Source organism: Malus domestica, chromosome 17 (genome assembly GCF_042453785.1).
Source record: "Malus domestica chromosome 17, GDT2T_hap1".
Lineage (NCBI taxonomy): Eukaryota > Viridiplantae > Streptophyta > Magnoliopsida > Rosales > Rosaceae > Malus > Malus domestica.
The window spans coordinates 5,179,374-5,319,224 of NC_091677.1; the positions used below are offsets into that span (position 1 = coordinate 5,179,374).

General features: G+C 38.5%; 14 protein-coding genes and 3 long non-coding RNA genes across 20 annotated transcripts; 10 read left to right on the forward strand and 7 right to left on the reverse strand.

Annotated features, from left to right (window-relative positions):
• The first annotated feature begins 2,749 nt into the window (after nt 1-2,749).
• LOC103404659 (AUGMIN subunit 5) lies at nt 2,750-10,160 on the forward strand. The gene is made up of 10 exons (XM_008343591.4): nt 2,750-3,682; nt 4,039-4,581; nt 5,169-5,304; nt 5,613-5,771; nt 5,962-6,171; nt 6,367-6,552; nt 6,918-7,077; nt 8,558-8,753; nt 9,143-9,275; nt 9,530-10,160. Exons 1-10 carry the CDS (start codon nt 3,156-3,158, stop codon nt 9,656-9,658), a joined length of 2,379 nt encoding a protein of 792 aa, XP_008341813.3. The 5' UTR covers nt 2,750-3,155; the 3' UTR covers nt 9,659-10,160.
• A 2,385-nt stretch (nt 10,161-12,545) lies between these two features.
• Nucleotides 12,546-14,922, forward strand: LOC139193591 (uncharacterized). The gene is made up of 2 exons (XM_070816906.1): nt 12,546-13,133; nt 13,765-14,922. Exons 1-2 carry the CDS (start codon nt 12,968-12,970, stop codon nt 14,679-14,681), a joined length of 1,083 nt encoding a protein of 360 aa, XP_070673007.1. The 5' UTR covers nt 12,546-12,967; the 3' UTR covers nt 14,682-14,922.
• Nucleotides 14,923-25,948: 11,026 nt separating this feature from the next.
• Nucleotides 25,949-28,325, forward strand: LOC103432090 (leucine-rich repeat extensin-like protein 5). Its single transcript, XM_070816907.1, has 2 exons — nt 25,949-26,518; nt 27,074-28,325. The coding sequence occupies exons 1-2, from the start codon at nt 26,353-26,355 to the stop codon at nt 28,078-28,080; spliced, it is 1,173 nt and encodes a 390-aa protein (XP_070673008.1). The 5' UTR covers nt 25,949-26,352; the 3' UTR covers nt 28,081-28,325.
• A 4,440-nt stretch (nt 28,326-32,765) lies between these two features.
• Nucleotides 32,766-35,459, reverse strand: LOC108169826 (transcription factor HHO6-like). Its single transcript, XM_017323997.3, has 5 exons — nt 35,285-35,459; nt 34,438-34,577; nt 34,042-34,315; nt 33,831-33,907; nt 32,766-32,969 (listed from the first exon to the last, which is right to left on the reverse strand). Exons 1-5 carry the CDS (start codon nt 35,457-35,459, stop codon nt 32,766-32,768), a joined length of 870 nt encoding a protein of 289 aa, XP_017179486.3.
• Nucleotides 35,460-41,125: 5,666 nt separating this feature from the next.
• LOC103404863 (auxin transport protein BIG-like) lies at nt 41,126-61,188 on the forward strand. The gene is made up of 14 exons (XM_008343830.4): nt 41,126-41,580; nt 41,832-41,938; nt 43,376-43,541; nt 43,635-49,696; nt 49,819-50,433; nt 50,559-50,739; nt 51,334-51,568; nt 51,658-56,202; nt 56,310-56,532; nt 56,859-57,260; nt 57,754-57,897; nt 57,992-59,011; nt 59,559-60,062; nt 60,167-61,188. The coding sequence occupies exons 1-14, from the start codon at nt 41,322-41,324 to the stop codon at nt 60,980-60,982; spliced, it is 15,279 nt and encodes a 5,092-aa protein (XP_008342052.4). The 5' UTR covers nt 41,126-41,321; the 3' UTR covers nt 60,983-61,188.
• Nucleotides 61,189-61,459: 271 nt separating this feature from the next.
• LOC103404660 (U3 small nucleolar ribonucleoprotein protein IMP3-like) lies at nt 61,460-63,187 on the reverse strand. Its single transcript, XM_008343592.4, has 4 exons — nt 62,956-63,187; nt 62,738-62,845; nt 62,039-62,113; nt 61,460-61,896 (listed from the first exon to the last, which is right to left on the reverse strand). The coding sequence occupies exons 1-4, from the start codon at nt 63,087-63,089 to the stop codon at nt 61,665-61,667; spliced, it is 549 nt and encodes a 182-aa protein (XP_008341814.1). The 5' UTR covers nt 63,090-63,187; the 3' UTR covers nt 61,460-61,664.
• Nucleotides 63,188-67,209: 4,022 nt separating this feature from the next.
• Nucleotides 67,210-70,784, forward strand: LOC103425901 (rhamnogalacturonan I rhamnosyltransferase 1-like). The gene is made up of 8 exons (XM_070817377.1): nt 67,210-68,260; nt 68,562-68,629; nt 68,744-68,829; nt 68,943-69,096; nt 69,190-69,479; nt 69,580-69,784; nt 69,867-70,024; nt 70,219-70,784. The coding sequence occupies exons 1-8, from the start codon at nt 67,957-67,959 to the stop codon at nt 70,463-70,465; spliced, it is 1,512 nt and encodes a 503-aa protein (XP_070673478.1). The 5' UTR covers nt 67,210-67,956; the 3' UTR covers nt 70,466-70,784.
• A 2,141-nt stretch (nt 70,785-72,925) lies between these two features.
• Nucleotides 72,926-76,330, reverse strand: LOC103425900 (transcription factor BIM2-like). 3 transcript variants are annotated; one of them, XM_029097635.2, is made up of 8 exons: nt 76,159-76,330; nt 76,001-76,070; nt 75,744-75,828; nt 75,096-75,165; nt 74,897-74,992; nt 73,971-74,389; nt 73,470-73,599; nt 72,926-73,357 (listed from the first exon to the last, which is right to left on the reverse strand). In XM_029097635.2, the coding sequence occupies exons 2-8, from the start codon at nt 76,062-76,064 to the stop codon at nt 73,247-73,249; spliced, it is 975 nt and encodes a 324-aa protein (XP_028953468.2). In that variant the 5' UTR covers nt 76,065-76,070; nt 76,159-76,330; the 3' UTR covers nt 72,926-73,246. The 3 variants fall into 3 exon arrangements, with proteins under 3 accessions (XP_028953468.2, XP_017185204.3, XP_070673086.1); XM_017329715.3 differs by having other exon boundaries at nt 75,744-75,840; XM_070816985.1 differs by lacking the exon at nt 76,159-76,330 and having other exon boundaries at nt 75,744-75,878; nt 76,001-76,069.
• Nucleotides 76,331-81,711: 5,381 nt separating this feature from the next.
• Nucleotides 81,712-86,377, reverse strand: LOC103411400 (O-fucosyltransferase 27-like). Its single transcript, XM_017325792.3, has 10 exons — nt 85,830-86,377; nt 85,314-85,398; nt 84,846-84,916; nt 84,669-84,757; nt 84,324-84,567; nt 84,093-84,205; nt 83,892-83,982; nt 83,657-83,785; nt 82,913-83,463; nt 81,712-82,517 (listed from the first exon to the last, which is right to left on the reverse strand). The coding sequence occupies exons 1-10, from the start codon at nt 86,028-86,030 to the stop codon at nt 82,025-82,027; spliced, it is 2,067 nt and encodes a 688-aa protein (XP_017181281.3). The 5' UTR covers nt 86,031-86,377; the 3' UTR covers nt 81,712-82,024.
• Nucleotides 86,378-89,182: 2,805 nt separating this feature from the next.
• On the forward strand, nt 89,183-92,614 carry LOC103417086 (phosphatidylinositol 4-kinase gamma 7-like). The gene is made up of 2 exons (XM_008355290.4): nt 89,183-89,616; nt 90,208-92,614. The coding sequence occupies exon 2, from the start codon at nt 90,458-90,460 to the stop codon at nt 92,375-92,377; it is 1,920 nt and encodes a 639-aa protein (XP_008353512.3). The 5' UTR covers nt 89,183-89,616; nt 90,208-90,457; the 3' UTR covers nt 92,378-92,614.
• Nucleotides 92,615-92,875: 261 nt separating this feature from the next.
• Nucleotides 92,876-98,840, reverse strand: LOC139193757 (uncharacterized). The gene is made up of 2 exons (XR_011578222.1): nt 98,661-98,840; nt 92,876-93,052 (listed from the first exon to the last, which is right to left on the reverse strand). It is a non-coding gene; the product is annotated as an uncharacterized lncRNA (long non-coding RNA).
• Nucleotides 98,805-102,808, forward strand: LOC108173040 (uncharacterized). Its single transcript, XR_001789646.3, has 4 exons — nt 98,805-99,444; nt 101,877-102,125; nt 102,209-102,459; nt 102,539-102,808. It is a non-coding gene; the product is annotated as an uncharacterized lncRNA (long non-coding RNA).
• Nucleotides 102,809-105,417: 2,609 nt separating this feature from the next.
• Nucleotides 105,418-107,477, reverse strand: LOC103432091 (uncharacterized). The gene is made up of 5 exons (XM_008370255.4): nt 107,240-107,477; nt 107,075-107,127; nt 106,753-106,906; nt 106,131-106,195; nt 105,418-105,929 (listed from the first exon to the last, which is right to left on the reverse strand). Exons 1-5 carry the CDS (start codon nt 107,325-107,327, stop codon nt 105,636-105,638), a joined length of 654 nt encoding a protein of 217 aa, XP_008368477.3. The 5' UTR covers nt 107,328-107,477; the 3' UTR covers nt 105,418-105,635.
• Nucleotides 107,478-111,133: 3,656 nt separating this feature from the next.
• On the reverse strand, nt 111,134-113,393 carry LOC103425907 (F-box/kelch-repeat protein At5g15710-like). The gene is made up of 2 exons (XM_029097593.2): nt 113,203-113,393; nt 111,134-112,953 (listed from the first exon to the last, which is right to left on the reverse strand). Exons 1-2 carry the CDS (start codon nt 113,307-113,309, stop codon nt 111,576-111,578), a joined length of 1,485 nt encoding a protein of 494 aa, XP_028953426.2. The 5' UTR covers nt 113,310-113,393; the 3' UTR covers nt 111,134-111,575.
• Nucleotides 113,394-125,059: 11,666 nt separating this feature from the next.
• LOC103425906 (uncharacterized) lies at nt 125,060-128,245 on the forward strand. 2 transcript variants are annotated; one of them, XM_008364006.4, is made up of 6 exons: nt 125,060-125,760; nt 125,909-125,945; nt 126,308-126,544; nt 126,643-126,690; nt 127,269-127,714; nt 127,845-128,245. In XM_008364006.4, exons 1-6 carry the CDS (start codon nt 125,459-125,461, stop codon nt 127,915-127,917), a joined length of 1,143 nt encoding a protein of 380 aa, XP_008362228.1. In that variant the 5' UTR covers nt 125,060-125,458; the 3' UTR covers nt 127,918-128,245. The 2 variants fall into 2 exon arrangements, with proteins under 2 accessions (XP_008362228.1, XP_008362229.1); XM_008364007.4 differs by lacking the exon at nt 127,845-128,245 and having other exon boundaries at nt 125,215-125,760; nt 127,282-127,494.
• A 998-nt stretch (nt 128,246-129,243) lies between these two features.
• LOC103425905 (DNA-directed RNA polymerase 2B, chloroplastic/mitochondrial-like) lies at nt 129,244-137,134 on the forward strand. The gene is made up of 19 exons (XM_029097425.2): nt 129,244-130,398; nt 130,790-130,999; nt 131,094-131,227; nt 131,311-131,380; nt 131,691-131,749; nt 132,143-132,260; nt 132,382-132,495; nt 132,846-132,977; nt 133,057-133,473; nt 134,144-134,194; nt 134,347-134,417; nt 134,580-134,664; nt 134,894-135,046; nt 135,185-135,259; nt 135,346-135,435; nt 135,550-135,597; nt 135,903-136,017; nt 136,117-136,220; nt 136,351-137,134. Exons 1-19 carry the CDS (start codon nt 129,481-129,483, stop codon nt 136,459-136,461), a joined length of 3,075 nt encoding a protein of 1,024 aa, XP_028953258.2. The 5' UTR covers nt 129,244-129,480; the 3' UTR covers nt 136,462-137,134.
• Nucleotides 137,135-137,583: 449 nt separating this feature from the next.
• On the forward strand, nt 137,584-139,823 carry LOC103425904 (uncharacterized). Its single transcript, XR_011578223.1, has 2 exons — nt 137,584-137,768; nt 138,960-139,823. It is a non-coding gene; the product is annotated as an uncharacterized lncRNA (long non-coding RNA).
• The last annotated feature ends 28 nt before the right edge of the window (nt 139,824-139,851 follow it).

Below are 139,851 nucleotides of genomic sequence, written 5' to 3' on the forward strand. Positions count from 1 at the left end.
GAGAAAAATAAATTACATCATTCAAAAATAAATAAAGCAGTCGTTGGGGGATTCCTTTCCTCTTTTGTTTGTACATCTTTCTCCCATGCATTTCGTTGGTCAACAACCAACCACAACTCACTATAATTCTTCACTAATCTTACAGGCTTGACGGAGTTAAGCTGTCTGGAGGGAATTTTTTTGTATCAATCTATATCTATATGTTTAGACTCAGGCCAAAAGACACATACACTTCCCTTCATGATGAAAGTTTCATCTTTTTCAGGATGGGCATCTTCTTATCTTTCATCAGGTTATCTTGTGGGATAGTGGAATAGTGGAGCATCTTTTTTTCGGCTTTTCCTTTTCTGCTTTCTGATTTTCTTTTTGTTTTATTGGCCCTGATGAATATGGTAGACAATGAATGATAATAGATTTAATAATAAGAAAATAATCTTATCTCCGCTTTTGCTTTCTTCTTTTCACTCTCTGCCCTTTCTCTTTTTCTACTGCCTGAACACCAGTTGGTGTATTCCAGCTCCACCATGAGATCTGAGTTGTGCCATCCCATCTCCAAATGTCCATTCCTCACTGCTGCCGCTGTTGCATAGCCTCAGAATAGGTTTTGATTCACATTTGCTCCATAACTCAAGAGCTTCCTAATGAGCGCCAAATTCCCAGAGTGAGCGGCGAGGAACAAGGTAGTGATCTGAGTCCTGAACTCCTCGTACTCAACGCGACCCTCGTGCGCCAACTCGCCCTGCGCCACAATCTCCCTCTTCTTTGACTTCAAGCAGACCGTTCTGACAAAGTTCATGTCCATGAAAGGATCGCCCAGACAAAATAAAGTGGGGAAGAAGGTTGGGGTTGATCTGAACCGTTCGATTTGTATCCTCACACCACAAAACACTTTTTATCAGATCTCTTTATAGAAATTCCAGAACTCCTTCTCAGACCCGCACTCCGTCAGCCTCCCTGCCAGGCTCTTCATCGCGTCATCGGCGTCGACCTCTGGCCTCATCTTGATTGTCGCTGTCTCGGTCAGCATATGGGGAAGAGCCATAGCTCGTGAAGATTTAGAGAGAGAGAGAGAGTCCCAGAGAGTTTTAGAGAGAGAACCCAAAGAGAGTACGTTGCAGTTCCCCAATCAATTCGTTTGTCTGTGAAGTTGATGTAGAACGAAATCAAGGACTAGCAAGAACCCGATGAGAGTGAAGTCGAGGAGCAGGCTGCAGCAGATGGCGCGCTCGAAAGGTGTCTGGATCATCATGATGTAGTACATGAAGAAAAGAAACTGGAGTCTGCCCTTCACGAAGTTCAGGCTGAACATGCTAGTGAGAGTTTAAAAGCTCCATGGATGATCTCCCCAGAAAGCGTCAGCTGAGAGAGAACCCTTATGATCGATAGGTTTCTCATTGTAAAGCTTTTTTCAGTGTTTGAGATTTGGATTTTTTTTTTTTTCTGGGTTTTTGTGATTTTGCAGATTCACGGTGGAGGTGAAAAAAATGAAAAAGAACCGACATAGTTTTTTGTGTCAATTCCCACAGACGGCGTCAAATATTGATGCACAAAACCGGAGGTCTTGGAACAACGTAAACCCGACCGTGAATCTGCAAGAAAGTAAATAACACAAGATGTATCGTGGTTTACCCCAAGGTTTGGGCTTCGTCTACACTGATTATTGTATTTATCTGAGAGGTGAGGGAGAGAACCTCTGAATATGAGAAGGGATGTGAAAGGGGTGAGAAGGCTTAAGCAATGGCCTCCCCTAATTGTGAGGGTGAGAAGGTGAGAAGTTCTTTTATAAAATAAGGGCTCCTCACTTATTACATATTTGCCTATTCCTTCATTACATAATTACATTTAAGTCTCCCGAATATTTGTACGAGATCTAAATACGGAGGTCCTAAATATGGTATAAACACACCTTGCACTCGAGTTATTGAGTTCGACCTTCTGTTTTCATTATCATATGAAAAATATAATAAAGAGATTAGCAATTTGCTCCTCATCAAAGTGTCGGCACTCTATGCCATTCTTCCTACAATTAGTATCTTAGTATTATATCATATTTATCTTGACAAACACCACTCACCAAATTCAAAATTTTTATTATTTTTTGGGGTTAGTAGTAAGGAGCTTTTGGTTGAGAATTCCTCACTTACTCATTTGAGAATTCCGTGCATACTCATATTTATCTCTTGTCACTTAATTGCAGTGATTTTCAAACTTTTGTTTGTTTTCCAGTTTAGTAGTAAGAAATTTTTTGTTGAGAATATTTACTTTTGCCGTTGAGTTTTTAAGTTTAAGTTCCCTCTTCTATAAAATAAAGAAATTGGTTATTTTGAGAGATAAAAATTTCAAATTCAATGATTAAAATGCATAATTTTTCCTTGATAAGATGTATTACATTGCGTTAAGTGGTATAGAAAATGAATAGCTAATATTAAAAACAAAATAAATAAATAATTGTGGAAATTAACTTTAACGCTAAAACACCAATAACGCAGTCCAAAACAAAAACAAAAAGTGTGTATTTAAAAGGATGATGCTATTCACATACATTTGTTTTTTCTAAACACTTCTCTCAATTTTCAACTATCGAATCAAATAACTTGAAAATATAAAAAAACGAATTAAATAAATTAAAAAATAGCAAAAGTTAACAGAAAATGTATGAAAAGTAAGAAATAGCGTTGAAAGTCAAAATCACACATCACCATATGTCGTGTGAAGCATTAAATTGAATAATTAAATTAAAAAGGTTAAAAAATTGGGAGGGCCACCAAACGCCTTGTCGTAAATTTTAATTTGAATCAAACAACATTTACACTACTCGTTTCGGTTGTTTAAATACATCAAATTGCCGTTGAACCGATAGCTCTTCGCCGGCGACGTCTCAGATCTACTTCTCCCTCTCCAACATTTTCCCCCAAATTCCAAACCCTAATTCTCAAAAACCATCGCGGAGACCTCCATTGCCCTCAAGCCGCTCCGTTTCGCACTCTCCCGACGCTCATAGCGGTGTCAGTGTGAGGCGTTTGAAGTGATTTAGCTCCAATTTCAGTTCACCACTGCACGAATTAGGGTTTTGAATGTTCGCTGCAGATGGTGATTTAGTTCTCGAAACGTTTGTTCTTTGTGGAGACGTGAGAGTCTAGGTTTTGTACGGAAGGATGCAGGGATCGGCGCAGAGCTCTGCGGCTCAGCCGGAGGCGATATTGCAATGGCTTCAGAAGGAAATGGGGTACCGGCCTTTGGGTCCGTACAATGCTGCTTCTAGCAAATCGCAGTTGCCCTCAATCGACTCGCTGAGGAAGATTTGCCGTGGGAATATGATACCCATTTGGAATTTCTTGATTACCCGCGTGAAGTCTGAGAATACGGTGAAGAATATTCGGAGGAATATAACGGTTCATGGTGGTGGCGGCGGTGGAGGGGACGGTGGCGCATTGGCAAAGGCGGGGAAGGAGGAGGGCAGGAGGAGTAAAGGGGGTAGGAGAAAGGAGAAACTTGGGGAGGCTGCGAGTGCGGCAGAGACCAGGGAGGCCGCGCTGCAAGAGAGGGACTTGGCGGTAAAGGAGGTGGAGAAATTGAGGAACATTGTGAAGAGACAGAGGAAGGATTTGAAGGCCAGAATGTTGGAGGTTTCGAGGGCTGAGGCTGAACGGAAGAGGATGCTTGATGAACGCTCTAAAAAAAGGTTTGAGCTTTTTTTAAAGATTTGCATACTCCAGTACATGATTTGGTTGGGTTGAAAACTTGTTTTGTAACGTTAAATTTATCATGGTATTTCATTATCATCATATTTAAGAATGAAATGAGCTATGTAGATTATTTAGAGAGGAAACACGATGCTATTCCTCTTTGCAAGGTTTATTTGAGAATAGTCTTATTATTTGAAAATTTGTGTTTAGTTCATTGATCCACACAACAAAAAATAACCCCTTTTTTGGAAGGCTGTGTAAATTCAAATGATATTCACAGCCACAGGATAGTATTTCAAGTTATTCAATGCAGATTGCGGGCTATGTTGATATATCCTTGATCTTGATGCAGGCATAAGCAAGTAATGTTGGAGGCTTACTATCAACAGTGTGATGAAGCGGAAAAGATATTTGCGGAGTATCATAAACGTCTTCGTTATTATGTTAATCAAGCAAGGGATGCTCAAAGGTCAGGTGTTGATTCATCTTTTGAATTGGTCAACAGCTTTGGTCCAAACAGTGAAAAGGAAGCTGTTTATTCAACTCTTAAGGGCAGTAAAGCAGCAGATGATGTGCTTCTTATCGAAACCACTCGGGAAAGAAACATCCGAAAGGCCTGTGAATCTCTTGCAGCACATATGATTGAAAAAATTCGCAGTTCTTTTCCCGCATATGAAGGAAGTGGTATTCATTTGAATCCTCAGTTAGAAGCAGCCAAGTTAGGTTTTGATTTTGATGGGGAATTACCTGATGAGGTTAGAGCTGCAATAGTGAATGGGTTGAAGAATCCTCCTCAATTGCTTCAGGCAATTACTTCATACACGTCACGGTTGAAATCTCTCATTTCCAGAGAGATAGAGAAAATTGATGTTAGAGCTGATGCAGAAACTTTAAGGTAAACACTTCCTTGTCAGTCCTGTTGGAAATGAGGAGTTTATTTACTTTTCTCTTTGCCTTAGCTTCTACAGACAAGGCTGTTCAACTACAATATACCTTCTTTGTATTTTTTTAATAGTCACTGAGCCAAAGATTGGTGATAATATGGTCTCCCCATCCTCCCCCCTCTTTTTGTTAATACTTGCAGTGATAGGTCCATTATTTGTCATATTTTTATGACATTTATCCTTAGTCTTTGCAAGGATATTCAATTAAAAGAAGTTTTCTTTAATCTATTCTTTCAAATCAATCAACTTTTGTTCTTAAATTAAGTGTGGTGTAATTAACTGGTAAATTGGTTTTAAAGTAGTCCTTGTGGATACAGTCGCATGCTTGCATATCTATACTATTATTGATTTGCGTGCTTGTGAGTAACTTAATTTGGGTCTTTTGAATCTCTATTTTTAGGTGTTTAAAAGTCTACAACATCCAGCTGCTTGATTTAAATAATAATTGTGTACCTTTTTCAAATTTGATCATTTCTGTGTCTGAATTCTCATTTCTTCTCCATATTCTTGGCTAATGTCTCATAAATTCCTTAATCAGGTACAAGTATGAGAACAACCGAGTTATCGATGTTTCTTCTCCTGATGTGAGTTCACCATTACACTATCAACTTTATGGTAATGGAAAGATAGGAGTTGATGCACCTTCTAGAGGAACTCAACTTCTTGAAAGACAGGTTATATTCTTTTACTAGATGGTAGCCTTTACATTAATATTTAATTATATTTTCTTCTTTTCACTTGTATCATCCATCTTAACATTCTTATTTCCACAACATGGATACATTGCTCCTACTCTTGCTTTAAATGCTTTCCCCCTACAAAGAATAGTTGGCCTAATCCCTAATTTCATAAACAACCATATTGTTTAAACGAAAGAATTGTTTGGTTCTATTTTACCCTTACATTTCTGCTTTTGTTTTGTTTTCTGAATTGTGCATTGTTTCAAGAGTTTAACTTGATATTTGGAATATATTGTTCACAGAAAGCACATGTTCAACAATTTTTGGCTACTGAAGATGCACTGAACAAAGCTGCAGAAGCTAGGGATCTGTGTCAAAAACTTATAAAACGCTTGCATGGTGATAGTGATGTAATTTCTTCAGGAACATCACAAAATGTGGGCAGTCTTAGGCAACTTGAGGTAAATCTTCCTTGCATATTAAATGTATTAATTACCGATAGTTTGTGTGGAAATAGCACCATGGGTGACAGGTTTGAATAGCTTCAGTCTTTTGATCCTTTTGATAGTTGTATACTCTATACCAGCTTACTTTTAGTCTGCACTTTGTTATCATCTGTTGTTTTTACAGTCTTCCCTTTTCTTTGTGTAGCTGGAGGTTTGGACCAAAGAAAGAGAAGTTGCTGGCTTGAGGGCTAGCTTGAATACGCTGATGTCTGAAATACAACGCTTAAATAAATTATGTGCGGAAAGGAAAGAAGCTGAAGATTCTTTGAAAAAGAAGTGGAAGAAGATTGAAGAATTTGACTCCCGCAGATCAGAACTTGAAATCATATATACTTCATTACTAAAAGTTAACATGGTAAGTATCTCAGCTTTGTTAGTGCCAATTTGCTAGCCACTTCATATATCACCAATTGCATAGTTTTCATATGTTATTCGTATCATATGGTAGAATATTTCAATCGAGGCAGCTAGGATAATACTTCTCTATCTCTTTTTGTTCTCAGTCAGGAATATATTCTAATGTTATTTTTGTCAACTTGGTACTTGGTAGGATGCCGCTGCGTTCTGGAATCAGCAGCCATTATCCGCGCGGGAGTATGCATCAAGCACTATTATTCCAGCATGCACAATAGTTATGGATCTTTCAAATAGTGCAAAAGATCTTATTGAAAGAGAAGTTTCTGCTTTTGACCAAAGTCCTGATAATAGCCTCTACATGCTTCCAGCAACTCCACAGGTTTGTTGTGTAAATTTGTGGTTTTATCATTATTAAAGAATTGTTATACTTCTAATTATAACTCTTTATTTTTAAATTGGCGAATGATTGTTTTATTGCTGAATCTGTCTGTTACTTATAGAAATGGTAAAAATCAATAAATCTGTTTCATATGACCATTATCAGAATTATTAGGGACTAATCATAATCGGTCTGTAATCTCTGTATGATTTCAAATTTTATGACTTCTATAGTTTGTGTAATATTATGATTATCTTGAAATTTTTCTATTGTTGTTTGGCTAGTAAATACAAATCTATCTTTTGTTGTCCACCTTCTATAATCTGTGTATGTAACGATGTAACCACTAATTACTTTTGTATCAGGCACTATTGGAGTCCATGGGTACAAATGGGTCTACTGGACCTGAAGCTGTTGCTGCTGCAGAAAAAAATGCTGCTATATTAACTGCAAAAGCAGGTGCTAGGGATCCATCAGCAATACCATCCATATGTCGCATATCTGCTGCCCTTCAATATCCTGGTGGTGAGTCTTCATTCGTCTGCTACGACAGTATAGGAATGCCTAAGATTAGAGGCCACTGCATTCGTTTTAGGCTTGGTTTTGGAAGAAATACTTCCTCTCCATTTATCCAAGGCTTGGCAGCAGAAGGTCTCTTTTGCCTTCTTTTTTGAGTTGAGTTGAGTGTGTTTTGGTTCGGTTCGGTTTTAGTGCTCTAGAAACCGAATTAAACCGAACCGAACCGAATTAATTAAATTAATTTTTTTATTTAATTATTTGTTTTGGGTATTATTTTCTAAACCCAATTTGTAAGTTAAAATGTGCTAAACCCAATGTGTTGCCAAACTTTAAGCTCAAAATATTTAAAAAATGCCTATAAAAACTCTAAACCCTAACCTATTATTTATCCCCCATATAAGGTTCCGGAACCAAACCTCCTCCAGAAGTACCTACATCCATCTCCATAGCACTGCCTACTTTTGCCCTAGCTTTCTTTTCCAAATCTACTCTCATATAACATGTAACAGAATCCATAAACATTTATTTCGGGTAGATTACTTGGGTAATTTGTGATGGAAAAGAATCTAACACACACTAAATAAATCCACCCACGCATTATTTTTACTAATCAAGTTGTCAACATGCAATTACAAGCAAACAACCTTGATCTTTGAACAACATCATACAATTTAACTTTTCGAAGTCATTTGTACGATTTTTGTGTTGTGAGGTTGTTAGTTTGGACTTTGGAAGACTTGATTGATGATTTTAGTTCAATTTTAAATGTTTATTTTCATTGTCTTTGATTCTAGTTAGAATGTTTATGTTATGATTGTGTTGGATATGTTAAAATTTAAAATTTCAATGTTTTTCATTTTTTGAAAAAAAAAAAAAAAAAAAAACCGAAACCGAACCGGAAAAAACCGAACCGAAAAAAAAATGAACCGAACCGAACCGAAATTTCGGTTTGGTTTCGGTTTTGGCAAAAAACCGAACCGATTTAAACCGAACTCACCCCTACTTTCAATAAATTGGTAAAACTCACTGGACGGTTAGATTTTGTGCTGGCGAGTATGGAGGTGCTGTTACATGACAGCCTGCAAGGATCTTGTTTTGAATAATCTTAAGCCCCAGTAGGCAGGACACTATGAATAAGAAATAATCTTCAGTTGCTATTCTTTCCTGAACCTAGGTACGAAGGAGTTTTGTTTGGAACATGAAAATAGAACTCTGATTAAATGGTGCTCTGTTGATTCCGTGCTCTCTCAATATCTACACATGTCACTTGTACCTATAGTAAAATAAATATAATCATTTTGGCTTGTGAATTTGCTCCTTAAGCTTAAGGATGCCTAGCCTGAGTTTCACAAATGCTACCATATGCATGTTCTCGTGTGGTATTTTGTTTTATCTTATTGTTTGTGTGTCTGCTTGATAGGTGCTTTCAGTTCTTTTTATTTTTTAATCTTGTATAAATACAAACTTACGTTTACCGGGTAAACAGGTTTGGAGGGTTCAGATGCTGCCTTAGCATCAATCCTAGAGTCCCTGGAATTCTGTTTGAAACTTCGTGGTTCCGAGGCTAGTGTGTTGGAGGACTTGGCAAAGGCAATCAATTTGGTTCATACAAGACAGGATCTTGTTGAAAGTGGTCATGTGTTGTTGAACCATGCCTATAGAGCTCAACAAGAATATGAAAGGTAAAACTTCATGTTGCCTTGTTTTTACAGGAATCTAGGTTATGTAATCTTCCAAATCCCAAAGTTTCAGTAAGCAGACCTCGGTCAAATAATATAGACTTGAATTCCATTTTGAGGATTGTGAAATGAGGAAAAATACCAGAAACTGCTTCTTTTGAGATTTACAGGATTCGCTGCACTAGATGTTATGACTTTTTTTCATCCAGATTCTAAATACATTATAGATTGCTATTTGTTCTAATCTTTTGCCAAAACTCAGGATGTATAATTCTGATGCTATGTTAAGTTCGTTCTACATATTAATATGTGATGTTTATTAATATGCATTGTAGATCTCTGACTCAATTTTCAGATTAACATGCACTTAATTCTTGTCAACTACTCTGCAGGACAACGAGTTATTGCTTAAATGTGGCTGCTGAGCAAGAGAAAACTGTCATGGAGAAATGGTTGCCCGAACTTAAATCTGCAATTTTGAGTGCTCAGAAGTGCTTGGAAGATTGCAACTATGTTAGGGGGTTGGTGAGTGACCACCGTAAACTGAATCATCTGCCATTACATTGCCTGTTTACCTGCATGCATGTGACTGTGCACACATGCTACTGGAATTAATTTATCTTCTTTTACACGAGTCCCAAATTTGGGGTAAATAACGGAAATGGAGCTTAAGTGGAGTTAGTCTGCATTTGTGTAGTTGTATAGAGAGTATCTTTCTACCATATGAGTATAAGTTTATTTTGCCCTCTTTAATTGTCAACCGCAATATGTTTTTGCAGCTTGACGAATGGTGGGAGCAACCAGCAGCAACTGTTGTTGACTGGGTCCTAGTCGATGGATTAAATGTTGCTGCTTGGCATAATCATGTGAAGCAGCTCCTTGCATTTTATGATCAGGAGCACTTGTGAATATAATTTGAGTACTCAGCAAGCAAGATTTTCTCAGGATCTTCCTGGTCTTCCCAGATCAAATTTGCCACTTCAATGACCGTACAAAATACTCACACAACCAACCTGCATCCCTGCCTGAGGCAATACGTGTACGGGGTACAGTTAGCAAGTGGAGTCTTATACTTCGGATGTCATATCACTTCTACATTTCGATTTGAGAGAAAAGCGGAGGAGGGTAGCCGGCGGGAGGAACAGGTCCTGATCTTAGTCGATTTGAAGTTTGTTATACCGGCAGACCAGAATTTTTTGTCTCTTTTTTTTTTCCTGATTAAGTTTTGTATAGAAAGACAAGGATGTGTTGTATCATAAACTTTATAGCTTGGTTTTTCTTTTCTTTTTTTTTGGGGAGAGGAGAGTGATTTAAATTGTAGAGGTTAAATTTGCAGTATGAAATTGAATGTATGACTTGGTCCTCTATTGAATGAAGGGGCAGGCTTCCGCTTGGCATAATATCACTTCAGTCAAATTGTCTTCCTGTTTCAGAAATTGACAACTCCATATGATGAAACATCACATGTAGATGTTACATTATTGTACGGATGAAAATTGCTGCCATACACTGTATGTTGGAATGCCAAATTCAATGCGGTCGTTTTTCAAGCACGAATACAATGATCGTGAAAGGGGTGAGCGAGCTAGAGAGATGGCTGCATCTCTTTGATGAATGTTGTATCGAGGTTTGGTTTAAAGAAACATATTCTATACTTTCATCTACTTGATTACTACTCCGATGCACTTAAAGCTACGGGTACTGTGTCTAATATTTTTCAGGTGATTTGTTATCAGCACTCTGAAATAGCTCGTCATGCACTTCTCGTCATTATTATGAATAATATTTTTCAGGTGATTTGTTATCAACACTGAAATAGCCCGTCATGCACTTCTCGTCGTTATTATAAATAGTCCATGATAATTATAATAAAAAGTGTTAATAACAGCTCTCGTTTTTTGTTCGTGGTAGGTCGAATCAAGCGGTATAGAATGAGAAAATGCCATGTCAAAGTGTGACATATTGGTGATGGTTCCAATAATAATAGACCACCCAGTGCACAGATAAGTAAAACATAATAATCAGTCTTATCTTATATGTTTCAAGTTTGACACCATTTGGAAATTGGAGACAATAATATATGAAAAAGTCCTTAAACCTCAGCCCACCTCATTCCCCCACAAGGCTTAAACTCGCCCGTGAGGAGACCACATGACATGTCTTTTGGAACCCGTGAATGACGGGGAATGCGACAGAACCATCGTTTTCTGTAACTTCAACATGCATTCTCTTTCGTTACAATTTCGAACACAACACATTCATAGATAAATATTTATATTCTATTATATAAAATGAAAACTTCTATTTTCATTCTATGAATATTAAGAATGATTGTGTTATTATATTATTGTTTTTTATATCGACTTGATCAATTTGTGAATTGACACGAACACGACTGAATTGCCACTGATTTTTCACTGTCTAAAAGAAAAACATTTTTATCACAAGATAGCAGTGGGGACGGAGAGGCTTGTGGTTGTCATAGATATACCTGGGACCTTCAATAACCGCCTTACATTGTCAAAAATTGTAGGACGGACAAAGAACGAAACGGTGAAAGTTTGGGGGTTTGTTAGCAGCTCAATGCAAAACTCTGCGAGACAATTTGTCAATTCCAATGCAGGGTCCATTTAACAGTACTATTGTGGAGTTTGTGCCTGAAATTCTTGCATGTCACAACGTATATCATTTACGTTTCGAGTGTGACACGTACAACTGTAGTTAGCACGTAATGAGTAATATATTTCAAAACGAGGATATATTTCCGGTGACACCGATGTTTTTCACCAAACTTCCAAGCAGTTATTGGAAAATGAGAATCGTGGAAGTAGCCCTAGGTTTCCTCACAAAGCAGGAAACTGAATTAAGGACAAAATAAACAGACTGTGGGAAGGAAAAGAATGGGTTGATGCAAGAGGAATCTGGGTGCAACACCAACACATGAGTGCACAGAGAAACCCTGATTTCGATGTTATACACATCATCATGTTAGTCGAAGTTTCTGCCTTTTTGCTATTGCTTTATCAATTGCTGGTGACAATTTAAATCAAATTCAAATAATGATGCTAATGATTCAGTTTTTCTTATCGTTAAAGATGAATCCCAAAAAACAAAATAGTAATACACAGATGTAGTACAAACCAAGAGAAGAAAGAAAAGATGACAAACATGAACTTCCAAAAAATTGTCATGATAAGATCTTATGCCCTGCTCAAATACCATATTCTGACACCATGGAAAGTTGCCGTTTTTTTTTTTGGTGAGCTACAGTTTTTTTTTACATGTATTAATGATGTTACGTGAGACAACTGTGAATATATCTCTTTGTATCTACAACTCTTATCAAGTCTAAGGGTTAGAGTTAAGATATTTCTAGTTACTTATAGATCTTTCGACCACATCATATATATCGGAATGTTTCTAGCCAATACAGTAGATGCTATTCATTTGTGTGTACGTGATAGATACAAAGAGAGACATCCTCTACTACACGGATTATATATAATCTCACAAGAATGTCATATATACCGACTTATCTACCTGTTTCTAACCAATATAGTAGGCGCCCATGCATCATTTGTTTCTGTGTGAAGATAAAACATGAATGAATACATGCAGCAACCTTCAGTTGTTGTTGTTGTTGATAGTGTACAGCTTTTGACTCATGAAATTTGTGGCCACTCCACTTATCTCGTGAACCAACGGGGACCCAACTATTCTGTTTGGCATTCGTACACCACAAAGAAACAACCTCAATAAATATAAAATAAACAAAACACCAGCAAAACAAAAATTAGGGGCATCTTTTCTATCTACTTCCCCACCATCACAATTATTACCTTTTTTTCTTGTATGGTTCGGGAGCAGGAAACGAAACCTAGCTACATTTACTTCTTCTAGTTTGCAGTTGACTGTTTTTCCATGAGTGAAATAATGAAGCTCGATGGAACCGGGGCTATAAAATTCGAAAATAGTCGTTTCTTTTTTATCTTCCAATCACAGTTAATTTGATGAGTTAATTTTGCGTACGTGTCGTGAATTGTAATAAAGAGCCGAGCATATCCATTTTTATGCCTAATAAAGTGTATAATCCTACAGAATATTTATATTAGTTATAAGCTCTCAGCGATTGATATAAAAGGCAGCCTATATCAACTTATTTTTAGAGTCGAGAATATCAGAACTTCACAGAGGGGGGATAGATAGGCTCTAAAACCATGTATTGGTTTCTTACAGTTATATTTCTGGTTGCTACTCTCACATTTCATACTCCTTCAGAGGCTAGCCATGAGAAGAACCATCCTTCTGCAGTTGTTGTAGGCACTGTCTACTGTGACACATGTTTCCAAGAGGATTTCTCACATACCAGCCATTTCATTTCAGGTAAACTTCATCTCAAATTTTCAAGTTTCAACAAGTTCATAATCAAATTTCTTTTTGTATTGTAGTCCGGCCCTTCTCTCCTCTTGCATACTCTCATTTCTATTTTTGATCTTTAAATTTGAATAAATCAAAGAAAAATCAAAAGAACAAAAATAAACAAAGGTGTACAAAAGGAGAAATGTAAAATCTGGTAAATTGACTAAGAAATAGAATTAAAAAAAGTTCGTACCCAGTGCACAAGGCTCCCGCTTTAAGCAGGGTCTGGGAGAGGTGACTAAGAAATAGAATTGGCCAGAATAATTTCATTACTTCTGATTGTAAAACCTTTATACAGATATTTCCTATGAGTCAACTATACAACTAGGAAAAGTAAATAACATAAATCAATTACAGCAAAATCTCTCCTTGGCGGTAGGATTCTGCATTCAATCACAATTTCTTTCCAACATTTATTATTTCTCTTAAAGAAAAATGGAGGATATTTCATTAATTTGTATATGTCGATATCATTGTCGTCCAGTAAATATGTCATCAATAACGTGGCTATTTCATTGTGAGTCCAACAAAACGTACAGACATGTTGTGGATGCATTTTCGAAAATATCAATAACCTTGTTGGGTTCTTGTGCAGGGGCTTCTGTTGGTGTGGAATGCAAAGATGGGAGTTCAACAGAACAAAGTTTCAAGGCACAAGTGAAAACAAATAGCCATGGACAATTCAAAGTCCTTCTGCCATTCTCGGTGAGCAAACATGTCAAGAAAATTGAAGGATGCTCAGTGAAACTAATCAGCAGCAGTGAACCCTACTGTGCTGTGGCCTCATCAGCCACCTCCTCTTCCTTACACCTCAAGGCAAGAAAGCAAGGGACTCACATATTCTCTGCTGGTTTCTTCACCTTCAAGCCTCTCAAACAACCCACCTTATGCAACCAGAAACCCAGCATTCAGAATTCCAAGAAATTAAATTCCCAGAAGTTCTCATTCCCTCGTACTGATGAGCTGGAATTCCCATCACCCTCTCAAGTGGACCCCACAATTCCTGATCTACCTCCCGTCCCTAAGATCCCTTATCTTCCACCACTGCCACAACTCCCTCCTCTCCCTCCCATCCCAATTGGTGTCCCAGGACTCCCAGGACTTCCTGGAATTCCAGGTTCGCCCCCTGTTGCTGTAAAAACTTCATCTGTGTCCTCCAACTCCAAAACTTCAAAGAATGAGCAACTAGGTGATAATAAAGAAGTAGCGCATCCAGATGATATATTTCCACCTTTATTTCCACCAATTATCCCTAATCCACTTCAGCCCCCACCAGCTCCATTAATCCCTAATTTGCCCCCTCTTCCTGGTTCTCCACCAGCAGGTCCAGCACCATTGATTCCCAACCTGCCAATTCCCAACCTGCCACCTATATCTGGTTTGACTCCATCGCCGTCACCACCACCACCAATCATCCCATTCCTCCCTCCACTCCCCGTCCCACTCCCACCTGTGCCTCGGATCCCCGGAATTCCCCCAGCAGCTTCTTCAAAACAAAGTACTTCACCTTGATTTAAACTATAATATATTTAACTATGAATCATGTATAATTATTTTTCCAAATAATGTGTTTTACATGTTGGTTTAAGGTTTTTATTATGTAAAAGATACTGTATGGTTGGTTGTGCAATTATCAGAAGGATATACGCTTTATATTAGTAGGGTTTGTATCATTGTATGTTTGTGCTTTTGTAAGGAGCATGTGGTGGACACAAAATTATTGTACTTGGAATAAGGCTATGGGTTCCCTTCATCTGACAGACTTTTATTTACTTTGAAAAGAATCCCTATTATAATGTGATTTTGCTATACTATTTTTATGATATTATTCGACTCCTTATTGTAAAAAGAATTTAATTGAAAATTATAGCCCCATACATACACAAAAATATCACAAATTTTGAGAGAAAAAAAATATCTTAAATTTTGAATTGTATGCATTTCAACCACTCTCCAAATGAAGAATAAAAATCGATCCATTTGAGGTTGCCTGAGCTTCTTCAAAACAAACTAAGGATAAGGAAAACAAATGAAAGAAAGCTTTCAGCAAGCAAGAGTAGGGTGCATAACTGCATATACATAGCAGTCGTTTCATTCATAAAACAGGGAAGCTTAAGGTATTGCCTGTGAAGTGATTAATTCGTATAGTTCATAGACAAATATGAGTACAACGATACAATACGATTTGATTATTCTAAACACCCATTTTTACCTCCCATACACTTTTTGTTGATTTTGTCTTTTGATTTTCTTCAATTCATTTGATCCAACTGTCAAAAATTAAGAGGGTATGTGAAAAGTACAGGGATTTGTAGATAGCATCACCCATTAGTTAATAGCATATGATTAATTTGTGAAAAATGTTATTTTTTCCAAATATTTATACAATTATTTTGTATCATCTCTCTAATAGAGACGAATCCACATTTATTGACATGTTCTACTTCTATTAAAGAGATAATAAGTGTAGCGCAAAAATTCAAAATTTCAAGAAAAAGGAGAATCATGGATTTAGAGATTAAAATATTATTATATCAATTATTATTGAATATTATATCGGTCCCCTAGAGAAAACTGAAGCGCGTCGGTCATGCTTTTCTATATGGGCCCCTTAGAGAGAATATGCAGATTCGCTGTCCCCTTTTACGTGTCTCCTTTGTGTCTAGTTTACTAATATTTTGACACATATCCTCTAACTTATATGAGAAATAACACCGTTAATTTTTTATTTGACATTTAAAAATTAAAAACAAAATCAAACACAGGAGGATCCTTCTGCAAATTTTTGAGTTCCTTCGTATCAAAATCCTTAGATCAACACCCACATATCAAAATCCCTAACCAAAACCCCCAGATCAAAATCCATAACCAAAACCCATGCGACACAACGAAGACGACGATAGGCCGAGTTACTGAGAGAGAAAACGAAGATACGCTTGGATGCCATCTGCGAAACTCATATTTTTCTTCTCAAACCCTAATAGGCCGAGTTAATGAGAGTGAAAACGAAGACGGCGACAAATCGAATTCGGTTGAAGCGGAAACGGAAAGAAAGAGGAAGGGAAATGCAATTGATTTTTGATGGGGGAGATGGGTTGATTGAGAGTGCAGAAGGTGTTTGATAATATGACTGAGAGAGACTTGGTCTTGTAATTCTATGATCTGGTGTTACTCTCAAAAGGGTCTTCACCGTGAGTCATTGAAGATGTATAATGGGTCTTGATGAGTTTACAATTGTTGGGTTGCTTTCGCCTTGTGCTCAATTGGGCGCATTGAATATTAAATAAAAATAAATAAATAACTTAACAGAGTTATTTCTTAGTTAAGTTAAAGAATATGTGTCGAAATATTAGTAAACAAGACACAAATAAGACATGTAAAACTGAACAGCAGATCTGCAGCTGTTAAAAGACCAATGAAATGAACCATTTCAACAAATTAAAAGAAGGCAAATATCTGTACGTAACGACAACGTCAGAATTAGGTCATCTTCTTTGGGCTCGTAGCGAGTTAACTCGCTACTTCTGCAAGTCACAGTCATAGACATAAAGGTTGATGTCGAGCATGACGAGCCGTATCACATACCTTTCTGTTTCATTCAAGTTCGATCGACTTCAACTCTTATTTCGACCAAGTAGGTGATAAAAGCTTAGGGTTTAGTGTTTTGGGTTTCGGAGAATGATTTTGTAACTAGGGTTTAGGTTTTTGGACTGCTTGCACAAAATCATTCTCCACTATGGGGAGAAAAATCACCATAATCTGAGCCACCTTCTATGATTTTAACTTAATCAGTACATTTTATTCTTATATTTTCGCAAATATATGTTTGGATGAAGAAATTTAAGATTACTAAGAAATTTTAAAATGACGCAAATTGAAATGACGGGATTTTATTTACTAGAATTTGTGAATTTTCTTGTTTCGTTAACCTAAAAGAACAATGGAATTGAGAATGAAATTTGTTAATTTTAAACTCTCAATTATAGAAATTGGGAAATGACACCTATTTACATGGAATTTAAACTTGGGAATTGGAGGCCCCAAATTCCAAGTTTTTTTTTTCACACAGAAATTCTAAATTTTTATGTTTATAAATCCAAATAAGGGAATTGGTGCATGTCAATTTATAAATTCTTACTTTTTTCATGCGAAAATTCTAAATTTCTATGTTTAACATTAAGTTTTAAGGGGTGTATTCAATTGGAATTTTGAGGGATTTTAATTATTTTAATGAATCTAAGGGTATTTAATCAGGATTTTAAGTGATTCTCTGAAATTCAATGTGTATTCAATCAGGGTTTTAGGATAGTTTATTAAAATCTTTAAAAATCCGGATGTATTCAATTAGAATTTTAAAGAAGTTTATAATATTCTAGGTATATTCAATTAGAAGTAGAATTTAGAGAATTTGGAAAAGTTGAGGAATTAGAGGGAATTGGAGAGATTTTGTAGTGTATTTTAAGCATCCATAAATCTCATCTCTTCCCATAAGATTTTGAGAGAAATGAATTAAAATTTTAAATAGAATCTCTACAAATCAGTTAAACTCCGTAAAAATCCATTAAAATCTCTCAAATTCCCAATTGAATACACCTCTATTAATTCTCGTATAAATTTTTTGTCGTTGGTTTGGTTTGTATGATGAAAATTAGCGTGCTCAGACATACTTGTTAGTCCAACTTCAAGCAAATTTGTAGTCTGCAAGTCCGTTCTCTCTATCTGGAACCTTCCTTGCAAAGGAAGGAAATCTTAACGGATTCTTGCAACCCTTCCCCAAAAGCTACGAATAAACTCCTTAACGACGACGGTTCAACATTGAGACGCCGTCACCTATGCCCCTCAAGTCCTTGCACAACATGACGCCAAAAGACTCCGCATTACCTTAGCGGCCCTAGGGTTTTGTTTCGTGCAGACAAAGCCATATACCTTCTGACGAAATCAAGTATATCAAACTATGTGGATTTCACATGCATTGAAGTAAACTCCATTTTTGATGATTGTAGACAATTAGGGTTTATGGGGTTTAGGGTTTTGTATTTTATTATACTGTATAGCTGCTACCAACTCTCTTTACCATGTAGACCCCTTAGTATATAAAATCCCTTGTAAAGTATACTTGAAAGTGAATGAGAATCTGAAACTTCACATGGTATAGAGCCTATGATCCCTCCTTTTTCTTTTCCATGGCTTCTGCTACTTCCTTTCCTCCCTCTTCCATTCCTAATATCTCTACTCTTGTTTCTGTCAAACTTTCTGAATCTAATTACTTACCATGGGAAAGCCAAGTTAAACCATTCTTGATTGGCCAAAACTTTTGGCATTTTGTAGATGGATCCCACCCTTGCTCTCCTCTCTTTATCACCACCACAACTCAAGCACCTTCCCCAAATACCTCTGCTGATTCCGCCTCCTCCACAGTGGTGCCTCCTATCACTACTAGCGTCCCTAACCCCGATTACCTGGTATGGTACCAGACTGATCAGACCCTTGTCAGCATGTTACGTGCTACCCTTACTGAGCCTGTTCTCTCGTTGACCGTCGGGCTATCTACTTCTCGTGAGATCTGGGAACATCTTCGTCAAAATTTTTCTCAACAATCTCTTGCCAACTCTACTCATACTCGGTTTCAGCTGCTGTCTCTTCAAAAAGGTACCAAGACGATCTCCGAATATCTGGGTCTTGCCAAACATTTGGCAGATCAATTGGCTTCTATTGGCCAACCAGTTCAGAATGATGATTTGGTGACTTATGTACTTAATGGCTTGGGGTCTGAATATGAGATTCTTGTCTTGGCACTGACCAACTTTCCTCCTCTACCGTCCTTTAACGACTCGCGTGCTCGTCTTCTGGTTTATGAATCCAAGCATGCCATGACTCAAGCTACTTTAGCTCCCTCCGCTCTCTACTCCGCCCGTAGCTCTGGTGGTTCTCCCTCTCAGGGGCGTGCTAGTCTGCCTTCTCGCCATAATGGCACTTCCAATGGCAATCGGCATCCCCGTAATCATGGAGGTGGCCGTTTTACCGTGCATGGCGGTGCTGGCCGATATGGTCCACGTACTGCTCAACACCGGCCTGGTATCCTTGGTCCAAGACCTACTCCTCGTGGTCCTCAGTGTTGGGCATGCAATCAGTTTGGTCACATAGCTGCCTTGTGCCCCCGCGCGACTCGCTCCGATGATGATATCTCTCGAGCTTTTGCTGGCATGCATGTTGCTTCTCCCTCCGATCCTACATGGTATCCGGATACTGGTGCCACTTACCATATGACCAGTGACCCTCAATTCCTCTCTTCGCTTACTCGGTATGCTTCTAATGACAAAGTTACTGTGGGTAATGGTGAGACCCTCCCTATTGCGCACACTGGTAATCTTTCTTTTAAGTCCGGGCCCTTCATTTTTCGGTTATCCTAAGTTTTGCATGTTCCAGCAATTCGGAAAAATTTATTGTCGGTTGCTAAGTTTACACGTGATAATCTTGTTAGTCTCTTGTTCTTTCCGTGGGGTTTTGTTGTCCGTGACTTAAAAACGGGTGTTGTTCTTTTTCAGGGCCCATGTGAGGATGTTCTTTATCCCCTCAAGCTTGGTCTTGCTCCTAGCACTGGTTCTACTACCAAAAATGCCTTTGTTTCCACTTTTGCTTCACCCTCCCTCTGGCATAGTCGTCTTGGGCATCCATCCCGTCAAGTTCTTAATGTATTAGCCTCTAGTAATGTATTAGGCTCGTCCTTTGCTGTCTCCCCCAAAGATTTTTGTAATCACTGTGCGTTGGCCAAATCCCATCGCCTCGCATTTACACCTTCAGAACATTATTCACTGTCTCCTTTTGAATTAATACATACTGATGTTTGGATGTCTCCTATTCTATCGGTGTCGGGCTTTCGTTATTATGTTTTGTTTACAGATGATTACACACGGTACACATGGATTTATCCCATGCGTAAGAAATCTGAGGTCTTTCTTCATTTTTCCAATTTTATAACTCTCATCTCTAATCAGTTTTCAACAATGGTTAAAATACTCCAAAGTGATGGGGGTAAAGAATATGATAATTTGTCCTTTCGTCAATTGTGTGCGCGAAAAGGGATTCACCATAGATTCTCCTGTCCTCATACCCCACAGCAAAATGGACTTGCAGAACGCAAGCATCGTTATATCTCAGAAATGGGACGCACCCTGTTACTTGCTGCCAATCTTCCACATAAATTTTGGGCTGAGGCACTCTGCACTGCTGTTTATATAATTAATCGGCTACCCACTCCTATTCTCAAGTGGACCTCTCCGTTTCACTCTTTGTTTGGCCGGGATCCTGATTACATGGCTTTGCGCACGTTTGGGTGTGCTTGCTTTCCATACCTTGGTGATTATGCAACTTACAAACTCCAACCCCGATCCTTGTCATGTGTTTTCCTTGGCTACAGTGACCAATATAAAGGCTATCGTTGTCTTCATCCCTCAACTGGACGTGTATATCTGTCTCGTCATGTTAAATTCAATGAGCATGATTTTCCTTTCCACTCCTCTATGGCATCACCTTCTGCGCCTGAATCAGACTTGGTATTTGTTCCCATTCACCCCGTACCTACCCCTCTTCTCCACCAACCACCCGTGCCTATGCCTCAAAATCAGGATCTCACCCATACCACCACTTCTGCCACTGTTCCTGTGTCAGTCTCCCCTACAATCCCGCAGCAACCCTGCCCTTCACGTGAACCTTCCTTGCCAGCTCATAACCTGGCACCCATGCTGCCTGCAACCCCCGTGACTATCCCTCAAAATCTGGAACTCCCACCTGTCAACCTGCTTGCACCTATTCCTGCGTCTATCCCTACTACATCTCAACCACCTCACTCCTATCCACATGTCTCTCAGTTGCCAGCTAGTGGCGTGGCTCCTCCTCCTTCCTCAGGACCTCACACACGGTCTAAGTCAGGGATTTTCAAACCCAAAACGAAGGCCTACTTTGCTAGTCGTCATCCTCTTCCATCTGCGATGACCACCCTCGTTGAACAAGATGCGGAGCCCACTTGTTTTACACAGGCATCCTGATCCCCTCAGTGGCGCCAGGCTATGTTGGATGAGTTCAATGCACTGCTTAAACAAGGCACATGGACCTTAACCCCTCATGTTCCTCATGCTAACGTTGTCGGCTGTAAATGGGTGTTCAAAATCAAGTGCCATTCTGATGGCTCGATCGAGCGTCACAAGGCACGTCTTGTCGCCAAAGGCTTCCATCAACAGCCTGGGGTTGATTTCACAGAGACCTTCAGTCCCGTTGTGAAGCCTACCACCATTCGAACCGTGCTCAGCCTTGCCGTGTCTCTCGATTGGTCGATACGTCAACTCAACGTCAAGAACGCCTTTCTCCATGGTTCACTTATGGAAGAGGTTTATATGACCCAACCACCTGGCTTTGTTGATCCCAATCGTCCCAACTATGTCTGTAAGCTTCGGAAAGCCATCTACAGTCTTAAACAAGCTCCTCGAGCTTGGTTTCAACGCCTCAACACCTTTCTCATTCAGACAGGTTTTATCCAAAGTCGGGCAGATAGCTCAATGTTTACATATCATCGTGGCTCCACTATCCTTGTTTTTCTTCTATATGTGGATGACATCGTTTTGACGGGTAACTCCCCTCCGTTGATTCAATCATTTATTCAAACTCTGAGCACTGAGTTTGAGCTCAAGGATCTCGGCAAACTGCACTATTTCCTTGGCATAGAGGTCTCTTATTTATCCAATGGTATTCACTTGTCTCAAAACAAATATACTTTGGAGTTATTACAACGTGGTGACTTATTAGGGTGTAAACCTTGTTCCACACCCATAGCAGCCAAGACTCATCTCTCTGCACACACTGGTACTGCCCTTACGGATCCTTCTATTTATAGGCAGCTTGTGGGTTCTTTGCAGTATCTTACCCTAACTTGGCCAGATATTTCCTTTGCCGTGCAGCATGTCTCTCAGTTTATGGGTCGTCCCACTACTGCTCACTTAGAGGTTGTTAAACGTATATTGCGTTACCTTAAAGGCAGCTTGGGTATGGGACTTCGGTTGACTTCCTTTTCACAACCGTTTCATCTCATCACCTATTCAGATGCAGACTGGGCAGGGTGCCCTGACACACGTCGTTCCACCACTGGCTTTTGTATTTTTCTTGGTGACAATCTGATTTCTTGGTGTGCAAAGAAACAATGGACGGTATCTCGATCTAGTGCCGAAGCGGAGTATCGGGCACTTGCCTTTGCATGCGCTGATTCTATTTGGATAATGGGTCTTTTGCGTGACCTCTGTGTTTCCGTCTCTGAGCCCACAGTGATGCATTGTGACAATTTGAGTGCCACATATATGGCTGCTAATCCGGTCTTTCATGCCCGCACAAAACACATCGCTTTAGATTATCATTTCGTCCGGAAACGTGTTGCTTCAGGGACTCACCGTGTTCACTTTCTTCCTTCTATTTCGCAACTGGCTGATCTCTTTACAAAAGGCCTGTCGAAGACGCGTTTCCAGTCCTTGTGTTCCAAACTTGTCTCCTCTCCGGCGCCAAGTTTGCGGGGGAGTGTAGACAGTTAGGGTTTAGGGGGTTTAGGGTTTTGTATTTTATTATACTGTATAGCTGCTACCAACTCTCTTTACCCTGTAGACCCCTTAGTATATAAAATCCCTTGTAAAGTATACTTGAAAGTGAATGAGAATCTGAAACTTCACAACGATGATGTCGGGGAGTTGTGGAATTTTCCAGACTCTTGACTAGCGGTATTTAAAGTCAGGTCGCTAACCCTTATGGAGAAGAATAAGTTGATGAGGTTCTTCAAGCTTGTTTGGCAACACTTGGAAACCTCTGATGATGGTGGTGGTGACCAGGGGAGTGAAGAAACTAGTCGAAGTTCAAAAATTTCAGATGAGGATTTGGAGAGTCCTTTTGTTGACTTCCAAAACATAATGCAATTGCCACACAAGATCAAATCGTAAGAATCGCATGACAATTATTTTATGTTTGGTTTTGCTGCTTTTTTCATCACAAGCTTTATATATGTTCCTAATTGCCTTGGTATGATTGCTCTTAATTTTCTGGAAACTTTTGTTTTACAACAAATTCGGAGAGGGATTCAAACTTGGGTGCATATGGTGTTAAACTATTAGCTTTTGATTGGTGATATTGATTGATTCATGGAATGAAAATGAAAGAACAAAATCTGAAAAACTGGGGATGTCCAACCAGTCGGTGAACTGGTCTGATAGAGGAAGAGCGAGCAAAGCAAAGTGCATGCTCTGCTTTTGGCTGGGTGAATTGCTCGGGATTTTTTTTTCTCTCTCCAAGTTGGCTGGTGCTTTATTTTACTGGGCTATCACACTCACCGATTCTCATTTCTTTAGAGGTTTATACACATATATTAATTTGTTACAATAATTAAGACACTAACTCTAACAGATGGTGAAGTACACTGCCTTAACCTACTTCGCTAAATCCAGGTTTGCAGACGTGAAATCTAGGAAACTTCACACACCAGTGGTTGAATCAGTATAGAATACCTCTTAACACTCCATCTGCTTGTGGGCAACAAAAAGCACTCTTTGCTGCTGGTCACTTCATTTTTGTCTTCCTTTCTTTAGATAGGACGTCATTATAATAGCTTTCACTTCTTTGTGCTTATGAAATGAAATTTACGGGTAGCCTACATTAGCATTCACTGAATGCTGTTGCCAAGATTAATTATACGATGTAGTTTTTCCTAGGTCTCAAAAACAATATATCTTCAGTATGCTGAGAACTTATGTCATCTTCTCGAGTATAATTATTTTATATGCCATTGCCATGGTAGACTATGATCAAGACAATTTGGAAGCATGTAAAAGTATACTTATGAAGAGGGATGGGATTGAGCGTTTAGCACTATAACACAAATCGAGGTTAGTTTTGTTTTGCTCCTTTCTACCGTTTAGCACTTTCAGCCAATTTTTGTTTTTCTTTTTCTGATGTAAACTGTTTCATACGTGTACTGATGATTCTAATATGAAACTTATCTCAATATAATAAGTTCTTTGTGTTTCTTGTTCTTAATTCATATGCTACCTATTTCATCTTTACCAGACGTGAGAGTAAGTCTGAAAGATAATAAACGAAACGTGGCTATGTATTCCCGCCATGGCTCAACCTTTAATTATCATTTTTTTTTAAATGCAATTTCTAACATGACAGCTATATGAATTTGTAAAAAAATAAAGATAAACAAATCAATAAACATGACATTCTCATCCTTAACTACAAATCACCGTCTCATGCATAACAAAAGTATATAAATGTTGAACTGTTTGCATTTTAAGTACTACATCACTTCCCAAATAAAGAGTACAACTGACCAAAATAGAAAGACCTTATAGGCCATGCCCATATTTGGGCACACCAACAAAATATAAATATGCCGGCAGATCATCTATAACCACATAATTACCGACTTGTCTTTGCTTTCTTGTTCGAAATGTCCCTGCTTCTACCGCCACCGTTTGAAGACCCAACTCCAACTCTTACTCCACCATTGCTTGCACCTTCGAGCTGCTGTTGTTGCTGCCAATAGTCCCTGTAGAAATGGGGTGCCCTTTGGCCACTCCCGGCAGAGGCCGGTTGGACTCCTCGGTTGTTAATTAAGTCTGTACTTCTGCAAAACCCACAAAGAGGATATATATTTTCCATCAGATTCGGCACCACATCAAGGAGATCAAAGTCAATACAAATAAATTAGGATAAATTTTTATGGGCAACGTAATGTTACTAATCCACCTGATATAATATAGGTAGACGACAAACTTCATATGATTTGGGGACCATAGGCGTAAATGGCCTAGTTTGGTTTTGTTTGCACTGGCATTGTTTCATCCGGCAAGTTAAAGTTTTATCTGGGTCTCCTTTGTAATAACTCAAAGGTATTGGGTGCTGCTGCAAATATATTTGACGTCCTTTCATATACGTGTAACGTACGTACAACCATAACCAATTTGGATTTTTTGTAGTTTTAACGAGTTTCTTGAGCTTATACACTTAGCAAAGGCTGCAAAGGTAACATAAATGATGGAGAATTAGTCCCATGTAACAAAATATACCATTTATTTATGAAAGATTTCATTCATAATATCACCGAAGCTTTTAATAATAAGTGGTTAAGTTGAGCAACATTGGTGATGTTAATAGTGAGTCATATTAAACCTAAAAGTTTATTAATAAATTACACCAATTAAGCTTCGCTTCAATTCGTTATTCCTATCACGTATATAGCACTTCGAACAAATTATCACATACCATTTTATCGCTTGTATTTCTATGCAATATATAGGAATAAGTTTATTAATAAATTGCACAAAAATTACTAAGAACATGAGTTAAGGAGAATGACAATTGGAATCCAACACTCTGGTGGTTAAGAACTACCGTTTATCTTACATTCGAAGTTTTGTGTTCGAAACTCCATGTCCTAAATACGGCTTGCATTAAAACAAAAACAAGAGTATATATATATTTTGTGTTCGAAACTCCATGTCCTAAATACGGCTTGCATTAAAACAAAAACAAGAGTATATATGTATTCAAGGTTTCAAACCAACCTGCAGATGACTCTTGACTTGGTAGTGTACAGCTTTAGACTCGTGAAATTTGTGGCCACTCCACTTGTCTCGTGAACCAACAGGGACCCAACTATTCTGTTTGGCATTCGTACACCACAAAGAAACAACCTCAATAAAATATAAAATAAACAAAACACCAGCAAAACAAAAATTAGGGGCATCTTTTCTATCTACTTCCCCACCATCACAATTATTACCTTTTTTTCTTGTATGGTTCGGTGGTAGGAAACGAAACCTAGTTACATTTACTTCTTCTAGTTTGCAGTTGACTGTTTTTCATGAGTGAAATAATGAAGCTCGATGGATCCCGGGCTATAAAATTCGAAAATAGTCGTTTCTTTTTTATCTTCCAATCACAGTTAATTTTACGTACGTGTCGTGAATTGTAATAAACAACCGAGCATATCCCTTTTTATGCCTAATAAAGTGTATAATTCTGCAGAATATTTATATTAGTTAAAAGCCCTCGGCGATTGATATCAAAGGCAGCCTATATCAACCTATTTTTAGAGTCGAGAATATCAGAACTTCTCAGAGGGGGGGGGGGATAGATAGACTCTAAAACCATGTCTCAGTTTCTTACAGTTATCTTTCTGGTTGCTACTCTCACATTTCATACTCCTTCAGAGGCTAGCCATGAGAAGAACCATCTTTCCGCAGTTGTTGTAGGCACTGTCTACTGTAACACATGTTTCCAAGAGGATTTCTCACATACCAGCCATTTCATTTCAGGTAAAATTCATCTCAAATTTTCAAGTTTCAACAAGTTCATAATCAAATTTCTTTTTGTATTGTAGTCCGGCCCTTCTCTGCTCGTGCATACTCTCATTTTTATTTTTGATCTTTAAATTTGAATAAATCAAAGAAAAATCAAATGAAAAAAATAAACAAAGGTGTACAAAAGGAGAAATGTAAAATCTGGTAAATTGACTGAGAAATAGAATTGGCCAGAATAATTTCATTACTTCTGATTGTAAAACCTTTATACAGATATTTCCTATTAGTCAACCATACAACTAGGAAAAGTAAATAACATAAATCAATTACAACAAAATCTCTCCTTGGCGGTAGGATTCTTCTTTCAATCACAATTTCTTTCCAACATTTATTATTTCTCTTAAAGAAAAATAGAGGATATTTCATTAATTTGTATATGTCGATATCATTGTCTTCTAGTAAATAAGTCATCAATAACGTGGCGATTTCATTGTGAGTCCAACAAAACGTACAAACATGTTGTGGATGCATTTTTGAAAATATCAATAACCTTGTTGGGTTCTTGTGCAGGGGCTTCTGTTGGTGTGGAATGCAAAGATGGGAGTTCAACAGAACAAAGTTTCAAGGCACAAGTGAAAACAAATAGCCATGGACAATTCAAAGTCCTTCTGCCATTCTCGGTGAGCAAACATGTCAAGAAAATTGAAGGATGCTCAGTGAAACTAATCAGCAGCAGTGAACCCTACTGTGCTGTGGCCTCATCAGCCACCTCCTCTTCCTTACACCTCAAGGCAAGAAAGCAAGGGACTCACATATTCTCTGCTGGTTTCTTCACCTTCAAGCCTCTCAAACAACCCACCTTATGCAACCACAAACCCAGCATTCAGAATTCCAAGAAATCAAATTCCCAGAAGTTCTCATTCCCTCGTACTGATGAGCTGGAATTCCCATCACCCTCTCAAGTGGACCCCACAATTCCTGATCTACCTCCCGTCCCTAGGATCCCTTATCTTCCACCACTGCCACAACTCCCTCCTCTCCCTCCCATCCCAATTGGTGTCCCAGGACTCCCAGGACTTCCTGGAATTCCAGGTTCGCCCCCTGTTGCTGTAAAAACTTCATCTGTGTCCTCCAACTCCAAAACTTCAAAGAATGAGCAACTAGGTGATAATAAAGAAGTAGCGCATCCAGATGCTATATTTCCACCTTTATTTCCACCAATTATCCCTAATCCATTTCAGCCCCCTCCACTTATCCCTAATCCATTTCAGCCCCCTCCACTTATCCCTAATCCACTTCAGCCCCCACCACTTATCCCTAATCCATTTCAGCCCCCACCAGCTCCATTAATCCCTAATTTGCCCCCTCTTCCTGGTTCTCCACCAGCAGGTCCAGCACCATTGATTCCCAACCTGCCAATTCCCAATCTGCCACCTATACCTGGTTTGACTCCATCGCCGTCACCACCACCACCAATCCTCCCATTCCTCCCTCCACTCCCCTTCCCACTCCCACCTGTGCCTCGGATCCCCGGAATTCCCCCAGCAGCTTCTTCAAAACAAAGTACTTCACCTTGATTTAAACTAATTAATATATTTAACTATGAATCATGTATAATTATTTTTCCAAATAATGTGTTTTACATGTTGGTTTAAGGTTTTTATTATGTAAAAAAATACTGTATGGTTGGTTGTGCAATTATCAGATGGATATATGCTTTATATTAGTAGGGTTTGTATCATTGTATGTTTGTGCTTTTCTAAGGAGCATGTGGTGGGCACAAAATTATTGTACTTGGAATAAGGCTATGGGTTCCCTTCAACTGACAGACTTTTATTTACTTTGAAAAGAATCCCTATTTGTAATGTGATTTTGCTCTACTATTTTTATGATATTATTCGACTCCTTATATGTAAAAAGAATTTAACTGAAAATCATAGCCCCAAACATACACAAAAATATCCCAAATTTTGAGAGAAAAAAAAATATCTTAAATTTTGAATTGTATGCATTTCAACTACTCTCCAAACGAAGAATAAAAATCGATCCATTTGAGGTTGCCTGAGCTTCTTCAAAACAAACTAAGGATAAGGAAAACAAATGAAAGAAAGCTTTCAGCAAGCAAAAGTAGGGTGCATAACTGCATATACATAGCAGTCGTTTCATTCATAAAACAAGGAAGCTTAAGGTATTGCTTGTGAAGTGATTAATTCGTATAGTTCATAGACAAATATGAGTACAACGATACAATACGATTTGATTATTCTAAACACCCATTTCTACCTCCCACACACTTCTTGTTGATTTTTGTCTTTTGATCTTCTTCAATTCATTTGATCCAACTGTCAAAAATTAAGAGGGTATGTGAAAAGTACAGGGATTTGTAGATAGCATCACCCATTAGTTAATAACATATGATTAATTTGTAAAAAATGTTATTTGTACCAAATATTTATACAATTATTTGTATCATCTCTCTAATAGAGATGAATCCACATGTATTGACAAGTTCTACTTCTATTAAAGAGATAATAAGTGTAGTGCAGAAATTCAAAAATTCAAGAAAGGGGAGAATCATGGATTTAGAGATTAAAATATTATTATATCAATTATTATTGAATATTATATGGGTCCCCCTAGAGAAAACTGAAGCGCGTCGGTCATACTTTTCTATATGGGCCTCGTATCTGAGAAATAACACCGTTAAGTTTTTATTTGACATTTAAAAATTAAAAACAAAATCAAACACAGGAGGATCCTTTTGCAAATTTTTTAGTTCCTTCAGATCAAAATCCATAGATCAACACCCACATATCAAAATCCCTAACCAAACCCCCTGATCAAAATCCATAACCAAAACCCATACGACACAACGAAGACGATGATAGGCCGAGTTACTGAGAGAGAGAAAACGAAGATACGCTTGGATGCCATCTGCGAAACTCATATTTTTCTTCTCAAACCCTGATAGGCCGAGTTAATGAGAGTGAAAACGAAGACGGCGACAAATCGAATTCGGTTGAAGCAGAAACGGAAAGAAAGAGGAAGAGAAATGCAATTGATTTTTGATGGGGGAGATGGGTTGATTGAGAGTGCAGAAGGTGTTTGATAATATGACCGAGAGAGACTTGGTCTTGTAATTCTATGATCTGGTGTTACTCTCAAAAGGGTTTTCACCGCGAGTCATTGAAGATATATAATGGGTCTTGGTGGGTTTACAATTGTTGGGTTGCTTTCGCCTTGTGCTCAATTGGGTGCATTGAATATTAAATAAAAAATAAATAAATAACTTAACAGAGTTATTTCTTAGTTAAGTTAAAGAATATGTGTCGAAATATTAGTAAATGAGACACAAATGAGCCATGTAAAAGGGGACATCAGATCTGCAGCTGTTCAAAGACCAGTGAAATGAACCATTTCAGCAAATTAAAAGAAGGCAAATATCTGTATGGAACGACGACGTCAGAATTAGGTTATCTTCTTCGGGCTCGTAGCGAGTTAACTCGTTGCTTCTGCAAGTCACAGTCATAGACATAGAGGTTGATGTCGAGCACGATGAGCAGTATCCCATACTTTTCTGTTTCATTCGAGTTCGATCGACTTCAACTCCTATTTCGACCAAGTAGGTGATAAAAGCTTAGGGTTTCGGAGAATGATTTTGTAACTAGGGTTTAGGGTTTTGGATTGCTTGCACAAAATCATTCTCCACTATGGTGAGAAAAATCAGCATAATCTAAGCCACCTTCTATGATTTTAACTTAATCAGTACATTTTATTCTTATACTTTCGCAAATATATGTTTGGATGAAGAAATTTAAGATTACTAAGGAATTTTAAAATGACGGGATTTTATTTTCCAGAATTTGTGAATTTTCTTGTTTGGTTAACCTAAAAGAACAATGGAATTGAGATTGTAATTTGTTAATTTTAAACTCTCAATCATAGAAATTAGGAAATGACACCTATTTACATGGAATTTAAACTTGGGAATTGGAGGCCCCAAATTCCAAGTTTTTTTTACACGCAGAAATTCTAAATTTTTATGTTTATAAATCCAAATAAGGGAATTTGTGCATGTCAATTTATAAATTCTGACTTTTTCATGCGAAAATTCTAAATTTCTATGTTTAACATTAGTTTTAATTCTTGTATGAATTTTTTGTCGCTGGTTTGGTTTGTATGATGAAAATTAGCGTGCTCAGACACACTTGTTAGTCCAACTTCAAGCAAATTTGTAGCCTGCAAGTCGGTTCTCTCTATCTGGAACCTTCCTTGCAAAGGAAGGAAATCTTAACGGATTCTTGCAACCCTTCCCCAAAAGCTACGAATAAACTCCTTAACGACGACGACCCAACATTGAGACCCCGTCACCTATGCCTCAAGTCCTTGCACAACATGACGCCAAAAGACTCCGCATTACCTTTGCGGCCCTAGGGTTTTGTTTCGTGCAGACAAAGCCATAGACCTTCTGACGAAATTAGGTATATCAAACTATTTGGATTTCACAAGCATTGAAGTAAACTCCATTTTTGACCATGAAGTCGGGGAGTTGTGAAATTTTTCAGACTCTCGACTAGTAATATTTAAAATCAGGAGGCTAACCCTTATGGAGAAGAATAAGTTGATGAGGTTCTTCAAGCTTGTTTGGCAACACTTAAAAGCCTCTGATGGTGGTGGTGGTGACCAAGGGAGTGAAGAAAATAGTCGAAGTTCAAAAATTTCAGATGAGGATTTGGAGAGTCCTTTTTTTTACTTCCAAAATAGAATGCAATTGCCACACAAGATCAAATCGTAAGAATCGCATGACAATTATTTTATTTTCGGTTTTGCTGCTTTTTTCATCACAAGCTTTATATATGTTCCTAATTGCCTTGGTACGATTGCTCTTAATTTTCTGGACACTTTTGTTTTTAAAACAAATTCGGAGAGGGGATTCAAACTTGGGTGCATATGGTGTTAAACTATTAGCTTTTGATTGGTTATATTGATTGATTCATGGAATGAAAATGAGAGAACAAAATCTGAAAAACTGGGGATGTCCAACCAGACGGTGAACTGGTCTGATAGAGGAAGATTGAGCAAAGCAAAATGCTCTGCTTTTAGCTGGGTGAATTGCTCGGGATTTTTTTTTCTCTCAAAGTCTGCTGGTGCTTTATTTTACTGGGCTATCACACTCACCGATTCTCATTTATTTAGAGGTTTATACACATATTAATTTGTTACAATAATTAAGACACTAACTCTAACAGATGGTGAAGTACACTGCCTTAACCTACTTCGCTAAATCCAGGTTTGCAGACACGAAATCTAGGAAACTTCACACACAAGTGGTTGAATCAGTATAGATTACCTCTTAACACTCCATCTGCTTGTGGGCAACAAAAAACACTCTTTGCTGCTGGTCACTTCATTTTTGTCTTCCTTTCTTTAGATAGGACGTCATTATAATAGCTTTCACTTCTTTGTACTTATGAAATGAAATTTATGGGTAGCCTACATTAGCATTCACTGAATGCCGTTGCCAAGATTAATTATACGATATAGTTTTTCCTAGGTCTCAAAAACAATATATCTTCAGTATGCTGAGAACTTGTCATCTTCTCGTGTAGAATTATTTTATATGCCATTGCCATGGTAGACTATATGATCAAGACAATTTGGAAGCATGTATACTTATGAAGAGAGATAGGATTGAGCGTTTAGCACTCTAACACAAATCGAGGTTAGTTTTGTTTGGCTTTTTTCTACCGTTTAGCACTTTCAGCCAATTTCTGTTTTTCTTTTTCTGATGTAAAATGTTTCATACGTGTACTGATGATTCCAATATGAAACTTATCTCAATATAATAAGTTCTTTGTGTTTCTTGTTCTTAATTCATATGCTACCTATTTCATCTTTACTAGACGTGAGAGTAAGTAAGTCTGAAAGATGATAAACGAAACGTGGCTATGTATTCCCGCCATAGCTCTACCTTTAATTACCATTTTTTTTAAATGCAATTTCTAACATGACAGCTATATGAATTTGTAAAAAATAAAGATAAACAAACAAATAAACATGACATTCTCATCCTTAACTACAAATCACCGTCTCATGCATAACAAAAGTATATAAATGTTGAACTGTTTGCATTTTAAGTACTACATCACTTCCCAAATAAAGAGTACAACTGACCAAAATAGAATGACCTTATAGGGCATGCCCATATTTGGGCACACCAACAAAATATAAATGTGCCGGCAGATCATCTATAACCACATAATTACCGACTTGTCTTTGCTTTCTTGTTCGAAATATCCCTGCTTCTACCGCCACCGTTTGAAGACCCAACTCCAACTCTTACTCCACCATTTCTTGCACCTTCGAGCTGCTGTTGTTGCTGCCAATAGTCCCTGTAGAAATGGGGTGCTCTTTGGCCACTCGCGGTAGAGGCCGGTTGGACTCCTCGGTTGTTAAGTCTGTACTTCTGCAAAACCCACAAAGAGGATATATATTTTCCATCAGATTCAGCACCACGTCAAGGAGATCAAAGTCGAGCAATACTCATAAAATTAGGAGAAATTTTTATGGGCGACGTAATGGTACTAATCCACCTGATATAAAATAGGTAGACGACAAACTTCATGTGATTTGGGGACCATAGGCGTAATGGCCTAGTTTGGTTTTGTTTGCACTGGCATTGTTTCATCCGGCAAGTTAAAGTTTTATCTGGGTCTCTTTTGTAATAACTCAAAGGTATTGGGTGCTGCTGCAAATATATTTGACGTCATATCATATACGTGTAACGTACGTACAACCAAAACCGATATGGATTTTTTTGTAGTTCTAACGAGTTTCTTGAGCTTATACACTTACATAAATGATGGAGAATTAGTCCCACGTAACAAAATATACCATTTATTTATGGAAGATTTCATTCATAATATCACCGAAACTTTTAATAATAAGTGGTTAAGTTGAAAGAAATATTAATGATGTTAATAGCGGATCATATGAAACCTAAAAGTTTATTAATAAATTACACCAATTAAGCTTCGCTTCAATTCGTTATTCCTATCACGTATATAGCACTTCGAACAAATTATCACATACCATTTTATGGCTTGTATTTCTATGCAATATATAGGAATAAGTTTATTAATAAATTGCACTAAAATTACTAAGAAAATGAGTTAAGGAGAATGACAATTGGAATCCAACACTCTGGTGGTTAAGAACTACCGCTTATCTTACATTCGAAGTCTTGTGTTCGAAGCTCCATCTCCTAAATACGGCTTGCATTAAAACAAAAACAAGAGTATGTATGTATTCAAGGTTTCAAACCAACCTGCAGATGACTCTTGACTTGGTCGTGGGTTAGCCCATCGACCTGCATGACAGCTTGTATCTGCTTTGGAGTAGCCTCTGCTCAACAATAAGCACATAACAAACTAAATATTAGCATCAAGCCAAAAACCTGCAGTCCTAGATATCATATCCCACCATAAAAATGACTCAACTAATTCTATGAATATATCGTCACAACTCATTTGCCTCACCTTGAGGACCTCCAAGTAAACTCATGGCCTTCAGAAACCTTGTGTGGAGCTCCGGCGACCAGCTCCTCCTTTTGTTCTTCAAGTTTGGCAGCGGTAGTGGCAGTGGAAGCTGTGGCTGTGGCTGGGACTCCGGTTGTGCCTGTGGTTTTGACTCTAGCTCAAAATCGTCGGCCGCCATGTTCAAATCGCATGGGAACGGCGTAGGGCTTGTCGGCTCTTTGTTCACCATCATTCCCATCCGACTAGATGATTGGGAACATTGGGAAGTCATCACCTTTTACAAAACAATTAAAATGAGTTAAATTGTTAGATACATTGTAATCTATCAAAAATCACACGACCAGATAAAAATGAAGTTATTGATGAACTTTTGCATGTCTATATCACATTGTTTACCTGCTTGTGATCAGTGGTATCGATGCCAAATGGCTTAGGGTTGAACGGAGGAGACGAGCTCTTGTATTTTCTGAACGCACTACGTCGTTCAGATTGATGATCGGAGAGTTCTGAAATCTCATTCTTGAGGACTTGTACAGCTATATGATCGCAACAACAACAAAAATCAATAAAAAAATCAAGTAAACCCGTTAGAGGTAACTTTACTTATGTCAAACCTTTCAACTAATTCCTTAAAGATAAATAGGGAAAAAATGAAATAAGGGCCCGGCTGCATGTGTAAAATTCAGTACAAATTATAAGTAACACTCTCACAGTATGATACACTGAGGCAAAAACAAATAAACAAATAAATCAAAATAAATCTATGAGAGGTAACTTTACATGTAAAAAACCGTTCAACTATTTAATTAAAACAGAAATAGGGAAAATAAAATAAAGTAAGGGTCAGTTGGATGTGTAAATTTAAGGAAAACCAGATAACGCGCTCGCTCACCGTCCGGTAACAGGAGCACACAAGGAAGCAAAAATAAATAAATAAATCAAAACAAAATAACCACAGGAGAGGTAACTTCACATATATCAAACCATTTAACTATTTTCTTAAAGAGAAAAAGGGTAAAAGATAAAAGAAGGGTCCGGTCAGGTGTGGAATAAACAGTTAACAAGCTCACAAACCGACATTAGAAGCAGCCGATGAGGCAAAGAAAATCTATCAAATAAACCCATAAGAGGTAATCAATTTAACAAATATCAAACCGTTCAACTATATTCTTAAAGATAAATAGGAAAATAAATAAATTAGGGCCGCCCGGATGTGTAAATTTGGAAACAATAACGCACTCACCATCCGACAAGAGGAGCACAGAGTGAGGCATCTCAGTTCTAAACGCTTCTAATTTACGAAGCTCTTCTTGATGTTTTTGAAGATGCTCATTTAGAACAGACAATTTTTGTGAAACATTTTCAATTTTTGCCAACTTAAGACTCAATGTAAGCTCAAGATGATTCGAAGAATCCATTTTTTTTACTCTATCTTTTAGAGGCCGATCTTGCTAGCTAGGTATGTCCCTCTCTCACACAAATATTGGTTGGTGGTGAAGACTAGAGGACAGAGAGAGTTGGTATATATAAAGAGAGTGAGAGTATAGGAAGGAGTGAAAAGTAAAAGAATAGATCCACAGAATTCAATTGATGCCATTTGCTTTAACAAAAAGTGCATTCGGAAATCCCAACGAGAGAATAGGTTTACTTAAATTACAGATTCTCCCATACACTCTTTTAGATTTTGAAAACTAAATTCTGTCTTGTAGAATTACAAAATAAACTATAAGTATAAACTAGAAAGGAAAAAAAGTAGTTTTATATATTCCAAACCAATTAATTGATAAATTCCAAACAATTAATCTGTTTGTTTGTGTATGGAATGAGGAAGTGACTTGGTAAAAATTCTAATTTAGAAACGGTTGCAACTTACACCATATATACATTTTTCTCCAAAAGAATATTCATGTCCATATATAAAAAAATATTTTCCTAATCACATGGTATTTCCCAAAATAGGAGCAAGTTGGTGTAAAAAATTTGAAAATATAGTGTCATTAGTATTGAAACATTGAAATAGTATTTGAACTATTTACCATTGCTATGACGTCCTGAGTTCAATTCTCGATCCCTAGTATAGGATGCACAAAACAATGGATGCACAATGAATGCATATGAAGGGAAGCACTTTTTTCTTTCCACAATAATATTCATCCACGTTGAGTATCTCTTATAATGCGTTGCTATGCGTGAGTTGTCATCCTTATCCGACTTGCACTTTCTTAAGAAGACTCTTTAATGAAAAGGAGGGAAACTTCACATGATGCCAAACAAGAGCAACTTTCATACTAGGTAAGATCAATGTGCGTTTGGGTGGAATTAAAATATAATGGGTTTTACTTTGTTTGTGAGAGTTGTTCTATGGAGGGTGTGGTTTGAGTGCCCTTACATAAGTTTTTCTCTTATATAGACTAGCTTATTTTATCCTTTGTACTTTTCTTCTTTTCTCTCCTTAGTTTTCCTTTCATTTATTCAATTCAAAAGTATTATTGTTTGACAAAATGATAGTATCTACACTAAGGAGTGGAAAGTGGGCTAAGCCTTACAATAGGTTTGTCATAATAATGTGGTTTGATTTCGTCTTTGACGAGAATCAAACCTAAGACCTCTCACTTACAAGTGAAGAGGAATCTCACTAAACCATAGTACTAAGTGGCAATTCAAAAGTTAGAAACAAAAAATTGTGAAGAGTGTATAGACAAAAAAAGGGAGTGCAAGATCACTACCCTTATCATAAGTGTATTTTGTTAGCCTGAAAAACTTAGTGAAAAGAGTAATGCTACACTTGTCATATTTTATATAGGACATTTGTGTAACAGACTGAGGTCCATGACACACCCCGATCTGGAATGTCCACTAGGACTTCGAATCGAGCTATGATGGCCGACACTTGGAAGGTGACGAAGCCATAAAGTGTGATGATGTATAAAATGTGAATACATTTAATCCTAAAAGTGCCTAAGTACACGAGTGCGCGATGAGCGGGTATGGACCCATTTCACATGTGATTACAAAGCATAAGTAAAGTACAATAAGGTAAGATAAGGATTATATCATCATAGGAAGCCACTTGTACTGGGATATGCCACGAATCCTCGTCGATACAGAAACTTTGTTGCTAGAACCTGGAGGGGCGCAAAACAGAAAATGTGAGTGGCAAAAAACAAAGCTTTTCAAAAACCATTTTTCTTTCCAAAAATAATAACCCCTTACCGTTAAACCCGTATAGTTTCCCAGAAAATAATAATACATACGTATATAGAGATCATGCTCGAGAGTAATGAAAATCAAGTGTATGCCATGTTAAGTATCTCAGAAATGCAATAGGTAAGCCAAGTAGAATAAATCAATGTAAAATGATGTGTCAGCCGAAGCCACCTAATGTGACCTCTACAGCTGATACTATATCTCACAAATCAATTCCTGCACACGAGTTGGAACCACCTAAAGTGGTCTGTACGATAGGATGGGTGTAAATAAATACACTCAAGTGCTACGATCACGTGAAGGTTGTGCGAAGTATCACAAGTCACCTACGAGTCGGAACCACCTAATGTGGTATGTACAACAAGTTGGCACCTGCCTTGGATCCAAAGTGAGCGTGTGGTGCATGAGGTGAACGATCATGTGAAGGCTAGGTCTTGGCCTCGGGTGGAGCACTAACACTGGGGGTGCAAGATAATGAGCACTAAATGCATGTAATCATAACCATTCTTAATGCAATCACTATCATCAATATGTACTCACCCGAAGCTTACATTTGCGTTCGTAGCATCATGCAATAACATGCATATATATATTAATGCATATACCAAAGCACAATGCAATTGACATGGCATTTAAAAATGTAAATACTTTTAAAGCAATTTTTGGAAAATGTAGAGCATATATACGTATATATAGAAAACCAAAGGCCCATGCACCTAGAGTCCGCCCTAAAATTCCCTAGCACGAACATCGAGGCGTCACGAACAATCGGCGCCTAGAACAATTATCAAAGCATATCTCAGAATTCTTATTAATAGAATGTGTAACTTGTGTAAAACACATCCCTAAGGACGTTCTTAAATGACTTGAGACCCATTGACCAAAAGTCAACCATCGATATTTGATCTACGGTAGGGTCTACAACCCTACGCAACTCGATTTAGAAAATCCGCAACTCAGATTTCCGATCAGTCACTTCCAAAGATACACATTATACTTCTAAAACATCATCCTAAAATTTCATTATGATCCAATGGTTGGATCTTCGCCAATTGCAAATTCAAGTGACGGTCAACATTTTATTTATGAACTTACAAATCCAATTCGGGAAGATCCGTATGTCGGATTCTCGATCGTAAGTTCCTATGATCCTCAAATATTACGTACTATAACGTATTAAAGTCTGGTGAGGATCCAACGTTCGGATCGTTGATTCATATTTTTACCGAGTAACGTATCTTAATCAAACTAGGTTCATAATAATAAAACCACATCATACGAATAACAAATCTAAGATCAAGATATCGATTTAACGTAAAATAGCATTGGCGGTCCACTAGCCACGCGCCAGCGGTCGGCCACTCCAACTTGCCGAAAAATTCAACTATTTCAAAAAATTCTCAAATTTCACCTAAATGAAGATCTCAATGAGTAGAACAAATTCCATACCTGTGACTAAGGCCAATTTGGCTGAGAAAAGCCCCAATTTAGCTTGAACCGTACGAAACCCTAAACTTGGGTGTGTTTGTTTTGACCTCCAAACTCACTCCAACGCTTTAAACATTGCTTAGGCTTTGTTCCTGGGGTTGAGGGGAGCCTAGTGGTGGTGGTAATTTGCTGAGTTAACTTCACGATTTACGGTTCGCCGCCATTCACTCACATGGACCACCGTCCGTTTTTCCCCCCAAAATACCACCAATTTCTTCCTAATTGTGGGTGATTGGGCTTGATAATTTGGACCAATTAGCTGGAAATCCGATGGAAAACCACCGGAAAATATAAAGAAACGGGTTGGATGGCGCGGGTCAAGGGGAACTCGATTTCCCCCTCCTTCTCACATTCCCTCATTCCCCTCCTTTCTCTCTCTTCCCATTGGTCACTCTCTCTTTCTCTTCTTTCTCCTTGGTCTAGTTCCCCCTCCTTTCTCTCATTTCTTCTGTTTCTGATTGGTCACCTCATTCCCTCATTGGCCCATCCGTTCCCCCATCTCTCATTTTCTCTCCTCAACGCACTATCCTGGCCACCCACATGGCAAGTTCCCACTGCTTCAAAATTGATGGAGCCTTCTAGATGAGAGCTAGTTTACAAAAAAACCCCTAACTTTAAACGTTAATATCTTATTCATTATAACTCCAAATCACGAATGGTTATGCGTCCGTGAGGTCAAACTCTATCCAAATATGTCAAGAAACATGACAAATATAAGAGAATAACATATGTCCTCGAAAAATCACGCTTTGCCCCTTAGGGCATTTCCGTAATTTCACGTATTAAAATTATAAAAACCATAACTTTTAGGGATGAGGTATTATAGTCCACCAATACAAACATGTGATAAAAATAATGTTTTTATAATAAAAAGTACTAATCAAAATCAACATGAATATATTCAATAATCTTTTTTTTTCTTTCTGTCAATATGATTTAGGGAAATTCGAAACTATAAGAAAAGAAATGGCATTGAATCAAGGCGCTAATTTACCAATACATATCCAGCAATTAATATGAGAACCATAATCCACAGTTCTGAATAACTGTTATAAATATGTACAAAACTCTATAAAGATTGAAACCAAAACAATAATGTATACTGTGTGAGCTTATAACTAAGCCAAATTTTAAAATAATGCATTATTAGATAAATTAAGCGTGACTCTGGGCCTACGGGGCGTCTGCCGTGGATAGACAATGAATCACAAATGGGAAAGAGATCCTCTCCGGATCTATGCATCCGGAGCTCAGGGATCAAATGATTTGGGCCTTTAAAATTTGATTATCCGGCAAAAAATTATTGTAGTTTTTAAATTTTTTTACTAATTTCTCTGCTTTTAGCCGTTAGATCAAATTTTAAAGTCTCGGATCATTTGATCCCTAGGCTCCAGATGTATAAATCCGGAGGGGACCCTTTCCTAACAAATAATATGTTGAATTCTAGGTAATTGGTTATTCTTCTGTCAAATTACAAATTCCCCCTTCATTATATTATGGTAGTGTTATACAATACTTGCATACATACAAACAAAAACTATTCAACAATTAAATAATACTTCTTAAAATATACATAACACAATTTCATAACAAACTTCAAAAACAAGATTAGCTTTGTATTATGGGCTACAACTTATTTCATATGCTTTGCTCTCTTCGTTCATTTATACTCTCTTTTTAACACGACAATCATTATATTGCACACGCAAAGTGCACCACTCACAAAGTTTAAAGAAAATTAAGAAGTATTAACAACTTTTAGCACAGTGCTACTTTCTTTATGTGTGAAATTCCAATTCCCTACTCAAAAGATAAAGAAAATAAATGCATCTGTGATGAATTTCAAACTCGTATTTTACACAATAAGTCATGAATTCAATTCTTAACTCTAGTGAATCGCACAATGGTAATAAAAGAAAGGCTCAAATGACTCTGTGAGTTTTCTTAACCTTAAAAAGTGTAAATTAGCATGACGAAGCCACCGGCTGGTGTTCTTTTGAAAAAGAGAAATAATAAAACATCCGTAGGATCACTTTTGCTTGGGAATAAAGCAAAGCTTTAGTTCTTTTGTCGTTGTTTGTTCTAAATAGTAAAAAGCAAGTTAATTTGTTATTCATATCATGTTTTTGTACTATATTTTATACCATCTTAGGTAGCATTTAATGTAGATAGTCATATCATTTGAATTAATCAAAATTTTAAATTTAATTTATTATTTAATAAACTAATAATTAAAAAATTAGTTAATTAAATGATGATTGTATTATACGAATATGAGGAATCTTTCTCCTTCGTTTTCTTGGATTTTGTAAAATTTTCAAATGATGTGATTGTCATGTCAGATGCTATTGGTATAAAAATGTAGTATAGAAATGTAGTATAAAAATACGGTATGAATAAAGTTTTTGATTCCTCTACACCGCCTTATAAACATTATTATCTTTCCCCTAAACCCATTTCATTTTGCTTACCTCTCTGTACTTCCGACCGACCCCAAGCACTCTTCCTCCTCCTCCTCCTTCCTCTCTCTCTCTCTCTCTCTCTCTCCGATGCACTGAACCTCGCACTCGATTGTCTCGCTCGCCATGGCCGAGACCTTCGCCAGACTCGCCGAGTCTATCTACTCCGACGGCAAGCCCATCTCGTCCACTGATCTCCTGCAGAGACTGCGCTCCTCCCCCGACTCGATCAGACCGGGACTCGAGAACCTTCTCCCGATTCTAAAACGTGGCGTTGAGGCCGCCGGAGACGGCAAGCTAGGGCTCCAATCATGGACCGATTCTCAAATTCAAGCCGTGTATTCGATTTCCTACGCCGTCGCTTCCTCCTCTCGATCTCTGTCCGGTACATGAGCTTCCTTTCATCTTCTTCTACGTGAAATTAGTTGCCTTTTGTTTGTTTTTTGAATATTGATGCTTTCTTGTTAATATAGAAGTAGACGATATCGAATTCAAGTACTTAATTCTAAGTTGCAGCTAATTTTATATGTATTTGTAGTTTTTATTGCTTCTAAATCTTAAAGATTGCAATTTTGAAGCGTTAATGGAGTGTTGAGGTAATAAATGTACTTAATTTGGTTGTGATTGCGTGTACAGTGGAGCAAGCGGATGCGGTAATTGTTGCTATTGTGCAACAGTCGTTGGAATTTGCTGTATGTTATTTGGAAAGATCAGAATTTAGCAGCGAAGATATGAGCATTCAGGTTAGTTAGTTCTACTTTCATATCAAGTTCGGATGACTCGTTTAGTTTTGAATGTTATTATTTTTGCGCACCTGCGTTAATCATTTGAAAGGCGACTGTTTTGTATATTTGTTTACGGTTATTGTTTTGAAGACCTATGAATTAGTTATGCACATTTTGCTATTATTCTCTAATAACAGTTTGTATGATTGTCGGTGATGGAAAACACTCTACTTGGTTTTCGTAGTTGTTAAATGAACTCTGACGGTGGGGATCAACCTTTTTAATAGCGCAGTATAGTTATTGAATTCATTGTGTCTTTTCTAATTGGTTGGTACATTTTATGAGTGTTGAGCTCCATGTTTTTTCTTTTAGGCACAGTACTAGTAATTGGATATTGCTTTTACCATCAACTGGAATTTGCAAGTAATTTCAGATGTGATGTATGCTGTTTTTTTATTTTATGCAAAGTTGCAAACAAATAAATGTATTACAGCGACGACACAATGAAAGACGTACAATATATATATATATATATATATATATATATATATATATATATATATATATATATATAACTGCTTCTTGCGTGGGCACTCTGCCTCATTTTAAAAAAATTTAAGATAAATTTTTTGGGTCCTTTCTCCAAAAATATTAAGTATTCAAGTCAGGCACCTCCTTTACCCCTTGACACAGTCTATTCTAATTATTAACCATTCCAGTGTCTAGGCACTCTGTGGCTCTAATATTGTTTGCTTTTGCTGTCATGTGCTTAGAGGCCTACAACTATCTTGTCTAATAGATGAAAATCAATAACATTAACACTGACTGTGTCTTGTATGAACGGAGGAGAGAGAGGGAGTGACTTTTTTATTTTTTTTCTGGGTCCTCTATCCTGATCCTTGTGAATTTATGTATGCGTTACATTTTTGTTGTGTTGGTTTCTGTGTGTTTCCACAAGTGTGGTCCTCAAGGTATTAGTGTTTATGCACTTTTGGGGAGGGAATGAATAATGGCTCAAATTTTTGTTTATAATTCAACCTGTAAGATCCCACATCGCCTAGGGGAGAGGAGGTGATGTGCCTTATATGTACATGCTCTCCTCCCTATAGTAAGACGCATTTTGGGTGGATGCCCAAGAACAAATCCGTGAGGGCGTGGCCCAAAGCGGACAATATCTTACTATGCCTACTGGGATGTGACAATTTGGTATTAGAGCCACTCCCCGGCCAGAAGTGTGCCGACGAGGACGTCGGGTCCCTAAGGGAGTGGATTGTAAGATCCCACATCGCCTGGGGGAGAGGAGGTGATGAGCCTTATATGTACATGCCCTCCTCCCTATAGTAAGACGCGTATTGGGTGGAAGCCCAAGAACAAATCCGTGAGGGCGTGGCCCAAAGCGGACAATATCTTACTATGTGGATTGGGATGTGACACAACCTTTGTTTGGTTTTGCAGAATAATATGGTGCAGCTTTTGGAGATGGCATTGATTAATAGAATGGATAAAACGCCTGATGAGCTGCGACCTTGTTCGGTAGATAGCCTGGTGGACTTGTTGCCAACTGTTACCCGTAGTTCTTGTGGTAATGATATTGACAACTACATTAAGTGTGGTCCTCAAGGTAATAGTTTTGCTCATAAGAATTGATATCTTCTACTGTTGTTCCCTCATGGTTTGCTTCGTACTTATAATAGCTTTTTATGTGTCTGAGAAGGTGTCAATTGCTCAAGGGCAGAGAAACCAGTGGATCGCCTGTTTATGTCTTTAGCTTCTGAGTGCATACAATCAGATAAGCAGACCACTGGGTTTGGTGGCCCTGCTTTCCACCAGGATTTCAACAAATTAGTTTTTCTATCCCAGCATTGGGCAGCTGTTCACGCAGGGTGCATTCAACGTTTGATTTTGCTCTGCAAGGAGCACATTATGCTCCCAGATACGTTTGATGAGAAGATTGCTGGGCCATACATCTGTAAGAGGCTGTCTTTCAGTTTGAGGATTATAAAGCTACTTAGAAGTCTCACAAAGGACATCCCTTATATTGAACATGATGTGTCATTGTTGCAAGCAGTTGCTTCTTTTGCTGATGCAGTGCCTGGGTTGTTTAGACCTTGCTTTGAGTTTGTAAATAGCCATGTTGCAGTCGAAGGTAGTTTTGAGAGCCTCAATCTGTTGATATTGGAAGACTTTCTTGAACTTGTCCGGGTTACTTTCTGCAACAGCAGTGTTTTCTTGAATGTCCAAGTCTGTGTGGTAGCTTCCATACTAGACAATTTAGATGCTTCTGTATGGAGATATAACAAGACTGCTGCTAACCTGAAGCCCCCACTAGCTTATTTTCCTCGTGTTGTTGTCCACATATTGATGCTCATTCATGACCTTAAGAGGCAGACCAGTCGGGCTATCAATTGGAAGAAGTTAGACACAGAGCTTACTGGAAGTAGCGTCAATTTTCTTGATTCTCCGTCATGCCTTGTTCATTCTGAGAAAATTCCTTTACTCCAAAGTTACACATTTGAACATCTGGTGCAAATAATATTCCCTTCCTCAAAGCAGTGGATGGACGATCTGATGCATCTTCTATTTTTCCTTCATTCTGAGGGAGTAAAACTGAGACCAAAAGTGGAGAGGTCATATTCTAGTTGTGCAAAAACTACTTGCAGCTCCGAATTAGAAAATGTGGTTTGCCATGAAGATGAAGCCCTTTTTGGAGACCTTTTCTCTGAGAGTGGTCGTGGATCTACAGACGGTTATGATCAGCCACCAGTGGTTCTTAATTCTAGCTCTAGCCAGAGTAATATGCCAATGGAAGCTGCTACGGAGCTGTTGAGGTTTCTTAAAGGGTTTGTCTTCTCTCCTGAATGGCATCCGTCTGTTTTTGAGGATGGCTGTGTGAAGCTTAGCAGAAGCCATATTGATATTTTTCTGTCCTTACTCCACGGCCAGGGATATCCTGAGGATAGGAGTCCTGAGTGCTATTCCCTTTCACATGAAGAGAAAAAGATTGGGCATACCCATGAACTTTGTTTTGATTTGTTGCAAGACCTGATCTCACACCATGCATTACCCGATTCACTGGAAGAGTACTTTGTTGAGAAGATTTTGAATGTTGAGAATGATATTTTTGTTTACAATAATCAGACCCTTACCCTGCTAGCTCACACCCTTTTCTGTAGGGTGGGTTTGTCTGGTAGCCGGTTGAGAACCCAAATTTTTAGGGGGTTTGTTGATATTATTGTTGAGAAGACCAAAACTGTTTCTTTAAAATCTCCTACCTTGAAGGAACTTCTTGACGCCCTTCCATGTGCTTTTCATATTGAGATTCTCCTTATGGCATTTCACTTATCGTCCGAGGAGGAAAAAAAATCACAGGCGAAATTAATATTTTCTGCTCTTAGAGCAGTTGGTGCTCCAACTTCGGGTTTTAACAGTATGCATATGTCTTGCTGGGCTCTACTGGTTTCAAGGTTGATTTTAGTGCTTCGCCATATGATATTTTACCCACAGACTTGTCCTTCGTCCTTGCTTGTACATCTGCGGTCCAAGTTGAGGGAGGCTCCGTGCTCCAGTTCACAGCTTGGGGTGAACGATCATTTGTCATCTTGGGTCTCAGTGGTATTTAAGAATGTAATGAGTGCATCATTTGAAGAAGAGTCTGACATCAGTCCCTTGATTCATCAACTGATTGATACATCTGCCTTCCCTGCTTCGCAGTCCCTAGATCGTGTGGATGTTGACTCCTTATGCTTGAACTGGTACGAGATCTGTTCAACCATTTCGTCAATTCTGGGGTTGTGGAAAGGCAAACAGGCTGCAGTGGTGGAGGATCTTATTGTTGAAAGATACATTTTCATACTTTGTTGGGATTTTCCAACTCTCAGTACTTCAAAGGAACATCAGCTTCCTTCGAGTAGCAATGCACAGACTTTTGACGTTTCTGACATGGAAAACTTCTTTTTCTTCAGCCATTCAATTCTAGGTCATCAGGCTGCTGTTGATGTGAAAACTAATTCTCAAGTTGTAGTTCAGCTGCTTCAGCACTTATCTGAGCACACTGAGGAAGTAGGCTGGGGTTTCTTGAGAAATGCAAGATGGCTGTCTTTGGCACTCACCTTGCTTGATGTTGGGATCTCGAGGTATGGCATGAAGAATAAAGTCCCAGGAGTGGGTTCAGACTGGATAGAGAACACGTCCAAGGACAATGAGTATATTGCTGTTGCTGAAGGTCTGATTGCCTCTTTAATGAACACTGATCAAGTTTCAATTTTGTTGAAGACATTTTCTTCTTTGCTGAACAGTTATTTACTGGCTTATCAGAAAGCTTTTGTGGCTACCTTTGGTAATAGCCAGGAGGATGCTGATGGGTTTTCACCATTGTTGCTTTTTAAGCATTCAGGATTTGACAAATGCCTTCAGGATGAGCTAGGAAAGACTGGAACTTATTCGTTCCATCTGGAGTCTGTTATTGACCCCTTGACTAAGTTTGATGCTATTATTGACAAAGGAGCTTCAGGAATTTTGTGTAGGGCCTCCTGGCAATGTATGCTGCATGGTTTCCCACTGAATCTTCGGACTTCCAGTGGTGTTCTCCTTTCTTGCATTCTTAACATTAGAGGGATCATTTCCATTCTGGTTGGTCTGCTTAAAATGAAAGATATGATAGGAAATGTCTGCTTGGAGAATGAAGTGCTCCATCAAATTCTTGATATGGCAGTGACAATCAAGTCTGATAGGATTTTTGAAAGCATTCATGGGAAATGTGAAACCATATATGATAGCTTGAGTGTAGGTTTGGGGGGATCAGACTGTGCCAATTTAATTCTATTAGAGCACCTAGAAGGATTTTTAAGGGATATCAATGCCAGAGGAGTAAGTGATAGCACTATCCATGAGTGCATAATTACCAAAGCTATTGATACAATGGATAGCCTAAGGAAAGACCCTGCTAAGGTTGATTATTTTAAATTCTATCTTGGTATAGAAGATGTCCCCGAGCAGGTGAAGGAGCTATTTGGTGTGCAGCGTAGCAATCTGCTGGTTCTAATTGACTCTCTACATAATTGTTACTCTGAAACAGTTAACATAAAGGTTCTTAACTTTTTTGTTGATCTGTTAACTGGAGAGCAGTTTCCTGATCTTAAACAGAAGATCCAAAACAAGTTTCTTGGCATGGACTTGCTTTTGCTTTCCAAATGGTTGGAGAAGAGGCTGTTAGGTTGTGTAACAGAAGCTTCAGGTGGAGTTAATAGTGCAAAAGGAAGTTCCGTCTTTCTCAGAGAGTCAACCATGAACTTTATTTTATGCATTGTATCGTCACCTCCTAATTTGAAATCAACAGAACTGCAGAGTCATATTTTTGAAGCTGTTCTGGTTTCCCTTAGACCTGCATTTTTGCAATTTGATATTCATGTTGCCAAATCATTTTTCCAATTTGTTGTTCAACTGTCTAAGGGGGATGCTTCAGTGAGATTGCTTTTAAAGAAGACCATAATGCTGATGGAAAAGTTATCTGGCAATGATTGCCTGCTACCAGGCCTGAAGTTTCTTTTTGGCTTTTTCGGGAGTGTCTTAAGTGATTGTGGGTCTGGCAAGAATACCTTAGAAAGGTCGTCTGGGAAGCCTCTGCCTGTAAATGCTCTTGGTTGTGTGGGACCTATGGCTTCAAGCCCAGTAGGATCAAGGAAAGACTCCGAGGCATTGGTCCTTTCTTCTAATCAAGAAGGTGGTTCCATTGCTCTTGAATGTGATGCAACTTCTGTAGACGAGGATGAGGATGATGGAACTTCTGATGGTGAGGTTGCCAGCCTGGACAAGGATGATGAAGAGGATACTAACAGTGAAAGGGCCCTTGCTTCTAAAGTTTGCACTTTTACTTCTAGCGGTAGCAATTTCATGGAACAACACTGGTACTTCTGTTATACATGTGATCTGACAGTGTCAAAAGGCTGTTGCTCTGTGTGTGCAAAAGTTTGTCATCGAGGTCATCGTGTTGTTTATTCTCGCTCTAGTCGTTTCTTTTGTGACTGTGGAGCTGGGGGTGTTAGAGGAAGCAACTGTCAGTGCTTAAAGCCACGCAAGTTCACTGGAAGTAGTAGCACTCCAGTCCGTAGTGCTAGTAATTTCCAGGCCCTTTTACCCTTCACGGAGGATGGAGAGCAGCTGCCTGAAACTGATTCAGATTTTGATGAGGATGCTAGTACTGATGTAGATAACTCTCTCAGACTATCCATCCCGAAAGAGCTTCAAGATGCAATCACACCATTGCTTGAAGAACTTGATGTTGAAGGTCAGGTGCTTGAACTTTGCTCTTCATTGTTCCCATATGTAACTAGTAAAAGAGACTCGAACTTGTCAAAAAATAATAAAATTGCTCTTGGTAAAGACAAAGTGCTGTCTTTTGGTGTTGATCTCTTGCAATTGAAGAAGGCATATAAAAGTGGATCCTTAGACCTGAAGGTAAAGGCCGACTATTCAAATGCCAAAGAACTTAAATCACATTTAGCTAGTGGGTCTCTTGTGAAATCCTTGCTCAGTGTCAGTATTCGAGGGCGACTTGCTGCTGGAGAAGGTGATAAAGTTGCTATATTTGATGTTGGGCAGTTGATTGGACAGGCCACCATTGCACCAGTGACAGCAGACAAGACCAATGTTAAGCCTCTCTCTAAGAATGTTGTTCGGTTTGAAATCGTGCATCTTACTTTCAATCCAGTGGTAGAGAATTATCTTGCAGTAGCAGGCTATGAAGATTGCCAGGTCCTCACTGTTAATCCTCGTGGTGAAGTGACTGACCGTCTTGCCATTGAACTGGCACTGCAAGGTGCATATATTAAACGGGTTGACTGGGTTCCAGGTTCTCAGGTTCAATTGATGGTCGTTACCAACAGATTTGTCAAAATATATGATCTATCTCAGGACAACATCAGTCCTATACACTACTTTACACTGCCAGATGATATGATTGTGGATGCAACACTTGTTGTGGCTTCTCAGGGGAGGATGTTTCTTATTGTTCTCTCAGAACATGGAAGGCTGTTTAGGCTAGAATTGTCAGTGGAAGGTAATGTTGGGGCTACACCTTTGAAGGAAGTAATCCAGATACAAGATAAAGTAATAGACGCGAAGGGCTCATCGTTGTACTTTTCTTCAGCGTACAAATTACTTTTCCTATCTTATCAAGATGGCACTACCTTGGTAGGCCGGCTAAGCCCCAATGCCTCATCTCTAAGTGAGATATCTACCATATATGAGGAGGAACAAGATGGTAAACAGCGGTCTGCTGGACTTCATCGTTGGAAGGAATTGCTGGCTGACAGTGGTTTATTTGTTTGCTTCTCAAGTATAAAATCAAACTCTGCCATTGCTGTATCTATGGGATCGCATGAGTTATTTGCACAGAACTTGCGACATGCAGTGGGTTCGACTTCACCTCTAGTTGGAGTAACTGCTTATAAGCCTTTATCCAAAGATAAGATTCACTGTCTTGTTTTACACGATGATGGTAGCCTTCAGATATACTCACATACACCAATGGGAGTCGATGCCAGTGCTAGTGCAACAGCAGAGAAAGTAAAAAAATTGGGTTCTGGAATTCTCAGCAACAAGGCTTATGCTGGCATTAACCCAGAATTCCCACTTGATTTTTTCGAGAAAACAGTGTGCATAACAGCAGATGTGAAATTGGGTGGTGATGCCATCAGAAATGGTGATTCTGAAGGGGCTAAGCAGAGCTTGGCATCTGAGGATGGCTTTCTAGAAAGTCCGAGCCCTGCAGGATGTAAGGTAATTGTTGTAAGGGTCTAGTGACCTGACACTCATGGCATGGTTTAGAGTCTAATTTTTTGGGTTTTTATCTCCTTTCTTCTATAGTTTATGGTTCTAACATTACTGTTTTTTTCCCTCAGATATCTGTCTCCAATTCGAACCCTGATATCATCATGGTTGGGTTTCGTGTGCATGTGGGTAATACATCAGCGAACCATATACCTTCTGATATAAGTATTTTCCATAGGGTGATCAAATTAGATGAGGGCATGCGGTCTTGGTATGATATACCATTTACAGTTGCTGAGTCACTCCTTGCTGACGAAGAATTTACAATCACTGTTGGACCCACATTTAATGGATCTGCTTTGCCTAGAATTGACTGTCTTGAAGTATACGGTAGAGCTAAAGATGAATTTGGCTGGAAAGAGAAAATGGATGCTGTACTTGATATGGAGGCTCGTGTGCTTGGTTGTAATTCATTGCTTTCAGAATCTGGGAAAAAACGCCGGTCAATGCAGTCTGCTCCTATGCAGGAGCAGGTCATAGCTGATGGTCTTAAGCTTCTATCCAGGATTTACTCATGTAGATCTCGTGGTAGCTCAAAAGTTGAGGAATTTAGTCCGGAGCTGAGCAAACTCAGGTGCAAGCAGTTATTGGAAAAAATATATGAGAGTGATCGAGAGCCCTTGTTGCAGGCTGCTGCTTGCCATGTCTTGCAGGCTGTGTTCCCCAAAAAAGACACTTACTATCAAGTATGTGAATTAGCAATTAATAAAGTACCCACTGTCAGTAGATACATTAGCAATTTTATCAGTGTCCTTGTTTATGCATAAGGAATGAAAAAATGTGTTGTTTAATTATCAACTGACATCTTCAGGTTAAGGACACGATGCGGCTTCTTGGAGTGGTGAAATCAACCTCTGTACTCTCTTCAAGGCTTGGGGTTGGTGGTACTGCAGGGCCATGGATAATTGAAGAGTTTACAGCCCAGATGCGTGCAGTATCTAAGATTGCATTGCACCGTTGCTCGAATCTGGCAACTTTCTTGGAGATACATGGTAGTTTCACATTAACCAGTGCACTGAATTGCTTACATGTTTAAGAATTCAATCTCGTATTGAATGTAGTATATGAACCTTAAGCAAGAACCAGATCTTCATACAAATACATATCGCAAATGTCCAATCAATATAGTTAATTGTTAAGTAAGTTGTGTCTGATTCATGGTAGATTACTTTCCATAAGATTTAATCAAGTGCTTGTTGCATTACTTCCCTTGTAGTCTCTGGTAAAGTTGATATGATTCTTGTACATTAATTATATAGATAGTTTACTTACTTCTATGTTATTTCTCCTGTAAATCTATATTGGTCTACACTCTGTAGATTTTTAATTTTCGGGCATTCTGATTGGCAGCACTTTTTAGTTCCATGTGACTAATATTTTCATTGTTTCCTACACAATTATGTTTTGCTAAACTGTTATGTTGGAATTTTCGTGGTGTTAGCTTTGTTAATTTTTGTACACCTAAACTTTAGGTGGTGTTACAAGTTTATGCATAAGTTTTGTTATCACAGTTACTGCATTCATCCTGCATCTTTGATATATTTCATTTGAAACTAACGGATCTGTGATTCCAATCCCTCATCCAGGTTCTGAAGTTATTGATGGGCTTTTTCAAGTTTTTTGGGGAATTTTGGACTTGGAGCAGCTTGACACACAAACAATGAACAACATTGTTGTATCTTCGGTAGATCTGATTTATTGTTATGCTGAATGCCTGGCTTTACATGGAAAGGGTACAGGGTTACACTCTGTTGGACCTGCTGCTGTATTATTCAAAAAGCTTCTCTTTTCGTCCAATGAGGCTGTTCAAACATCAACAAGGTAGTAAATTCTTATTATTATTTGTTTAATATCTTCAACTTGTTTTTAGTTTATTCTATTATTCACTTGGACTACCATTTCTGTTTCAGCTTGGCTATATCTTCAAGGTTGCTTCAGGTTCCATTTCCAAAGCAAACTATGTTGGCCACCGATGATGCTGTAGAAAATGTAGTATCTGCACCTGTGCATGCTGACACAACTGGTGGAAATGCCCAAGTCATGATTGAAGAAGATTCTATCACTTCATCCGTTCAATACTGTTGTGATGGTTGCTCCACTGTTCCTATACTCAGAAGGCGATGGCATTGTACTATTTGTCCTGATTTTGATCTTTGTGAGGCATGCTATGAAGTACAGGATGCAGATCGTCTCCCTCCACTGCACTCCAAAGATCATCCTATGACAGCAATACCTATTGAAGTGGAATCATTAGGCGGAGATGGCAGTGAGTTTCACTTCACACCGGATGATGCAAGTGATTCAAGCATATTGCCAGCATCTGCAGATGCCAGGACTCAGAATTCTGCCCCAACAATTCATGTCCTGGAACCCAACGAGTCTGGGGAGTTTTCTGGTTCAGTGAATGACTCTGTTTCAATTTCTGCTTCGACACGGGCTTTAAATTCTTTACTTCTCTCTGAACTTCTTGAACAATTAAAAGGGTGGATGCACTTGATGTCGGGGGTCCGGGCAATCCCTGTTATGCAGCTCTTCTACAGATTATCATCTGCTGTTGGTGGACCTTTCACAGACACCTCGAAGCCTGAAAGCTTAAATCTGGAGAAATTGATTAGATGGTTTTTGGATGAGCTTAGTCTTAACCAACCTTTTGTTGCCAAATCCCGCTCTTCATTTGGGGAAGTTGCAATACTTGTATTCATGTTCTTTACCTTAATGCTACGAAACTGGCACCAGCCTGGCAGTGATAGTTCCATGCCAAAACCTAGTGGGACAACAGATACACATGATAAAAGCATCATCCAGATTTCACCCTCCATCTCAGTTGCTGCTTCATCTTCTTTTGATGATCAAAAGAAAAATGACTTTGCATCGCAGCTGCTCCAAGCATGCAATTCTCTTAGGCAACAGTCTGTTGTCAGTTACCTGATGGATATACTGCAACAGTTGGTGCATGTTTTTAAGTCCCCTTCTGTTAATTATGAAAACGCAGGACCTGGTTCTGGATGCGGTGCTCTATTAACAGTTCGAAGGGATGTAGCAGCTGGCAATTTTTCTCCTTTCTTTTCAGACTCATATGCAAAAGCCCACCGTACAGATATATTTGTGGACTACCATAGGTTGCTGTTGGAGAATACCTTCCGGCTGGTATACACCTTGGTTAGACCTGAAAAGCAAGACAAGACGGCGGAGAAAGAGAAGGTTTCAAAGATCTCCTCTGGCAAGGATTTGAAGCTAGATGGATATCAAGATGTTCTCTGCAGTTACATTAACAATCCTCACACAACTTTCGTGAGAAGATATGCAAGGAGGCTTTTCCTCCATCTCTGTGGAAGCAAAACTCACTATTACACTGTGCGAGACTCCTGGCAATTCTCAAGTGAGATGAAAAAACTTTACAAACATGTAAACAAGTCGGGTGGGTTTCAAAATCATTTGTCATATGAGAGAAGTGTTAAGATAGTTAAGTGTCTCTCTACAATGGCTGAAGTAGCTGCAGCACGACCTCGTAACTGGCAGAAGTACTGTTTGAAACATACAGATTTCCTACCATTCTTGATTAATGGAGTGTTCTATCTTGCAGAAGAGTCAGTTATTCAGATTTTGAAGCTGTTGAATCTTTCCTTTTACACGGGAAAGGATGTTGGTCATTTATTACAGAAAACTGAAGCTGTGGATTCAGGTATTAATTCAAACAAATCAGGGACACAATCTCAGGATCCCAAAAAGAAGAAGAAAGGTGAAGAAGGAACAGAATCTGGTTCGGAAAAGTCTTATGTGGATATGGAGTCTCTGATATATATCTTCACTGACAAGGGTGGAGATGTCTTGAAGCAATTCATTGATTGCTTTTTGCTTGAATGGAATTCTAGGTCTGTGCGTGCAGAGGCCAAGTGCGTTCTTTATGGTGTGTGGCATCATGCTAAGCCATCAGTCAAGGAAACTATGGTGGTGACTCTCTTGGAGAAAGTAAAATGTCTACCAATGTATGGTCAAAATATTGTTGAGTATACTGAACTTATCACATGGTTGCTGGGTAAAGTTCCAGATGTCAGCTCAAAGCAACAGAGCAGTGAGCTTGTGGATCGATGCTTAACCCCTGATGTAGTCAAATGCATCTTTGAGACACTTCATTCACAAAATGAGCTTTTAGCTAATCATCCAAATTCCCGCATATACAACACTTTAAGTGGATTAGTCGAATTTGATGGGTACTATCTTGAGAGTGAGCCTTGTGTTGCCTGCAGCTCTCCAGAGGTGCCATACAGCAGGATGAAGCTTGAAAGTCTGAAATCTGAAACAAAGTTCACGGATAATCGCATCATAGTGAAATGCACTGGGAGTTACACCATCCAGACAGTGACCATGAATGTCCATGATGCGCGAAAGTCTAAATCAGTGAAAGTCTTGAACCTGTATTACAATAATCGACCAGTGGCTGACTTGTCAGAGTTGAAAAATAATTGGTCTCTGTGGAAACGTGCCAAGAGTTGCCATCTCACTTTCAATCAGACTGAACTGAAAGTGGACTTTCCCATTCCAATAACAGCTTGTAACTTCATGATTGAGCTGGATTCCTTCTACGAAAATCTCCAGGCTTTGTCTCTTGAACCATTGCAATGCCCACGTTGCAGTCGACCTGTCACTGATAAGCATGGTATTTGTAGCAATTGCCATGAGAATGCTTATCAGTGCAGGCAGTGCCGCAACATTAATTATGAAAATCTGGATTCCTTTCTATGCAACGAGTGTGGCTATAGTAAATATGGTAGATTTGAGTTCAATTTCATGGCAAAGCCAAGTTTTACTTTTGATGACATGGAGAATGATGAAGATATGAAGAGAGGGTTGGCTGCTATAGAAGCTGAATCAGAAAATGCTCATAGGAGATATCAGCAACTTCTAGGATTCAAGAAGCCCCTGCTTAAGATTGTGTCGAGTGTCGGTGAGATTGAAATAGACTCACAACAGAAGGATTCAGTGCAGCAAATGATGGTCTCCTTACCTGGGCCTGCATGCAAGATTAATCGTAAAATAGCTCTTCTTGGTGTCCTGTATGGTGAGAAGTGCAAAACAGCTTTTGATTCCGTCAGCAAGAGTGTCCAGACACTGCAAGGGTTACGCCGGGTTTTGATGAATTATTTGCACCAGAAACAGTCTGTTAACGGAGTGGCTGCTTCCAGATTTGTGGTTTCTAGGTCTCCAAATAATTGCTATGGCTGTGCTTCTACATTTGTGACGCAGTGTCTTGAAGTCTTACAGGTCCTATCAAAGCATCCAAACTCCAAGAGACAACTTGTTGCGGCTGGCATTTTAACGGAACTATTTGAAAATAACATTCATCAAGGTCCTAAAACAGCTCGTGTCCAAGCTAGGGCCGTTCTTTGTGCATTCTCTGAGGGTGATATAAATGCAGTGACTGAGTTGAACAGCTTAATTCAGAAAAAGGTTATGTATTGCCTTGAACATCATCGCTCCATGGACATTGCTCTGGCCACTCGTGAAGAGTTGTCATTGCTGTCAGAAGTATGTTCTCTCACTGATGAATTTTGGGAATCAAGATTGCGTGTTGTTTTTCAGCTGTTATTTTCTTCTATTAAATTGGGTGCTAAGCATCCTGCCATTTCTGAGCATGTCATTCTTCCTTGTCTGAGGATTATATCTCAGGCATGTACTCCTCCAAAACCTGATGTACCAGATAAAGAGCCTAATACAGGAAAAGCTACTACTGGTTTGCAGAGCAATGATGAAAGTAATTCAAATATGTCTGGATCTTTGGGTGGACATGGTGATGGTACCAAGTCAGCAGAACCACTAGATAAGAACTGGGACGCATCTCAAAAGACTCAGGACATTCAATTATTAAGCTATGCAGAATGGGAGAAGGGAGCATCATATCTTGATTTTGTTAGAAGGCAGTACAAAGTGTCGCAGTCTGTTAAAGGTGGTAGCCAGAAGACTCGACCTCAGAGACAAGAATTCCTGGCTCTTAAATATGCACTCAGGTGGAAGAGGTGTACTAGTAAGACAGCCAAGAATGACTTGTCAGCATTTGAGCTGGGGGCATGGGTTACAGAACTTGCTCTTAGTGCTTGTTCTCAATCTATAAGGTCGGAGATGTGCATGTTGATAAGTCTGCTCTGTGCTCAGAGTGCATCAAGACGATTTCGGTTATTGAACTTACTAGTGTCCTTGCTACCAGCAACTCTTTCTGCTGGTGAAAGTGCTGCGGAATATTTTGAGTCTCTGTTCAAGATGATAGATTCAGAAGATGCTCGCCTGTTTTTGACTGTGCGTGGATGTCTTGGTACAATTTGTAAACTAATTACTCAAGAAGTTGGCAATGTTGAATCTCTAGAAAGGAGCATGCGTATCGACATTTCTCAAGGATTCATACTTCACAAGCTTATAGAGCTGCTTGGTAAATTTTTGGAGGTTCCGAATATTCGATCCAGGTATGACTGGTTTCTTTACTAATTTCAAATTTTGTGCTTAACTGATTCCATTCTTTGAAAAAACTTTCATGCTTAAGCTTAACAAATTTTGTTCATCTTGATGTCAGATTCATGCGAGACAATTTGCTGTCGGAAGTTCTTGAGGCTCTTATTGTTATTCACGGCTTGGTAGTGCAGAAGACAAAGTTAATCAGTGATTGCAATCGGCTTCTGAAAGACCTTTTAGATAGCCTTCTGCTTGAAAGCAGCGAAAATAAACGGCAGTTCATTAGAGCCTGCATCTGTGGTTTGCAAAACCACGTGGAGGAGAGAAAAGGACGAACTTGTCTGGTATGGGTGATAAACTTACTTTCGTGCATTCTCTGCTTTGTAAATGATGCTTTTAGACTGGTTAATCAAAATAACTCATCAAAATGCTAATATACTGATACCTAATTATACGTTTGTAGTATGGTAAAACTTTTGCTGTGTCTAGATAAAAGTCACTGTTTCTTGGGTTCTTTATAGTTTGTACAAGGCTCATCTTCTCATATTTGCTTGTGTTCTTCACATACTCTTTTGTTTTTGTTTTTGTTTTTGCATGCGTATGCACGGGGTTCCTTTGTTTTGCTTTCACTGACTTAGGTCCCAGCACTAACATTCAACTATATGAACAGTTTATCCTGGAGCAGCTCTGCAATCTGATATGCCCATCAAAACCAGAGCCAGTGTATCTGCTGGTTCTAAACAAGGCACATACACAAGAAGAGTTCATTAGGGGATCTATGACGAAGAATCCCTATTCTAGTTCTGAGATTGGTCCTCTGATGCGTGATGTCAAGAACAAAATTTGCCATCAGTTGGATCTGCTAGGTCTTCTTGAAGATGACTATGGGATGGAATTGCTAGTTGCTGGGAACATTATCTCTCTTGATTTGAGCATAGCTCAAGTCTATGAGCAAGTCTGGAAGAAGTCAAGTCAGTCTTCCAATGCCATGGCCAATACAACATTGTTATCTCCCAATGCTGTTCCATCAGCTAGAGACTCTCCACCTATGATAGTGACCTATCGGCTTCAGGTTTGTTATAGCTGTTCTCATCTAACTTTCCCATGTACAGCTAGACTCTCCATTTCCGTACCAATATATGATGTTTGGTTACACTTCCATCATTGCATAAATGAAGTTCAAACAAAACTGATATTTAAATTGCATAGGAAAGCAAATTTATTTCTCTATCAAATCATGTATAGTTTCTAACAGATCATGTAAATCATAGATTTGAGATGTTATGCTTCACCCAGTCATTTTAAATTCATTTTGTAGCTTTGAATCCATCCATGAATTTTTCTAAAATCTAAAGATAGATACTCATTATAACCTTTCAGCCAACTTAATATTGATATTGAAATAATAATCTCATATTTCAAAAGCGTTCATCCAAATGTAACCTGACATCATTTATTCCTAATGGATGAATATTGACGTTTTCTATTATTTTTGGTCGTCTTACGACTCTTTACCTTGATATTCATTTGATCATATATATTCTCTTTTTGGATACAATTTTCAGGGCTTAGATGGTGAAGCAACTGAGCCTATGATTAAAGAATTGGAAGAAGATAGAGAGGAGTCACAAGATCCAGAGGTTGAGTTTGCCATTGCAGGTGCTGTTCGTGAGTATGGTGGGCTGGAAATTATATTGAGCATGATCCAGGTGTGTTTCATATTTCATTATTCCTTCTTTACTTTTGAAGTGAAACCTTTTGCTGCCTATTATTGAATTATCTGACTTATAATATGATTTACAGCATCTGCGAGATGATTTCAAGTCCAACCAAGAGCAGTTGGTAGCTGTTCTAAATCTCCTCATGCATTGTTGTAAAATAAGAGAGAACAGACGAGCTTTGCTGAGGTTAGGAGCTTTAGGTCTACTCCTTGAAACGGCAAGACATGCCTTTTCTGTTGATGCCATGGAGCCAGCTGAAGGCATACTTCTCATTGTTGAGAGTCTGACTATGGAAGCTAATGAAAGTGATAACATTAGCATCACACAAAGTGCTCTTACTGTCACTAGTGAAGAGACCGGTGAACAGGCCAAGAAAATAGTCCTCATGTTTCTGGAGAGATTATCTCATCCTTTGGGCCTTAAGAAATCAAACAAACAGCAGAGGAACAATGAGATGGTTGCAAGAATCTTGCCCTACTTGACATATGGTGAACCTGCTGCAATGGAAGTGCTTATCCAGCACTTCAGCCCACCCTTGCAGGACTGGAAGGAATATGATCGGCTGCAAAGAGAACATGAAGATGACCCAAAAGATGAAAGCATTGCCCAGCAAGCTGCCAAGCAAAGGTTTACGTTGGAAAATTTTGTAAGGGTATCTGAGTCTCTTAAAACAAGTTCCTGCGGAGATAGACTGAAAGACATTATTCTTGAGAGGGGCATTACTGGCGTTGCAGTTAGACATCTGAGGGATAGTTTTTCAGCTGCGGGACAGGCTGGCTTTAAATCTAGTGCAGAATGGGCAATGGGCTTGACACTGCCATCTGTCCCACTGATATTGTCTATGCTGAGAGGCTTGTCGACAGGACATTTGGCCACTCAAAAGTGTATTGATGAGGGAGGGATTTTACCTTTACTTCATGCTTTGGAAGGGGTCGCGGGGGAAAACGAGATAGGCGCGAGGGCTGAAAACTTATTGGACACCCTTTCAAATAAGGAGGGAAAAGGAGATGGCTTTTTGGAGGAGAAGGTGCGGAGGTTGAGACATGCCACCAGGGATGAAATGAGGCGTAGAGCTCTAAGGAAAAGAGAGGAACTGCTTCAGGTAATTCTTTGAGCATTTTTTTTTATATATAGTTATTGAGAATTCTTTTTATCAGAGGTCGCACTTGGTGCGATGGCAAGTGCCTTCGCCCATGAGCGGTAGGTCTCGGGTTCGAGACTTGGGAGCAGCCTCTCCATAAATGGGGGTAAGGTTAGCCGACATTCACCTCTCCCAGACCCTGCGTAAAGCGGGAGCCTTGTGCACTGGGTACGACCTTTTATTGAGAATTCTTTTTATAGTTTATATTTGAATTATATGAAAGCAGGTGCCCACTGAAGTAGATTGTTATCATGTTACAGAAATCGATATGGAAAATAAGGGTACCTAATAGTTATACAGGAGTTCAGGTTTCCTTAGGGTCAGCGAGTGAAAGCAATATAAATTTACTAGATTGTAAGAGAGGATTCTCATGGTTGAATTAGGATATAATTTAGTTCTTATTGCATTTATTTTCTTATTTGACGTTCCTGTAATTAGTATCGAGAAAATGAGTATAACTAATTACTAGTGGTGAAACTGATGGTTCCTTTCTTATCCCTAAACTCAGGGTCTTGGAATGCGACAAGAGCTAGCTTCAGATGGCGGTGAGCGTATTGTTGTTTCACGACCATTACTTGAAGGTTTAGAAGACGTGGAGGAAGAGGAGGATGGCTTAGCATGCATGGTTTGCCGAGAGGGTTACAGTCTGAGGCCTACTGACCTACTTGGTGTTTACTCTTATAGCAAGCGAGTGAATTTAGGTGCAGGGACTTCTGGAAGTGCACGTGGGGAGTGTGTTTATACAACTGTTAGTTATTTCAACATTATTCATTTCCAGTGCCATCAGGAAGCCAAGAGAGCAGACGCTGCTCTGAAAAATCCAAAGAAGGAGTGGGAAGGAGCTACTCTCAGAAATAATGAATCTCTTTGCAATTCTTTGTTCCCTGTGAGAGGTCCGTCTGTTCCTTTAGCGCAGTATGTTCGCTATGTTGACCAGTACTGGGACAACCTCAATGCTCTTGGACGTGCTGATGGAAGCCGCCTTCGGCTGTTGACTTATGACATTGTTCTGGTACCATATTTTCTTCACATTTTTCTTCTATCTTGTTATTTAGCCTTTCGGTTGTGCATTATCTTGAATTTGCACCTTATAATTATGGGTGTTCTGTTACGTAGATGCTAGCTCGATTTGCGACCGGGGCATCATTTAGTGCAGAATGCAGAGGTGGTGGAAGGGAAAGCAACTCCAGATTTCTACCTTTCATGATCCAAATGGCACGTCACCTTCTCGATCAGGGAAGCCCATCCCAGCGTCATACAATGGCCAAGTCTCTGACAGCATATTTGTCATCGTCTGCATCAGATTCTAGGACTTCTACTCCTGAGAAACAACCGTCTATGGGATCTGAAGAAACTGTCCAGTTTATGATGGTGACTTCACTTCTTTCAGAGTCTCATGAATCCTGGTTGCAACACCGCCGTGCCTTCTTGCAGCGTGGAATATACCATGCCTACATGCAGCACACTCATGGTCGGTCGGCAGGTCGCACATCATCCAGTTCATCTCCTATAGTCAATATAGAGTCTGGTAATACAAGCCAAAGTCCTAGTGCAGAGATTGGGGGTGCCGATGAGCTTCTGTCCGTTATTCGACCAATGCTTGTCTACACTGGCTTGATTGAGCAGTTGCAACGTTTCTTCAAGGTCAAAAAACCACCAAATGCGGCACCAGCCCCAACAGAAGGTACATCGAGAGTATCTGAAGGGGATGACTTGGAAGTTTGGGAGGTAGTGATGAAAGAGCGGCTTTCGAACGTAAAGGAGATGGTGGATTTCTCGAAGGAAATGCTATCATGGCTTGACGAGATGAGTTCCGCGAGCGATTTGCAGGAGGCATTTGACATAATCGGTGTTTTAGCGGATGTGCTGTCTGGTGCCATTACCAACTGTGAGGACTTTGTACGTGCAGCAATCGATGCGGGGCGAGGCTGAAGATTCGGTTAACTACCGGCGTCGAATGTGTTGCTGTTGTTGGCTGCGGGATTTTCTTTTAATTTAGGCAATTAGTATTACTTGTAAAATTACGTACCCCATGAAAATGGGGTTCGGAATCTTCAGACTCCGTACATATCTGTCTCTTCTGAGTTTGTTGTACACGTATGGCTTCTTGGTAGTAAAGTCAAATTTTCTCCTTAAAATCTGCAATTTACTGATTTTATTAAATTTATGTTTCTCCCTACAATTCTACAGTTCTGCAACAATTTTACCTCAAGTGCCAAGTTTCTCTTCAAATTTCGAGTTTCGTGTGTGAAGTTACTTTCTTGCAGATCGAAAAAATACATAATTGGATAGTGCTATCCAATATCGACACTTATTTTTACTTTTCACACCCCTTTGAATTTTCAACCGTTATAATTGATGAAGCTCGATAGCCAGAAATTACAAGTTACAACCCATTTCAATCAGAAATTCTTCTCGAAAAATATGTATATATTGAACACGAAGATAAAACGTTGCCAAAATTCAGACAAAAATGCCACATTGGGCGCACAAAAGAAGAACCCTCTCGCTGAGGTGTTTAATACACGATGAACCAGGCAAATTACGAATTGGTTTCCCTTTTTCCGGCCACCAACAAAAAGGGGACGAAAGAAGCTCTAAAAGTTCACACACCTTAGTTCATCGCATCATAATCGTCCAGCTTGTCATTGTACTGCAACACCTTTCTCCTAATCTTCGATGAATCAACCCACGTAATGAAATCTTCCATATTCCTTGTCACAAGGAATGCTGGGTCGGTAACAGTCTCCGGACCAACTCGAATGTGCCCTTGCTCGATGTACGTGACAGCTTCTTTCAGGTGCTCAGCAAACTTCAGACGAACCAACACAGTTGCAAGCCTACGTCTGCAAACACAGACATTGTCAGTAAAGTAACAAACAAGACGAGATGCATACACATATTTGGAAGTGTTCTGTTCCCTAACTGTCCTCGTGGACAGTAAGCCACCATCACTCATGATAAACTCCAATAAACTAGTGCAATTACCTGCAAAGGGATGACACCGATAAGCGCTCACATAATGCTAAGCTTTGCTTGGATGGTATAACACCGATATTATACCTGTCGTCAACATAAACCCTTTTTAAGTATTAATCACAACTAAAAACCACAGAAATATTGGATCCCTTCATCACAAGTAAAAACCACAGATATATTGGTTCCCTTGCACATAAGACGATGCTAGACCTAAAATCACCATATTCTTGTACAACACAATTGAAAACAAGCAAAAACCTATTGAGTTCGGATCATACAATACTCGGGTCATCTATAACCAGATCCTCATTAAATAGATCCCCAACACTTCTCTCTTTATGTAACACAATAATGAACACACTTCGGGGTTAAAATTTCTAAATTTCGGAATCACCAATACATCCCAAACATTTCTCTTTAAGTCTCACAGTAATGACCACACTTGAGGAGTTAAAATTTCTAAATATTGATATCATCACTACTTTTTTTTTCTCGATAACCCATAGAGCAACACAAAATGCCATTTAGGACCAAATTGACCGAAATTTGATAACTTCATATGGGTTTCTTATGCAGCTTTGAAATATTAATACTTTCAACTGACATATCAATTGAACTACATGAGCATCAAAAAAACAAAAAAAATTACTGCAAATTCCTACAACACAACAATTTGAGAAGCACATGAAGAAACAAAATATAACTCACAGTTTTTCCAAGAGCATATCGGTCATTTCGATCCGATACGGATCGTTCGGGTTCAACTGCTTCAATATGTTCACCAGCTTGTGCACCATCCGGCACAAACCCGAGTACCTATTTTCCAATTTTTCAAAATTTTAATTGGAAAGGAACAAATCCCAGTTAATCGACAGATAAAACCTGAAAAGTAACATGAAATTAAGGGAAAAAAAATGTAATTTTACTTTTTGTAGTCGTCGCGACCGGTGACATGGTAACGCTGCAGAACCTGAGTTTCTCTGTGACCTTCTTCTCTCTTCCATTCCAAGAAGTTCACTTTCTTCAGCAGCTTCTTCTCATGAAACTTGAGCTCTCTCATGGTTGCTTTTCCGCAGAGGGAGATGAAAGAGCTAAAACCCTAGGTGGAGGAAAAAAGGGGAAAAAGTGTTGCAAAAGCCCTAGATTGGAACAAAACGTACCGTTTCGCTCGCCCGTTTGAATATTTGTATTGGGCCTTAAAAGCCCAAATAACTCAAGCCTTTTTTTGGTCGAAAGCCCTTGTACATTTATGCTTCTGATAAAAAGTTAAAATTAAGGAATCTTAACGAAATACTTTTGGTACTGTTCATTTTTAACGTTAAAGATATTTTTACTTTAAAAAGTCACTTCTGGTACTATTCACTTACAACACCTTTTTGTCATTTTCGTTAAAACTCAAAGTTTTAAAATCATTTTCATTAATTTTACTTAATTAGTCTTATTTATTGAAATTTTTTTTAGCTTCAAGCTCAAGGAAGTGCTTTTGGTACTCAATAAATGATAAAACTGCCTCCAATGACTTAATTCACGACAAAGTTTTTTTTTTAATATTTTTTTTTACTTCACTTGCAAAAGATCATGCGAAAACTTAACAATCACGTAATTCACAGTTTCTAATTTTTTTCATTATTTTTTTTATTTAAAAACCATCATAAAGCCTACTTATTACACGACATTTCCAGCACAAGAAGTTTCCTTGGATTCGTACATGCCGCAAGTGGTCCTCATTTACCACAGTAGTTGAAAAGTGTTGAGCTCTTATATGACGACGTGAGTTCAAATTCCGTCAGTAGCTAATTTAACATCTAATCTAACAAAATTTATCGTTTGACAAAAAAAAATTCATATGTGCCATATTAAGGAGAAAGACAAAAACATTATCGAAACAATACATCATAACTGTAACGTTTGGTGCCATAGAAATTGCTCTCAAGAAAAAGGGATGAGCAACTGAGCAAGTGATAATGCATCATGTGTTGTGGATAGTTCATTGTTTGCCTAACACTCAGATGAGTGCGGAACAACATTGCACAACTGCTTAAAGTTTATTTGGAATTACTTTTTAACTAATTGAAAACGTTTCTGATAAAAATGCTTTTAAAATTAATTCTTAATAAAAAATGCAAGTAAATTCTCAAAAAAAAAACATTTAAAATACTTCTTGAAATAAGCATTAGTTATATTCTTTCTTCACTTTAAACGCTTTTAAAACCCAAAAATATTTTTTCTAAAAATACTTTATACATCAGTTATATCAATTAATCAACGTCGTGCCCCTTTCATTGCACCCGTGTTCAAATCGCATTTTCGGTTGTTATAATGAGTTAGAATATCCCTTTCTCATAAATTATTGAATATTTGTTGCATTTTTCAGACCAATTGACATTGAAAAACCAAATTGGTCTGTCAAAAGACTGATAGATATCACGGGGATTTGTCACAATTGCAAACGCCAAAACTTCTCTCTCTAAGCAAAACATGAGCACAAACAGTCACAGGACTCCCACTGACTTAAAAGAAAGAAATAACAAGGCAATTGGCTACTTTCTTTGACGAAATTAACCACTTCTCCTCAATTGATGAGGCTTTTTTTTTTAATTAAATCAATTGATGAGGCTGAGTTTATCCTCAACGGTACTTTGAGACTGATTCACGAAATTGCATATTTTTGATCGAAATTATATATATTATAAATTATTTTATAAAGATTCTTAAAAAAAATAATAAAAAAATATGAAATCATTTGGCCATCGAATTGTTTAAAAACAAATGGACAAATTTGACTAAAGCATTATGACCGTTGATCTATTTACTATAGTTGATTAACTAAACAACTTTAATTTTAATTAGTTTTTTTTCTTTTTCATAGATGATGTTTATATGAATTGTTTCGATAATAACCACGAAGTTCTATGAATCGAACACAAAGTGTTTTGGAGAAACTTCTCTTCAAATTTGAGGAGCCATGTATTATTCTTCTTTGACATGAACAAAATAAAAAGAAAGAAATTTTATACCAGAAAGAAGTCACCACAACATTTTATAGCAAGTCAATCGCACACTCTTAATTATGTCATAAAAGCTCATATATCTGACATATTCGAATTACCGACACAGTAACATTCCCGATAACCTTTTTAAGCCAAAAACCTAAAAATTGTTATACAAAAACTTGTTCTCATTTAAGAAATTGGATCCTCTCCGAGGCAAAACCTTGGGATCCTCCTGACTCAATAACACGGGTCGTTGAATTTTGATTAAACGGCTACAAACATGAGGATCCCTCTAAAAATTATAATAATTGTAATCGTTAGATCAAAATCTAACGGTCCGTGTAGTGGATTAGGAGGACCTCGAAGAGGATCCAATTCCCCCATTTAATATCCAGGATTTGGATCCTCTCCTGAGCCAATGGAGAGGATTCTCCTGACCAATCATTATGGGTCGTTGGATTTTCATCAAACGGTTATAATTATTATAACTTTAAAATAATCATTCTGTTTGTAGCCGTTAAATAAAAATTTAACGGCTTACAATAGTTGGTCAAGATGATCCTCTCCATTAGCTCATGAGAGGATCCAAATCCTAATATCCATGTATAATATATGTAGTGACAGGGCAGTGGTCAGGCACTGCAATCACTAAATAAAGTACTGCAACCCTGCAGATTGCCCCATCACTGTTTGCAGGTTGCAACCACTAGGTTAAACCTTCCTTTGCCCATCACTAACGTAATGCTGAGCAACAAAATACAACTCTAACCACTCAATTGAACTTTCTGGTTTTTTTATTTTTATTTTTATTTTTTATATATTATAAGTTTTTATTTCAAACTTGTAAAAACTAATTAATGTTAGATTCGGTGGTGCTATTCCCATGCCACTTTTATTTTTACTCACTCTTCTTAATTTTTTACCGTTGAATTGAAATGTTGAAGCAAATGATAAAAATTAACAAAAATGTATAAAAAAAAAATAAAAAGAGATGCACGGATAGCATTGCCCTATTAAATTATGTGTACCTATTACATTACCACAAATACATGAGCAAACAAAAAGGTCCGAAATCAATAGAAGACTGTACCTTTTAACTCACAATAATTGTCTTTGAATATGTTTCCATGAAGCCATATGGTTATGGTATGTAGTTGAGTTTCCCTTAAGTCTTGTTTGGTATTACTGTAAAAGAATACTTCTGCTGTACTATGAGAATAAATAGTTGTAAAATAAAGCAGTGTTCGAGTGTTTGATGAATTTTTATATAAAACTGTTGTGACTATGTTAAATTACTAAAATGAGTATGATGTTGGATGTGAAATTAAACGAAGACGCCGAATAGAGTAAAGTAGGGCAAAAGTTGTAATTTTGTAAAATATGCAGGAGTATGCTTGTCATTTGAAAATTTTATTAAAGAGCATCATCCCTTTGAAAAAAAACAAAAACTATTTTGAAAAGCATGAAAAGTTTTGCTTCTGCTTTTCTATGTTTTTATGCTGTAATTGACAGCAGATAAAAAAAAAACTTTTTTTTAAACCAAACACATTTGATATCCCAGACTTTTTTTATAAACTGCTTTTAAAATAATTTAAACAATCCCAAACCGGGTATATTTCTTACTTAGCAGTTGCTAATGTGTACAGGAAAGCTCTTGTGAGTTAAATGTCAAAAAACCAATGAAATGAAAGAAAGAGCAAAAAGGATATATCCTCAATGCATCCATTTTACGACAATGGAAACTACACCTACCTAACCCAACCAAATTACGGATAGATGTTTTTTGAGTGTCATTGAATGTATGAGCTCTGACATAAAGTTGGTTTTCTCTAAATTAACTAGGGATAAAAAAAAAGTTTTTATTTTTTGATATAAATATATTTTTAACGCTAAAATATGAGAAATTTTCGACTAAATCACACAATAGACAAAATATAATAATTTAGCGCTGAACTAGTTATCCATAAAAGTCAATTCTAAGAATTCTCACTCACACTTGAAAGATGTGTACCACTAGAAACTATTTAATTTTGTTTTGAAAAAAACAAAAAAAATAACCAAATTACTTTGGTCATACGGCAATACAACTGTAAGTCTGCAAGTGAGTAGATTATCCATTAATTTTAGCGCAAAAAATGAAACAAAATAAGATGACTTGTAACTAGATTCTGGTTATAAAATCCACTTCCCAACCAACAACAATCTAAAAAAATAAAAATAAAAGATTGTAGTCTCAGTCTTTCAAATAAATCATAATTATGTAAATAAATACAGCAAATAAATAAATACAATGGGGATAAAAAGCTGAGCAGAATTATATTTCCATTTAGTGTTCTACTTTTGCTTTGTCTGCTATGAACGCTTTCTCTCCAGCCTCGATTGTTGCCTTTTTTTTCTGTTTCGGTTTCTCATTGAACCTTCTACGATTCTCTTTCCGACACCCACATTCTTCATAATTTCCGGCGGCCCTCGCCGGATTCTTGGCCCGAATATCACCGGAAAAGCAAAGAGCAACACGAAGTGAGAATTGGGTTTGTGGAGATTGATCATAAAGTTGCATTCTTTGAACTCTTTCGAGAATTTTACGGTTTTTCCTTTCTGGGTTTTGATTGGTGAAGCTTTTCAACAATGGCGGAAACTTCATAGCTGTACGGGGTGAATAGGGTTTTTGGGGTGGTTCGAAGTAAAAATCTGAGAGTTGGGTTTTGATTATTTTAGTGCCGGACTTCACCAGAAACACAGAAACAAGAAAGTTTTAATCTTCTTTTTTTTTTTTTAAATAATTATTTCGAGGTGTTTCGGATATGTCAATAACTATTGGATCTTCCATTGACATATATCTGTGAAAGATTCTGTGTTGAATTGCAACAACTCTGGTGCTTGACTGGTTGAATGATCAGTTGAAAAATTGCACGAGTTTTTTAGACCGTTAAAATGTGCAAAGGTGAGGACTTTGAGAAGTGTGATTACAGAGAAACAATGAAGGTGGGATTTAAGTTGATGGGGAGAGTTGAAAGGTTGAAAAGCTCAGTGTTGAAGGTGAACTCATGGCTGCTGATCATCCGGGCGATCGTGACGGCGTTGGTGTGGGCGTCGGCGGTGCAGCTGGTTGGGATTTGGTTGATTAGGGGGCCTAGTTTGTTCAATGTTTGGCCTCCTTGCACTCACTTGGAATTGCCTGCTCATGCTGTAGAATTGGCTAATAAGCTTCCAATGCCAATTGCTCTCCCACCAAAAAGTAAGTTTCTGATCTTGTTTATGTAGATCTTGATCGCTTTTGTAATTAATATTTCCGCGCACACATATTTATTTCTCCTTTGATTCATTCAATCCAAAGATAAGAAGTAAACAGGTTGTGCGGGGCGAGAAAAAATGTGTGCGGAAATTGTTTCCCCTTAGAAAGCTGATGTTTGAGGGAGTTCGAATTGTCATTCTTTGGTATCATTTTAATCAGCTGCTGTGCATGCTAATTTGCTTGGTTCAATAAAATTTGAGATTTTTCAATATTGTTTGCTAGTTCTGAATCACTTTAATTCCAGGGGTTTACAAAAACAATGGCTATCTCATGGTTTCTTGCAATGGAGGACTGAATCAAATGCGAGCGGCAGTGAGTTCTAGCCACTTCATCACAATTCTGGACATTCTTACCTTCAGTTTTGATGTTTTATTGAGGTTGTCTCCCACCACCATGTTATTTTACTCACTGCTCGATTTTACGCAGATCTGTGATATGGTTGCAGTTGCCAGATACTTGAATGTCACCCTTATAGTTCCTGAGCTGGATAAAAACTCCTTTTGGGCTGCGAGGTAGGTCAATTTGTTTTTGAGTAAAATTATGAGGAATCGATGTTCTCATTGTAAATTCCTTAATCTGAATAAGGAAAATTCTCAGTTCTAAGCATGTCCCCTTGTGTTGACAGTGAGTTTCAGGACGTTTTCGATGTTGATCATTTCATTGCATCGTTGAGAGACGAGGTTCGGATATTGAGGATATTGCCACCAAAGCTGAAGAAAAGACCTGCATACTCGTTGCCACCAGTTAGTTGGTCTAACATGTCCTACTACCTTCATCAGGTTGGTTCGAATTCGAGCATCATTCTCTTTCCTTTTCAGTTTATATGATCATTCTCAGCAGTTGAACTAACTTCTGGAAGTGTTTTCCTACAGATCCTGCCTCTGGTGCAGAAGTATAAAGTAGTACATTTGAATAAAACCGATGCTCGAGTAGCTAACAATGGGCTACCTCTGGAGTTCCAGAAGCTGCGCTGCAGAGTTAATTTCCATGCTCTGAGATTCACTTCCCAGATAGAGGAAGTCGGTAGAAAGCTTGTCGGAATTTTGAGAGAAAAGGGCCCTTTTCTGGCTCTTCATCTCCGATACGAAATGGATATGTTGGCATTCTCTGGCTGCAGTCATGGGTGCAGCAATGATGAGGTAGAAGAACTCACAAGAATGAGGTAATAGTCCTTTTTCATTTTGTTTCTTTTCGCACATCGATATTTACTAATTTTTCGCTTAGAAACATCTTCTAATTATGGGATTATTACACGTTGTTAGATATGCTAATCCCTTGTGGAAGATAAAGGACATAAATTCTGAAACAAAGAGGCTAGAAGGTTTGTGCCCACTAACACCAGAGGAAACTGCTCTAGTATTGGTTGCACTTGGAGTTGATCACAATGTTCAGATTTATATTGCCGCTGGAGAAATGTATGGTGGAAACAGAAGGATGGAAGGTTTGAAAGCTGCTTTTCCGAATTTGGTAAGTAGAAGGGAGAAGAAGCAACCTTTTCAACAATTATACATCATAGGACTGACATAACAGTTAAACTTTTGTGCAACAGGTCAGAAAAGAGACGCTGCTGGAGCCTTCGGATTTGAGGTTCTTCCCGAACCACTCTTCCCAAATGGCAGCATTGGACTATCTAGTCTCCCTAGAGAGTGACATATTTATTCCTACATACGATGGAAACATGGCTAAAGTTGTCGAAGGCCATCGCAGGTAAATGCATGTTCAATCTTTTGAATAACCTAGTGCTTTTTTCAAATCCCCATCTCCATAGATTACAATAGTTCAGAACATCGTCAAACCTAGTGATCTTCGGTTTTTAGGAAGATAAGGTAAGATCTGTTGTTAATTTCAGATGATATTCTGATCTGAGACGTACGTTTCTCCTCGGATTTTTCTTGTTTCAGATTCTTAGGTTTCAAAAAGACAGTTTTATTGGACAGAAGGCTACTGATTGGATTAATAGAACAATTCAGCACTGGCTCATTGAGCTGGGATGAGTTCTCCCACATTGTGAAGGAAGCTCACGCCAACCGAATGGGGAACCCGAAGGAGCGAGTTTCAGTCCCAGATAAACCGAAGGAGGAAGATTACTTCTACTCAAATCCACATGAATGTTTGCAACTGTTAGATGGACCCTTGAGAACCACATGATCATGGCATGCCAAAAATATGGGTTTTTTGTCTCCAAAATTATATGCATTTGTGGCATTGAGAATTTTTTTAGGCACTGGTTTACTTTATGATTGTGGTCTAAGTTAATACAGAAGGGGATAGGTTTAATTTACATAAAATAGGGTTGGGAGGTTGATCTTGGAGGCTCTGCTTTGGGGAAGGACTTAGAACACTAGTTTGACGTTTTTAGAGTGCATGTAAGTCTCTCCTGCGTCGAGAGCTCTTGATCAAAAGCATTTGGGAAGATATATAGAATTTTCATTAATAAATTAAGTTTTATGGAGAGAACTCCAAATAAGATCATTGTAATTAAACAAGGGGGAATATAGTGTATTTTCCTCAAAATCTCTCCCCCATACTTGTGTGAGCATCATTCTTTTTTCAACAAATATTCACCTATCTCTCTCTCTCTAAATTAATCTAGGGTTGATGAAATTGAGATCTCTCCTAATCTTTGTCCGAAGTCCGCGGACCACGAGATCCGGACCACTCATTTAAAATCTTATAGCCTCAATTTGTTCATCCAGCTAGCTCATCTCATAAACAAGAATCCAAATTTCTCTCCTCTTTTAACGGCCCAAATTTTTTAGCACGTGAACTTTGTACCTAAAATCCGAAGAGGGTCTCAATTCGTGTTGATGAACTAACCAATGATCATATCATCTGAATGATGCTGATTCCATAAAGAAAATAATTAACAAAAACTTCAATTACTTTTGGGATAAAATACAAAAAAAGTTAACTTGGATGAATTAGGCATGCCTAAACAAGTAAGATTGGTGGGGCCTAAAGTCTCAAATGAATACAGCAGCATGGCATCTGGAAAGCTGATATTTAAGGTGTGGGGTTTGGGCAAATAATCCGCATCATTTCATGTCTTTAATTACTAATTAGTTAAGGAGTTGGCACCGAACCTTGTTTCCTCCTTCATTGTTTAGTTTTTCGGTTATGCATTTGGTTGTTTAGTTGCCATCAAATCAAATATATTCATTATTGTAGAAGTTAGAGTGCACCAACTCCATGCTTCTATCATATAAACAAATATGAAGAATTTTTATATAACGGAACGTCATTGTAACTGTATCTTAAGATAATTATAGACTAGTTAAAATATGATACTACTGTATGATTATCTTACGATACTGCTAAAAACATGAGAGTGCATGATTAGCTTGAAATATTATTACAAAGCATCTCAGTGTAAGTTTTCTCTAAACAAATGTTCTTTTTAAAACATCGTTTTGGGGGTTTTAGTCATAACTGCCTCATAGCATGAACCGAGATCAAAGATTGTTGGATGTTTAGTCGTTGAATTCGTAACTAAGAATTCAACGATTATGAATCTCAGTATATGGTATGATCCAGTCTATTCTAAAGTCTTCTTTTAATTTGGATTTAGAGAGAGAAAGTGAAGAATAAAGAAACAATGTTGGTTGCAATGAGTGATCCAAGAAAACTTGGCGTTGTTTTTCTACTTGTGGTCTTCCCACTGACAAGGGAGTAATTCATGCACTTTAATTTAAACGTAGCTTTCAATGCACACAGACACAACCACTTCCAACGACAAAAAACGACTCAAACTTTAAAGTCGTTCAACTCGTCAATGGTTTATGGACCCATTTAAACTACAAGGAACCATTTGTCACATGAATCCACTCTTTGATTACTTCACCTACTGATTAGGTTGCAGATTTAATTAACTAATTTTGAGTATTGGGGATTGGAGATAGAAAATTTCAAAAACATGTAGAATATTTATATGTATTTAATACAATCATTATCTGACGGTCAAATATAATTTGTGTCAATATACATCCTGGTGAGAATGTGATTTTATTAAATACATATAAGTATTGTAGCCAAATAAAATAAAATTTCAATCAAGTTAATACTTTTGTATGACAGAAGGGGGTTTTAGAGAAAATTAGTTTGAGTTCCAAAAGCAATTGAAGTGCTTTCTGCTTGCAGCACTAATTATGTGGTTCTTGCAGGAAGCAATTCAAGTGTTTTTCTAAGATTTATTTGTATTTTCACTAAGAATTGATTCAAAAAATATTTTACCAAAAGCATTTCCAATTGTTTTAAAAGAACTTCCAAACAAGTTCATAAATATGTCAAATTTATTTAATTAATCTGTGTTTCTTGTGAAAATATTTTTGAAGTGGTTCCTTTGCATTTCTAATTTTCTATGCACACACACAGAAGTGCTTTAGTTGTTTGAAAGCTCTCAAATGGGCTTTTGTTAGAAGCAAGTACAACACAACTTTTATTAAAAACCCAAGTGTTTTGATAGTCTTTTAAGTTTTTCTTTCAAACCCTCACAAAATGGCTTCCAGGCATGAGAATGGCTTCCGGTTTACCAGAAAGCACTTTCACCCTTTCTTAAACCGACCAAGATATGGTAAACGAGCGGCATCACACAAACAAATCAACGAAACATCAAGGATTAACGATAAAATTCATATATGTAAAGAGTTCTTTAAAACACAGACTAGAATAGAAACACGCTCCTCGCTATATGCATGGAATCATCCATCTGAAACTTCAAGGTATCAACAAAAGAACATCTGACATATCTACCTATGAAACTCCATGCAAAGGGGGGCACAAACCATATACAAATGACTGACCTGAACCTAGTTGTTCTGTTAACCATGTAATTTTTGAAACAAAATGTCACCCGCCCGAGCACCCTCACCCCCAATAGAACCACGAAAACCAAAAATAAGAAGATTTAAGAAAAGCTATAAACTATCTAGTCTAGCTTTCTCTTGTTCTGAACCGCTTATGCGCCAGTTCAAGTCCCCCATCACAGCTACTTACTTGAGCCTGTGTCATCATTTGATTGTTCATGGATTGGTTCACATGTGCCTGTGCAAACAAATATAAAGTGAGGGAAAGATTGTAAACACCTATCGGTAACAGATGTAGCAGCCAAAGTAACAATGGGGTTTAATATGACGGATGAAGATCCTAAACGAACCTTCGAACTAGATGCTACAGATGTCAGCCCACTGTCTGCTCGATTCACAACATCCATTTGAACAGAGATACTGGCCAAGGACAAGTCCAGACCAGCAGATTGCAGTGCCTGCGTCAGATTGTTCAAAACCCTGCGCAACACAAACCCAACTCAGAAACAGCGCAGTGATACATTTCCATAAAGAAATTTGTTATAACAATTTCGTTATATGCCAATCAACTATATTTTCATATCTCTGATGGCAACACTTTCAAATATATAAAATATCTACCTAGAAAAAGCACGCTTGCCATAGAAAACAATCGGGGAAACTTACAAAGACAATATGTGCATGATTAATCAATAATGGCTATGCAGCATGCATGTAGTTTATTAAAACCACTGAATCGAAGACAACAGCTCAGAAAACAAGCTTGACAATAAAACATGGCTGGTAAGCATGTTAACAAAAACTTGGCAGCTGTACAATAAAGTTAACGAGAGATCTTCGTGGGAACTCACCCTTGAGAGTAAGCACTTGAGATGCTACCAGATCCACTATGTTCATCATGTTTGTTCAGTTTACCATCTGATACAGTTGAAGATGTTATACCCGCCCACGATGGGAATTGGGGTCGACAAGCCATGTTCTGAGCATCAGTAATAGATTCCTGCAAGGGCTGTGTGGATACTCCAGTCCCAACAGAGTCAAAGATGCTTTGTTGTTGCACTTGTTGCACATTAGGAACAGACTGAGTAGCTAGCCCAGCGATGTGATCCAGAGCTTTGTAAGCAACAGCAGAGCCCAAGTTAGATTCCACTGAATTTTGAGAGTTTGGAATCATTGCTGGTGAGACAACTACATTATTCTCATGACCCGAACCATCGTTCATAACTTGAGACTGGTCTACAAAATTTTCTCCAGACCTGTTATGACTTTTCTGTGGCAAACAAATAAATGGGAGGTCAGTAAGTCTCTGCAGGGCAGTTAATCCATACACTTGGCAAATCCATATATATTTGGTGACACCGTGACAGTTGCTACCCATGCTATTTCTTAAAGTCAGAAGAAGTAACCTTCAAAATTCCTAAATAAGCCCAAAAATATATAGGGTCGGAGTTATCTCTGGTAAGATTTTGTTCTCCTAGTAACAGTAAAAGAGCCTCTCTGCCTGGATTTGGGTGCATGTTGCAATTGTTGTGTGTGGTGTTGGTCTCATGCACCATATACATCATTATTTAAGGGTACGACAGATATCCAATGCACGTACTCATGCCCTCTAGCGTCCAAAACAAGTACTTTCACTTTTTTCAGGCATCGAAGTAAAACCAATAGAAATTGACAATGCAATACAAAAGTGATAAAGAGTTATGAGTCCAACACCATAACACATGCAAGCAAACACTACCGCACACAAAGACACAGATATGAAGCATTAGAATTTTACCCATGGCACCAGTTTTGTCGGCTCTGGACTCCATCCTTGGTACGACCCCTCATACAAATTTACCTTCTCCTGTAAAAATTGTATATACTCTATAACCTGCAAATAGATACAGTAATATTTCAACATGGTGATGAACACATTCAACCAAAATAAAATGACAATGAGGATAAAATATTAAGAACATGATTGGAATGCTTACCTCCAACAACAATGAAGCCTTGTCTCTTTTCTGATCATTTTGGGGAATGATATCTCTCAACATCTGAAATCTGCCTCAGAAATACATATTGCCCAGGTGAGTGAAGAGTTTGTGCCCATACTACTAGAACAAAAACACCCGCATGGCATAAACAGCAGCAAAGAAAGATACAAAAGTATTTAAAGGACAAAACTTCCACACGACTAACAATCTAACCGAACGTGAGAACAAGAGGGGAGGGAAGACTACAATTAAAATTGAACACAAAATGAATAAGCACTTGGTACTCGATACTCAAATTTGCTAACTCGCATGAATAATTCGCAAATTCAGTTTCAGATAGCCAAATAGGCATGGAAATTGTTTGCCTAGAAGCTCCAACATTTTGAAGAATTTGGTAATCGTAAAGTTTCGATTTTTAAGAAAACAAATCCACTTCACTTTAATTCAACAACTCATAATTTGAGTATAACATCAACAGAAATATACTCTCAACTTTTCCAGAAGATACATACATCGTGGCAATTTCCCTCTACTTATTCGAATCAGAAATTTTTCGAGTTCAGGCAACATGGAAAATCGAAAAGGAACAATTAAAGGAGTGTTTGAATAAAAAAAAGGGTAAAGCTTTGAGCTTGGAAAGCTTGCCTCTCATTAATCTTGCTCCTCCTACGCTGCTCGGTTTCGGAATGCTTGGAGCGGTTCTTCTCCCTGCCTTGCCCTTCTACCTTCACTGCAAATTCCCCTATCAACTCCTCGTTAGCTTCATCCACTCCCCAATTACTATTATTTTTTCAATAAAATAAAAGTTCTTCATTTTTTTCAAAAATAAAATAAAAACCAAGGCAGTCACTACTAGCCTAGCTCAGAGAGAGAGAGAGAGAGAGAGAGAGAGAGAGAGAGACCTCCATGAGACACCTCATCGTCGTCTTCAAATTCATCGTGGTGGCCCTTCGAAGCCTTCGCCATCTCCGGCTGCCAAATAATAAATAAATTTCCAAAAATTACATAAATAAATAAATAAACAAAAAAACGAAGCCAATTTTACGGAGAGAGAGAGTACTGAGGACTCGGAGGAGGGCGCAGTGAGAGAGTGAGAGGTGGCGGTGGCGGTGGCGATGGTGGAAATGCGGAGCTCCGGGACCAAGGTGGGCGCCCGAATTGGGTCCGACTGAGCTGGAAATAGCGGAAAAAGGGTCTGGTGTTGGAGCCTTGTGCTGTTTTGTGTTGATGCGTTGTCGTTTTGGGGTTTTAAACGTTACAGTAAGACAACCATGGAAATTTGGGGATCAGAATCCCTTCTACCAAATTCACCCAATCAATTATCCGAATTTTTTGAAATTTAATCAAACAGTTACAAACGCAGAGTCTCTTTAAAAATTATAATAACTTTAACAAATTAAATCAAATTTTAAAAAATAATTAGATAAATTTAATGAAAAAGATCTGAAAATGATTCCTTTCCAAAATTTGAAGCCCTAGGTAGCGGCTCCCACTATTTCTATTCCTAAATCACTAATTATTTAAAAAAACAAAAATCTTATTATTAATTAAATTATTAAATGTTTTAATCATAATTATTCTGACAATTAATATTAATTTATTCATTAAATTCATTCTCATAGTGGCCGCCACTATTTATAATGTGACCCGCCCGCCACCACGCCTAATTGGTCCTAATTTGTTTTATGTTGCACGCGTGATAATGGGTTTGTAATTGTATTCAAATGACTAAAAATGTTTTTTTTTTAAGTTTTAGATTTTATAAGAAAGTAAATGCTTCGTTTTTTGGGTGAAGCAATATAGTGTTTTTTAGAAACAGTTTTAGACAAATCCAAAACAGTTGAATATTTACGCCATAATGGGCTTGGACTCGGCTTCATTAGCCCACGGTTCACTACAGACTTGACCGCCTATTCCAATTTACAAGAAAATGACTTGAATTCGAGTGCAAGAGGCATCGGTGCAATGCAGCTGAAAGACCGTCCTGACTAGCCAACATAACCCATATTTTTTTACTAAACAATGTCTCGAATTCTAAATGCTCATTGTAGTTAAGTACGCAATTCTTTTTTTTAATGATACAAGTGATGTTGGGAAGGGGGAGTGGAGAAATGACTATTCGAGTACAAAAATGAATGTTATTAACCAACAGAGCTTTAACTACTTTACCATGTTTTCATATAACTAAAAGGTGATCATTTGAGATAATATTTTACATTAGTTTTATTCTTCCTACATCAATAGTGTGACAGTTGATGCGACTTATTACATGTCTTACATAATTCCTCTAGCATTGGATCATAATAACGGGAAATAATAGTCACACACCTTTTTTCTCTCCTTACATCTTGCCCATTTGCTTTCGTTTGATCTATTTAATTAAATGACCAAAAGTAAAGATGAGTGTGTAAGAGGAAAAAAGAGTGTGTTGTTATCCCTTCACATAACAATTAAGTTCCAAAAGATCTCTTAGGCTTCAAGTGAGAGATCCATAGTACCCTTCTTCCTTGGCAATGTTTGTAACAGGTTGAGATTCATATGGTTGAGCCTTTGGCATGCCACAAGTTCAAGTCCAAACTAGCCCATTCTTACTTTCAGGGCAGATGAAAAGTGCTTAGCAGCGGCTACATTCCACGCCTCCGGTCCATCCTCCTGCCTTTCACTCCTCGAACGCTTCGTCTCTCCACGGAAGCAACCGGACAACAACCCCATCAAGGACATGAACCAACTCGCGGTATTCTTACTCATGATTCTGATCTTAACTTGGTTTGAAAAGAGGCTTTCAAATTGGAGAAGTAGAAGCAAATGAATAGTATTCAACAAGGAAGGCAAGGAGCTGATGAGATTGTTGTTTTTCCTGGTTTATTTTTTGCTGCTACTTGGACTTCTATCTTTGCTTATATATAGCTTAGTATTCTTGGAGCTCAAGTTTTGACCCATGTCTCTCCCATATTTCTGAGCACGTTCTGGGAACCCACAGATTTTCTTGAGAGGCAAACAAAGATTAACCAACATGAGCTTTAAACCCCACTTATGTATCTTTCTGAGGCCCCACGTCAACTTTGACCATGAAAAAAAATTTGGGAATCAAAATCCCTTCCACCAAATCCATCCAATCAATCAATCCGAATATTTGAAATTTAAGCCAACGGTTACAAATAAAAAGCTTTTTTTTTAAATTATAATAACTTTAACAGTTAGATCAAATTTTAAGGATCTAGATTAGATGATCGGGTAAATTTAATGGAAATGATCGGATTCCTTTCCGAAATTTGGAGCCCTAGGTGGCGGCTCCCACTGTTTCTATTCCTAAAATCACTATTTTTTAAAAAAAGAGACCTTATTATTAATTAAATTATTAAACGTTTTAATCATAATTATTCTGACAATTAATATTAATTTATTCATTAAATTCATTCTCATAGTGGCCGCCACTATTTATAATGTGACCCGCCCGCCACCACGCCTAATTGGTCCTAATTTGTTTTATGTTGCACACGTGATAATGAGTTTGTAATTGTATTTAAATGACTGAAAAACGTTTTTTTTTTAAATACTTTTAGATTTCATAAGAAATTAAATGCTTCTTGCTTTTTGCACGAAGCAGTAAAGTTAGACAAACTCAAAACTATTAAATTTTTACACCATAGTGATTGGGCTTAGACTCGACTTTATTAGCCCACGGTTCACTACAAACTTTACCGCCTATTCCAATTTACGAGTAAGGGACTCAAATTCGAGTGCAAGAGTCATCGATGCAATGAAGCAGAAAGATCGTCCTGACTAGCCAACATAACCCATATTTTTTACCAAACAATGTCCTTGAATTATGAATGCTCATTGTAGTTAAGCTAGGGATGGCAATTCTAACCGTTAAACCTGATAACCGTTCGAATGGATTAGATTTGGATATGAAAATTCGGGTATGGTATGGATATGGGGAAAAACCGTGAACTTTATTCGGTTATGATTTTGGATATGGTTATAGGGGTTCCCAATTCATATCCGTCCCCGAATCCGACCCGAATATATTGTGTGTGTGTATTTGATATATAATATAATTTTATTCAATTTACTGAACCCTGTCCCTATACTAATTCATTATGCATGCATCAAACCCTATATTATCTTTATTATGCACCAAACATCATGCATGGGGGGCATACCAACAACCTCATCAATTAAATACTCTTATTGTTATACTCAACCAAATTAATTCATTGAATCATTTTATATATCAATTATCAAATGTTCCAAGTTTATCAGATTCATCTCTCTTCAAGAGTCTCATTGTCAAGAAATTAATTCATTGAATCAATTTGTTTTGTCTTCATTTCATATTTGCTTTTGTCCTTTTTTTTATTGGACCAATTTATCATATTGGCTTATCATAAACAACTTCAAATATATTATTATGTTTTTTGTAATTGGATGTTGCTATTTAATGATGGAATTAGTATCTACTAAAATTTATAGTGCATCAATTGAATGAATATAATTTTTTTTAAATTTTTTGATGAAGATGGATATAACCAATAACCGATTGAAAATCTGTTAACCGGTGGATATGGTTATGGATAATCCCCAATGGTTAATTTGCGGTTATGGATATGGTTAATTTTCGTGGTCATGGGGATGTATATAGCATTTCCGTCCCCAAATCGAACCGTTGCCATCCCTAAGTTAAGCACACGATTTTCTTTTTTAATGATACAAGTGATGTTGGGAAGGGGGAGTGGAGAAATGACTATCCGAGCACAAAAATGAATGTTATTAACCAACAGAGCGTCAACTACTTTACCATGTTTTCATATAACTAAAAGGTTTTCATTTGAGATAATATTTTACATTAGTTTTATTCTTCCTACATCAATAGTGTGACAATTAATGCGGCTTATTACATGTCTTACATAATTCCTCTAGCATTGGATCATAATAACGGGAAATAATAGTCATGTACCTTTTTTCTCTCCTTACACACCCTTGTTTAATCTTGCCCATTTGCTTCCGTTTGATCTATTTAATTAGATGACCAGAAGTAAAGATGAGTGTGTAAGAGGAAAAAAGAGTGTGTTGTTATCCCTTCACATAACAATTAACTTCCAAAAGATCTCTTAGGCTTCAAGTGAGAGATCCATAGTACCCTTCTTCCTTGGCAATGTTTGTAACAGGTTGAGATTCATATGGTTGAGCCTTTGGCATGCCACAAGTTCAAGTCCAAACTAGCCCATTCTTACTTTCGGGGCAGATGAAAAGTGCTTAGCAGCGGCTACATTCCACGCCTCCGGTCCATCCTCCTGCTTTCCGCTCCTCGAACGCTTCGTCTCTCCACGGAAGCAACGGGACAACAACCCCATCAAGGACATGAACCAACTCACGGTATTCTTACTCATGATTCTGATCTTAACTTGGTTTGAAAAGAGGCTTTCAAATTGGAGAAGTAGAAGCAAATGAATAGTATTCAACAAGGAAGGCAAGGAGCTGATGAGATTGTTGTTTTTCCTGGTTTTTTTGCTGCTACTTGGACTTCTATCTTTGCTTATATATAGCTTAGTATTCTTGGAGCTCAAGTTTTGACCCATGTCTCTCCCATATTTCTGAGCACGTTCTGGGAACCCACAGATTTTCTTGAGAGGCAAACAAAGATTAACCAACATGAGCTTTAAACCCCACTTGTGCATCTTTCTGAGGCCCCACGTCAACTTTGACCATGAAAAAAATTTGACCAATACGTGGAATTCATATCTGAACGAGGTAAAGAACTCCGGTACTGTGTTGCAGACACGGATATGACGACATACGACATGCAGATATGATGACATCGTAAATTTAAAAAAAATAAAGAAAAGAACATAGCGATCAAATATAATAAATTTATAATGAATATTACATTTATTAAAAAAATTACACATCCAATCAACATCTAATTCAAATTATTCACACCCAATCAAATTAATCAACCTCTACCTTTTTGCAATAGACAATAGTCAATCAAAAATTCAAAACACTTAACCAAAATATGGAATGGAGTCCAACAGTTTTGATATTTACAAAACTGCCCCAAAAATGTCTTTATATTTCCAAAACTGCCTCACAATGTTTTTTGAAATTTACCAAAAAGCTCATGCCGTGTCCAAAGGGGTGTGTTGGCATGTCAGAGTGTCCAACACTCTTGATACTTTGGGGTTTCAGAGTATCCATGCAACCTAGCTCGTGTAAGAACATAAGATCTTCTGTATTTTAATTTCACCCGACTACACATTGATTTCACCTGATTGTCCCTACACAAGTTTTTTCTCTTGAATGAGTAGAGTAGGTAGTGGTGAACACTTTCTGACAAAGATATGGAAAAAGAACTTTAACGAAAAACTCTAATTACTGTTCACTTTAATAAAATAACACATTTTTACATTAAAAAATCAATCCTAATACTATTCACTTTACCCTTTATTTTGTTCTTATCGTTAAAACTCCAAATTTTCAAGCCATTTTCATTAGTTTTCCTAAGAATTAATTCAAGTCTAAGAAAGACATTTCCGCTTCTGCTCTGGACAAACTTCAATATTTGTACCAGTTTGAAGCAGAGTAAAAAATCTTATAGAAACATTAGAGATTTCCTGAAAGAGACAAAAACTAAAGCTGGAATTTCATGCAGAACTTATCAGCTTACATCAAAATTGGCTGGGTGGTTAAATAATGACTATATTTTACCTAAAAGAGGCTTAAACAATCCAATAGAGTTGAGTGAGTGCTTCAAAGACGGCCAAATTAGCGCGGTCACTCGTGTTCTTGAACCCCAGTTAGAAAACTTGCATTTTCCGTTTGAAACTGGAGTCGGAGATGATTCCAAACTTGCTTGGATCATACTAATGAAGATATATTTTATGTACAGAACTGCAGACCATTGATGCGACTCAATCAGCCCGCTACCTTTCTCCACCCTCGAGCTCTTCTTGATCCTCCAACTGAGTTTCTTCTTTGTTGCTTATGTCTCCATTACCACCATCATGATCTCCATTATTTTTACGGAAGAACAACCCCGATGAGGTGGAGTCGTCTTCATCTAGAGTTTCTTCATTTTCCTTGTCTTTTGATTTCGACTGCAATGTCAAGTCATTCTCCATCCAAGCAGGGCAATAGTGCACGACTCCAAGAGCAGAAAGAACTTGAGAATGACTAGGAGTTGAAGCATGAGGTGATGACGTGGCATTGATTGATTTTCCAGCAGGATCTTGCCTTAAGCAAGAACATTCCGGGATTGGATGAGAAATAAAAGACAGCGGCTTTGATCTTGCGGAAGCTTCTATTAATCCATCAACTAATCTCTTTCTCAAATGCTTGCGTACTGACATCAGCCAAGTATGGTTTGCGTGGTATAGGTGGTCATGAATTTCATCTAAAAGCTTGGCGACTTCTTTTCTACATTCGGAAAAACACAATGAATTTTTGAGAAAACAGAGACATTCGTCATCAAGGGAGCAACCGAATATAGCAATTTCTCAATATTTAGATACACATAGTACTTTTAGTTTGCGGTTAATGATCACAAAGAGCTGTGTATTGACCAAATTGTGCTCACTAGCCGCTTGTCAGTATGTGTCCATAAACACATCAAGCTTTGAAAGAAACATGAAAAATAAACTACAATGCATTTAATCTAACAGCTCAAATGTTTCAAATCTCATATCCTGATCCCGATACGAGAAAATTTTACATGCATAGTTTATGTCATAAAATAACTACAAACAGTGAAAGACCTTCCATTTATTAATCATGCAAATGAGCAAACACGTATGTCTAGATAAGCTGCGTACCTGTCTGGTCTGTATGTCTTTGAATCAGCTGATTGATAGAGTCGCTGTCCCATTACCAAGCTCGCAAAATTTGGGTGTCCCTTACCATCAAAATCAAATCCAGGGATAAACACATCAGCTTCAACGCATATCACATAATCAATTGCTTCCCACAGAAGTTTATGAGCATTGGTCCTCAATTCAATAACTGTACTATCAGGCTCGTTATCACTCTCCGCTACCCAACCCCACCAACCTTCAATGTTATAGGATTTGGGCCTGGCCGGGGGTGGTGGAAGTGGGCGAGGACGAGGACCTGCATTTTTCCATGCTTCAATTTTCATCTCTTCCTCAATCATTGGTGGACTCCCGGGATTGCGATCGACTAGGTTAGCTTCGCGACCATACATCCTACTAAGCTCCCAGGGCATGCTGAGGGAAGTCCTATCAACGACATTTTCAAACATTGCACGAAGAGGGATCAACGTCCTTTGGCCACCAAAGATTTCTCCCCCCGAAACATATATTATTGTGTCCCACAAGTACCCATATGCACGAAGAATAATACCAATCTGTACAGATCCAAGTAATATAGACAAAAGGTTCAATAAGAAGTCATTTCTTATTAAACGATGTAGACGATATTTTTGGCGAGTTAATTCTATGCTAAATAGACTGGCAGTATATATTACAACTAACTTTATAATATTCACTTCATCTCCATTATGACCATTATTTTTGTTTTGTAGCCATATTGTATCTTACCTCTTCTGGCATTAGGGGGCAAGAACCTTTAAGGCGTTGTTTTGCAGAATTCACCGAAAGCTTTCCCTTGACAATTCCACGTTTTCTCATCCATTGCCTTTTGTGTTGAATGAGTTCCGTGTGTACATCCTTGGGAAGACAAACATATGAAAATCAAACGCTATGAAAGAGTTCCAAAAGAATAATATATCATGCAGTCCAGGGTCAAATGCTATGAATGGTTCAAAGCAAATACCTGGAAGAGTTCAGCACAACCATGATATGCCAAAGTCTCCCGGGTCATGCCAGGGTCAAATGCTATGAATGGCTGTCCAGGAGCCTTTAATCTAAAGAGGTAGTAAATATTATGTGTTAAAAGCCATGCTGATGAGAAAAAAATTAGATACCACACATTGAGAAAGAGAGAGAAGAGAGTAAACGGATGCTGGTAGTTGACCTTTGTAAAATTTCGGTGGCAAGTTCCTGGACCTCCTGCCGGAACCTAAGGGCGTGAAAAGCAACCCTACATCTCAGCCTCTGATACTCTTCAAGATCAGGTGGCAGGATAGCCTACATTACATCCAAAACAAGGTAGTAACAGTTATATCATTAAACAAAGAAATATAATACTCACTTCCACAGACTCAAGTTATGAGTACAGTGCAATAGAGAAAGCAGACACTGTTACCTGCAAGCATCCACCTTCAGACACAACTAGTTCAACTACTAAATGCTTCTTCAAAATTGGAAGAACATTGTTCTTGTAGTAATATGGTGAAGCAGAGTAAGGCACTTTAAACACCGGAATGTTCTTTTTCCTCCTTTGCCCTTTAAGATTATTGGGAAGCGTCTTCACAACTTTGACGTCTTTTGACAAGGCTGCCATGAATTGGTCCTCATTGTAGAGATAGGCAAAACTTTTAAACTGAGAGCTACGTAAAACCATAAGACACAAACAATAAGTACTGAATACATCAATTTAGGGCACGAACAAACAAAGCCGAGATTGTAATGATTGTCCAAAAAGGTAAACCTTATGCCCTTGCTGCTTGTGGTTGATTGGATCTCAGGAATCACTAACGTTGCATTCAGAAACCGAGAAACCACAACTACATCACATATCTGAAAAACCAATAAAATGCTGCAGCTGTAAACTTTTAAGACAATTGAATACAATCGAGAACAGGCTGTTAAACCATGAACCCCTTACCGAATTCCTGATCTCATGAAATCCGCCTTGTATCCTGACAAAGATAAACCTGCTGGTATCTGAATCGGGTTCTGTGACACACAAACACATTTCACTTTAGAATGATTCCATATTTGTTCACAATTCAAATAGATAAATAAACATCCTGAACACTTTTATTTTCAAGGTTTCCATACACAAAATTTTAAACATAAAGCATATCCTTCTGCGCTAATCACGATTATAATAACACTGATCAAGTTAAACCAAGGACCCCACCGATTGTGTTAAACCTATAATCCGACATAAAGTAAGATTTTAAACTTTTTTTTTTCTTAAGAGAAAGAAGTGTTATCATCAACCTTTTTGGTAGCATTGATTCTGCAGAGAAAATCCTTAAACCGAAATAACTGTCTAACATATGCCTCCACTCCAGAAAGCATTAAACCGATATCGAAATCACTATAGCAAGATGAAAAGTAGGCTAACCGGCATAATGTCCTCTGGGATTTGCATTCGGCTGCAAAGATTCGAGATGCCGAACCGGACCCCATAGCCTTCTATACATTGGACTCTGCACACCAAAGTAGAAGGATTAGTAAAACTGATTTCAGAAAACCAACAAAATTGATATGAAAAACATAATTGATATAAAAAACAAAAAAAACGGATCCACACTAAATTCACACACTCAAACCAAACCCATTTCAGAAAACCAACAAAACATTTTCTGTCTGAATTTCCCTTAATATCGAAGACAAAAATCCCCGAAAAAATCAATGTCACAAAAACAACAATGATTGCCACTTTCAGAGCAAGAACAATACTTTACCAGAAGAAAACAACAAAACAAACATAACCCAGAAACAGAAACGCACTCAGGACTCAAACTCCACAAAAATATGAGTGAGAGAGAGAGAGAGAGAGAGAGAGAGCAGTTAAGCAGAGCAGATGAACTTGAGAAAGATGAGATCTTTGAGGGGGGGGGGGTTAAGTGAAACGTACAGTCTTGGAAAAATTCAAGCTTTCACCAATGGCTCTTCTGGGGAAGATTGTGATGGAGGAGTGGAACTCTGAAGCAGCAGCCCCTTCTGTGAATCTGGCCAGCAGAAAGTGCACAAAGAGAGAGATAGCTGAAAGAAACAGACCAACCAGTCCAACCCATTTCATCTTTGACCTCAACACCATCTTCCCCTCCCCTTTCATTGAAACCCCACTTCAGGATCAGAACTCCAACTGCAACCGGTTTTTGCAGAAGCAGGGAGAGAGAGAGAGAGAGAGAGAGAGAGAGAGAGAAGTGGTTTTGTTTGAGTAGAAGGAAAAGTCACAGAGAGGGAGATGATGCGGCACGTGCGAGTGAGATGCACATACACACCACCACATTTGAGTGTTTGAGTTGAATGAGACCAGGCATGGCATTTTATTACATTAAATATTTGACGTTTTTAATAAATAGCTGTCTGATGGCACCCCACTTTCTGCTGCAGCGCGTGTATATCATCGTCAGACCCAATTGGGAAATGAGGGCTGGAGGGTGTAGGATAAGCGATGGCGAAGTGTTGAATGTATCTGGTGATGCTGTATGATTGGAAAAGCGAGGTGGGAAAGATGGTGTTGGAGTTTAGTCACGTGATGTAAAGGTTGTGTCTTTATGTCTTTGGGTTTACAGAGAAAATGACTTATATAGTATGTGTTCATCGTTGTATTATATTTTGCTTTAACAGTACATTGATGTGTACGTTTTTTTTCATATAACAATGTATTATTGAACCGAGATGTCGCAGTGATATAATTCATTATGGGGTGTGATATCCACACATTCTATTTTACTTATCACACACATTTTTAGTTTTCGACCATCGGATCAGATGAATTGAAGAAGATCAACGGATAAAAATTATCAAGGAGTATGTAAGAAGTAAAATGAGGTGTGTGAATAGCACACCCCTTCAATATATGTAAGTTATTCTCGTTTGTAGGGTTTTTGTAGAAGTTGTGGTTGTGTGTGTGTGGTAGAATATAGACAAAAGGGTGTTTGTGTGAAAAGGAAAGAAAGGAGCTTTTGGGTGGAAGGATAAGGTGGGCACAAGGAAAAGTTTAGCGATTAGGTCACCATAGATTTTTGCTTCATTTTGAAATTTCAATGGGGAAGAAGAAACTGATAATGCAATGATGTAGATAAATGGTAGAGATTCTTCGATTGTATTTGTATCTTTCGTCACATAACGAGTGTATAGCTAATCAGTTACACATCAAAACAAGTAGGAGTGGCATGAGGATGTGCAATGCCTAGGCCAGCCATCTCTTTATAAATATTTTATCTATGCTAATTTTTGGTAAACTTTTGCTATGCACTTAAAACTTAAACTTCGTCTCTCTTTTTAGAGTAACTGACTTGAGCATCGGAAATTTAGCCAACCCCTCCACTCACCTTGTGAGCACATGTGTCGCTTTGGTCTTGATTAAAAAGTATTATTTGTTTTGTAGGTACAATTTCGTCAATACTGAAAATTGCGAAAATTTATTACCACAATTATTGTGGAGGTGGATTGTTTGCCCTCCCATTTCTATACTTTTCTCATCCCCTCCTGTTTTGTGTGGTCACGGTTAAGCCACATCAACATTTTATATTCCTATTACTTTTTGTTTTATTATTTTTATAAAAAAATCAATATAAAATGTTGACGTGTCTTAACCATTACCACACAAACATGAAGGGATAGGAAGAGTATGAAAATGGGAGGGCAGACAATCCACCTCTAATTATTGTAGATAGAAAGTTTACATATGGTACTAAAATATCATACTCAATTTGAAAAAAAAAAGGAAAAAGAAAAAAAGAGTTTTATAAATACAAATTAAGTTGTGGAAATGGTACCTCTGAAAATGAAAGATCTAGTAGTTTCGTCAAAGAAACGAAATAGGGAAAAAGACAATTGAAACGAAGACATTAATTAATCGATTAATAAAATGGATTATTCAAAGTTATGTCCTTTTCCCATAATTTAAAAAAAAAAATTGTCCTTTTATTTAATTTAATTTCATTTAATCCCTTAAATTTAACGTACATATTTCCGACTTTATCATGTTAAATTATTTCTTCCATTGGGACTTGAAATACTAATCACTCTGATTTGCAAGTTGCAATTGTGTTTTCATCGACGCACGGTGCGAAGCATATCAAGGCTTTGACTGCCTTTTTGTTTTGATTTAGAACATAAGAAGAAGAGTTATTTTCCGAGTGTTGTTATTGTCACTCTAAGGACCTATTTCGTATTCTATTCGAGTTTAAAATTTTTAACTTAAAAATTGTTTCTCAATTCACAACTCAAAAACTTGTTGATGAGCTTGTTTTGCGAAACGTGAACTAAAAAATAACTAAAAATCTAGCCTAAAATTTGAGAACAACAAAAGTCTGTTTTTATTGTTTTTTTTTCCTTCCTCGTGACATCTGTAGGACCTTGGCGTCGAGGCTAGCAACACCAAACATCAACTGAGAGTAACTGCGTGGTGATAAAAGATATATTTCCGACGACTAAGAGAAATGTTCCGACGAGTGTGACATAGATTCTTTTTGGCAGCAGAGATATTTTTTTCACACCATCCCCAACCCACCGTCCTCTCACTCTAATCACCCAAATTTGAATGGCAACATTTGAAATTTGCAACCCACCACCATATATGTGAACAAAACCCACCTAAAGACAACATGATTTCATAGTATAAAATGTGAAATTGAGAGTTCCAAATCAAGTCGTCAAGATATTGGGTATTGGTGAGTACTTTCAGGGTCGTTTCTTGGATCTCGACCCGACCTTAGTATCCTCCCTCAACCACCACCACCTAATGATTTTGTACAAGGCAAGTTTTTGCGTTATATAGCCTAAATCCTTTAAGATTTGAAATAGTTTCCAAGTTCGATACCAAACAAGTTTTTGGGTTGTAAAAAAATTGTTATTGAGAGAAGTTCATCCAAGTGGTTTTTAAAAATTATAAATTTTTTATTAGTAAAAACACTAAACAGGCTCTAAAGTTCTTATTATTTACTTTTTATATTTAGAATGAAAAGTACTCTTTTAGGTCTTGAATGATCCATCACCAACTTTACTGCTATTATTACAATTTAACCATCAATAACTAGGTTGTATTTTACACAAAAGACCTCGATAATGTTAAAAGTGAACATTATACGTATAATATATATATATATATATATATATATATATTATTTGGTTATATTTCTGGTGTGAGACACTATTTTTCAAACAATATATGTGACTGTGAGTGTTAAACTGTTAATTCCATTAATTAGAAAAATAAATCGTCTTCTTCTTACCAGAAATAAAAAAAAGAGTAACAAATTGTTTAATTTCAGTTTCTAGATCTTTCTCGGAACCCACTGCCGTAAACACAACCGCCCCGCGGAAGCTATTCGCCAACTCGTATCCTTCACTGCCATTGGTTATCAGGGCGCGTAGCCATCACATCCGAACCACGTGCTCCCACGTGGCGCTATCACCGCGCGCATAGTGTCCTTGCCCGTAATTTAAAAAGCGAGTTCACTCACTGCGTTAAACCCCTTTTCTGGTTCTCGCGAGAGGGAATGATACGAACTCCGAACGCGGGAGAGAGACAGCGAACTGTCACAGATTCGAGGTCCGATCGATCGCGCCATTCGATATTTTTCGGCATCCAATCTCCGCCGTCCGTCGGTCTCTGATTCCCTCTCGTCTCAGCGGCGGTGGATCTTCGGTAAGGCTCCGCCGTCCGGTTCCCAATCTCGCAGCCTCCGGTGAGTCTCATCGTTCGCTTTTTTTCTCCGTTCAGCATCAGGAGACACAATTATTTAGCAAATTTTTGCAATTTAAATATCGCGATCAGCATTTGATCTTGTGTTTGTGCTGGTACGGAAGATTCTGTGATCAATTTCTTATGAATTTCGTACTTGCAAAATACTAATAATCCACAATTTTTAAAGAATAAATTCACTCAATCTGTGTGTTTTTGTAATTTCCGTAGCTTTTTGTACATTAGAGAAGTTCAACGATTGCTGGAAATTTCTAAAATTACTGATTTTGGAGGAGAAATTTAAAAAAAAAGTAAAATAGAAAATGAGAATTTTTGGATACGGGAATTGAATGGACAAGAAATTGAAATTCGATTCTTGGTATTGCATTTTTGGATTGAAATTTCATGATGCAGACTGCTGTTGGGGATATATTCGGAGAAAGAGAGTTTCGTTGTTTTTCGCTTATATATAATGATTGAATTATTTCGGGAGAGTATTATGTTTTAAAGAAGGACTTAGAATTTGGTTTCTTTTGTGAAGTTTTTATATATTCGTAAAATTATTTTAACGAATATGTTCTGTTGGAATGGCCAGCATTATCTCCAATGTAGAAAAATTTGCAAAAGTAGGTGGCTTCTTCGATGTAGCGTTTTCCAATGTGAAACTCGCAGTTGTCTTCTACTTGGTTTGATTATGATTATTTACGGTGCAAACATTCTCTGTAAATTGGTGCCGGCATTTGAGTTTGGCATCTTCTTGAAAGAGAAGCTCTCTTCTGCTGCCGCTGCCGCTGCCTCTACAGCCGGCATTGGAACTTGCCATTGCCACTTCTTTGCTTCCCTTCATGTCTCCTGAATTGCATAAACCTGTACATAACCAGATGGCAGTTGCAACCTTCAAAGGACCTCTTAATGGTGAGTACCATGGGGATAAGAGGTTTGAGAGGAAAAATTCTGGCAAGAGACGTGTATTTGTGCAGACTGAAGCCGGTTCTGTTTTGGGTATAGAGCTAGATAGTAGTGACAATGCTCACACGGTGAAGAGGAAATTGCGGCTTGCACTAAATGTCCCAACTGATGAGAGTTCATTGGTATGTGGTGACATGGTGTTGAAGAATGATCTCAGCATTGTTAGAAATGATTCTCCGCTTCTTCTCACCAAGAACTTTATGCACAGAAGCTCATCTACCCCTTGTCTCTCACCTACTGGGAAGGATCTTCAGCAGAGGGATCAGAGTGGTCCAATTGAGGTACTGGGATACTCAGATCAGTTTGCCAAAACAAAAAAACTGGTTCGTGATATTGTGAAGGCTATACGAAATGACATTGATCCCGTTCCTGTTCACAGTGGTCTTGGAGGTGGATATTTCTTTAGAAATTGCGATGGTGAAAATATTGCCATTGTGAAACCGACGGATGAGGAACCGTATGCTCCAAACAACCCAAAAGGTTTTGTTGGGAAAGCTCTTGGACAACCAGGTCTCAAACGTTCTGTGCGCGTTGGGGAGACAGGTTTTAGAGAAGTTGCAGCATTCCTTCTTGATTACAACAATTTTGCTAACGTCCCTGCCACTGCTCTTGTGAAAATTACGCATTCAGTTTTTAATGTTAATGATGGAGTGAAGGTTAATATGCATCAAAATGGAAAGCAAGCAAGTAAGATTGCATCATTGCAGCAATTCGTTCCTCATGATTTTGATGCCAGTGATCACGGGACTTCTAGCTTCCCTGTTGCTGCTGTGCACAGAATAGGTATCCTAGATATCCGGATTCTTAACACAGACAGGCATGCCGGGAACCTTCTTGTTAGGAAGCTTGATGGTCCTGGGAAGTTTGGTCAGGTGGAGCTTGTACCCATTGATCATGGCTTTTGTCTGCCCGAAAGCTTGGAGGATCCATACTTTGAGTGGATACACTGGCCTCAGGCATCAATTCCTTTCTCTGATGATGAGCTTGCATATATCGATAAACTTGACCCTTTCAAAGACTCTGATATGCTTAGGATGGAGCTGCCCATGATTCGAGAGGCATGCCTACGAGTCTTGGTTCTTTGCACGATTTTCCTCAAGGGAGCTGCAGCTTTTGGCCTCTGTCTTTCCGAGATTGGTGAGATGATGAGTAGGGAATTTTGTGGGCACGAGGAGGAGCCGAGTGAACTTGAGGTAATATGCATTGAAGCAAAGAAACTGTTAGAGGAGAATATATATTGTGTGCCAAAAGCAATCAAGGAGGTGGTTCAATTTGATCTAGACTGTGGGGAGGAGTCAGATTTGAGTCCAATCACGGAAGTGAAAATGGAAACTGAGAAGAGGAATTTCCATTGTGGATCAAAAGGTGGAAACGGAAGATATGAACTTTCCAAACTAGAGGAGAGTGTGGAGGACGACATGGATGGGCTCAACGGTAATGAATTACCTTCGAGGTTGGATGAATGTGCGGGTGTGGTGCAGGATCGGATTCCAAATGTTTCCAAGCTGTCAGCATCATTGAGAAACATCAGCATTGGTGAGAAGAAGAGTTGGCGACACCTAGGTTTGAAGCAAAAGAACGGTTGTTGGGCTGGCTCATCGTCTGGAAACAGGAGTGTGAATGAGCAGCTACCTGTGAGCAGCAGTTTCGTGAAGCTGGCGGATATGAACAAAGAGGAATGGATGCAGTTTCTTGAGAATTTCCAGAGATTGCTCCGTCCTGCTTTCGCTAATCGCAAAGCAGGGAATCCAGGTCAGAGGCAGAGACAGAGGCTAGGGACTTCATGCCAGTTTTGAGGCAATATTTTGTTGGATAAATAAACCGAGTACTTGTAAGGTACGGTGCTTGGTGGTGGTGTTTTTTTTTTCCCCTTCTTTTCAGAAGGTTTTTGTGTGGGAAGAACTGCTTCCGGAGTCTGATTTACAACTTCGAAGTCGTGTTGACTTTGTAGAGACTAGAGAGTGAATAAATGTTGTTTCAAGCATATATATGCAAGTACATGAGAAAATTATGCAGATGGCGTTTGAAAGCAATGATGCATGCATTTTGATGTGGTTCAGTCTCCATTGATTCTCCTTGCTTAACATTTAACAATTCGAAAATTCTACGATGTTTCGGTGTATAGTATGCAACGTCTAAAAGTCCACTGTGTCTCAGTCTCCATATCCCTCGCTCAGCGATGCCGCGCCGGCACCCTTTCTCAACCCTCAACTCTCAGCCAATATCGAACAACATTTTAATAATCGTAACACCACCAAATTTTCCTACATTTCTCATCTGTCTCTGCCGGAAACTAAATATTCTAATATTCTCGTTATTGATTCTTTTATTCATATTAATTTTATTCATATTAATTTTTTAGGTAAATTACATAAAACTACCTCAACTAATAGGCCAGTTACAGTTTCATACCTCATCTTTAAAAAATTTCAATGTCATACCTTATCTTCGAATTTGTTGCAATGTCATACCTTTCGTCATGCATGAACTATAGGGGAATTAAGCTAATGAGTCATACAATGAAGCTCTGGGAGAGAGTCATTGAGCATAGATTGAGGCAAGAGACACGGGTTTCGGACAACCAATTCGGGTTCATGCCAGGGCGCTCAACCATGGAGGCAATCTATCTCTTACGAAGATTGATGGAAAGATATAGAGATGGGAAAAAGGATTTACACATGGTCTTTATAGATTTGGAAAAAGCGTATGATAGGGTCCCAAGAGACATTCTTTGGAGGATTTTAGAGAAGAAAGGAGTACGAGTAGCATATATCCAAGCTATACAGGATATGTATGAAGGAGCAAAAACTGCCGTAAGAACTCATGAAGGACAAACCGAAAGCTTTCCCATAACTGTAGGATTACATCAAGGCTCATCCTTAAGTCCTTACCTTTTTGCGTTGGTAATGGATGAGTTAACAGGACATATTCAAGGTGATATTCCTTGGTGTATGCTTTTCGCAGACGATATAGTGTTGATAGATGAAACTCAGGAAGGGGTAAATGCAAAGCTTAACCTTTGGAGAGAAGTGTTGGAATCTAAAGGTCTTCGCCTAAGCCGATCAAAGACAGAATATATGGAGTGCAAGTTCAGTGCAAATGGAGGCCAAAACGAGTTAGGGGTGAGGATCGGAGATCAAGAAATACCAAAGAGCGACTGTTTTCGTTACCTAGGATCTATCTTGCAAAAGAACGGAGAATTAGATGGAGATCTCAACCATAGAATACAAGCTGGATGGATGAAGTGGAAGAGTGCATCCGGCGTGTTGTGTGACCGCCGTATGCCACTGAAGCTCAAGGGAAAATTTTATAGGACGGCAATAAGGCCGGCGATGCTGTATGGCACAGAATGTTGGGCGGTGAAGCATCAACACGTACACAAAATGGGTGTAGCGGAGATGAGGATGCTTCGTTGGATGTGTGGGCACACGAGAAATGATAAGATTAGGAATGAGGATATCCGGGGTAAAGTAGGAGTAGCCGAAATTGAAGGAAAGATGAGAGAAAATCGGTTACGATGGTTTGGACATGTGCAAAGAAGGCCTACTGACGCTCCGATTAGAAGATGCGACTATGGGACAGAGGTTCAGGGCCGAAGGGGCAGAGGAAGACCTAGGAAAACTTTGGAAGAGACCCTAAGAAAAGACTTAGAGTACTTGGATCTAACGGAGGACATGACACAGGACAGAACACAATGGCGTTATAAGATTCATATAGCCGATCCCACTCAGTGACTTGGATTTTCCAAGTCTCCAACCGAGAAGTTTTCCTCACTCGGGAAATTAAGGGAACACTACCTCAACCTATATGCTCCACTCACAAAGCTTCAACATACAAGCTTCAACAAAAGAAAATTCAAAGAACTTAGCGAAGAAGGCTTTGGTGTATTTAACACAATACGTTGAAATGAAGGAAAGCTTATTTATTGATATCCCCGATAAGTTACAAATATGTACATATACTGGAGTCAAAATAAACAAACAAGAGGGAACCTTCACAAAGGTTGCTTAGGAGAAGTCTCAGCAGTCGGTAGAGCCCCAGAAAGAGAAGGCACCGGAGGGGGATCATTCGGAGCCTCAGTACTGGACAAAACCCTAGAAGGAGGAGGCATCAGAGATTGATCATTTGGAGCTTCATTACGCGGTACAGCCCCAGAAGACGAATGCAATAAATGTCTTTGGAACAAACCCACAAATCTCTGATGATCAAGTAAAACCTGACCATCAGATTCCTTCATCTGGTCAAGCTTCCTCTTCATGTTTGTAGCATAGTCATGTGCGAGCCGGTGCAACTGTTTATTCTCATGCTTGAGCCCTCTAATCTCCTGTTTGAGACTCATCACTTCAGCCGCCAATGATTCAACTTGGCGGGTTCGAGCAAATAGGCGTTGGGCCATATTAGACACAGAACCTGCACACTGAACACTGAGAGCCAGAGAATCCTTAACAGACAACTCATCAGACCGTTTGGAAAGTAGTCTGTTATCTTTGGGAGTGAGAAGGTTCCTGGCCAATACCGCAGCGGTCATATCATTCTTCATCACGAAATCCCCAACGGTAAGAGGACCAGTAGGGGAGACGAAGGATGGGCGCCATATGTTGTCTGGAGAAGGCGGGGCTGCCTCTTCAACAAGGTTCAAGTCAAAACGACGGTCGGAGGGGCCAGACATTTTCAAAGGTGTTGAAGAGAGAAGAGGTCGGACAAATCAAGATCTTAGAAGTGCAAGAATTGAGCTTCTACTAGTGGATATTCAAGTGTGCTTTGGAACTTAATGTCAGCCCCTATAAAAATCTGCACCCGACGAAGCTTCAGAAATCGAAGAGGCGCCTGCTCAGAAATCGAAGAGGCGTTTGCTTTCTCAAAAGCTGGGCTGCTCAGAGACCACGAGGGTCGATCTCAGAAATCGAAGAGGTGTTTGCTTTCTCAAAAGCTGGGCTGCTCAAAGACCACAAAGGCCGATCTCAGAAATCGAAGAGGCTTGCTTTCTCAAAAGCTGGGCTGCTCAGAGACCACGAGGGCCGATTTCAGAAATCAAAGAGGCACCTACTTTTCCAGTCTTGTCAGCACCTGTTCAATCACCCACTTCCCACACGCAACAGTAGCTCATGGGTACCACAGATAACTTTGCCAAAGTTCTCTGACAAAGTTGAGACACGTGAAGCTTGCAGCTCTCACTACATCGCTCTGACCAAGAAGGGTAAAAGAATTGCGAAGAAACAACACTAACAAAGTTTAGACACATAAATTTTGAAGGTCTAGCTACCATATTATTACCCACAAGGGTAAAGGAACAGTACCACTGCTGGATAATTGGAAAGTCTCGGTGTGTCAACCTCTGTGCTTCGTGACAAGGTAGACTAGCAAACATGCCCAACCTTTACTCACATTCGAGAAAACACTCCTAACAAGATTGCTTGCTCCAAAATCGAAGAGGCACCGCCCTCCGAATCTCGAGAGCCAGACTCTCAACATGATTACTTTCTCAAAAATCGAAGAGAGGGTAAAGGAACAGTACCACTGCTGGATAATTGGAAAGTCCCTGTGTGTCAACCTTTGTGCTTCGTGGCAAGGTAGACTAGCAAACATGCCCAACCTTTACTCACATTCAAGAAAACACTCCCAACAAGATTGCTTGCTCCAAAATCGAAGAGGCACCGCCCTCCGAATCTCGAGAGCCAGACTCCCAACATGATTACTTTCTCAAAATCGAAGATAGGGTAAAGGAACAGTACCACTGCTGGATAATTGGAAAGTCCCTGTGTGTCAACCTCTGTGCTTCGTGGCAAGGTAGACTAGCAAACATGCCCAACCTTTACTCACATTCGAGAAAACACTCCCAACAAGATTGCTTGCTCCAAAATCGAAGAGGCACGACCCTCCGAATCTCGAGAGCCAGACTCCCAACATGATTACTTTCTCAAAAATCGAAGAGACACCGCTCTCCGAATCTCGAGAGCCAGACCCCCAGCAGGATTGCTTTCTCAAAAATCGAAGAGGCATCGTTCGCCGAATCTCGAGAGCCAGACCCCCGACAGGTCTGTAATCTTCACACGCAACATCAGCTTTCCAGATACCACAAACCACTTTTTCAAAGTGCTCTGACAGAATTAAAACATGTGAAGCTGGCAGCTCCCACTACCGTGCTATAACCAAGCAGGGTAAAGGAATAACATTATTACTTGATGTTAGGGAGACTCCTTTATATGTCGACTTCCATCCCTAACGGACAGGCAGACCTGCAAAAATGCTCAACCCTTTCTCTTATCTGAGAGGGCACTCCCAACAAAGCCTTTCGAAATATTCAGCTTTCTTTCCCCCCGATAATACCTCTGTAAACAAGCTATACTAGAGCAAGAATATCTCATATCATCAGGGTTAAAAGCAAGAGTATCCCATATCATGCTTTTTCCCTGTCTTTTCCTTTGGCCTTGTTCTTACCTGCAAGACAAGGAGAAAGAGAGCAATCAGTCAACACTTGGAATCAAGCTTCCAGCCAGGAACTGACTGCCTGGAACCCCTTACCTGATTACTTACCTGGCATTGCTCTCGAGTACTCATCTTCAACATCTTATGCTTCCAGGGAAGATACCACATCTTCCTGAGGAACAGATAGGGCAAGTGAGAAGGATACAAGGAAGCATGTGGAGACAAGCGTAACAGCACACGTGCCGATACATCCACTACTCTATCAAAAGCAAAAGTATCCCATATCAGCAGGGTCGAACGTACTCTAGATTTGATGGACTTGTTTTGACCCTCAAATTCTTCAGTCGGCCTTATACTCTGGAGGAAACCAGAAAACCCTCCAGCCCAGTTCAAGAATAAGCCTGTGGAAAGTTACTTCTTCAAAAGCAAAAGTATCCCATATCATCTCTCCTCATTTTTCTTCTCTTTATCCTTCATGCTGCCTGCAAGATAGGGAGAATGTGAACAATCAGCCGGAGCTCTGATTGCTTACCTTGTCTGTCACCTCTTTCAGCAGATCCCCCAGCTCGGCGACTTGGGGGACTCCTACTACATGGTTTGTATCTCGCTTGAGCAAGCATGAAACTACAAGTAAGCTTCAAGTGAAATTGATACATTACCTTGTGCATTTCCACCAGTTACAGATACCACCCCTGGATGGAGGAAGAGTACTTCCAGAGAAGATGCCACATCTACCTATGAGACAGATAAGGCAAGTCAAGACGATACCACACTCCGGTACTTAGAAGTTTCGTGGCTACGAGATCATTCTCCCACAATATTTCCTAATGTCATTTGTACTAAATCATTCACTTGTACTCACTAAAGGAGAGCTTGAACCTATGTACTTGTGTAAACCCTTCACAATTAATGAGAACTCCTCTATTCCGTGGACGTAGCCAATCTGGGTGAACCACGTACATCTTGTGTTTGCTTTCCTATCTCTATCCATTTATATACTTATCCACACTAATGACCGGAGCAATCTAGCGAAGATCACAAAAAGTGACCGTTTTCGCTACCTAGGATCTATCTTGCAAGAGAATGGAGAATTAGATGGAGATCTCAACCATAGAATACAAGATGGATGGATGAAGTGTAAGAGTGCATCCGGCGTGTTGTGTGACCGTCGTAGGCCACTGAAGCTCAAGGGAAAATTTTATAGGACGGCAATAAGGCCAGCGATGTTGTATGGCACAGAATGTTGGGCGGTGAAGCATCAACGTACACAAAATGGGTGTAGCGGAGATGAGGATGCTTCGTGGGATGTATGGGCACACGAGAAAGGATAAGATTGGGAATTAGGATATCCGAGGTAAAGTAGGAGTAGCCAAAATTGAAGGAAATATGAGAGAAAATCGGTTCCGGTGGTTTGGACATGTGCAAAGAAGGCCTACTGACGCTCCGGTTCGAAAATGTGACTACGGGACAGAGGTTCGGGGCCGAAGGAGTAGAGGAAGACCTAGGAAAACTTTGGAAGAGACCCTAAGAAAAGACTTGAGTACTTTGATCTAACGGAGGACATGACACAAATGAGCGCAATGGCGTTCTAGGATTCATATAGCCGACCCCACTTAGTGGGAAAAGGCTTTGTTGTTGTTGTTGTTGTCATACCTTTCGTCAGTTGTTTGTCAATTCCTCCGTTAAATGCTGACTTGGCTTGAGACGGGACCCACTTTGTATTAAAAAATTAATTAAATATTAACTAAATATTAAAAAAATTAAATAAAAAAAAAACCAAACCCATAGATCTTCCCCATCGACCTGTGCCCCCCTCCCCCCAAAAACCTTCCTTCACCACCCCACCGTCGCCTCTCTTCCTCCATCTTCTCCACCCCACTGCTACTTAATCTTTACTCGTGAGCCACCGACGCGCTGACCTCGAGCGAACCAGGAAGATCCTTGATAGCGCGCGAAGCCACCTCCTGAGTTCTGGTCAACGCCATCGTTTTGGGTGTTCGGGTGCAGATTGTCAGAGGGAAGGGGGTCGTCGGAGAAAACCGACTTGAAGAAATCCATGGGTGCATACCAACTTGAAGATTTGGGTGTAGGATCGGAGGAGAAAGGGTTGGGTGGGACGCGGTAGAGAGAAGGTACGAGGGTGTTGGGAAGTTTCCTCGGCGGGGAGGGGAGGGGGAATCCATGGGTGCAGATATGGGTGTAGGATCGAAGAAGAGATGGTTGGGTGGGATGCAGTGGAGAGAAGGTATGAGGGTGATGGGAAGTTTCCCAGGGGAGGGGATCTGCTTGTGGGTTTGGTTTTTTGGTTTATTTATTTATTTAAAATTTTAAAATTTTAATAAAAAGTGGGTCTCGTCTTAAGCCACGTCAGCATTTAACGGAGAAATTGACAGACAACTGACGGAAGATATGACATTACAACAAATTCAAAGATAAGGTATGACATTGAAATTTTTTAAAGACGGGGTATGAAACTGTGACTGACCTAATAGTTGAGGTAATTTTATGTAATTTACCCTAATTTTTTTATTGGTCAGATATCCGAAGTCCAGTGTTTCTGGTAATATTTTAGTCTACCTTTTCCGGCTAGATGTCTGAAGTTACATAGAGAAGCTTCGAGGGCAACCAGAAAAGTTTAGGGTTTAGGGTTTAGTCAAATGTACTTAGAGGTAAAAGGGTGTACTTTCGGTGTTTCGAGTTACTCTAGGTGCGTTTCAACAAGGAATGTTTTTGAGTTTCAAGTTTTTGGCAAAGTTTAAGGCTCGTTTAGTGCTTTACTTGAATCTAATTTTTTAACTCAAAAATAATTTTTAAGTTTTAGATCTTAAAAACTTGTTTGGTAGAACAATTTTAAAAAACTAAACGCAAGACTAACTAAAAAATATAGTCTATTATTTAAAAACATAAAAAGTGAGTTTTTGGAGTTTTTAAACTTAAACTCACTCATTTCTTTTCTCTCACTCTTCCCCTCTCACTTCAAATCTATATCTCTCTCTTTTCTTTTTTCTTTTTTTTTTTATAATCTTTTTTGTCTCTCCTCCAATCCACTCTCTTCATTCTCTCGATTTTTTCTCCTACTCCTCTTCCTCTCTGTCTCGTCCGATCCTCTATCTTCTTTCTTTTTCCTTCAATCATCTTTTACTTTCTTTCCTCCTCTCTCACGCGACCCCTTCTTTTTAGATCTTTTTGCTTCAGTCGTAAGATCTAAAATTTTTAAATCGCAAACTAATCAAGTTTTTGAGTCTTAAAGTAAATTGTTTTCAAGAAATGTTTTTAAGAAATGTTTTGAAAAATGATAAATTTTTTCAAATAGATACAAACAGGCCGTATCTTCATTAACGATTAGGATATTTCAACCATTCATCACATGTCTTTTTTTTTTTTTTGAGCAAGGATTATCGTACTGTTTTAACTATTGATATAACTTTTATTCTTTTGATACATGCGAAATTCTACTTACCAATCTAAACTGTAGAAGAAAGACGCGAACTTGAGTGCATAGGAGATGGATCTTAGCTGAAGTTGCTATGTTCATGTCTGTGTATTTAATTTTGTTCTTCGTTTGGTTCATTTCTTTGATTGCTTAGTTCATTTTATCTGTTGAGTGTATCATTTCACATTTCGAGTTTCCCCTTTTGAATCAACAATCAAACACTCAACAAGCACAATCCATGACCCAAAACTAGCAGCATCAGTTAGTTTTTGGAGCCGCTGTGGTCACATGAGATGTGAGTTAGGCCACTTCTCAAAACAACGATCACGAATTTGCTTGAATTCACTTCACTTCAATTTCCATGAGAGTTAAACAAACCATCACATATCAGTTACCATTACATGTCACCAAAACTGCTGTTCCCGCCTCACTAAAAGCTCACACCAATTGGTCTTCCACGTGAACTGACCAATCACATCAATATATACATGTACACACACACACACACACACCTATATTATATCGGTGTTCTAGCAGCAAATTAAGGCAGAAAATGAGAATGAAACCCATGCCACTAATATTCTTGTTCACAGTTATTTTGTTGCATCTTCACTCACTGCAGATGCATAGTTTGCCAATTGCACCAGCGCTGTATGTGTTTGAGGATTCACTGTTTGACAGTGGTAACAATAATGTTTTGCCAACTATTTGTAAGACAGACTATCTGCCTTATGGGGTGAATTTTGTCAAGGGAGCCACTGGAAAATTTACCAATGGCAGAACAGTAGCAGATTTTATAGGTAAATTTTTAGGAAAACTAATAAAAATGGCTTGAAAACTTTGAGATTTAACGATAAGGACAAAATAAAGAGTAAAGTGAATAGTACCATGTATGACTTTTTAGTATAAAAATGTGGTTTTTCGTTAAAGTGAACAATGCCGCGGGTTTTTCGGTAAAACTCCCTAAATTTTTTGGTTTATTTTCGGTTCATATCTTTTATTGGCTCTAACTCTTTGTACTGTAGTTTCTAACTTTCTGTTGAAATCTCGCTCTCCCTCTCTCTCTCTCTCTTCTTTTTTTAGCTCGAGTTTCTTGGCCTACCATATCCTCCCCCATACATGAGCATACGTGGATCGGTGACAGCGCTTAAAGGCCTAAATTATGCATTTGACTCTTGTGGCATTCTACCAGAAACTGGAAGCCAATTGTGTAAGCTTAGGCATGAGTCAGTCAAGTTAATTAATTATTAGATGAAGTTGGTTTAGTTAACTGGTGCTCTTTAATTAACATCCATCTTTTCATCATGTTTTGCTAATGAGATCATTAATTTTAGAACCATTCAAATCCAATTAATCGCAGCCAACATGCTTGGCAGGCAAGGAATTGCTATATATACTTGGTATGAGTTTTCTTTCATCTTTTTCTACTTTTGCAGGGTAAATGCTTAGATCTAAAAGACCAGATAGATTTGTTTCAACGAACAGTGAAGTCAGACTTGCCAGGACAAATAAAAAATCAAAACGATCTTTTGCAGCACTTGTTCAAATCTATATTTCTGTTTTCTGTTGGCAGCAATGATTTCATCAACAACTACCTCGAACCTGCAGTTTTCGATACAAGCAAGCGCTACTCTCGTCAACAATTTGTACAAGTCTTAATGGATGCAATTGCTCGCCATATGGAGGTACCAATATCTGACCTCTTTCTCTCTTGTCATTCAGTATCTAAGTAAAATAATGATTAGTGTTCTTGGTGAAAATGTTTCAGACGCTATACAATTTAGGAGTCAGGAAAACAGTCATGTTTGAAATTGGTCCGCTTGGATGCATCCCGTCAATTTCAAAAGCACATAATCACAGTGAACTGTGTGGAACATACAAATGAGCTAGCCTCAGTTTTTAATGATGAGCTTCGTGCAACGCTTGCAAATTTAACCACCATTTTCCAAGGCTCTTTCTTTGTTCTTGGTCGAGCTAATAGGATTGGTTATGATGCAATTACAAATCCTATTAAATATGGTAAATTCAAAAACTATGTTATCCTCTCCCATTTAATTTATTCGATTTTGTTAATGATTTATATGTTTTGATCGAACAGGGCTAATGGATGGAAGCAATCCATGCTGCACTACTTGGGCAAATGGGACTTCAGGGTGCATTCCATTTCTTACACCGTGTTCCGAACCAAATAATCACTTCTTTTGGGATGTTTATCATCTTACTGAATCTGCATATTCAGTTATAGCAACAAGCTGCTTCAATGGTTCAACTGTTTGCACCCCATTAAACATTAAGCAACTCGTGGAAATGTAATAACATGTTTGTACGAATCAGTGATTAAGATTATTTATCGACCTAGCTAGCTCAAGACTCTTGGTTTTATGGAATCATGGATAAACTATTGTAACTACATGTTTGCATAAAGAATAATTAACTTATACGAACTCAATTATCAGCATTATGATGTAGTTACATCAGAGAACAAGTCTAACTACAGATTATTAGCAGAGATGCTAGCTGTATGAAGGCACACTTAAAGCAGTACACGCCACAATTCTACACAGACTAGCTAACTATAGGGGCCTGATCACTGTATTATTAAACTGGTTTAGAGATTGAGGCAATCTCAATGCTGTGGCTCATGATTGTTTATGGGCGGTTTGCAGCGCCAATCTCTTCCCTTAAAATCTTTATTCATCAGGCTTAATGTTTCTCTTGTTGCCTTAAGAAGCCTTCTTGTTTCCTCTGTCAACTAATGATCATCAGTTTCATCATACTTAGTAGTCTCTTTCAATGGATAAGTACTGTCCTTACCTGCAATCAGATAACAAAAAATCTTAACATGAACTTTGTATTATTCACCTTCTTCCTCAATATATCAACCCTTAAAGCAGTACGGTAAGTTTCATTTGCATCCAAATAAACACATATATTGCAATCTTCTTAAGCATCAAAGCAAGAAATTCCCTCCAATATGCATATATCTTTAATTTGGAATACTAATTAATACATACAATGATACAAACAAACTAGCTAGCTACGCATGATATATCTATCATACGCATATTTTTACTACAGCACGCATCTTATAACAAGAAGACGGCGAGGGTACATAAATTGATCTAAAATTGAACTTGGGTTTTCAATGAATTTCTCAATTATTATAAGGAGTAGTAGTACTAGTATAACTTTTCTCATAATCAATCCAAACTTAAAATTTTACATTTAGATCTCCATTTCCTACGAAGTCACAATTTTCATCAAAACTACGGTTGTACCTGAATTCGTTGATGTAGTAGAACTACGGGTATCTCCATTTGGCCCAACTGCACTTACAGGCTCTAACTTCCTAAACACTTTGTGTGCCACCATTTTTCTTCCTCCAAGCCCTATCATCCTTGACCCAGCTGTTGAAATTCCATGATCGATTATTTCCCGCACATACACTTATATGGTTAGCTTACAAATGAATCATTGGTAATGGCACATGAAACAAGAGAAGTGCTTGCACCCCTCAAAGAGCTTCTTGCACTCGTCTGAAATTGTGCAATTATTACGAGAATGTCATTTTGCGCACTTCACCATAAGAGTGCAAGAAGCTCTCTAAAGAGTGCAAATATATAGTATTGCCCTACGTACGAGGATCATGAAATAACAAGCACCTGTTGATCAGATGGTCCATTTCCGGTCATTGAAAACTCTTTTTTACCTACAAAAAGAATACATAAGAACCTCTCAGATACAAATCTACGAGAAATACTCTAAATCAAATTAATGGACTAATAGGAGAAGATTAAACTATCTACCTTGATGAGCATGTGTAGTAAACTCGCCTAGGGCATGCGTAACAAAAAGAAGCCCAACTACGAAGCTTGCAAACTGTTGCATATCTTTGTGATTTCTTCCTTAATTAGTCGTTGATTAACAACAAAAGAAGGGAAACTAATTTGGAGAGACTAATGTGGGTATTATAGAGACCCGCGAGTCAAAGCTAGGGCTTCAGTCACCTGCATAAAATATTAGTTCTCATGCGCACAGACAGGAACTTGGGAAGAACGCAAACCTAAATAATCTAATGTATAAAATATTCAAAGGAAAACAGCGTTTTCGGTTTTCAAAACTTTGAATGTGGTTTCACCGTCAGTCTCAGTCTCACGAGTTAATTAGTTGGAACCTGCAGAGGCTAGCAGGTTATTAAACGTATGATGATACATATTAATTAAATAATTAATGAAAGTAGGTAATATGAAATATGAAGCATGAAATAGGGTTTCTAATGTTTTAGCGTGTCTCTCCTGCCATGCACGCTCTAAGCTAGATGAGTCACTAACATTAACCCAGACAGGCTACAGGTGTAGTGTAGTATAGTGATTAAGATCAGGACTACTCTGAGAGATGTCTCAACTAAGTATCCAAACACACAATTACTGTTAGATTACAGAGAAGAGTGATGATTATGTGTTTCTGGAAGAAAATGAGAATTTCAGAGAGAGGATTCACAAAGAAGAGTGAACTGATTTCATTTCTTCTTCATTTCTAATCGGAATGTAACCGATTGCAAATTAATACAGAGCACTATCACACTTTCTCTCTCATAACAGAAAGTATACATCACAGCCATTCATTTCATCTATCCTATGAGATAGCTATAGCTGTCACTCTACATTGTTAACTCTCATTCAATTTAGAGCATTCGTTTTGGAATGTAATCCAATGACTCTAATTAAAATGAATTGATTTATTTCAGCTAAAACACTTAAACACTAACAATTACCAAGTTTCTTTGTAAGTTTTAAGGCTAGGGCACGCTTACCTTTTACCAAGTTTTTCATGAGGGTGGTGCTAGGGAGACAAAATTTGCAAATTAAATAATTTATCATCAATAGGAATGAGCACGTTTACTAAATCATCAACTTCCATGTCATTTAGTTTACAAAATTTAATCTACAAATTTAATTTCCCTAGCATTATCCTTCGTGAAGAGAATCCCATGAATTGAATTATATAAAGGGAGAAAAGACCACAAGAGTTACTTAGCAGGATTACGAAGGCACAAACTTAATTCCACAGCACTATTTGTTATAGTATCCTATGCCTGATAAAAAAAAAAGAAAATAAATATTCCTAGGTGGGCAAAATTGTGAGCCTAGCTAGCTAAACCCGTCAGTTTGAAAAAGACTGAGTACTACTCAATCTCAAGGCCGTGGCTGAAGATTGTGTACTGGCGGCTTGCGGCGGCCCATTTGATGGTGGTAATCTTTACGCATCAGGTTTGCTATCTCTCTTGTCGCCTTAAGAAGGCTTCTTGCTTCATTATCTGTCAACTTATGATCGTCTTTTTCATCATAACTTTTAGTCATTTGAGCTTCGGTGGTTGGGTGCTTTGTCTTGAAATCTTCGGAGTGATTTGGTATAAGATCTCTGGGAATTTCCAAACTACCGGCAGAAGTACTTTTCAATGTTGTTAGCTCCAGTATCTTCACATCATCCTGGTTCATGTGTAAACATATAACCAAGTTAGAATCAAATTAAAGTCAAAAGTTCAGCTATTGGAATTGGCTAGTTACAGGGTTTGAAACCCTCCAATGTTAGAAATAAAAAAAGCCAAAATTTGAAAGTAATTACGAAAGTTTGTGTGTGTGTGTGTGTGTGTGTGTGAGAGAGAGAGAGAGAGAGAGAGAGAGAGAGACCTGTTGGTTCATTTGGTTTTGACGTTTTCCACTGAAATTGCTTGAAGCTTTAGGATTATCCTTACCTGCAATTAGAGAACAAGTATACAACATAAATCATGTATTATTTGCCACCTTTCCTCAAAATCATCATCTCAAAATTGGTTCCACAACCATTACAAAACAAAATTGTAATCTCATAATTTTCCATCCATTACTCACATGCATTGCAAGGAGGCTTAAGCATCAAATTAAGCAAAGAAAATCCCCTCCAACACATATATCTTCTTTGAATACTAATACATATATACAACCACACTAGCTAGCTAGCTAAATATAGCTACTACGTGATATAACTATCACACATATGTTTTCACTAGAGCATCTGACAACACGAGCCGGGGAAGACAGATAATCTCAGAACGATCGAAATAATTTTCTCAATTGTGTTTGGGAGGATGGCGTGCAGGCCCGTGATAATCAGCACCAAAAGCTACAAAATCATGATGAGAGACTTTGGAGTACTTCTTAGAGCTAGCAGTACTAGTATTACTTTTATCACGATCTCCAAGTTTACATTTTACATTTAGATCTTCCCTTCCTTCAAAGTTACAATTTCCATCAGAAGTACTACGGTTTGCACCTGGATTCTTGGAAGTGGTACTAGCCTCTTCATTCTGCTGCCCATCTGGTCTTACTGGCTCTGATTTCCTTAACACTCTGTGTGCCACCATTTTCCTTCCTCCAAGCCCTATCATCCTTGACCCAGCTATTGAAATTCCATCAACATTTGGTTCCTGCATATTTTATGGATTAGCTTATAAATCAAAAGTTTAAGTCATATTCCCCAGAAAGCTTCTTGCACTTCTGAAACACGGTTCAAATAACACCATGTATTATAGTGATGCTATTTGAGGAGTGCAAGAAGCTCTCTGAGGAGAGTTCAAGTTCAAAGTATGCTTTACCTTTTGATCAGGCAATACTGCACGTTTCCCAGTCATTGAAATATCTTCTTTACCTACAAATTAAACAAGAGTGTTATAAGAGCAAAATACTCCAAATTTTTTATGAGAAATCCCCAGCCGAATATATTGAAGAGAAAAAGCTATACATATCTAGTATATATCTACCTTGATGAGCATGTGCAGTGCTAAACTGGCCTAGGGCATGCATACCAAAAAGAAGCCCTACTACCAAGCTTGTAAGCCGTAGCATCATTGTGTTTATAGTTTCTTCTTAGCCTTAACTTTCTAGCAAAAGGGTAGCGATCTTAGATTGACAACAAGAAGAGAGGAAACTTGTACAGAGTGCTGTGGGTTTTATAGAGAAAGTTCAAACCCAAGTACAAGCTAGGGTTTAGGCATGTACTTCGCCTCCATAAAATAGGAAATGGATCCTCTCCGGATCCCTTCCTCCTAATCTAGCAAATCAAGAAATTCGTGCTATTGAAATTTGATCAAACCGCTACAAACAGGGGCCCACTTCAAAAGTTATAATAACTTCAGCCGTTAGATCAATTTTCAATGATACGGATTCCCTGATTTGATGGATTAGGAGGAAAGGATCCGGAGAGGATCCCTTTCCCATAAAATATAATTCTCAAGGGTACAGACATGACTTGGAAGAACTCGAAACTAATTAATCTAATCTATAAAGTATTCAAAACCCTCATGTGCAACCAAAAAAAATATTCGAGAAAAAAGTGTAGGGAAAACTACGTTTTCAATTTCCAAAACTTTAAATGTGGGTTTCACAAGTTAATTATGCAGAATTTTAGTGGTTAAAAAATGAGTCACTAAAAACCCCTTGTAGTATATGCTGATATGATCAGGGTAGATAAAAACCTATAGACAGTACTCATCCAAGTTAAATTGTAAATTGCATTAGCTTATTTGAGGAAGGTCAAAATATCAGACATTATATTCAGCACTAGAAAAATTAAATGTAAACTAATTAAAATTATAGTAGCTTTATTTGGCATTTTGCAAGGTAAGCATTTTGGTATTAGTGTAATCTTCATGGAAATCTTACTTTTGTAAGCTTAATTATATAAAACCAAGTTGAAAAGTGAAAAAAAGATCAAGTTAATTAAATAGTCATCAGATACCAGCTTTTATTTTTCATTTAATTAATTACTAAACCAACCAACAGTAAAAATATGATTAGATAATTATAATCGGGTCAATATATCGTAGCTGCAAGGATCAGGTCAGTCAGAGATTCGGTCCTCACCTTTCAATATAAATTACAAACAAGTAGAAGAATGAGATTTTTAAACAAAGCTATCAAGACTTCTGCCAAAAGTTAATTTCTTTGTCTTTCTACAGCGGAGAATATTCATTTTGTTCACAACACATCACATGCTTCAGCGTGATCAGATCAACTGAATCACTTCTTCCTCATCATTTGCTTAAAATTATATTTTGAAATTGACGAAATTAAATGTAAATCACACAACAGAAATAAATAAGAATGAAAGAAAAAAATATTGTGCTTAAGAGTTAAGAGGAATCCGTGTTCCGGTTACAATTAAAAATTTTCCATGGTGGAAGGCAAGCTGGCATAGTTCCCGAAGAGCCTGCAGAAACATTGACAAGTGATTTCGCATAGAATTGCTCAAAACACTTCCCCTTAAACAAATTAGGGTTTCTACTTCCTATATGTGGTGTGTTGCAATTTTAGAACACGAGGGCGTGACCTCCAACTCTACGATAGTGCTTTCATCTTGACAACAGTGCATTGCATACTGTACGTGGTTTCCATGTAAGTTGGTTCGAGACATATTGGCCGGCATACCCACACAACAAATATTGCTTTATTAACACCACCTTCTCAAACTATAACTCTCGTATAGAAAGTATTGGCTTGCTTGAAAATCAAAATCTCAAATGGCACCATATTTAGAACTTGCATCCTTTTTAATTAATTAAATGATCGTATTGATAAAATGTCGATAACATTGGTAGATAACATTCCAATAGTATAACAATTTGACATGTTATCGGCATGTTATCAACATTGTCTACAAAATTTATCGTGTAACAAAGACCTTTAACAAAAACAAACATCTTGCTCAGAAAATATCATGCAAGTTTCTTGGCTTGCTTTGAATGCATTCTGCACTGATAACTAATAAAACGTACAGAGCATCCCAGAAGTTTACAGGGAAAAAAAATTCTGCAGCTAACTAATGGAAATGGATACATTGGCATGGAGAAAGTCAGCTCCTGTACGTTACCAATATTGTCCGTCTCCAGAGTTGTTTAGGAAGATATTTTGATAGAGTTATCCAGATAGTGGCAGTCTATACCACAGAAAATTGCTGAGGAGCACAAACCAGAATGAACCTTTATGCTGGTTCCGAGCTACCTGCACTTAAAGTTATAGACATAAATCAATACAAAATTGGATCAGAGACATGCATCTCATCTCATGCACAAGTCTTAATTTCTGTACCAGGTTAAGCTTTTGAGATTTAGGAAGTTGTATATGTCTTACCACAGTTACCATCAAAGCATGGGATTGATCAACACTAAAATCAGAAGCTGATTAATTGGTCTCAAAAAGGACACAGCACATGCATGCTTGTGTGCATATATCTATATATGTGGGTTAGGATTGGAGGGCCTATTTTTTGACACATATTTTATGGGGTCCACATTGTAACTTTTTTCAATGATCTGAACTGTTTATATTTCAATTCATCATTAATAGATTATCTTTGCAAAATGTTAGACAAATCCAAAACTATTAAGATGTTCATTTATAGTGAAAAAAAAAATTTACGAATACGGTTTTGCTAAAAAAAAAAAAATAACTAAAATAACTATCACTATCATTTGATCCGACGGTCATATGGTTTCAAACTTGGATTATTTTTTGTGAATTTCATCTTTGAGGGAAGATCTAAAATATAAATGGTTGGATCATTGAAATCCATTAACTTTCACAATAATGTGATTATACATGTTTTTTTTTTTTTTTTGAGAAATATACATGTTAAATTGTGAGCACTCAATGTCATGATAATGTGATTAAAAATGTTAGAACGTGAGCATTCAATTTGAAATCAATTAGAGGCACATAAACTTTTTAGCACTTTATGCAAACCTTTCATCTCTAATATGGGATACTATCAAATTATTTTAAGCACTTTAAGGAAGTACTCATGAGCGGTAGGTCTCGGGTTCGAGACTTGGGAGCAGCCTCTCCATAAATGGGGGTAAGGCTAGCCGACATTCACCTCTCCCAGACCCTGCATAAAACGGGAGCCTTGTGCACTGGGTACGACGACTTTAAGGAAGTACTCAAATTTTATTGTGTGACGAGGAAGCTTTAATACGATGTTACTCAAAAACACTTGACAATGCGTGTTGAAGTTTGTGCAAGACCATCTTCGGTGTGGGATACTATCAACAAGAAACATGATCAATTTACAATATGCGAACTTGTAAAGGGATCCATTTGAGAACCCAAGAACAAAAATTCCCTTTTTTTTTTTAATACAAGATCAAAGACTCCCTTTAGATTGCAATCTTAACTTTTAAGAAAAACTAACAAAAAGTCCAAAAAAACTTCTCTTTTAACGAAAAACCATTTTTAAAGGTTAGTGAATAGTGCTAGTTAAAGGTAAAAATGTGATTTTTCGTTAAAAGTAAACAGTATCAGGAGTGTTTTGTTAAAACTCCCAACTTTTATCATTTGTTACTTGTTTGCGGAAGCAAAGGCCGATAATGCAGAGGTGAGAGATGGAGAGGTCCAAGTTGATGGGGGAGGAACCAAAACCCAATGGGCGCTTTAACCATTTGAAAGCCAGAGGTCAATTTTACTAGGTTGGCTTCTACCACCACTTGCATTCATTACATAACCAAAAGCTTCAGGTCACAAGTCCAAAATTGTGAAATGAAGAAAATTATCATCATTTTTGCCTGGGAAATGGAACTGCTCTTAGAGAAAACAGACCTATATCACCAACCAAAAGACAGAAAAGGAATTTAACTGAAATGAGCAAGGCACAGTAACACTTCAAAATATACGGGTTGGTATGTTAATAGTTCAAAATGTTTACAAGAATTGGAAAAGTTGCCTTCTTACAGTTTTTACTCCGATCGACCATGTTCTTTCTCTACCAAGCCCAGCCTTTGTCTCAAAACTAAAGCCTTGCTCAATCACTAGACAACAGACATCACAAAGCCCTTGTATTGGGTAATATCACAAGTGCAGTCGATAGCATCTCATTTACAAAACTAGTTTTTCTGGGATGCACTCACATTGCCAATACACGAGGCTGTTCAACTCAAAAGATTAGCCAACAAGTCCAGTGTCAAATACCTTGAATCCATCGAGCATCAATTTTTTTTCAAGTAGCAAAAGAATAGATCAAGAGAAACAACGCCAACTGGAGATGGTATCCGCTAATAATTCTCTGACTCGTAAATGCAAAAACTGGAGAGCAAAATTTTCTGCTTAGTATACAGAAGCATCAAATCTCGGCTCATAGAAACAAACCTGGCTGTTGTATGACTGCAGTGCACAGCCTGCAATCCATGACCACACCTTCTTATCAACGTCGTAAAGAAGACCCTTTCCTTGGTTCCAAGATGTGAAGCAGATCAAGTTATCCTGTCCAGAGCACTCGAACCTCTCGGCTGATAACCTTAACAGAGATCTGAAATACTTCGGAGGCATCCTGCTAATCTCTACCCATAAAAATTTAGCATGATCCAGTTCCCAAATTCTCATACTCTGAAGAGTACTATAAAGACCAATCCTTCCAACTAGAAACAGACGCTTCTGGGTGCCAGCAACCAAATAACCATCCAATAGAGACCGCGGGAACTTAGCTGGAATGTGTTCCCAGTACCCTGTGTCCAGTCGATACATCATCAGGCCAAGTGGAGAAAGGGTTTCCAAATATAATCTGGAGTCACAATATGCCATCTTTGAGGAGCAAAGATTAACTGCAGGCATTATCTGGTGAATTGACCACGTATTGAGCTTCGAATCATATACTTCAGTGGGCAGTGATTTGTCACCATAAATATCACTAGTAGCTATAACTTTAAACGACCGGTCCTTCCTATCAACAACCATTATCAGCTGCCTCTGCTGATTATAATGCATACTTGGCAATGTCCTCCAAGTTTGTGTAAGAGGGTTACAAACCAAGGCTCTAAAATTTAAGCCATCAAGCCCAGAAAAGCAAACTAAACCAGCAGAAGAACCGACCAACCAGAATGCCCACTGTGGCAAAAATGTGAACGGAATCCTATACCATGTTTTTAATGGCAAGCTGAAGACTGAGCATTGTGGGGTCTGAGAGTTCTTCCAAAATGTGAGAAGACAAGGCCCATGAGACGGTACTTGTGAGTGAAACTTAAGAAAGCTTCTATCTTGTAGAATTGTATTCCACCGTTTACATACACAGCGGAGCCTGAATATCATGAACGGCGGAATTCTAGCTAATATCTCATTCAACAAATCCTCGGGCAACATTGCCCATATATTATCCTCCATTTGAACATCAGGATGAACTGGTTTCCCAAATGTAGAAGCCGTTTCTTCATCCAGTCCTCGCGGCTTTGTCTTAACCACCTTTTGCCTCGAAGGGCTTGTATTCCTTGATCTTACACAACCCAACGGACTCGTGTTCCTCGACCCACCACCTCTAAGCGGCGACACTTGCTTTGGGCACCTATCATCTTCACTTGAAACCCCATTTCCCACAGATTTCGAACTAGTTACAGCAGACCTAGATTCAGAAGATTCCTCAGAACCATCCATGGTGATAAAACCCCAACCAACCAAAATTTTACTCCGGCGTTTCAACCCTAGTACCCAATTCCTCCCAAAAGACCAAAAATTTCAATGTCAATCAACTTTCATCACCAAACAACAAAACCCAGAATTCAAAAAGTATGGCCTTTAATAATCACAGCATTAGACCAGCATTATAATTGAGATTAAACAAAAAAGCCCTAATCTTTACTCAGATCCAAAATTCATAATCTTGCAGATTGTAAGATGAGTCAAGTGAAAGATGGAAACTTTTTGAGCAAATATCAATTACCAGCACAAAATTCAAGCTTTTCACCTTGTGATTTGAGATAAGTGTCCTCCAGGATTCAGAAATCTTCCATGGCTTCTGCTTGGTGAAGGAAACAGCTTGTTGGAGGAGCACAGATGAGTAAATTCAGGCATAGAAATTAGGGGAAAGGCCCGGGGGGTCCTAATTTCAAGGCTATTTCTTTTTACATTTGTGTTTGATTTACTTTGTCACTATTTGACAAAATGGACAAAGAAGAATCCATATAAATATTTCTGCATGATGTTGATGCCTATGGCCATCAGAGGGTGCCACGTTAGAGAAGAAGTTGTTTATTTTTCTGCTTTAGTTGATAACATTGTTTGGCTGGGACCTATCAGACAAAATGGACGGCAATGATTGGGGGGGTGGGTGTGATTGTGTACATAGCAGATAAGTAGTAAAACTTTGCTCTAAAAAATAAACTTACCTCTTTAGCCTATTGCTATTAGATTATTGGGGTCCACCTGGTACTTTTGTCTCCATGGGCTCCACTCATGTTTCTGGTGGTTGACGAAGCTTTAATCTGCACAATGCACCAAACGGATGCATTGTTGTTTACCACATGTACACTGTAAGTAAGCAGTGTGTGTCTTCTAATATCAAGTAGCTGAGAGGATATTGGGGATATTGTAAAACTATAGTTTTTGTATATAAATTAAAATTGGGCATATCGTAAGATCTCAAGAATTCCTACAACTTGGGATGAAAATCTTGCAGAATAGTCACGAATTGTGAGTAGCTGTCAGCTAGTCGATAGCAAATTGGTCGACCAATCACCCATATCCAGCAAGAGCCCTTTTGGATGCTAATATAGGATCCCATTTTATGAAAAATCAAATGCAAAGAGGAAAACTTTACTGCAAGTCTTCCATATAATATTATGTAAAAATGCTGCATTTTCTTCAGTCTAACTCTTTGTTGTTACCAATAGTTTTATGACCTTTGAGAATAATAGAAAGCAATCCAACTTCATCTTCAGCTATAATTCGTCAAGTTCCCTCAAACGGATTTGTTGTAGAGGATAAACGAGTGCCTTTTTGGACACTACTGTAGGGTGCCTGATTTACTTGGGGTGTGGTGCAAGTGTAGCTGGGAAAAGACGATTTGATCTAATATTGAGGATACTCCAACGTCTCAAGGCGTTTTCTCCAACTCAAGATCAATCTTGCAAGATAGTTGCAGATTGTGAGTAATTGTCAATTGACCCATCATTTACATTCTTTAGTTTCTTGCGATAATTTCAAAATATCTCAATACATATCTTTTTGCACGAGAGCAGCTTACATGTAACGGATTCACTGTCACTTGACGTCTCAATCTAACAATACATTGTCGTGTGAAGAAAAACTTACACTTGACAAAGTATTATTAAATACAGGACACTATGTGACGGTAAACTCGTTTCATGTAAGTCCTTCTTTTTTTGCACATATATCTGTGATCGACGGCCAGATTTTATACTTGTCACCAAGAATTTTGTTATATGTGATCCAAGCTTCCCCACTCTATTTAAATATCGATATATCAGGCCCGCAAACCCTAGCAAAACAGACTATCTCTCACTTTGTTAATCTTCTATTTGTTTCCAAGCCTTTTTCTGACTCGGTCATTTATAATTATTTAATTAATTAGGTACAAATAAACTTGCAATATATGCATAAAAGTTGATCAGCCAGAGCTCCCAAGGGACACGGTATTCCATCAATTTCTCCCAAGGCTGCCGGCAAAGTCGCTAATGCGATTTAGGTGCGTATGCAAGCTTTGGTCCTCTCTTATCCGTAGCCCTTCCTCGCTGCTCACATGAACTTCCATTGCCACAACTACAAGAAAGATACTACAAAACTCCTCTTCACATTACAAAGAAGTAGCCACTGGCTCTTCTTCTGCTCAGGAATAGATCAGCAACGATATCCAACACCTGTTGCCCTACATACGTACTCCCCGTACATATCTTACTCCAATTTTGCGGTACAATCGTACAGAGAGTATCAAAGGTTTGGTCTGTGCATTAAGTGATGAATATGTTTTTGTATTTAACCCTAGCACGAGAGAGTTTGCAGTGCTTTTTGATGCAGAAATCGACCACAAATTTCTCGCTGGGATCATGCCATTGTGGATTCAGTCCTTTTACGAAAGAGTATAAGGTTCTCCGAGTAGTAGGTAGTAGATTGTTCCAATAGTGGCAGGCTGAAAGTTTTCATGCTGAAAATGTTATTGGGTCACGGAGGCAGTTAAAATTAATCTTGCTCATCTTCCTTTTGACCGGCCAAAATGTTTGTTTGGCAAGAGCTTGTGCCTCCATGGAGCCATACATTGGTATTGGAAGTGATGTAGACGTGAGTTGTAGCTGTCACTTTTGGACATTGGAAGTGATGTAGACGTGATGTATTGCTTCTTCAACACACAATCACATGTGTGAGTTGCAGCTGTCACTTTTCCTTTGTCCCTTAATTTGCTCCTTAATTTATGGTCTTGTGTTTCATTGAAACTTGTAAGTAGGGTTAGCTAGATTATTTTTTGGTTCTTTATATGGCCTAATATCAGGCTTTGTCTATAGGCCTTTAAGCCACTCTCAAGCTCTATATAAGAGTTTCTCCCTTGTACTTGTTTTCTCATGATGAATTATACAAATAGTTGAAACTAAAAAGTTCAATATGGTATCATAGCAGGAACCATAGGGTCCTGTCTCTGTTGTTTTTTTCTTTAGTTCATTTTTCCTTCTATTCATCATTTGTTGAGATGGCAGAAGACAATCCATTCGATTATGAGAATACAAGTTCCTCAACCTCAACACCAACCAACATGATACACGGTGAGATCAATCCAAACCAACGACTGTGCTCAGTATTGTTGAATGAGTTCAATTATTTGCCTTGGTCACGAGCCGTCTCTCTTGCCCTAGGAGGAAGATCGAAGCTAGGGTACGTAAATGGAACCATCAAGCCTCTAGAATCCACCTCACTCTCTTTTGATGCATGGCACTCAAATGATCAGCTCGTAATGTCTTGGATTCTCAACTCGATGGAGTCGAAGTTGTCGGAGCTCTTCAGCTATTCATGATCTTCACACCTATTATGAGAATCTGTTAAGGAAATGTATGGCAGCCAAAACAATGTTGCCCGTGTATTTGAACTGAAGAAGAGTCTTGCTGGCCTAAAGCAAGGTGACCAATCCTTCGTTCAACACCTTGGAAGCTTGAAATCTATGTGGAATGAGCTTGATCTATACCGTCCACACACAACCAAATCCGCTGTGTTATTGAAAATGACTGATGAAGATAAAGTGTTTCAACTGTTAGCAAGCTTGGGAGCTGAGTATGAAGATCTTCGTAGTCAATTGCTAATGACTCCAGAATTACCATCATTTATCAGCGTGTGTCATGCAGTTCAAAGGGAAGAAACTCGAAGAAAGGTAATGCATATTGAGCCTAAGTTTAGCTCTGAGGCTAGGATTTTCACTAGCAACCACAAAATTTCTAGTGAAAGAGTTTTTAATGCGAAGAAGGCTGATTGGAAGTGCACATATTGCAACATTAAGGGGAACCTATAGGGAAAATGTTGGATCTTACATCCTGAGTTAAAACCTAAGTTTGACAAGGAAGGGAAAATGATCAAAGATGGGAAAGGGTTTGCTCCAAAAGCCCTCCGTGCAACTAACTGTTCAACTGATGAGATGACAAACTTCACTTCAAATCCGATTTCCTTGATTAATGAATTTGTTGCCTTTCTCCAAAGAAAGAAATGACCACTGAGAATGAAAAGATGATTACTGAAAACTCCACTGCCATGCTTGGAAAATTCGCTGGCTTCTTGGCAGGTTCAGATACCACAACGCACGGCAATATCCCAGGTATTGTCACTGCACTCTTCATTGCTCTCAATGCACATCTCACACATGTTGGATTGTAGACTCAGGTGCCACTGATCATATAACTAATAAACCATCTTGTTTACATGAGTGTAAAAAATTAACTGATCTTACTCATGTATCAGTAGCAAATGGTAAAGGGGAACCTGTTCTAGGAAAAGGAAAAAGTAGGTTGATGGGTAATGATGTAGAGTCCACGGCACTTTACGTACCTTCATTTCCATTCCAGCTTTTGTCCATAGGAAAAATCACGCACACTTTGGACTGCCTTGCCATATTTTCTCATCATAACGTTGTGTTTCTGGATTGAGTCACTCAGAAGAAGATTGGTGAAGGGTTCTTCTTAAATGGTCTATACTACCTCTCAAAGAAGTTCAATCTTGTTAAGGATCTCATTGCCAACCTAAGTCATGCCCAGGAGTACCAACTTTGGCACCAACGTCTTACTCATCCCTCAGAACCAGTAATGTCTAAGTTATTTCCAAATTTTTGTAAAAGCACACATGAATGCGAGACCTGTCAAATGTCAAAATCCACTAGGTTGCTTTTGTATCCTCTCAGTCTAGAACCAGTAAGCTTTTTGAAGTTGTCCACTCAGATATTTGGGGACTTTCTTGTGTTGAGTCTTTCGATGGATACAAGTATTATGTCACTTTTATTGATGATTATTCTAGGGTTACCTGGGTATATCTTTTAAAGTTTAAAGGTGATTTTTTTGAAGCTTTCAAAGACTTTCACAAACTAATAACCAATCAATTCGCCTCTAAATTATATACCTTAAGGTCAGATAATGGCACCGAGTATACATCCAATAACATGTCCAATTACTTGAGCAATCATGGCATCTTACATCAAACTAGTTGTGTTGGTACACCACAACAAAATGGTGTAGCCAAGCGAAATAATAGAGATTTTTTGGAGAAAATAAGGTCCCTTATGTTTCAGATGCAAGTTCCCAAGAGATTCTGGTCCCAAGCACTTCTCACTGCAACCTATATCATTAACAGACTTCCAACTCATGTGTTGAATGCCAAGTCACCTTTTGAAGTCATGAAAGGAAGAACCGTCGATTTGACTCATCTCAGGATCTTTGGATGTACTTGTTATGTCCATATCCAAGCTACTCATCGTGATAAACTAAAACCTAGAGCTGTGAAATGTGCATTTATGGAGTACTCTAGTTCTCAAAAGGGATACAAATGTTATAACTCACACACTGTGGAGCTTGTTATCTCTAGGGATATTCGGTTTGATGAACTCACTCCCTTCTTTCACAAGGATTCTGAGAATAATCCTCAAGGGGAGAGTCTAATGGACACATTTCCATTGCCTACTCCTGGAGAAATTTATGCAAACCCCCCAAACCCTATCATTAATTCCAACATTGATGAGGTGGTCAATGAGGAAGTACCCAGTGCTCCAGCACCACAACCACAAGCTGCAACTCCACAATCAATAGTAGCATCAAGAAGGAACCCTGCTCGAGATCGACATCCCCCGTTAAGGTTACAAGAGTACGTTACGTACTCTGCAAGGTACCCTATCTCTGAAGCTATTACTTACCAAAAATTGTCGGCCTCCCATGCATTATTTCTCAACCAATTGTCAAACAATCTTGAGCCAAGAAGCTTTCAAGAAGCCGTATGTACACATGTGTGGCAAAAAGTTATGCATGAAGAGCTCAAAGCATTGGATGAAAATGAAACTTGGAGTGTGGTTGATCTTCCCAAAGGCAAGAAGGTTGTAGGGAGTAGATGGATATACAAGACAAAATTCAATTCCAATGGTACCATTGAGAGACACAAGGCTCGATTGGTAACCCGTGGTTTCACACAAACCTACAGTATTGATTACAAGGAAACTTTTGCCCCGGTTGCCAAAATGAACACAGTGAGGGTGTTGCTATTAGTGGCAGTCAATCACGAGTGGCTCTTGTTGCAAATGGATGTAAAAAAATGCTTTCCTCCATGGTGATCTTGAAGAAGAGGTGTACATGAAGCTACCTCCTGGACACCCATGAGAAGGTGAACCTAACAAAGTTTGCAAGCTCCATAAGGCTATATATAGACTCAAACAATCCCCTCGAGCTTGGTATTCCAAACTGAGCTCAGTTCTTGAAGTTGCAGGGTTCAAAAGAAATCATGCTGACTCTTCCTTATTTGTTCGCAGTGGTGTCCTAGGCAAGCTCGTTGTGCTTATATATGTGGATGATCTTATAATTACAGGGGACAATGTGAATGAAATCAATGCTCTTACATGCTCCCTACATCAACAATTTGCCATTAAAGACTTGGGGTTATTCTTAAATCAAAGAAAGTATGTAGTTGATCTTCTTGATGAAGCACACATGCTTGAGTGTAAACCTGCTCGCACTCCCTTTGTTAGCAAACTTCAGTTGGATGCCAAAGGTGAGCCTCTCTCAAATCCTGGTGTTTATTAACGCATGGTTGGAAAACTTATTTACTTCATGATTTGACCTGACATTGCTTATTCAGTAAGCCTTGTCAGCCAGTTTATGCATTCTCCTACATCGGTTCATTGGGAGATTGTTAAGAGAACACTTAGATATCTCAAAGGTTCGGTCGGTAGAGGCATACTCATGAAGAAAAATGGGTCCAATCACATCATGGCCTACACTGATGCTAATTGGGCTGGTAATGCCCTTGATCGAAAGTCCACCATAGGTTTTTGTACTTTTGTTGGAGGTAATCTGGTCACTTGGAAGAGTAAGAAACAAATCGTGGTTGCAAGATCCAGTGCTGAAGCTGAATATAGGACCATGGCAGCAACAGCAGCTTGTGAACTTATATGGTTGAAGAGTTTTTTATTTGAGCTTGGCTTCACCAGCAAGGAACCAATGTCGTTGCTTTGTGACAACCAGGCTGCAATGCATATTGCTTCTAATCCGGTATTTCATGAAAGGACGAAGCACATTGAAGTTGATTGTCATTACATTCGTACACAAGTTCAATCCAATGTCATCAACAATGTGTACACTAGAGCCATGATCAACTTGCTGATCTCTTCATGAAAGCTCTAGACTCTACACAATTTCAACGGTTGTTGTGCAAGCTTGGATCAATTAACCCTCTTGATTCAGCTTGAGGGGGAGTATTGGAAGTGATGTAGACGTGAGTTGCAGCTGTCACTTTTGGACATTGGAAGTGATGTAGACGTGATGTATTGCTTCTTCAACACATAATCACATGTGTGAGTTGCAGCCGTCACTTTTCCTTTGTCCCTTAATTTGCTCCTTAATTTATGGTCTTGTGTTTCATTGAAACTTGTAAGTAGGGTTAGCTAGATTATTTTTTGGTTCTTTAAATGGCCTAATATCAGGCTTTGCCTATAGGCCTTTAAGCCACTTTCAAGCTCTATATAAGAGCTTCTCCCTTGTACTTGTTTTCTCATAATGAATTATACAAATAGTTGAAACTAAAAAGTTCAATAATTGGATATACAATAAGGAAAATATTTTAGTGGTTTTCGATTTGGGAACGAGAAATTTAGGGCGATCCCACTGCCTGATCGATGTTCTGACTCTCACTTAATCCATAAAGGCATTACTGTGGTGGAAGGATGTTTGGTCGTCTTGGTCACAAACGTGTTAAAAAGAAAATCAAATTGTTGTTACGGATTCTGAAGGACTATGAAAATCATGATCATGTGTGGGTCGAAGAGACTTACTGACATATACAAAGTCCCATTATTATTACTGTGAAATTGATTTTCATGTTTATCTTGTATGTACAATCCACACAGGTGAGATAGCGATCGTGTTACATCCATATTGCAGATATTGTAGGGAATTCAAGCATGCAGCCACCCGAATTGCATCTGTATAACAGGAAGAACAAACGTTACAAAAACGTGGATTTAGTTTTCCCGAATGTATACAAGCTCTACAGACAAATGAAGAATATGAAACACAACATATAGTTTTGTGACGTTTGAGAAAAGCAGAATACAGAATAATGCATGCAATCTTTTCATTTTTGCTTTGCTCCTTTTTCACTTTAACTGCATCTCTCATTTTGACAAGTAGATTTCAAATATTAAAAATGCAAAAAAATGGGGGACTCCAACTCGTTCAAACAACTTGTGGTTGAGAATTTCACTACTTATATTGTATTTAATTAAGACATAAAACTCAGTACCCAGATATATACTCAATGTGTATGGTCGACCTGAAATTAAGCAAGCGTACTGCCGAAAAATGATTCAAATATGGGCTATAGGCACTTGAATGGGAGGATAGAGATGACGGTGGTAATTATGAAAATATTTTTCAGTGTGTCTGGAACACAAGAAGGTACACCATGATTATACTATTGGCGGAAACTTTTTATTTTAAGTGTTATTCTAATGGTAGAATGATATGTGGTGTTTCATCCCATGTTTCGGACACACTTCAAAATATCTCGTAGTTATCGGCTTTAGAAGATGGTGGGGAAGGCTTAAGCTCCATATTTTGTATATGTTCCATTATTATTGACAAATGGTGTACAAGTTAGGTATGAAGGCTGGCCCATGAAAGCTATAACAACCTGAAATCTAAATTAGGGTTGCAATAACTTGTGACTCACGAATCATGATCCTCAAACTGAAGGCTGCCCGTGAGTTTATTTGGCTTTGACTCCATTCATGAACCGTTAGCAAACCAACTTGTTTGATTCACAACTCAAACTTTTCATGTATCACTTTTGTCAATAATTGTAACAGAATTTGAGATATCTTTCAATAATAGTTGTCGCTATATATTAATGAAACAAAAAGTTGACTTACTAGCTGTTTCGACTCTCAAAATTAGCATGACTATGATACGTATCGTTCAATCAATTTGACCTAGGTTTTGCGTTCAAATATGTTAAGAGTTTGTATTGTAGGTTAATGCTTATCCTTGTACATTCTATATTCGATCTCTCCTCTCTTAACATCGGTTATTTCAAAAATGAAATTTGTAAGTGACAGATTGAACAAATGACACTTATTCTCCAATCAATCTAGTGACATTTTAATCTCCAATTCGTACGAGAATGCATAAATAAATTTTATTTGATTTGTTTATTTCGCTGGCAATAAGATAGTTTGAACAAACAAATAAGAAATTTGAGCTATAGGTTATATAAAGTAAAGAGAATAACGATGTATTCCAAACTTTATAAATCTAGAAGATTTGGGCTTTAATAACAAAGCTCTAGAGAAGTTAGGGTTAGTTATTCTTAAACTGACACGCTCGACCGTGATATTCTCCAAATACTAGGGTAGACACATGATGGCCAACACCCGAAGGTGACGAAGCCATATTAGGATGCATGAGAACTAGAAACAATTAACCGACATAACTAAAACTTGTAAATTTAATTATAATGAATATGCAATTATGGAACGTGTTCAGAGCATACAACTAATCTGAGACACCAAAAATGAATAATATAAAATTGAATGAATAAAAGGATGGGTCCTACAACGAGAGGACTCGAAGATGCCGATGCGGGAATGCCTTAACGCCAGGATCGTACGGCTCGAATTTAAGTCCTAAGGGAGCGAAAACAAAACATGAGTGGACCAAGTTAATATATAAGTAATACTAAAACAGTTATTTCTCAACGTACTAACCCCTAAAATTTATGAAAACTCAATAGTATAATATGTAATAGGTTTTCCGAAAACCCTAGCATGCCATAAAACCTTCGTAAACCATATATTATATATAGTGCTTAATAATGTTATCATAATTGACCGAAGTCACCATCCCACACTCGCCTGTAGCCATTTATAAGTATTTCTTGACTGAAGCCACCAACCCACACCCTGTTGTAGCCATATATAAGTATCTCCCGGCCGAAGCCACCAACCCACGCCTAGCCGAAACCATATCTTATATCTCCTGGTCGAAGCCAAAATCAATATCTTCCGATCGAAGCCATTTACAAACGCCCGACTGAAGCCAATATATAAGTATCATTCACCTGTAAGCACCAACCAAACGTCTGGCCGTAGCCAATGTACATATCTTCTGCCCGTAGGCATATATAACCCTTCATTTGCCCGTAGGCACTTACAACACCCATATGAAGGCATATAAGTATCAATCGCCCGTAGGCTCCTACAACACCCACCCGAAGGCATATAAGTATCAATCGCCTATAGGCTCTTACAACACCCACCCATAGGCATATAAAAAGTATCATTTGCCCGTAGGCAATACCATTCGAATAACCATTAAGTAAGTACATAAAGACATTAACATAATATTTCTAATATCTATATATATCTATATTAATCGGAGTTCAGTAGCTAAAACATCATATCGTGAAACCTATTCATAGTATATAGTTATCAATCATATATACTACGAAGAACGTAAAATCGATAAAGCAAGAATATCATAAAGCGTAAATCCAATTTACTTATAAACGTTTCATAAAACGTAACCATTAAATCATGCTTTTCATGTATGCATTTCTAATACTAAAATATGCATTTTAGAAGAGGTCCACTCACCTTACACTGTTGGTGAAGAGCTGTGCAAACAAGAGAGGACGAAAATGCCATAAACAATTGCACCTAAACACATAACGGTACCAATTAATAAAACTATATCATAACGATTAAATTTCGAGAAATGGATGCCACAAACGGATTCAGGACGTCGAAAAACATAAGTAGGGACCTCAGGTACCCCCACGCGCCCCCACACGAGCTGTCGCACGCGCCGACTGGGTTCTATGTTTGGGCCTATCCGGTTTTGGGTTGAGCTTGGTTCTTAGGCTAGGGCCATTTGGGTTTGGGCAGGCTTACATGGCCCAAAGGCTTGGGTTGGGCTTAGTGGGCCGAAGGCCTTGGGTGGGGTTTTTGAGCTCAGATTTGGTTACGGTTTGGGCATGGGTCCGAAACTATGGGTTGGGTTAATCCAGTTTTCAGGTCGGATTCGCGAAGGAGGAAGCCGGAGCTTCCCAAGCTCCAACCTCGATACATTAAACTCAACGATTAAACTATAGAAATGAAGCTACGAGGGAGAGGAAGAGAATTATACCACTTTCACGATGTGTGGTGGCCAGAGTTGGCCGGAAGACGCCTTGCAAGCTATGGTTTCCTCGTCGAGAAGTGGGAAATCCTTCCTCGACGAGTTTCCGTGTTCAATATACACAACTTAACACTAACCTTAAATCGACCTTAAAACATCATCTAGAAGGTTAAGGGGACTCACATACGTCAATGGTTAGTCGAAAAAGGAGATGCACAGTGGCGTAGCCACGGTACATGGGGGTTGAGTGTGCTTTTCCTTTGCTCTAGGTTTCGTGGGGCTCACGGGGAGGGAAGAGTGATGGTGGTGGGTAGTGGTGTCTATGTGTGTGTGTGGGTGGGTTCTCAGGGATGGAAGAGTGCATCAAGAGGAAGAGGGAGAGAGAGTGTCCAAGAGTTCACACCGGGGGGGGGGGGGAGAGAGAGAGAGAGAGAGAGAGAGATAGAGAAAAAAAGGAAATGGGGCCAAGGACGAAATCAGACATGGGCAACCTTAGACACACCATTTAAGGCCATAAAGTCACATTTCAAACAAATATCCTACAACCAAAGTGAAATTACCAAAATACCCTTTAGTTCCTTAAATTTCGGAACGGATTGTTACATAAATGCTCGAGTCATACGTAAATAACTACCAATTACTAATAACTATAAATTTTAGTTCAATAGTTTCAAAAATGCGAATTTATTATTATACAATTTTCTTAATAAAGTTTACAACCACGCTCTCACAACATGTGTGGGAAAAAAATACACAAAATACAAAAGAACAGCTCTCATCTATTGTCTTTGACGGACGTCCACAGAAACCCATTTTCTGGCAATTGCACAACATCCAAAAAAAAAAAAAACACTATTTATCTTAATTTCTAAAGCATAAAAAAACAAAAATAAAACAAAGCAAAAACAATATGTTATGTTTGACAATCTGGCAAAGCCATCTGGCCCATAGCGAAGGAAGACAGCTCGCAAGAAGGATCAGTGGACCACGGTGCCCAGAGTGGACACGTGGCGGCTCACTAAAGCCGCTTGCAGTTACTTTTCTCTCGTATCGCCATCACCGGACCACTACTCCCCCCTCCGCTCGTTCTACAAACTTCAATCATTTCACACGTGCTGCCCACCCTTTCCACGCCGGAAAATCCTCCGCCCCCTCTCTCTCTCTCTCTCTAAGCTGAAAAAACCGTCCTTCCCCGGACTCCAAACCCTAGGATCTAATTTTCTCTCACTTTCTCGTCAACCAAACACCAATTTTCCGACCCAAGAATTTAAATGAGCTTGAATCAAGCTCTTCACACTCTCCAGTTTCAATTAAGTTAAAATTTGGGTTTTTTTTTTCTGTATATTTTTTATATTTGGGTTTGAGATGGGGGCAGTGACGTCATCAATGGCGGCCAAGTTCGCGTTTTTCCCGCCGAGCCCGCCGTCGTACGGGGTGGAGAAGGAGGAGGATAGTGGGAAGCTGAAGATGACCGGGGTGGGGACTAGGGAAAACGTCGACGTCTTGAAGCTGAGGACCAAGAGAGGGAACGACGTCGTGGCGGTGTACATAAGGAATCCGTCGGCGAAGCTTACTGTTCTGCACTCGCATGGGAACGCGGCTGATCTGGGTCAGATGTACGAGTTGTTCAGTGAGCTGAGTCTTCACCTCCGAGTCAACTTGTTGGGGTCAGTAATTAATTACAGTGAATCTGTAAATTTCACTGTTTGATTTGTGACTAAGTATCTGTGTTTCTATTTTTGCACAAAATATGATTTATGTGTGTTTGTAAGTTGTAAAGTTTTGAACTTTATGGGATTTATTTGTGTTTTATAGGTATGATTATTCGGGCTACGGACAGTCCACTGGGAAGGTATGAGATTTCGCTTTCGATTTTGTGCTGATTTGTTTGAAAGCCCTGGAAACATAGCTCCAGTAGTAGGGTAGAGAAACTAGAAAATGTTAATCTGATCGCTATATGTTCTGTATAATTAATTTCAGTAGGGTTTCTTTTCTTGCAATTTTCCATCATAAGATAATGAAACTTGAATTTGGTTTTATTATTTGCGATGCACCCGTTTGTCGAGTTTTTCAGGCTACTTTATGCTGTTAATTAGAAAGGTTTCTTCTTTCCTAGAGACCAAATTGATCATTGGATGAATGAAAGCAAGTCTTAGCTATAATTGGTTAGGAGAATGTTCGAAATGAGATATATATTTTCTCTCTTGTGGACAGCCGAGTGAGCAAAACACTTATGCAGACGTAGAAGCTGCATATAGATGCCTTGTGGAGAGGTACGGTGCGAAGGAGGAGGATATTATTTTATATGGGCAATCAGTTGGTAGTGGGCCTACTCTCGATTTAGCAACCCGGTTACCAAGATTGAGGGCAGTGGTTCTTCACAGTCCGATCATGTCTGGTCTTCGTGTCATGTATCCAGTGAAGCGAACATATTGGTTTGACATTTATAAGGTACTTAATCTTTGTTAATTGCTCAGCTTTAGGCTCACATTTTTCACAACATTTGGGATTGCATCACGCTAATGAGAGTTCTCCTATTCATGGTGCAGAACATTGACAAAATACCCTTGGTCAGTTGTCCCGTTCTGGTGATTCATGTGAGTGCTTTTTTTCTTTAAATTGTATGCTTTGTTTTCCTAGACTCTAGTGAATCTAAATATGGAAACCTAGTAATGCATATTGATGACCTAACAAATTGGTTACACTAGTCTTCAACATGTGCACTGATGCGCTAACACTTCGTGTCTTCATGTTCCAAATTTGCTGGTCTTCACCACGCCGGTGGTGATTTTTTTTTTTGCGTGTGTAGTCTAAATAATTTCTTTTAAGAATCTTTATGTGCTTGACATTTCTTGACTGTATGCTTTTTTATCTTCATCCATCCTGTTGGATGACTTACAACCCGGGGAAGAAGTGTAGCTAATAGCTTTTTATTTTTTATGTGTCTATGTATAGTTATCAAACTCTTTGACCTGGAATTTATTGTTTTTCCCGTTTTACTAATCCAACTAATCTAGGTAAACAGTAAATAATGACAGAAAAGGTAGATAGCTAACAAATATCTTTGAAACCATGCAAACCTGGTCTTATAGTATCATTAAATATGTGTGGTTTAGTTTCAGAAGTGTACTTATTTGCCAGGTTGTTTTGTTCTGAGTTTTCCCATTGCTTGCAGGGGACGGCTGATGATGTTGTGGATTGGTCTCATGGCAAGCAGCTTTGGGATAATTGTAAGGAGAAGTATGAGCCATTATGGATAAAAGGAGGTAATCATTGTGACTTGGAGCTCTACCCACAGTACATAAAGCATGTCAAAAAGTTCGTATCGACCATTGAGAAATATCCACATCTGAGGAATAAATCAGGGCCAGTTACAGGTCAACCAGAAAATCCGCGGAAAAGCACTGACATCAGGGAGAAATCTTGTTCCAGCACAGATCACAAAGAGAATTGTAGACCAAGTACCGATCATATAGAAAACCCCAGGTTAAGTACAGATCGTAGAGAGAGGTCAAGGGCCAGCACTGATAAGAGAGAGAGAACAAGAAAGAGTATGGACCAACCTGAAAAAGCAAGTAATAGCGTAGATCAGCCAGAGAGAGCAAGAAATAGCATTGACCGGTAAGCAAGTTTTTGTTTTTCAGTTTTCACCCATACATGCTTTATATTGCGAAATTCAACTGTTCACATCATAGCATCGACACATACAACTCGAGTTTTTCTGACGGTTGAAATTTAACTTTGGTGGCAGCTTCGGCGAGATGTTCAGATCAGTTGGATTGTGCAATATTGATTGTTTTAAGCCCACAGCTACCAGTGCGTGAAGAGATTGGATCAGTTCACAAATGGAAATCTGCCTTCTACCCCGCTTCTATTTATTTGATTGGTTTAATTGGGTCGTTTGGGTGATACGAAAAATGTCCGTAGGATGAGAACCAGCTACGTAGAGAAGTTCAAGTATTGTATACGTCACTAGTGCAAATCCAAGAAAGATGTACGGTCTAATGGTTATTTACACATGGGCGGGGTTTAGGTGATAGGATGTCATTGTTTCTCATTCTTAAAGAGGAAGAACAAGAAATTTGTTAGACCAGGCAACTTTTGTATCTCACTTAATTCTCCAGCTTAATAAATCTAACCTCTCTCTCTCTCTCTCTCTCTCTCTCTCTCTGCGTGTGAATACTTTCAGTTGTAATGTAGTATGAAGCAAGAGTTCCCACAAGAACATTGTGTAGTGTTACTGTATGATCAACAAAGTCTATTGGTTATCAAGATTTCATTCATGTTAGCCCTCGCCATGGTGTTAGGGTTCGTAACCGGCGAGATTAGTGTTGACACACCGGTCATATTTGTCCCCATTTAAGTTATGTGACGAGTGTTTTCGCCTTAACCTGATCTTCCGAGATACTAAGAGCTTGTTTGAATGTGCGTTTACAATTAGTGAAAGCTTTTGATGAAAATATTTTTGGAAACAATCCTTAATAAAAATGCTTGTAAATCTTGTAAAAGCATGTAACGTGCACATAACTGATGCTTCTTGTAGAAAACACCTCAAGTGTTTTTTGAATTAAAAAATATTTTATTTATAAACACTTTTAGTTATTTTAAAACACATCCAAACAAACAATATGAGTATTCGGTTTTATGTTTCATCCATGCTTCGATTTCATAGTTGTGAATCTCATGTAGATGTGTTGTTAGCAGAATTCACTTAAAAAAAGTAACCTACGACGCAACATGTGCTACTGATTAGTGAAACAATCTGACCCAAAATTTCTGTGTGCTTTGAAATCCTATTTATCATTAAGAAAATAAAAGGAAAAACTAGAGGTTGATTAAGCCACATCATCACCATACGTATGGAACAGACGCACCATATTTATCATCAAATTACACAAATTGGCCCCCAAAGAGTGAAAATAATAGAAACGCCCCAAACTCCCAGTCAGGCACCAAGCAAGCAAAAATAAAAGGAACTTAACGAAAAATTTACGGTATTATTCACCTTAACAAAAAATCTTATTTTTACGCTAACAAATCAATCTTAGTACTATTTATTCTACTTTTTATTTTGTTTTTTATCTTTAAAATTTAAAATTTTCAAAATATTTTAATTAATTTTCCAAAAATCAAAAGCGTAAACTACTAACTACTGCCGGAGTCAGGGTTTAAGAAAAGGGTCAAGGGCTTTAGGCCGCTGCTTGCTCACTGGTTTGCTTCTTCCTCCCCTCTCTCTCTTTCCCTCCCTCCCTCCCTCCCTCCCTCCCTCTCTCTCTGATGAATTTGATTGCGTCTCCAAATCCCTTCTTCGAACCATTTCCTCTGATCCCACTTTCATCACTCTCACCAATTCATCTCCTCCAAAAATATTTGATCTTTTTAATTTGATGTCCTGCATCCAAACCCCATTTCCCCCTGCAAATACCACCAAGAATTGCGCATTTCAAATCCCCATAGTTTTCCACAAGAGCCCATCAATGATATCCACTAGTTTGTGGAGAAACTTGGCTAAGCAGGTCATTTCCGGGAACCAGAGGTGTCGTCTGAATTCACAGTCTATTTCTAGAGCTTATAGCCTTCTGAGGTTTTCCCGGGAATCTGTTTTCTCGGAAAATTTCAAGGCTTTTGAGACGGGTTCTTGCTTAAAGGGTTTTCCGGAGGTGGGTTTTTGCAGGAAAGGTGAGATTTCTTCAGGTGAGGGTTATATGGGGAATCCAAGTTTGGGGTCTGTGAGGAATCCGATTGGGTTTAATGGGTTTTTCCCCAAAGGGTATGCAAGCGTCGCGGAGGCGGTTTCTTCCACTGATGCCGAGGAGGATGTGTCTGTTGTTGATGAAGTTCAAGAGCTATTGCAGCAAATGAGTAAAGAGGGCAAGAGGCAGACGGATCATTGGCGGCGGATGCGGCAGAGGAGAGTGAGAGGAATGGGGCAGGCGAAGTACCTTGCGCTAAAGAGAAGACAGATAAAGATTGAGACTGAAGCATGGGAACGGGCGGCGAAGGAGTATAGGGAGCTTATGATGGACATGTGTGAGCACAAGTTAGCTCCCAATTTGCCATACATGAAGTCTTTGTTTCTTGGTTGGTTTGAGCCTCTGCGCAATGCCATTGAACACGAGCAAAACCTGTGCCGGAAGGGGAAGAATAAGGCAGCCTATGCGCCTTATTTTGATCAGTTACCGGCTGATATGATGTCGGTTATTACAATGCATAAGCTGATGGGATTGTTGATGACTGGAGGCGAACATGGAACTTGCAGGGTGGTAGCAGCTGCTTGCACCATAGGTGAAGCCATTGAGCAGGAGGTGTGAACTTTTCATTACACATATTCATGGACGTTTTGATTCGGTTTCAGTTTTCTCTACCTGGTTAATAGTCAATTCCATTCAGGAGTAGGATTGCAGTCATTTTATTTTTCTGTTTAGTTTCATTTTTCTTTGCTGGAATCCAGTTAACGGTGGTGCCATAGTGAAATTCCTATTTTTGCCTTTTTTTTTTCCCGAACCATGTTAAGTTTGTGTGGAAAGGGACTCAGGGAATGATCTAAAATCTAAAACCTTAGGGCCTTGTTCTTGTTGTTCTCTAGATGGACTAAGTAAAACAGTATTCCTATGGCTTGGTTTTCTTACTCTAACCGTGTCATGCCGTCCATCTCTCCTAGATGAGCACTGATATATCACTGCTTCAATGCATCAGGTTAGAATACACAATTTTTTGGAACAGACGAGAAAGAAAAAGGTCAACAAGGATGAGGAAAACCGAGAGTCTGATGATGTAATGAAGGAACAAGAGAAGCTGAATAAAAAGGTTACGAAATTGATGAAAAAGCAAAAACTGCGAGCAGTGAGACATATAGTGAGGAAATATGATGCTTCAAAACCCTGGAGCCTGGAAGCCAAGGCTAAGGTTTGCATGGTCTATGCTTTAACTGGTAGAACTTTAATCAGCATTTTATTTACATGCATTCTAAAATGCCACTTGTTTCCTACGTATTTCTCAGGTCGGCAGTCGTCTGATTGAACTGTTGATTCAAACGGCTTTTATACAACCTCCGGCCGATCAGTCAGCAGATTCTCCACCAGATATACGACCTGCATTTGTACACACACTTACGACTGTCACAAAAGATCCAAAGTATTTACTAGTCTGTACTATTGATAACTGTACACCTCCCCTCCCGAATAATTTTATGTTAATGTGGACTTTTCTTTCAACAGGAATACCACCAGCAGAAGATTTGGTGTTATTCAATGCAACCCTCTTGTTCTCAAAGGCCTTGAGAAAACAGTAAGTAACTTCGATCCTTTTTCCATTCTGTTATTCTTGAAACAATTGGAGATGTCTGTTGGCTCTTGGAACTATTTTTATGAATTTATACTTTTAGGATCTAGGAATGTTGTCGATAAAATAGTTTGATAGGATCTGGAATATTGTATAGTATTGTCCATTTGTCCCTAGCAGGTGATGGAATGTTGGCTAAGCTAATTATGTATAAGTTTTTTCATTTTCCTGTCAAAGGACACATCTTAAGAAGCTTGCAGGAATTTATATTCTTCTTTAGTCCAAGATTTATCAATAACTTTTACTGTTTATGCAGGCAAGCCACATGGTGATTCCTTATATGCCAATGTTGGTACCACCAGTCAACTGGACAGGGTATGATAATTACAGCTATGTGTTACCAGTTTTGCCCAATTTTAAAGTCGTTCTTTTGTTAATTTTTATTTGAAGTTCACATAAGATCAGATTGAAGTCTGTAATTCATAAAATCAGTAATGGATGGAATGAAATGTGTAGAAGCTATTCTAATATATTGCATTCTTGGGGGGTCTGAGCTGGAAATAGAGAATAGGGTTTGATATAGGAATCGAATAGGACAACTCCTGCATTTAATTCTATCTTCAAAGGTGGCATGATGCTTTCATAGTGCATCAACATTGAACATAGAATTCAACTTCTTCATAGTCCTTTATGTGATAGAATTTCAGATTACTTTTGGGTTAACCCGTTTTATTTCCGTTTTGCGGTTTTATAAATTTGTCTTTTCAGTTATGATAGAGGAGGTTACTTTTTTCTACCATCCTATGTCATGCGCACTCATGGAGCTAAACAGCAGCGTGAAGCAATTAAGAAGATCCCAAGGCAGCAACTGGAACCAGTTTTTAAGGTTTGTAAACTTTGTATACATACAAGCGTTGTATGACTTTTTTCATCATGAAAGTTTTATGGAACTAAACCAACATGAGGATGTGGTGCCTTATGTGTTGATTTTATGTTTTCCTGACCAGGCCCTGGACACACTTGGAAATACCAGATGGAGGGTTAATAAGAGGGTACTTAATGTTGTAGATAGAATATGGGCTAGTGGAGGCCGTCTCGCTGATTTGGTGGACCGTGATAATGTGAGTTTATTAGTCACACACACACACAAAAGGAAGAAAAAAGAATCAAGATTCTTCGCACATATTAGGAGGTCGGTTCGTTCTTTTGCCTTGCTTTGGCGAAAGCCAAAGACAAGATCAACTTTAATTAATTTGGGGAAATTCAAATTTCAAGATCAACTTTAATTAATTTGAGGAAATTCAAATTTCAACTGAACTTAACAACTGAACCAAATGGTTGGTTTAATCAGTTTTTAAGTTTTTTTTTCTCACGCCATTTATTTCAAAAATATTGTTATCAATCTTGTGAGCCAATTTTGATTTGTTGAAATTGATCCGAAGCTATTTTTTCCTTTATTTTTTGCATTCAGGTTCCATTACCAGATGAACCAGATACTGATGATGAAATACTGCTTAAGAAATGGAAATGGAAGGTGAAGTCTGCGAAGAAAGAGAACATGGAGAGGCATTCACAGCGTTGTGACTTGGAGCTTAAACTAACTGTAAGATTTATTTCACTCCTCTGAGTCAGTAACCATAATGTACTTAGAATTTATTAAACTCATTTTTACCGGGGAGCAGGTAGCACGGAAGATGAAGGATGAAGAAGGTTTTTATTATCCACACAATCTTGACTTTCGGGGCCGTGCATATCCTATGCACCCATACTTAAATCATCTTGGTTCAGATCTATCCCGGGGTATTTTGGAGTTTGCAGAGGGACGCCCCCTTGGAAAGTCAGGCTTACGTTGGCTAAAGATACACTTGGCAAATCTGTATGGGAGCGGTGTGGACAAATTATCTCGCGAGGGTCGAATAGCATTTATAGAGAGTCATTTAGATGATATATTTGATTCTGTGGACAGACCACTAGAAGGAAGACGCTGGTGGTTGAAGGCAGAAGATCCATTTCAGTGCTTGGCTGTGTGCATTAACCTTGCGGAAGCTTTGAGAAGCTCTTCTCCAGAGACTTTTATTTCACATATTCCCATACATCAGGTACATTTACATTGTCATGGCATCAGATCTTCGGTTCATGAAAATTGTGTTGTATTTACCTTCAAGCTAGGAGAAATAAGCTGACAAGGGGACTGCCAGAAGTAATCAATTAGTTCTGGATGTTTAAATTATGCGGTTTCGGACATTTATGAAGGACATTATGTATTCTAGGTCTTCTTATGTTAGAGTTATAAGAGAATTAAATTGGAAAACTACCCAGAAAAAAAGGTGAAGAGAAAAGGTAAGTGTGAGCCTTGTCCCTTGTGTTAGCGGAGCTATCAGAGGTCTGCCATAGAGTTCAAATTTGGTTGAGGCATAGATCTTTTCTGCGCTTGAATGCTAACACATGCATATGTACCTTTTTGCTTCCCTTTTGTTGGGTGGGGGTAGGGGAATCTTGGGGGATTTGTTTCTTGGACTCGTAACCTCCTTCCTTCAGGTTTATGTTGAAACAACCTAAGAAGTAAGTTTTGATGGCTTTGTTTCCTACAGTATCCTATAGAGAACTTAGCAGGTGATTTCTATGTTTTGCAAATGAGGGACTGTTGTCTTAAGCTGGTTAATAGCTCCTTTCAGATATGAGTTGTCTGCCTTGTCATTACTCATCTGCAGTGATATAATCTGGAATATATTATTTTACATTTCTTGATTTTTAATTGATTTTCTCTAGGATGGCTCTTGCAATGGTTTACAACACTATGCTGCCCTTGGAAGAGACAAGGTAATTTCTTTCTCTCAATTTACTTTAGAGAAGGTCATACGTGAACTCCCCCACCCAACTTCACTCCCTCACTCCCATGTCTACTTATGGTATATTGGGAAATTGTATGAGTTAGTTTGGAATTTTTTTCTCATTGGAAATTTTCCATTCAGTTGGGAGCAGCTGCCGTCAATCTTGTTGCAGGAGAGAAGCCTGCAGATGTATACTCAGGAATAGCTGCTAGGTAAGCGGTTTATGACTAGGGCAGAGGTATCACATGATGAGTATAGTAGTAGAACCTCTTCATTCTACGCATGAGTATTACTTTTCTCAATTTACGTGTAAGCTGTCAACATGTCATGATTAAGTAATTTATTCATGAAAAAGTGTCACATTCTCGGTGCAGGGTACTGGAAATCATGCGAAGGGATGCACAGAAGGATCCTGCAGTTTTTCCAGAGGCATTGCGTGCAAAAGTATTAGTAGATCAGGTTGATTTTACAACTCTTCAGTACAGTCTTTTGATGCATATCTTATTAAAACAAAGTGGATATCGTAACATTAGATTTAAAATCATTCAATTTTCATCAAAACGTGTGGTTTAATAATATATCAGAAAATGGCTGTTATCTGATTATTTTATGTAAACTGGCATTTTCTTTTGGCTACCTGATTATTTTATGCAACTAAGAGTTAACCCCGATGGCTGTACATATGCAGGTGGATAGAAAATTGGTGAAGCAGACAGTGATGACGTCAGTATATGGTGTCACTTACATCGGTGCTCGGGATCAAATCAAGAGGAGGTTGAAGGAACGCACTGCCATTTCAGATGACGTAGAGCTTTTTAGCTGTGCTTGTTATGCTGCAAAGGTACCAGAAAGTTCATATTGTGAGGGTGTCAATTTTTGTCTTCGCATAATTTGTAACAATATTTTCATATGCTTGTGAGCATGTGCATCAGTATTCATGAGAATTTTATAATGAAACGAGTCTCGACATCATATGCAGATCACCTTAACTGCTCTAGGTGAGATGTTTGAAGCTGCACGAAGTATCATGAGCTGGCTTGGTGAATGTGCAAAAGTTTGTACCAGATTCCTCTTTTCTTTTGTTTCTTTCTCGCTCACGATGTTTTCCTGATGTTTTGAAATTTTTATCTTGATTTTCAGATAATTGCATCTGAAAATGAGCCAGTACGATGGACAACTCCGCTTGGACTTCCAGTTGTGCAACCTTACCGTAAATTCGGCAGGCATCTTGTGAGTATTAAAAATTTCACCGAGTCAACAAGGGTCATCAATATTTTTTATTGTATTCATAATTACTTATAAGGTTAAATCAAGTTTAATAGCTTCTGGTTGAATTTGTTGCAGATTAAAACTTCCCTTCAAGTTTTGACGTTACAGCAAGAAACAGAAAAGGTACTGTAGCTATATTCATTTAAAGGATGCTATAGGAAAATGTAGATCAATAGTTTTCTCGTCATCCTTTGAAGTATGGAAGGTAACTAGCATCAATCTATTTTTTTATCTAAGAAAAGAAAGGAAAAAATGCCGTGCCATCTTTGAGTTACCTCGGGCATGGTCGGTTTATTTTCAACATGTTTAATTAGCCACATGGTTATGGTCAGAAAGGTCTAAAAATTTGAGAATCACCGACATGGACATCGTTTCAAAGATTGGAAGTCTCGGAGCCTCAGATCTCAAACTGAATATTTTGTCCATAGGTCATGGTCAAGAGGCAGCGGACAGCGTTCCCACCAAATTTTGTTCATTCCCTCGATAGTTCTCATATGATGATGACTGCGGTTTCCTGTAAAAGGGCAGGCTTAAACTTTGCAGGTCAGTTCTTGTGTGCTCCATTTCAATTACCCTGCTCTCTCTAACACACGCACACACAATGTACACTCTTATAATGGCTGTGTAATAACATGATTACAGGAGTTCATGACTCGTACTGGACACACGCTTGTGATGTGGATGAAATGAACAGAATACTTCGTGAAAAGTTTGTCGAACTATATGAGACTCCAATACTAGAGAATGTACAGTACTATTCTATTCTGAAGTTCTCTCCTTTCTAGTTAATTTGAAAAGAATCGTGAAGCATCACAAGTGCGTTGTTGAAAGATGTAAACAGTTGTTGATCTAACCAATTATCTGTTTTGTTTCCAGTTGTTGGAGAGCTTTCAGCAGTCCTTTCCCACATTAACTTTCCCTCCCTTGCCCGAGCGGGGTGACTTTGATTTAAGGGACGTGTTAGAGTCGCCTTATTTCTTCAACTGATATATGGAGAGTGATCTTCATTTTCAACTACCTTCGCCTCAATTAGCGATCTGCCTATGGTGCTCCCTCTGCTTCTATCTACGGCACCAAGAAAATGGAAGCAGCCTGAATGAGAACCCTGATAGAGACTGAGCCACATTATACCTGTATAGCTTGAGGAAATCCCGATGCCAGTGTACGATATTCAGCATGAACTCTTGGGTTCACAACGCCATTGTGCTCCAGAAGCTAATCCGAGGCTGATACATAATCGTACAAGCTTCTGTACGAAGCTGAGAAACAAATATGTTAGTACAGTTAGCTGAGAACTCATACCTTAGCTATCCGTCACGTCGCTCGTGTGAAGTATGTAGAGCTTTGTGGCCGATTCGACCGGTATCTAGTCTAAAGAATGCCAGAGGACCATGTCATGTTGCAGGTTGCTGGTGAAGATGGTTTAATGTTAATATGTTTTAATTCTAGGATAGTGCTATATTCACAGCCATTGCCATTGATCTTTAATCCGACGGTCAAAAATTGAGAAAGGGGCTTTAGAAGTAAAACCTGTTGTGTGGATAACACTGCCCTTAATTCCATTCTTGGAAATTTGAGCGGTAAATTTGGTTTGTAAATATTTGGGGAACAATTCCTTTACAGATAATCAAAATACAAATTAATATCTCATTATTAAAAATGCAAGTTTATATAAGCTCTGTTTGGTGTTTGTAAACACAAACATAACTAAAGGAAGAAACCGTTTTCCTAAAACACCGAGAATTTAGGTGGAATGAGTTTACTGATATTGTGCCGTGATGACTTACTAATCAAAATTGTATGCAATGACTTTTCACAAGACGTTGTATTAGTGGCTTGGCAAGCCACAAAACGCACCTAGATTCGTGACCCTTAGATTTTTAGCTAAGAATTTAATGACTAATGATCCAATGGTGAAGGATCTCAGTCCATCCTAAGGGCAGGTCTAATTTAGATTAGGAACAAACACCAGAACGTGAAAATTCAAAAATACCCTTACTTTCTGGTCATTTAGCGGGGGTGGAACAGACATTATACATTTAACACTATTCACGAATTAGCCCCAAGGTCCGTTGTCTTATCTGAAAATATTTGCCGATCGGTCCTTTCAGTCGTTGCCACCTACAGCTAGTCACACCTTCCGCTTTATTGATCATCACCCCCTTCTTCCTTTTCCTTCTTCAAACCTCAACAAAAACCCAGTTCAGTAGCCCCAAAACGCACCGTTTCGGGCCTCAAAAACACTCAAGGAAGAAACAAGCTGCAGTTCTCTGCATGTAGAAGGTTTCTAATTGGTAAAGCTACTGCCTTTTTTAATTTTAACTTTTCTGGGTAATTGCAAATGTGCCATCTTTCTCTCATTTTTGCATTTTTTTAAAAAAAACATCGTTTGTGAAATCAGAAGCTTCAGAAATAAACACTACAGAATCCATATTTATTTTGTTTCTGATTTTTTATTTATTTATTTATTTTTTTTTTTGTGTTTTAGAAATAGAAAATGCTAAAATTTGGTAAATAATATCTCAAAACTTCAAAAGTTTCAGTTTTTGTTAACCGGGTGTGTTATATGTTTCAACTCTAGGGTTGCAGTGGTGGGTTGGAACTTTATGGAGATAAGTTAAAGTCCAAGAGCTTTTAATTTTATACAAGTTGCTTACAATCTTAAGTTGTTCATGACTTATTTATCCAAGTATGGTCTGGATTTACATCTGCATCAAGCAAAAATGGCAATGTAGAATGTTTCCTTTGGCAAATAATCTTTGTTTTCGCCTTTTCGGGCACGATTTCCAGTGATATGGATTAGCTTCTGTACTTAGTTTTTATGGTTAATGCAGATACGAAGTTCTGAATGTTGTTCATCGCCCCTCTTATCGACTTAAGATTGCGTTTTTAGAGGTTTGCGGTGACAGAAATGGATTGTTTTTATATGATTTGTGCTGATTTCGTTTAGCAAATAGCTTTACAACTACACTAGCTTCAGTAGTTCTGTTAACAATCTTATATGGTTAATCCGATTTATTCCTTACCAAAAAAGTAAATGCATAAAGCCTGATATACTTGAAAGGGTGTTGGGGTAGAAATCAAGGGAGTTGCTATGTGATTATATTCTATATGCATTCAGGCGCACGTGTGCAAGCATGCTTGGACTAACAAGAGTACTGCTTTAATATCCTTCTCGCTCTCTCTTGTGAATTTTGTGGTTCATGGAAACTATGTTGACTTGAGGTGGTTGCTCGCCCAAATGGAAGGACTGATGGGCATAAGGGGATTGATTTTTGTATGGTTATAATGTAAGTTTTCCTCGTGTGATTTGTGTTGGAAAATGATGGAAGGTCTTGAGGTGTTTGAGCTTCTGTGGGTCTATTTGACATGCTTTAGCTCCTCTTCGATTGATTTTTGACTGATGTTTCGATATGCTTTTCTTGATTTGTAGTTTATTGTGTGAATTTAAGATTATATATTTTGTAATCTTGAATGTGAAACAGATAATTGCATCTGGAAATCAGCCAATATGGTGGACAACTCACTTGGAGTTCCAGGTTTTCCAGGAACTGCTCATCAATCGTTGGACTTTGCTTGTACATGCTAGTCAGTTCCCAGCTCCAACCGGCTCTCCAGCTCATTTGTGTGTTTACATATTTTAAGGAAGGCTCTATTTTCCTGTTTCAGAGTGTCTACGACTCTGACAATGGCCCCAAGACCAAGAGGACGACCCAGGAAGCGCAATACTCGAATGTGTGCTGCGATTGATGCTATGAAACCCATGGGTTTTTCGGAGAATTTAGTTTGTGATACAGTGAAAGAACTACTGGAAGTTTATGGGGAAGATGGTGATACAACCGGATGGCCCTTTATCGAAGAAGGTGCTTACTCCCTCCTGATTGAAACAATTCTTGAGAAACAAGGCGGTTCTGAAAACAAGGATGCTTCTCTTCTGGATGATGCAGGAAGTGGAAATGGCGTCGAAGCGTCAGCAGCTAAGCTCTCAATCACAGTTTTTTGCCCGGATAGTGTTGCACCGCGGAGGCTTAGACCTTTGTACGGCTGGATTTGTAGGGTTGGTGATGATGATAATAAGCTACCTGTGGAACTAGCACCGGTTCCGTCGTTGGAGTTTGTTGCCGCTTTATTGCACAGATGGGAGAAGAAAGTGCAAGTCAAGGTGGAATGTGAGGCCTGAAGATATGTGAATTCCGTTACTCTCGTATATTGAAGATTTGCCTTGTCAATTTTAGGTTTAAAAGAGCATTTGGTGATCCAAAAGCGCTTTTAATTATTTGAAAGAACTTTCAAAAGCACTTCCAAACAAGCCAGAGGGACCGAAATAGCCAAGGATTTGATCGGACCAATTTTTCGCCAACGTTTTCTTTGAAACTA

What these genes read in the sequence shown, in the direction of transcription:
- LOC103432090 (XM_070816907.1), top strand. Translation starts at nt 26,353, where the DNA reads ATGTCTCAGTTTCTTACAGTTATCTTTCTGGTTGCTACTCTCACATTT. An exon ending in TACCAGCCATTTCATTTCAG is followed by an intron (nt 26,519 to 27,073) that starts GTAAAATTCATC and finishes GTTCTTGTGCAG; the next exon opens with GGGCTTCTGTTGGTGTGGAA.
- LOC103411400 (XM_017325792.3), bottom strand. Translation starts at nt 86,030, where the DNA reads ATGAAAGGGGAGGGGAAGATGGTGTTGAGGTCAAAGATGAAATGGGTT. An exon ending in CTGAAGGTGGATGCTTGCAG is followed by an intron (nt 84,206 to 84,323) that starts GTAACAGTGTCT and finishes GATGTAATGTAG; the next exon opens with GCTATCCTGCCACCTGATCT. An exon ending in GCCACCGAAATTTTACAAAG is followed by an intron (nt 83,983 to 84,092) that starts GTCAACTACCAG and finishes CTACCTCTTTAG; the next exon opens with ATTAAAGGCTCCTGGACAGC.
- LOC103404863 (XM_008343830.4), top strand. Translation starts at nt 41,322, where the DNA reads ATGGCCGAGACCTTCGCCAGACTCGCCGAGTCTATCTACTCCGACGGC. An exon ending in CATTAAGTGTGGTCCTCAAG is followed by an intron (nt 43,542 to 43,634) that starts GTAATAGTTTTG and finishes GTGTCTGAGAAG; the next exon opens with GTGTCAATTGCTCAAGGGCA. An exon ending in AAAAAGACACTTACTATCAA is followed by an intron (nt 50,434 to 50,558) that starts GTATGTGAATTA and finishes TGACATCTTCAG; the next exon opens with GTTAAGGACACGATGCGGCT.
- LOC103404659 (XM_008343591.4), top strand. Translation starts at nt 3,156, where the DNA reads ATGCAGGGATCGGCGCAGAGCTCTGCGGCTCAGCCGGAGGCGATATTG. An exon ending in TGCCCTTCAATATCCTGGTG is followed by an intron (nt 7,078 to 8,557) that starts GTGAGTCTTCAT and finishes CCGGGTAAACAG; the next exon opens with GTTTGGAGGGTTCAGATGCT. An exon ending in GCTCAACAAGAATATGAAAG is followed by an intron (nt 8,754 to 9,142) that starts GTAAAACTTCAT and finishes ACTACTCTGCAG; the next exon opens with GACAACGAGTTATTGCTTAA.
- LOC103425906 (XM_008364006.4), top strand. Translation starts at nt 125,459, where the DNA reads ATGGGGGCAGTGACGTCATCAATGGCGGCCAAGTTCGCGTTTTTCCCG. An exon ending in GTCCCGTTCTGGTGATTCAT is followed by an intron (nt 126,691 to 127,268) that starts GTGAGTGCTTTT and finishes CATTGCTTGCAG; the next exon opens with GGGACGGCTGATGATGTTGT. An exon ending in GCAAGAAATAGCATTGACCG is followed by an intron (nt 127,715 to 127,844) that starts GTAAGCAAGTTT and finishes CTTTGGTGGCAG; the next exon opens with CTTCGGCGAGATGTTCAGAT.
- LOC108169826 (XM_017323997.3), bottom strand. Translation starts at nt 35,459, where the DNA reads ATGGATTCTTCGAATCATCTTGAGCTTACATTGAGTCTTAAGTTGGCA. An exon ending in TGTGCTCCTCTTGTCGGATG is followed by an intron (nt 34,578 to 35,284) that starts GTGAGTGCGTTA and finishes GCGATCATATAG; the next exon opens with CTGTACAAGTCCTCAAGAAT. An exon ending in TTTACTTGGAGGTCCTCAAG is followed by an intron (nt 33,908 to 34,041) that starts GTGAGGCAAATG and finishes ATTGTTGAGCAG; the next exon opens with AGGCTACTCCAAAGCAGATA.
- LOC103404660 (XM_008343592.4), bottom strand. Translation starts at nt 63,089, where the DNA reads ATGAGAGAGCTCAAGTTTCATGAGAAGAAGCTGCTGAAGAAAGTGAAC. An exon ending in GGTCGCGACGACTACAAAAA is followed by an intron (nt 62,846 to 62,955) that starts GTAAAATTACAT and finishes ATTGGAAAATAG; the next exon opens with GTACTCGGGTTTGTGCCGGA. An exon ending in GATATGCTCTTGGAAAAACT is followed by an intron (nt 62,114 to 62,737) that starts GTGAGTTATATT and finishes TGTTGACGACAG; the next exon opens with GTATAATATCGGTGTTATAC.
- LOC139193591 (XM_070816906.1), top strand. Translation starts at nt 12,968, where the DNA reads ATGTATTGGTTTCTTACAGTTATATTTCTGGTTGCTACTCTCACATTT. An exon ending in TACCAGCCATTTCATTTCAG is followed by an intron (nt 13,134 to 13,764) that starts GTAAACTTCATC and finishes GTTCTTGTGCAG; the next exon opens with GGGCTTCTGTTGGTGTGGAA.
- LOC103425901 (XM_070817377.1), top strand. Translation starts at nt 67,957, where the DNA reads ATGTGCAAAGGTGAGGACTTTGAGAAGTGTGATTACAGAGAAACAATG. An exon ending in GAAGAACTCACAAGAATGAG is followed by an intron (nt 69,480 to 69,579) that starts GTAATAGTCCTT and finishes ACACGTTGTTAG; the next exon opens with ATATGCTAATCCCTTGTGGA. An exon ending in AAGCTGCTTTTCCGAATTTG is followed by an intron (nt 69,785 to 69,866) that starts GTAAGTAGAAGG and finishes TTTGTGCAACAG; the next exon opens with GTCAGAAAAGAGACGCTGCT.
- LOC103432091 (XM_008370255.4), bottom strand. Translation starts at nt 107,327, where the DNA reads ATGATGCTACGGCTTACAAGCTTGGTAGTAGGGCTTCTTTTTGGTATG. An exon ending in CACTGCACATGCTCATCAAG is followed by an intron (nt 107,128 to 107,239) that starts GTAGATATATAC and finishes TTTAATTTGTAG; the next exon opens with GTAAAGAAGATATTTCAATG. An exon ending in AAAACCAAATGAACCAACAG is followed by an intron (nt 105,930 to 106,130) that starts GTCTCTCTCTCT and finishes CACATGAACCAG; the next exon opens with GATGATGTGAAGATACTGGA.
- LOC103417086 (XM_008355290.4), top strand. Translation starts at nt 90,458, where the DNA reads ATGTCTCCTGAATTGCATAAACCTGTACATAACCAGATGGCAGTTGCA.
- LOC103425900 (XM_017329715.3), bottom strand. Translation starts at nt 76,064, where the DNA reads ATGGCGAAGGCTTCGAAGGGCCACCACGATGAATTTGAAGACGACGAT. An exon ending in AGGAGCAAGATTAATGAGAG is followed by an intron (nt 75,166 to 75,743) that starts GCAAGCTTTCCA and finishes TTTCTGAGGCAG; the next exon opens with ATTTCAGATGTTGAGAGATA. An exon ending in AGGCTTCATTGTTGTTGGAG is followed by an intron (nt 74,993 to 75,095) that starts GTAAGCATTCCA and finishes ATCTATTTGCAG; the next exon opens with GTTATAGAGTATATACAATT.
- LOC103425907 (XM_029097593.2), bottom strand. Translation starts at nt 113,309, where the DNA reads ATGCCTGAATTTACTCATCTGTGCTCCTCCAACAAGCTGTTTCCTTCA. An exon ending in CACTTATCTCAAATCACAAG is followed by an intron (nt 112,954 to 113,202) that starts GTGAAAAGCTTG and finishes GTCTTTTGGGAG; the next exon opens with GAATTGGGTACTAGGGTTGA.
- LOC103425905 (XM_029097425.2), top strand. Translation starts at nt 129,481, where the DNA reads ATGTCCTGCATCCAAACCCCATTTCCCCCTGCAAATACCACCAAGAAT. An exon ending in AACTGGAACCAGTTTTTAAG is followed by an intron (nt 132,261 to 132,381) that starts GTTTGTAAACTT and finishes TTTCCTGACCAG; the next exon opens with GCCCTGGACACACTTGGAAA. An exon ending in TACAGCAAGAAACAGAAAAG is followed by an intron (nt 135,598 to 135,902) that starts GTACTGTAGCTA and finishes TTTTGTCCATAG; the next exon opens with GTCATGGTCAAGAGGCAGCG.